Source organism: Heterodontus francisci, chromosome 29 (genome assembly GCF_036365525.1).
Source record: "Heterodontus francisci isolate sHetFra1 chromosome 29, sHetFra1.hap1, whole genome shotgun sequence".
NCBI classification, from domain to species: domain Eukaryota; kingdom Metazoa; phylum Chordata; class Chondrichthyes; order Heterodontiformes; family Heterodontidae; genus Heterodontus; species Heterodontus francisci.
In genome coordinates, this window is record NC_090399.1 from 34,297,574 (window position 1) to 34,423,411 (window position 125,838).

The 125,838-nt window shown below is 44.3% G+C and overlaps 1 protein-coding gene and 1 pseudogene across 1 annotated transcript; one reads left to right on the forward strand and one right to left on the reverse strand.

The window, feature by feature from the left end:
* Window positions 1-60,167: 60,167 nt before the first annotated feature.
* On the reverse strand, window positions 60,168-121,686 carry LOC137345744 (nuclear factor 7, brain-like; annotated as a pseudogene).
* On the forward strand, window positions 96,677-97,579 carry LOC137346004 (probable G-protein coupled receptor 139; the record flags this gene model as incomplete). Its single annotated transcript, XM_068009306.1, has 1 exon — window positions 96,677-97,579. A coding segment is annotated over one exon (903 nt), but the record flags the coding sequence as incomplete, so codon positions are not given.
* Window positions 121,687-125,838: the final 4,152 nt, after the last annotated feature.

The window sequence follows — 125,838 nt, forward strand, 5'->3', positions numbered from 1 at the left end:
AACTGATCCTTGTGGCATTCCACTAGTCTCAGCCTGGCAGTTGGAAAATGCCCTGTTTATCTCTACTCTCTGCTTCCTGTCCATTTACCAATACTCTCTCCATGCTAATACATCACCCCAACTCCTTGAGCCCTTATCTTGTGTATTAGTCTTTAGTGTGGCACCTTATCAAACGCTTTTTGAAAATCCAAGTATACTACATCTACTGGTTCCCTTTTATGTACCCTATTAGTTACATCTCCATAGCACTAATAAATTTGTCAAACACAATTTCCCTTTCTTCGAACCATGATGACTTTGTCTGATCATACTATAATTTTCTAAGTGCATTGTTGTGACTTCCTTAATCATAGGTTCCAGCATTTTCCCAATGACTGATGTCAGTTTAACTGGCCTATAATTCCCTGCTTTCTGTCCCTCCTTTGAATAGCGGTGTTACATCTGCTAACTTCAAATCAGTTGGGACCATTCTCAAATCTCGGGAATTTTGGAAAATCATATCCTGCACATCCACTATCTCTGCAGCTACTGCTTTTAGAAACCCTAGGATGTCAGCCATCAGGTCCTGGGGATTTGTCCCTTAAATTTCTCCAATATTTTTTCTCTGCTGATATTAATTATCTTACGTTCCTCACATTTATTAGCCCCTTGGTAACCCTTTATTTCTGGGATGTAATTTGTGTTTTCGACTGTGAGGGCGGATACAAAATATTTTTTCCATGTCTGCTATTTTCTCATTCCCCATGACAATTTCTCCTGCCTCTGCCTCTAAGAGATCAATATTTACTTTAGCTACTCTGCACCTTTTTATATACTTGTAAAAGCTCTTAAAATATGTTTTTATATTCCTGGCTAGTTTACTCTCATATTCCATTTCACCCCTTTTTATCAAAGCTTCAGACATGTCTTTTACTCTGTTGTGCTGGTCTCCCCCATCATTCAGGATGGCTATGTCTTTCGAGATCCCCCTCTGGTTAGTTGTTGAATTGTCGACCACTATTCACGACTAGATGTGGCAGGACTACAGAGCTTTGAACTGATCTGTTGGTTGCGAGATCGCTTAATTCTGTCAATAGCATGTTGCTTCCCCTGTTTAGCATATGTGTAGTCCTGTGTTGTCACTTCACTAGGTTGTCCTCTCATATTAATTTTAGTTGTGCCTGGTGCTGCTCCTGACATGCTCTCTTACACTCCTCATTGAACCATGGGTTGGCTTGATGGAATGGTAGAGTGAGGGAAATACTGGCTATGTGGTTAAAGATTGTGGTTGAATACAATTCTGCTGCTCCTGATGACCCACAGTGTCTCATGGAGTTTTGAGCTGCCAGCTCTGTTCTGACTCTGTCCCATTTAGCACAGTGATTGGGCCACACAACACAATGGAAGGTGTCTTCAGAGTGAAGACGGGATTTTGTCTCCACGGTGACTGTGCAGTAGTTACACCTACCAATGCTGTCATGTACAGATGCACGTGCGACAGGTAGATTTATGAGGGTGAGGTCAAGGTTTTTTTAATTCTTTCATGGGATGTGGGCATCACCGGTAAGGTGAACGAGCATTTGTTGCCCATCTCTAATTGCCTTTGCGAAAGTTGTGGTGAGCCACCGACTTAAACTGCTGCAGTCCATTGATTTTTCTGTAGCTGTTTGGTTCAAGTGAGTCATTTACTTGGCCATTTCAGAGGGAAGTTAAGAGTCAACCACATTGCTGTGGGTCTGCAGTCACGTGTAGGCCAGACCAGGCAAGGACGGCAGATTTCCTTCCATGAAGGACATTAGTGAACCAGACAAGTTTTTCTGACAATCTGGTCATTTCACGATCATCACTACTGAGACTAGCTGTTTATTGCAGATTTATTAATTCATTAAGTTTAAATTCCACCAACTGTCATTGTGGGATTTGAACTCTTATCTCTGGATCATGAGTCAGGCCTCAGGCTCATGTGTCCAGTTACATTATCACAGTGCAACTGTTCCTGTTAATTAAGAAATCGAACCTGATAAGCAATGTGTCAGGGAATTAAGTTAGTTAATTGTTTAATTGCCTATTAGAAAGACACTAATTAGTAAAATTGATTAATCAATTAATTGGTCATGTAAAGGAGTGCCTGGGGTTAAAAGCTATGGTTAATTGTTAAATTAGACACAGTAACTAATGGACCCTTTAAGGATGTTACAATAACAGAGTGAATGGGAGGGGAAGAGACAGTGAGTTCGACAAGGGTTGGGACAGGGAGATAGTGAGAGAGCGTTGTGAGTGAGGGTGAGAAATGGATTGGGTAGAGTGAGAGGAGGTAGAGGGTGAGATGAAGGAGGAAAGGGGAAGAGGGTCTGGGTGAAGGAGATTAGGGGAGAGGGAGTTATGAGAGAAGGGGAGGGAGGCAGGAAATGAGAGAGCGATGAGAAGCAGGAAAAGGGTGTGGGTAGGAGAGGGGCAGGGGATGAGAGGGATTCTAGAGACAGGGAGAGAGAGATAAATAGAGAGAAAGAGGGTGAGTGAAAGTGTAAGTGAGAGAGGAAGAGAGGGAAATAGAGAGGAACAGAGAGAGGGTGGGTTGGTAGAAGAAGGTGAGAGAGAGTGGGAGTGGGGAAAGATAGATTGGGAGCAAGAGAGAGATTGAAAGAGAAAATAACAGCAAAAGACTGAAAGAGAGAGAGAGATGAAGAGAGAGACACAGAAAAAGAGTGAGAGAAGGCAAGAAACTGAAAGAGAATGAGAGAGCAAGAGACAGAAAGAGAGAGATAAAGATAGAGACAGAGACAACGAGAGAGACAGAGACACAGACACTGAGAAGTAGTGCTAGAGAGGGTTAGAAAGTGACAATTATCTTTATATAATTCCTTTAATGTTATACAACTTCCCAAGGTGCTTCACAGAAGCATTATAAAGCGAAATTTTACACAAAGTCCAGATCAGGTGATATTAGGATGAACTGATGAGTTTTAAGGGGCAGCTTTAAGGAGACAGAAGGACAGATGGAGAGGTTTAGGGAGGGAATTCCAGAGCTTAGGGCTCAGGCAACTGAAAGCATGGCCACTAATAGTGGATCAAATAAAATCAGGGCAATTAACAAGACAGAATTAGAGGAGTGCAGAGATCTCGCAGATCTGTTGAGAAAAGGAGATTCCAGCGATTGGGAGGGTTTTAGCGGCTGCAGGATGTTACAGAGATAGGGAGGGGTGTAGGGGCTGGAGGAGGTTACAGAGATAGGGAGGGGTGTAGGGGCTGGAGGAGGTTACAGAGATAGGGAGGGGTACAGGGGCTGGAGGAGGTTACAGAGATAGGGAGGGGTGTAGGGGCTGGAGGAGGTTACAGAGATAGGGAGGGGTGTAGGGGCTGGAGGAGGTTACAGAGATAGAGAGGGGTGTAGGGGCTGCAGGATGTTACAGAAATAGGGTGGGGTGTAGGGGCTGGAGGAGGTTACAGATATAGGGTTGGAGGAGGTTACAGAGATTGGGAGATGTGTAGAATTGGAGGAGGTGACAGAGACAGGGAGGGTTGTAATGACTGGATGAGGTGACAGAGATGGGGGAGTAGGGGCTGGAGGAAGTGTAGGGGATGGACTGTTTATTCAGATGATGTGGCTGACGGGCAGCATGTAGGTGAGAAATAAGAGGGGACCAAGGATAGATCCTTGGAGGACACCAGAGGTAACGGTGTGGGAGCAGGAAGAGAAACCATTGCAAGTGATTCGCTGACTATGATTAGATAGATAAGCATGGAACCAGGTGAGAGCAGTCCCACCCAGCTGGACGACAGTGCAGAGGCGTTGGAGGAGGATGGTGTGGTCAACCGTGTCAAAGGCGGCAGACAGGTCGAGAAGGACGAGGAGGGAAAATTTACCTTTGTCACCATCACATAGGATGTCAGTTGTGACTTTGATAAGAACTGTTTCAGGACAGTGACAGGGGCAGAAACCTGATTGGAGGATTCAAACACAGTGTTCCAGGAAAGAATGCCATGGATTTGGGAAGTGACAACACATTCAAGGACTTTAGAGAGGAAAGGGAGTTTGGTGAAGGGATGCTCGTTTGCAAGGACAGAGCGGGTCAAGGGTTGTTTTTTTCGGAGAAGGGTGATAAACAGAGATTTGAAAAAGAGAGGGACAGAACCTGAGGAGAGGGAACCGTTAACAATATCTGCCAGCACGGCAGCCAGGAAGGGACTCGGCCCCGTCCATCCGAGCACCGCGAAGTTGAGGTCCCAGGGCTACTGGCTCCTGTTCTGAGACTGACCCCACTCCCTCATCCCGGGTCCCGACTCCCTATCCTAGTCCCTCGGCTGGGTTTGTCCTGACACAAACCTCCAACACACAACACCGTCTGAATCGGAGAGAGAGGGAGAAAGAGAGTCGAAAGTGACCAGGCGGGGGAATGGAAGAGAGACAGACTCAATTAAGTGTCTCCAGAAAAAATCAATTCACACGAGAAGATTTCCAGCATCTGCAGCATTTTGGCTTTTGTAAGAACATTTTTGTTTTCTGAACAGATGTGAGGAGCTGAGAATCGAACCAGTGGAGGTGGAGGAGAGACTGTGTCTGCTGTTTCCCCTCCAGTCCTGCAGGGGGTGGTGTTAGTCTCTTCCAGCCCCCACTCCTGCTACTGGGGTATTTTCACATCCCAGCGATTCCTGCTGTCATTCAGTTGATGGAAGTCTGGGGATAAATATTCCATTCATGGACTGGAGCCTTTGGGCTGCTCTCAGTTGTTTTGTTTATTCATTAATTGAATAATTGATGTAACTGGATATTTCACCGCGCTCTTGACCTGCTCTCTGAACTTGGACTGAGTCACCACACAAATAAATGTGTTTGTGCAGCAACTTAAATTCAACAGCAAATATCCGAATTGTTGAAATATATAAAAAGAATCAGAATCGAAGTGCTTTCCGATATTAAAGCAATACAAAACATATACCAACCACAGAAGTATAAAGTTGCCGGATATGGTGAAGAGTAAAATCACAGACTTCCTTCTGATCTCCATCTCTGGGTCACTGTGATTCTCTCCCTTGCTCTGACCCCTCAGTGCCTTACGGACTCGACTGGTCACTAAAATGTGTCTGACTGTCAGAGCGTTGAGCAACAGAATTAAAGCAAATGGGATCAATGGGGTTAAAACTGTATCAAAACTATCAAATCCCAGCCAACCGGGCTCAGTATAATAGCTTGGCTTTTTATAACAGAGCCACGGTACATTGTCGATGATCTTTCCAGGTTCATATGTAAAGTACATGGGGACATTTTTTGAACAGAGCAGAATGCAGGTTGTTGCTAGAACCACAGCCGCAGTTTTCTCAGTGCTATATTTTGTTTCCAGCTTCTGGCAACAAATGGCCACAAATCGATCAAAGGTGAAAGTGACGGTGAACCAGACAGAACAGTCTATGGCTACACAAAGCAAGACATTGATAACAGTACACACAGGGGTGATATTCAGGAAAGATTCTGGGAAATAATAATAACTGATTTGCCACAGTATGACCTCAGTGATAATGACCAGTAGATCCGCAGTTGCCATGGCCACCAGGTGGTGAGTGGTGCAGGTGGAGAGGCCGCACTTTCCCCGGGACAGGATCACAATCGCCAGTAAATTAACTGTAAGAGAGAGAAGGGAAAAGAGACTGGAAATTACTGATCAAACATTCTCCGTGTCTGACCCAGACAGTAAGGGCAGGATTTTAACACCAAAAACAGGGGTGTTGAGGGCAAGTCAAAATTTAAATGTCTCAAACCTGACCCCAACTGACCTCCAACCCGCCCACTTCCAGGTTTAACAGAGTCGGGAAAAGGGATGGACAGACAACCGCTCCCAGGAGGCAGGTTGGTAATTTAAATATTTTAATGAGGCTGGAAGTCTCTGATTTAATCAGTTTTACAGGTTCAACTCTGTCCGGCCAGGTTTCCCCATTATACCCCATGCCACATACAAAGACACCCGGGATTGGTGATTGGAACTGTCTCTCCCTCCAGGATCACACCAGTCCCTAGGGATTATCCTCTGCACCCCGGGACCACACCCCACCTTCACCACGATCGGACACCACTACTCTTAGGATTGGACTGCACCTCCAGGATCGGGCCTCACCACACCCAGGATCTGAACCCCAGGAATTGGGCCTCTCCCCCCAGATCTGATCTCCCACCCCTAAGATCATACTCCACCCTGGGCTCGGACTCTCCTCCCTGGATGGGACACCACCCCACCCCCCCACCCCACCACTGACTTGAACCCCTTTCTCGGGATCAGACCACGCTCCCGGGTTTGGAAGCCCCAGAAAATCAAGACCCCCCCCCCGCATCGTGTCTTGGATTAGACACTCCCCCCGCCCACTCCGCCGAATTGGGTTGGGACCAAGCTCCAGGATAGGAGACGCCTCCCCGGGGTTGAGGATCAGACACTTGTCCTCCCCTTCCTCCTCCTACCCAGACTGGGACCACGCTTCCGGGGAGGAGACCCCTCCCTGGGATTGGAGTTCGACAAACCAGTGATCGGAGATGTCACCACTCTCTCCCCCTCTGTAGGTGGTGATTGGACACCTCCTGATATCAGGCATCTCCTGCAAAACACCGGGGTCAGCATTTGTGATGGCAGATATGCATACGAACATACAAATTAGAAGCAGAAATAGATCATTTGCCCCCTTGAGCCCCCTTGAGCCCCTTGAGCCCCCTTGAAGCTGCTCCGCCATTCAATAAGATCATGGCTGATCTCTTTCTGTTTCGTATTCCACACTCCCATCTACCCCTGATAAACTTTGATTCCTTTGCCTAACAAGAATCAATCGACCTCCGCCTTAAAAGTATTCAATGACCCCGCCTTCACCTCATCTCTGTCCTAAAAAGGCATCCACTGAATTTCAAACACTGCCCCCTAGTTCTGGACTCACCCACAAGAGGAAACATCCTTTCCACATCCACCTTCTCAAGACCATTCAGGATCTTATAAACTTCAATCAAGTCTCCCCTCACTCTTCTAAACTCCAGTGTAAACAAGCCCATTCTGTCTAACCTTTCCTCATAAGACAACTCGCTCATTCCAGGTAAACCTCCTCTGAACCACCTCCAATGCATTCACATCTTTCCTTAAATAAGGAGACCAAAATTCCCCATAGTATTCGAGATGTGATCTCACCAAAGCCCTGTATAACTGACCCATAACCTCCTTACTTTTATTTTCAATTCCTCTTTTAATAAAGAATAGTATTCTATTAGCCTTCTTTATTACTTGCTGTACATGCTACTAACCTTTTGTTACTCATGCACGAGAACACCTAGATCCTTCTACACCTCGGAGTTCTGCAGTCATTCCCCATTTAAACAATACTCTGTTTTTTATTCTTTCTTCCAAAGTGAACAACTTCACATTTTCCGACATTATACTCCATCTGCCAGTTTTTTGCCCACTCACTCGACCTATCTATATTGGTCTGCAACCTCCTGATGTCCTCTTCACAACATACCTATCTATCCTACCTTTGTGTCATTTGCAAATTTAGCTACCATGCCATCGCTCCCCTCATCTAAGTCATTGACATAAATTGTGAAAAGTTGAGGCTCCAGTACAGACCCCTGCGGCACTCCACTCGTTACATCCTGCCAATCAGAAAAGGACCCATTTATGCATACTCTCTGTTTTCTGCCAGCCAGCCAATCTTCTATCCATGTTAATATGTTACCTCCTGCACCATGAGCTCCTACTTTGCGCAATGACCTTTTATGTGGCACCTTGTCAAATGCTTTCTGTAATCCAAGTACAGTACATCAACAGGCTCCCCTTTATTCACAGTGCATGTTACTCCTTCAAAGAACGCCAATAAATTGGTTAAACAGGATTTCCCTTTCACAAAACCATGCTGACTATTCCCGATTACCTTGAGTTTTTCTAAATGCCCAGCTATAGCCTCCTTAATAATTGATTCTAACACCTTCCCCCATGACAGACATCAAGCTACCTGTCCTATAGTTACCTGTTTCTGCCTCCCTCACTTCTTGAATAGAGCGGATATATTTGCTATTTTCCAGTCTGATGGAACCTTTCCAGAATCTAGCAAATTTTGAGAAATTAACGCCAAAGCATCTACTTCCTCATTAGCCACCTCTCTTAATACCCTAACATGACGCTCATGAGGACCCGGGGACTTGTCAGCCTGCAGCTCCATCAGTTTGGCCAGCACTGTGTCCCTGGTGATTGTAATTTCACAAAGTTCTTCTCCTTCCACCTCCTGATTTACAGCTATTACTGGAATATATTGATTAGAGATACAGCACTGAAATATTTTATATTCTTTATAGTGAAGACAGGAGCAACATATCTGTTCATTACATCTGCCATTTACTTACTATCGACTATTAACTCCCCATTCTCACTCTCTAGACGAGCAACACTCACATTACTTATTCTTTTCCTTTTTAAATACCTGTAGAAACTCTTGCGATCTGTTTTTTTTACATTTCTAGCTAGCTTCCTCTCATGCTGTAATTGTTTTTCTCCTGATTAACCTTTTAGTTATTCTCTGCTGTTCTTGATATTCTGACCAGTCATCTGACCTGCCACTCATCTTTGCACAATTATATGTCTTTTCCTTATGTTTGATGCTTTCCCTAACTTATTTAGTTAAACACGGATGGTGGGTCCTCCCCTTAGAATTTTTCTTTATCGTAGCAATACACTTATTCTGAAATATCCCCTTATATATCTTCCACTGCTTCTGTATTGATCTGTCTCCTAGCCTAGTAACCCAGTTCACTTCAACTTTCTCAGCTTCCATGCCAACATAATTGCCCTTATTTAAACTTACAGTACTAGTCTTCGACCCACTCTACTCTTAAACTGAGGTTATTAATTAATCCTTTCACATTACACAATACCAAGTCTCATATAACCTGCTCTCTGGTTGGTTCTAGAACATGCTGTTCTGTGAAACTATCTTGAAAGTCAGGCTACCATTGTCAATCTGATATTCCAGTTTATATGTAGATTAAAATCATCCATGATTATTTCTGTCCCTTTAACACAAGCAACCAATATTTCTTCTTGGATACTTTGTGCTACATTGTGGTTACTGTTAGGGGGGCTGTAGACCACTCCCATTGGTGACTTCTTTCCACTACTGTTCCCCAACACCACCCAAATCGATTCTACATCCTGCTGTCCTCAACCAAGATCATCTCTGACTATTGCACCAAGGATTAACAGTGCTGCCCCTCCACATTTCCCTAGCTTCCGATTCTTCTTGACGATTGTATACACATCAACATTGAGGATCCAATCCTTGACATTCTGCAGCCATGTCTCTGTAATGGCTATCAGATCGTATTTATTTACTTCAATGTGCCCTATCAGTCCATCTACTTTGTGATGAATGCTCTGTGCATTCTGATACAGAGCCTTTAGTTTTGTCTTTTTGTTACCTTTGTAACATCTCATCTTAACTGTTGGTGTGCTGTTAGGTTTTTTCTCTCTGTCCATTTCTGCCATTCACTGATCTTCATTTCCCATATTACTATTCTGCTCTCCTGCCTTGACTCTATCCCTTGATTTGTTACATCGACCCAAGCTTGATCCCTCTCCCCCCTTGTTTAGTTTAAAGCCAAGTGTGTGGAAAAGAGGCAGTATGTGGAATCAAAACTCTGAAACTCCGCTCCCCACCTATGTCACTCACCCCTGTTAATATTCAGGCCTAAACATTGGAGTAAAAACAAAATACTGAAACTGCTGTAAATCTGATAAAAATAGGGGAATGTTGAAAACACTCAGCAGGTCAGGCAGCATCTGTTTAGAGAGAAACAGAGTTAATGTTTCAGGCTGATAGGCTTTCATCAGAACTGGAAGATATTAGAGATTAACAGTTTTAAAACATTCATGTAGTCAGTGAAAAGTGGGGTATAGGGGGAGGAAAGAACAAAAGGGAAGGTCTGTGATCGGCTGAAGGGCAGGAGTTATTCAATGATAAAAGGGATGATGGTGCAAGGTGAATGGGACAATTAAAGAAACAGAGGATGGATCCAGAGGAGGTGTAAATGGTTACAGCAGAATAATCAGGGTGAGTAGCATGGAAAATCTGGCAAAGAGGAGAAGGCTCTAGTGACCCGGAAAAGTGATGGAGAATGGTGGGTAGACCCAGGTGGTGTGGACCAGCCTGCCAGCTGTGTACCAATAGGGGATCCCCACCTCAAGCACCAGCCCACACCCCCTCCACTCCCAGTGACTCCGGTGTAGCCATCCTCCATTACCAGCACAGGCTGTCCCAGAATGTGGGAGTGATGGCTATAATCTAAAGTTTTTAGTCTCAGTGTTGAGTCCGACAGGCAATAAGATGTCTAATTGAACAATCTGGTGCTGTTTTTCTTTGATCTTCAGTGAACCAATGTAGGAGGTCGGAGATAGAGAGGTCAGAGTGGGATGCAGAAAATAAAAGGACAAGTGACCAGAAGCTCAGGGTCATGCGTGCAGACTGAATGGAGGAGTTCAGCAAAGCAATCAATCAATTTGTGTTTGCTCCTCGCCCACTGTCCAGGAGATTCGATTGTGAGCATTGAATACTGTTAATCAATTGAAAGAAGTCCAAGTAAATCACTCTTTTACCTGGACGGAGTGTTTGGGGCCATGGACAGTAGGAAGGTAGGAGGTGAAAGGGCAGGTGTTACATCTCCTGTGCTTTTTTTTTATTCAGTCATGGGATGTGGGCGTCGCTGGCCAGGCCAGCATTTATTGCCCATCCCGAATTGTCCTTGAGAAGGTGGTGGGGAGCTGCCTTCTTGAACCGCTGCAGTTCATGTGAGGTAGGTACACCCACAGTGCTGTTAGGAAGGGAGTTCCAGGATTTTGACCCAGCGACGGTGAAGGAACAGCAATATAATTCCAAGTCAGGATGGTGTCTGACTTGGAGGGAAACTTGCAGGTGGTGGTTTTCCCATGCATTTACTGCCCTTGTCCTTCTAGTTGGTAGGGGTCGTGGGTTTGGAAGGTGTTGTCTAAGGAGCCTTGGTGCATTCCTGCAGTGCATCTTGTAGATGGTACACACTGCTGCCACTGTGCGTCAGTGGTGGAGGGAGTGAATGTTTGTAGATGGTGTGCCAGTCAAGCGGGCTGCTTTGTCCTGGATGGTGTCGAGCTTCTTGAGTGTTGTTGGAGGTGCACCCATTCAGGCAAGTGCAGAGAATTCCATCACACACCTGACTTGTGCTTTGTAGATGGTGGACACGCTTTGCGGAGTCAGGAGGTGAGTTACTCGCTGCAGCATTCCTAGTCTCTGACCTGCTCTTGTAGGTATTTATATTGCTACTCCAGTTTAGTTTCTGGTCAATGTAGCCCCTAGAATGTTGAAAATGGGGGATTCAGTGATGGTAATGCCATTGAATGCCAAGGGGAGATGGTTAGATTCTGTCTTGTTGGAGATGATCATTGCCTGGCACTTGTGTGGCGCGAATGTTACTTGCTACTTATCAGCCCAAGCCTGGATATTGTCCAGGTCTTGCTGCATTTCTACACGGACTGCTTCAGTATCTGAGGAGTTGCGAATGGTACTGAACATTATGCACTCATCAGCGAACTACCCCACTTCTGACCTTATGACTGAAGGAAGGTCATTGATGAAGCAGCTGAAGATGGTTGGGCCTAGGACACTACCCTGAGGAACTCCTGCAGTAATGCCCTGGAGCTGAGATGATTGTCCTCCAACAACCACAACCATCTTCCTTTGCACTAGGTATGACACCAACCAGTGGAGATTTTCCCCCCTGATTCCCATTGACTTCAGGTTTGCTGAGGTTCCTTGATGTGATACTCAGTCAAATGCTGCCTTAATATCAAGGGCAATCACTCTCACCTCACCACTTGCAGGGAAGGTGCCTTGAGAAGAAGAGCTGATGTTGGGGGTGATTGAGGCGTGGATCAGGGTGTCACAATGAGTGGGGGGAAGGTTGGGGAGCAGAATATATGTTTGGTGTTGATCTTAGCTGGCGGAAATGTTGGAGGTTGATGTGCAGAATGTGCAGGCTGGTGGGGTAGAAGCTGAGGACAAGGGGAACCTTATCATGGTTCTGGCAGGGAGGGAAGGAGTGCAGACAGACCCAATTGAGAGTCGAGTTAATACAGAGGAAGAATGTGACAAAATACCTGAAGATATTGATAATAATAATGAATAAACTGTAACAATGGACATTTAAATGGAAAATGAATTTTAGTAGAACTAAATGTGAGGTGCTGAATTTTGGTCAGAAGGATAAAGTTCCCGAATATTCTTTGAAAAATAAGAATCTGAATGGTGTCGATGGGAAAAGGGGTTCAGGGGGACAGATTCATAAATCATTTAAAGTAGCAACACAAGTTGACAGGGCCATAAATTTACAAACAAAGCACTGGAGTTCATTTCCAGAGGAATGGAATTTAAAAAGCAAAGAGCTGATATTAAACTAATATAGAACATTGGTTATACAGCACTTAGTGTACTGTGTACAGTTCTGGTCTCCAGATTACAAAAAGAATATTGATGCACTGGAGAGGTGCAATTATTTTATGAGGAATGATACCAGAACTGAGAGTAGTGTACGATTTGTTTCATCATTCGCAGTTTATCGATGTTATTTTTTACAGCACTTGATCTAATCTCAGTATTGTGAAAACCCGTTATGTCTGTTCCTCAGTTATCGGTGTCTCTCCTCACAGGGACACCCCTCACTGAGCTAAGGGCAGAGATTGGTACAGGTTACATGTGTTGAGATTTTGAATCATCGATAAGAACTGATCTGTCAAACCATAATCAGTTACAGAAGTGGATGATTCAGTAAACACAGACAATATTCATCCTGTGGAATAGACAGATAATAAAATTCATCAGTCAAGACCCACAGATTCTCAGGACCATGTTGGAGGAAGGGGATTAATCATCACTAAAATAACTAAAGTGTTTACAGTAACTATATTCAGAGTAAGAAACATCATTATACAGACGATTTGAATGCTGCAAAAGTGCTGTCCTGCTGTTTAACTGTCAGTAAGTAGTTAACATTTGCTTCTGTTGGAGCAGTTCAATAGGAGACAGAGCAATATCAATACATTTCACTTTATACACTTATTACCAAACATCAGAAAGAAACACTTTGAAATCAATTACCTTGTTAAAACACAGAGGCCGTTTAATGTAATATCAAGATCAGATACCTGAAATAATGATTTCAAGATAGAACCGAGTTGTACAAATGTACTCAGTACAATTCCACAGTGACAGATACTCCCAGTAAAACATGATCACTGGGATCAGGTGTTCCACTCCGGTTAGTTACCCACACTCAGTACAATTCCAAAGAGACAGATACTCCCAGTAAAACATGATCACTGGGATCAGGTGTTCCACTCCGGTTAGTTACCCACACTCAGTACAATTCCAAAGAGACAGATACTCCCAGTAAAACATGGTCACTGGGATCAGGTGTTCCACTCCAGTTAGTTACCCACACTCAGTACAATTCCACAGTGACAGATACTCCCATTAATACATGGTCACTGGGATCAGGTGTTCCACTCCGGTTAGTTACCCACACTCAGTACAATTCCACAGAGACAGATACTCCCATTAATACATGATCACTGGGATCAGGTGTTCCACTCCAGTTAGCGACTCACACTCATTTTGATTTTACACTGACTGATGCTCCCACTGATACCTTCCCTCAGAGAGTGGCCTTCACTGAGGTCTAATTCAGCATTACATGATATTCCACTAAATGTAATAACTTGATAATTCAGAGAGCCTGTCAGTTACAAACAGAGGTTTATTATCAGCTGCGACAATGGAATAAAACTGCAGAGATAATTCAGGATATTTGACATAAGGAAATGATATCACTGATCAGGTGTCTGTACAACAATGACCACTAGATCAGCATTTAACATTATCAGTCACAGAGTAAAACCAGAGATCAGCTCACACACAGATTTACACAACTTCAATGGTTATAGTCACTTAACAGCAACACCAATGACAGCAAGTATTGGATAATATATTATCAAGATACTGTCAATTGGAAGACCCATTTTCTGTGTGGTGATGTATCCCGTCGTGCTGCAGGCAATCTCTCTGTGTTAAACTCTGAGGTGACACATTGCCAGAGCCTGTAATTTATACCCTGTGGGATCACCCCGGGGATATTGAGGTTGCCTCATTCTTCAAACTGTCTTTTAATTCAACAAACAGATTACGACATCGAGTTCAGTCCATGTTGTGATCTAATATATTTATTTCCGAGATTGAATTGGAAAACTCCAAAGTCTGGAAATTTTTGATCACATTAATTAATGAAAATTTGAAGCTGTATTCTCCCAGCAATGAGGTTGTTCTTTCAAACACCAGCAGTCCCATTTCTCGATCTCATGTTGTTTCAGTGATGTCCTTCACTCGACTGAGGTCCGGATGGTGAAGAGCAGATTGTGGCCATCGTCCATCTGGGCCTTGAGCTGCAGGCTCTCATTGTAAATCACGGAGAACTGGGACTGCAGGCAGTAAAACTCTGGGGAGTCCTTCACCATCTCAGTGGCAAGAGTCTTGATCTGAGCAAGAACTGCTCCTGGGGAGGGGAGAGTCGGGAGGAGAGTCAAGTCTGTGGCACCACGGGTGGCTCAGCTCCATCGGAGTGGAGGAAAAGGAGTGGAACAGCTATAATGATAGGGGATTCTATTGTAAGGGTTGTAGATAGGCATTTCTGTGGCTGAAAACCTGACTCCAAGGTGGTATGTTGCCTCCCCAGTGGGAGGGTCCAGGATGTCATGGAGCGGCTGCAGGACATTCTGAAGGGGGAGGGTGAACAGTCAGAGGTTGTGGTTTACATTGGTATCAACGACATAGTTAGAAAGAGGGATGAGGTCCTGCAAGAAGAATTTAAGGAGCTAGATAGCATATGAAAAAGCAGGAACTCAAAGGTTGTAATCTCGAGATTAGTCCCGGAGCCACGTGCTCGCGAGTAAAGGAATAGGAGGATAGAGCAGATGAATGTGTGGCTGAAGAGATGGTGTAGGAGGTAGGGCTTTAGTTTCCTAGATTACTGCATCTGCTTCTGGCAAAGGTTGGACCTGTACAAGTTGGACGGGTTGCACCTGAACCAGAACAGGACCAACATCCTTGCAAGGCAGTTTGCTAGTGCTGTTGGGGGGGATTTAAACTAATTTGGCAGGGGAGTGGGATACAGAATGGAGGTGCAGTAGGGGTGATGCACAGCCAAATAAAGAAGAAAAGTTAAGTCAGTCTGGAAGGCAGAGCAAATATAGACCTGTTAAGGTGCGAGCAAATAGTGCAAGCCTGGATTGCATCTATTTTAATGTAAGGAGTCTTACAAGTAAGGCAGATGACTTGAGGGTGTTGAATTAAAACATGTGAAGATGATATTATTGCTCTCACAGAGACATGGCTGAGGGAGGGGCATGACTGGGCAGTTTAATATTCCAGGGTATAGAATCTTCAGGAGTGACGGGGGCGGTGGGGGGGGGGGGGGGTGGGGGATGTGTAAAAGAGGATGTGGCATTGCACTATTGATCAAGGAGTCAATTACTGCAGTAAGGAGGGATGATATCTTAGAAGGTTCCTCAAATGAGGCCATATGGGTAGAACTTAAAAGCAAAAAGGGGGCAATCACTTGGCTGGAAGTCTACTCCAGGCCTCCAAACAGTCAGGGAGAGATAGAGGAGCAGATATGTCGGCAAATCTTAGAGAGGTGTAAAAATAATAGGGTAATAATAGCAGGGGATTACAACTTCCCCAATATTAACTGGGATAGTCTGAGAGCAATAGGTTTAAAGGGGGTGGAATTCTTAAAGTGCTTCCAGGAGAGCTCTTTGAGCCAGCATGTAGAAAGTTCAACAAGAGAAGGGGTGGTAGTGGACCTAATCTTAGGGAATGAGGCCGAACAAATGGTGGAAGTGTCAGTGGGGAGCATTTCGGGGATGGTGACCAAAACTCTGTAAGATTTAAGGTACTTATGGAAAAGGACAAAGATGGACCAGAAATAAAGGTACTGAACTGGGGGATGGTCGATTTCAATACGTTTAAACAGGATATGGCCAAAGTGAACTGGGAGCAGCTACTTGTAGGAAAGGCTTCATCAGATCAGCGGGAGTCATTGAAAAAGGAAATAGTGAGAGTTCAGGGCCAACATATTCCCGTTAAGGTGAAGGGTAGGACCTACAAGTCCAGGGAACCCTGGCTATCAAGGGATATAGAGGATTGGATAAGGGGTAAAAGAAGGAGGCTTATGGGCTGATTCAGAGGGCTGAATACAGCGGAGGCCCTAGAGGAGTGTAGAAAGTATAGGGGGATTCTTAAAAAAGTAATTAGGAGAGCGAAGAGAGGACATGAAAAAACATTGGCGGGCAAGATAAAGGAAAATCCCAAGGCATTTTATAAATATATTAAAAGCAAGAGGATAACTAGGGAAAGAGCAGGGCCCACTAAGGACCAAAGTGGCAATCTGTTTGTGGAGCCGGAGGGTGTAGGTGAGGTTTTAAATGACTACAGTTCATCTGTGTTCACTGCTGTTTAGGTGTAGATGTAGAATTCTGGAGCAGGGCATGTGCCTTCTGGTTTGCCATAAACAAGCTTCTTAGATGCTTCTTTGTGTGATATCTCTCTCCAAGCTCTCTCTCTAGGCTGCTTTTTTAAGGTAAAGCTGTGTTACATCTCCCCTCTGGGTAGGAGATTCTTTGATCTCTCCCATGGTGATCGCACAATGGCCAAGGATGTGGATACTTCAAACCTTCTTTGTTTCAGAAGAACCCATTCAATTCTGGAATATTTTAGGAAGGGTCTCGGATGACTGCAATTGACACCCCTTGGCTTTGAAGATTTTCCTTTGTCTCTGTCAAACAGTTTGAATATACAAAGGCCAAGTCTCTTTCTTTTGGCTGTCATTTTGGAGCATTTCTCAGTTTTTAAAAGAAAGGTCCATTTTTTAAAAGAAAAAGTTGTTTTTTATAACTCTTCAGATTTTGGCCGTATTTTTTATCATCACACTCCTTGCATGTGTGACATAAATATAACCTGCAATTGTAAGTGTGGTGTAGCAATTCAGAGTGCCATATGCTACATGAAAAGAAATTCAACAGTGTTGCACTTTTATGTAATGTCAAAATTGAACTTTCATGTAATGTACCTTTACAAATTATATGAATAAACTATATTTTTGGAAAAAATAGTGTCTGTGTACTGAGGTCACTTCCAGGTATTGCCAAAATGGCAGCTGAAGAGGTGGTGGTGGTCATATTGACCATCGTGAATACACAGTGAGGTCACTTCCTGCAGCGGGAACTGAGCCCACAGGCCCCTTCCCCATCAACATCAGTCAGAGGGAAAGCCAGGCTTTAATTTGGGAGATTATACAGCACAAACACACCAAATCCTGAGGTATGATTCATCTTTAATTTTATAGGAATCCCCCTGACTTTCAGCTTCCCCAATTCCCCTCCCTCCCAAGTGAATTTTAATCGCTTTAATCAACAACAACTTGTATGGATATAGCTCCTTTGACATTGTAAAACCTCCTGAGATGTTTCACAGGAGCGACTATCAAGCAAAATTTGATACTGAGCCACAAAAGGAGATATTAGGACAGATGACCAAAACCCTGGTCAAAGAAGTTGGTTTTAGGGCATCATGTGATATGAATCACAAAAAAATGGTTAAAATGATCAGGGAACAGCCTTCTAGAGAGGGAGAGCTCTCAGGACGATCGGAAGTTCGACACGTACAGAGGCCAAGCTCGGTCACCTCGAGTCTTCGGGAATCCAGGTTGTATGGGTCTATTGTCTAACAGTTATTGTACTATTGGTGTCTGAGTAATAAACTTGCATTTGGACAATACACTCAAGCCTGATTCACAGAAATCATTTAATTGAGTTTAAGAGATTTTCGAACATACTGGCATCCCTGGGTGGGCCTCAAGTGAGTGTTGAAAGAAACACAAGGGCCTGGATTTTAAAGCCCCTCTGCTGCCAGGAATGGTGATGGGGGGAGGGGGGGGCAATGAAGACTGGTATGGAGGAGGCCCGCCACTGACCCCGAAGGCAGCAGGCCCCGTATTGAACTTGGTGGCGGCCACTGGAATAAAATATGTAAACGCCTACTTCTCATGCAGGCCGCAGCAATTCTTCCAGCATGTTGCAATATTTATTCTGGTGGCTGGCAATGACACGTCTTCAATCCCTCTTCAGGGGCAAGTGGCGCGATACCTGTGGGGAGCCGGGCAGGAGGTTATTATCATAGTACGGGATGGGGGAGTGTGGTTAGAACGCCTCGGATTGGTTGGGGGGGGGGGTGGGTGGGGTGATGGGAAGGTGTAAAGGACAAAGGTGTCGAACTTTATCGGGGGGGTGGGAGGTCACATTTTCAATATAGGTATTCTGCGAGGTGCGGGCGGGGGAAAGGGCAGGAATGTTGATTTATACCATTGTTGGGGGCTGGGGTTGAATGCATGGGAAGACTTGTTCATTCAGTTTTTAACCTTTAAAGCAACTGACCCTTTAAAAATTTAAAACCTCATTTTGGGATGGAAGCACTTTAAAAATGATGCCGCTCCTGTGCACTGCTGCTGGACGCCGTTGCCGGTGGCAGTGCACCCCCCCCTCCCCTCCACATCATCGCGGGGGGTGGGCACTTCTCCCATGCAAATGATGCCATGTTTGAAATGGCAGCGGCTCCGCGATGAGGTCCCCGTGCGTGTGGGTTGCATTTTTTTACAACTGCCATCTACTTCGGCAGCGGAATCTTAAAATGTAACCTCAGGTGAGGCATAGTTCCGATGGGAGGGGTATGGTTTGTGTCTAAGTGAAATAAATGAGTGGACGGTCTCTCAGTCTCAGTTACCAGTTGAGTACAGGAGGTAGGTGTCATGGCAGAAGAGTTAGTCAGTACTATTCAGGAATATGTGGACATGAAGCTCGGAACATGTAAATCATCAGTGCCTGAGGTAAACAGTTTGTGACAGGGGTCAGAACTACATCAAAGGTGACAGAAGGAGAATAAAATAAAACAGCATGATTGGAACACCATGATTATTCAGTGGTAAACTCAGAAAATAATCAAATTACAAGATGAATTAGAAGGACAAAAGAGAGTGGTGGAGATGAACCAGAGTCGGTTGAGTGAGGTTAAGAAGCAGTTAGAAGACAAAAGCAGCGTTGTGAGTCTCTGTCCGGATCACTTTCTTATTTAAAGATTGAGATTGGTGATAAGATCAGAATATTGATGCAGTGTGAGGCAGAGCTGGGAGAAAAGAGAGGGCTGGTAGAACAATACCAAAGGAAAACCCATGAGCTTAGTGCTGTCCTAAGGGGTGTTCTTAGGCAACGTGTGGAGGAGCAGAAAATAGCTGGAAAGGGAGACAATCATGTTGTTTGTCAAAACAGATTCAGGAGTTGAAGGATAAGTTGGAGCAACAGCGGAGTCTAATGTTCACTGTTTTGGGGAGACAGGTTGGGGAACAGGAAGGTTCCATGGGAGAAATAGAGTGCAATGATCTCACATGGTCTGCATGGGAATATGAATGTAGAAGGGAAGAACAGAGTGATTTGAATGTGAGTTATTATAACAATGGTTTAGAGGGAAAAGGGGTGATGATGTCCCTTGAGGTAACAAAGAGGGGAGGATGTGGCAACCACCACAGTACTGTTTGATGCTCTGCAGTTAAAAGAGAGAGCTCAGAATATCCCACAGATTAGATGTAGGGAGGATCCGAGTCCCAGTATAACAGCAATAGAGCAAGTAGCTGACTTACATAATTGTGATGAGGGAGAGAGGGTGAAATTGGTACTGCATGTGTGCCATCCAGATGTGTATAAGTCACTCCCTACCTCGATGAAGAAAGGCACTGGGACCTGGAGAGGGGTGAAAGAGACAGTGTGGAAAGCCACAGGTCATGGGTCAGCATCTGATCACAGCTCCCTAAAGGGCCTGCTGGAATGCAAGCAGGAGGCTAGCGAGTCCCCGAATGTGTTTACAGACTGATTATGGAATCACTATCAGGCAGCCTTTCCCGGGCACGATCGTGATAGTGATGACCCTTTCAAAGTAAAGCAGTGGATTCAATACCTGATTGGGGCTTTGCGTGAAAGATATAATGTGATTAATGATGGTTATGATCCCTCCAATAAAAACCACAATGAGGAGTGGGTAAGGGAGTGGAGAAACCAGAAGTGGGAACAAGTAAGATCCCAAAAGGCAAAGAACTATGTGATCCAGCCCCCGGGTCTCCGTCCCACAGCGCTCCCAGGGAGGACCGAGGGGAGACCACAGTATGGGCCCCCTGTCCGGTACTCCCCTAAAACCCAGACTCGGTCAGCTCCAGGGTGTTGGAACTGTGGCCAAAGGGGCCATATTTCCAGGCAATGTCCAAATGGGGGATCTAGCAGGCCTCATGGGAAGGGCCCGATAGGAAGAGGGACCGATGAGATGGAACGTTTAGGGAAAGAGACTGACTATTTAAAATGATATGTGAGGGAATCCGGGAAGATGGGAGACGAAGTGATGTCCCGGGTTAATCGGCAAGAGGGGAACTGGAACCCACAGTTCCAGCGTCCTTACCCGATCATTGACAAATTAAATCTACAAGTATATAAAATACACTGCCCAGGGTCCAAGTGGAAAAATGCAGACTGGTGGTTCCATGTTAACCAGCTGAAACTGTATAAAGGTCCTGTATCTAAGGGGAAAGTAGACAGTTTAAAAATGATCATGCTGGATAATGCTGAAGAATGGTGACCATATGATGAACCAATGGCCATTACTGACAGGGAGCTGTGGTCCCGTCCAACTACCCAGCCCGTGTGGGTACGGTCCGGTGACTATACGGCCCCGGCACCCTCTCCCTCATTCCAGGTATCCTCACACCGGCCAAAACAGGGCCAGAGGCGAGGCCAGAGATACAGTAAACAGACTGATAAGTAACCAGATACTGTGTTTGATCACTTCCCAGGTATGGTGAGAATCGTTGGGTGTATGTGTGTGATAATCGAATTGACCCTGCTTCATATGTACCAGTCAGCAGTGATTAAGGGTTAGGGCCGGAGTGACCCTCAAGATGAGCGACATAAATACAATACGACCAGATAAGAAGAAAGGGTGAGAGAAATCGAGGAATGACTGAGTCGACAGTGGAACTGCCACTGGGAGGTGGCAAGTCCTGGTTACATGGAGGAACTGTTGGATGGGAATCGAACTTTTGGTTTATGTGTGGAGAAAGGGAATGGGATTCGGGTGAAATATATTTGCAATGGTAATGGAACAGCAGTGGGGATCCAGTGGTGGTGGTTTCAAATCAATTCAGCATGTTTGCTCCTCCGATAGGGGATGTCGGGATGCCCTATAAAGGGAAAGTACCTGGACAATCTGATGGAAAGAATGGCCTGGTACTGGGTTGGGATAGGAGCCACTGCTGGTGTGTCCGGCCTGAATAGTATAGATGTCGAGTCTATGTGGGAACATGATGAAGTCATGTGGAGGCAACTGAAGGAGCTTTTAACTAAATTAAATGACCAAAGTGGGATCTAATCCATGAACAAGGTAAAACCCTGTTATCCACCCGAGAGATAGTAGCGGCCATGTAGTCCCTCTCGGATAAGGTTGATGAGATTATTGGGGAAAACAATGAAGAGTACACACAGCAGAACATCACCAAACCAGTCACCTGTGGTATGGATGGAAACTTTGTGCTTACCTTTACTACAAAAAGGATTGGCTGACTTTGAATCTAATCGTATTCCTACCTTTGTCAACAATCACCACTTGGCCACCTGGCTTGGAACCAATAAGATGGAAGAAGAATATAAACACATCAGACGTCATGGCGTGCCCTTCTTCACCACTCAAGCTCACTCTCAGGGCAGTAACAGCCTGGTTCCAGTGATATTGGCAGTCCTGATCATCGTGAACTCTACAGCACCTCCTGTGCTGGATAAGGTAGAATCCAGAGGAATCATTGAACATTCCCATGACGATATTATCTTTAACGAATTTCAGGGCAATCCACGATGGTTGATTATCAAAATGAACACGTGGTTAGTCTCAGACTTGGAGTGTTGCCGTCAAGTTTGAACCGCGAGGGTGTGTAGGTGTGACGTGTACCTGCATACTACACCCATGTGTGGGTTCACATTGGACGAGCACTCACCAAACTGCACAGTCAAGTTAAGCCGATGGAGGTGAGAACTGCCTATGTGGACAGGGGAAGGTACTGCGTTACAACCAGTGCCTCACACCTACACCGCCTCACACCTACACCATGGGGAAACCCTCTGCCCCCTAAATAGCCCCATGTTCTGTCTCTCCCCATTTGAAACGGTCAAAGTTGGAAGAAAACTGTTATTACCAGTTCACCTGCACAACGTTACAGAAATGCAGTTGGAGCTGCCCCTTCAGGAGGAAGCCCGAAGGTCAATGTCCACTTTGGTCACCCGATTCCCCCACTTTCACTTAGTTTGAAGTCAATTGTTCAATGTGTAACGACCTTACAAGAACATTTGGTTCATATGCAGCAGGATAATAAAGATATCGAGAAAGGAATCAAAACTTTAGTAGGCCACAAATGGTATATAATGTGGGCCAATCCATCTGGGCTCGCATGCTTTCGAACCATAGAACAATAGAAAAATTATGGCACAGAAGGAGGCCATTGTGTCTGCGCGGCCGAAACATCTAGCTGTCCATTCTAGTCGACCTCGGCCTTGCAGATTACAGCACGTGAGGTGCATGTCCAAGTACCTTTTTAAAAAGTTGAGTGTTTCTGCCTCCACCACCATTCCTGGCAGTGAATTCCAGATACCCACTACCCTCTGGTGTGAAAAAATATTTCCTCATGTCCCCTCTAATCCTTCCACCAATCACCTTAAATCTGTGGCCCCCTGGTAATTGACCTCTCTACTGGAAGAAACAGGTCCTTCCTGTGCACTCTATCTAGGCCCCTTATAATTTTGTGCACCTTAATTAAGTCATCCCTCAACCTCCTCTGTTCTAAGGAAAACAATCCTTTCCGATCCAATCTTTCCTCATATCTGCAATTTTCAAGCCCTGGCAACATTCCTGTAAATCTCCTCTGTACACTCTTCAGAATAATTATGTCCTTCCTGTAATGTGGTGACCAGAACTGTACGCAATACTCCAGCTGTGGCCGAACCAATGTTCTTTTACAATTCCAGCATTACATCCCTGCTTTACCTCAGACAGTAAAGGAAAGCATTCCATATGCCTTCTTCACCACTCTAGCTCCCTGTCCTGCCACCTTCAGGGACCTGTGGACATGCACTCCAAGGTCTCTCACTTCTTCTACCCCTCTCAAAATCCTCCTGCTTATTGTGTGTTCCCTCGCTTTGTTTGCCCTCCCCAAATGTATTACTTTACACTTCTCCGAATTGAATTCCATTTGCCACTTTTCCGTCCATTCAACCAAACCATTGCTATCTTTCTGGGCTCTCCCGCTATCCTCTTCACTATCAACTACACAGCCAATTTTTGTGTCAACAACAAATTTCCCAATCATACCTCCCACATTTAAGTCCAAATCATTAATATATATCACAAACAGCAAGAGACCCCACACTGTGGAATGCCACTGCAAACCGTTTTCCATTCGCAAACACGTCCGTCGACTACTACTCTTTGTTTCCTGTCACTGAGCCAATTCTGGATCCAATCTGCCACATTCTCCTGTATCCCAATTTTTTTCTGGCCAGACTGCCATGTGGGACCTTGTCAAATGCCTTACTAAATTCCATGTAGACAATATCCTCTGCACAACTCCCATCAATACACCTTGTTACTTCCTCAAAAAACTCAATCAAGTTAGTAAGACACGTATCATGTATTTTTATTTGATCCTGTTGTGTTGACCAGCACTGTCATTATTGTTTGAATACATATAATCAGTGTGCATCTGTGGTTGGAGGATCAGCTGCAGGTCCAGCAAGACCTGATAACTAATGGGGGCCTTTTGGAGGGTCCCCATGAGTATAGAAAGTACACACACAATTAGTTGAGTCTGTAAAATTATGAGGAGACAAGTTGATGCTGTGTAATTCATAAGTTTGTAGACTCAAGGTGATCAGGCTGAGAGCTGTATGCAAAATATATGAACCAGAATTTACAAACCATGGTTTTGCCTGAGTCCCAAAGTTAATCTGAATATCAGAATTTGGATTTAGGTTAACAGAGATTAGTCAGAACAATGTAAGTCGCGACTGTCGCAGACATGTTGGCTACATCCCATGTCAAAGTGAAAGTATCGGATATTAGCTCGAACAATGGAAGCACCCAAGCAGTTTCACTTAACTATTTGGGATTGCCGAGGTCATCCTGATGCTTTTGTAAAATTAACTGCTCAACAGTTAAGCTATCAAGACAGCCATTACTCAAGTCTGAAGATTGGGTGAGTAGCAGCTCACTTCAATACACATTCTGAGCATCATGTGATAGAACTCTCAAAGAAAGGGTTTAGAAATATCAGGACACAGCCCTTTCTTGGAGGGAGAACACACAGGACAGCTGGAGGTACAACATTGAGAGAACACACAGGACAGCTGGAGGGAAAACATCGGGAGAACACACAGGACAGCTGGAGGTACAACATCGGAAGAACACACAGGACAGCTGGAGGGACAACATCGGGAGAATATACAGGACAGCTGGAGGGTCAACATCGGGAGAACACACAGTACAGCTGGACGGAAAACATCGGGAGAATATACAGGACAGTTGGAGGGACAACATCGGGAGAATACACAGGACAGCTGGAGGGACAACATTGGGAGAATACACAGGACAGTTGGAGGGACAACATCGGGAGAACACACAGGACAGTTGGAGGGACATCGGGGGAACACACTGGACAGCTGGAGGTACAACATCAGGAGAACACACAGGACAGCTGGAGGTACAACATCAGGAGAACACACAGGACAGCTGGAAGGACAACATCAGGAGAACACACAGGACAGCTGGAGGTACAACATCAGGAGAACACACAGGACAGCTGGAAGGACAACATCGACATTTTTTATCACCTTGGGTTTGGAAGAAACAGGCTGTATGAATTTATTGTATTACTGTAATAGTTATCCACCCTCTCCCTCTCTGTGAGGGATTGCTGAGTGGGGGCCAGCCTCTCTGTTCGTGCACCATGACCTGAGGGAATGTGAGAAGCAGCTTCGAGTGTCTCACAGCCTGGGCTTCAGTGAGCGTTGCTGTGTAATCCTGGTCACTGGGGTTTTGTGTAATCACTTACCCCCCCGACCCCCTCCTTATGAAATCCCGTTCATATCCTGGTCTATCCACGGAGGCTGCATCAGTCCCATGTGGGAATAATCCTGAGCAGTGATCGCAGTGTTAGTGTGTTTATTGATTTTTTGTATTGAGATGAAGTTATTTTCTTGTAATCCCACAAGGTGTGATGTAGTTTTTGTATGAATAGTGGTTTGTGTTGGTGAATATATCTGTCACTGTGGAACTCCCAGCAATGGCAGCAATGAGACCATTTTCTTTGTCTGATTTTCCTGTGCACAGATTTCTCTGGAACTGCAATTTGCTGCATCAAAGAATCGGAGTTTCCAGCTTGGGAAAGTCTCCGAAGATCCAGCAAAGGCCTCGTCACTTTACACTGGACTACAATAAAAACTCCTGCATCAAGTGTCCTGGCCTCAGGACCCGGCTCCTGACTGTGTGAGGGAGGGGGATCGGTGGGGAGGGAAAGGGAGGGGATCTGCGGGGAGGGGAGGGGGAGGAGGTTGGGTTTAGTGGGGGGAGGGGAGGGTGTAGGGATTTTGCTGATGGGTTTCCTACATTACAACAGTGACTACATTTGTGAAGTATTTATTTGGTTGTGAAGCACTTTCACATCCACCTCCGTTACTTTACCCTGAGTTTATTTTACACAGAGGGTTCAAAGCTTTTACTACAATAAAATAGAAGAGATAATGTGACCAAATTCTGGAAAAACATCGGCAATTTCGACTTTCTTAAGGAAACTGAGCAGCTGACAGGAGTCCACGTCCAGTGTGAGACGTTTCCAGGGGTCTTTATCCTCAATCCCCACCCCCTCCCCCAGGATATCTCCAGCCTCCGACAGTTGAGGAGCAGCCATTTCCAGAGGGCCAATCTCAAAGCTCAGTGTTGAATTGTATGAGCTGATCTTTAGTCACTATACAGGGAGAGACAGACACTGCACTCAGATTCCACCCACCAGATTGTACAGTTAATACCAGCTGCAATAGCCCAGTTAGAAGGCCAGGGAAGGATCTACTCACACTATTGATCAACACAATTCATACCTCAGGTACTGGCGAAGGAGGTGGATGAGGATTCCCATTTATCAGAAACTATTAATGGAAGGACAGGTATTAACAAACTGTGCGCTATCAGAGAGACAGAAACAGAGTCAGTGAGCAAGATACAAAGACAGAGGGAGAGACAATGGGAGACATAAGGAGACAAGGAGACACAGGGACAGAGGGGGACAGAGGGAGATAAGGATACAAAGGAAGATGCAGGGACAGAGGGAGGTGTGGGGACGGAGGGAGACACAGGGACGGAGGGAGACACAGGGACGGAGGGAGACACGGGATGGAGGGAGGCAGAACAATGAGCTGTTGAGTGTATCATTCACACAATGATCAATGAGCATGTGGTGTCTGTCTGTTCACTGGAGACCTTCCGCAACCGATGAGCATCATAGGGGCTGGAGTGCATTGTCGATGTAGATAATAGGGTCTTAATTTTAGTTTTGTTTTATTTCCCTGTTTTAATAAAGTTATTTATTTAAAATACACATAAAGGAGGCTCGGGGAATAAAGGACACCTCCCCAAATTTAAAAAAGAGGTCACACACAGATTCAAGCTTGCTGTACTATGTCTGATCAAACACTCCCAGCTCAGATACAACAAAAAAACGAAAAGAAATCTCCCTGTACACTTCTCTGGCAATAACAGTGAGGAGGGATGGACAGAGTGAGATGGAAGGGCAAGAGAGGGAGGGAAGGAGGCAGATTGAATGGGAGGGAGACAGAGAATGAGTGGGACAGGGGTTGGGAAATGGGAGATGGTGAGGGAGGGTGGTGAGTGAGGGTGAGAGATGGAGCCGACAGAGTGACAGGAGGTAGAGGGTGAGAAAGAGGGGGAGAGGGACTCGGTGAGAGAGGACCTGTGGGTGAGGGAGTCAAGAGAGAGAGGGGAGCGAGATGGGAAAGGGGAGAGGGATGGAGAGAAGGGGAGTGAAAGTCTGGAGAGTGGGAGAGAGACAAATAGAGAGAAGGAGGGTGACTGAAAAAACAAGTGACAGAGTGTAAGATAGGCGAGGAGGAGAGAAAGAGAATTGGAGAGAGGTTGGGAAGGTAGAGGGAGGTGAGAAATGAGAGATTGAGAGTGAGACTGAAAGAGAAAGTGAGAGAAAAAGGCAGAAAAAGACAGGGAGATGAAGAGAGAAACAAAAAGTGAGACAAAGGGATAAAGAGATGGAGAGGAGCAACCACTGCCCACAGATTTCCAGGTTGGAGATGGTGTAGAAGTATTTGGAGAGGTTGAGTGGGTCAACACTGGGCTTGAGGAGGTTACAGTGATAGGGAGGGGTGTAGGGTTGGAGGAGGTTACAGAGATAGGGAGGAGTGAGGCAATGGAGGGATCTGAAAGCAAGGATGAGAATTTTAAAATCGAGGTGTTGCTGGACCACGCGCCAATGTAAGGCAGCGAGCACAGGGGGTGATGGGTGAATGGGGTTTGGTGCGAGTTCAGACACGGGCAGCAGAGTTTTGGATGACCTCAAGTTTAAGGAGGGTAGAATGTGGGAGACCAGCCAGGAATGTATTAGGATACTCGAGTGTAGACGTAACAAAGGAATGGATGAGGGTTTTAGCAGCAGATGAGTTGAGGCAGGAGTGGAGTTAGGAGATATTACAGGAGAAATAGGCCGTCTTAGTGATGGAGTGAATATGAGCTCGGAAGTTTATCTCAGGTTGTGAACAGTCTGGTTGAGCCTCAGACAGTTGCCAGGGAGATGGATGGAGTCAGTGGCTCAAGAACAGAGTTTGTAGCAGCGCCGAAGAGAATGGCTTCTGCCTTCCCGATACTTAAATGGAGGAAATTTCTGCCCTTCCAGTGCTGGATGTCACATAAGCAGTTCAATAACTTATCAACAGTGGAGGAGTCAAGAGGTGGTGAGGTAAAGCTGGATGTTGTCAGTATACATGTAGAAATTAACAGTGTGTTTTTCGATGATATGGCTAAGGGGCAGCATGTAGATGAGAAATAGGTGGTGACCAAGGATAGATCCTTGGGGGACACCAGAGGTAACGGTGTGGGAGCAGGAAGAGAAGCCATTGCAAGTGATTCGGGGGAAGCCACTGCAAGTGGGTGGGGGAGTTTATGATTAGCTAGATAAGCATAGAACCAGGTGAGATCAGTCCCACATGGCTGGGTGTAAGCAAATCTTTGTTTCTGAGCAAATGTGAGGAGCTGAGAATTGAACCAGTGAAAGTGGAGGAGGGACTGTGGCTGCTGTTTACCCTCCTGTCCTGCAGGGGGTGGTGTTAGTCTCTTCCAGTTCCCATTCCCACCCCCGCAACTGGGGGTATTTTCACATCCCCAGTGATTCCTGCTGTCATTCAGTTGATGGAAGTCTGGGGATAAATATTCAATTCATGGACTGGAAACACTGGGACCCGCCTCTGGGCTGCTCTCAGTTGTTTAGTTTATTCATTAATTGAATAATTGATGTAACTGGATATTTCACCGCGCTCTTGACCTGCTCTCTGAACTTGGACTGAGTCATCACATAAATAAATGTGTTTGTGCAGCAACTTAAATGCGACAGCATATATCCGACTTGTTCAAAAATATAAAAAGAATCATAATCAAAGAGATATCTGATGTTAAAGAAATACAAAACATGCACCAACCACAGAAGTATGAAGTTGCCAGATATGGTGAAGAGTAAAATCACAGACTTCCTTCTGCTCTCCATCTCTGGGTCACTGTGATTCTCTCCCTTGCTCTGACTCCTCAGTCCCTTACGGACTCGACTGGCCACTAAAATGTGTCTGACTGTCAGAGCGTTGAGCAACAAAATTAAAGCAAATGGGAGCAATGGGGTTAAAACCTTATCAAACCTGGAAAATCCCACCCATCCGGGATCAGTATAATAGCTTGGCTTTGTTAAACAGTGCCACGGTACATTGTCGATTATCACTCCCGGTTCATATCTAAAGTAAATGGGGACATTTTTTGAACAGAGCAGAATGCAGGTTGTTGCGAGAACCACAGCCGCAGTTTTCTCGGTGCAATATTTTGTTTTCAGCTTCTGGCAACAAATGGCCACAAATCGATCAAAGGTGAAAGTGACGGTGAACCAGACAGAACAGTCCATAGCTGAACGAATCAGAACACTGCTAACACTGCACACAGGGGTGAGGACTAGGAAAGATCCCGGGAAATAATAAAAACTAATTACTCTCAGTATGATCCCAGTGATAATGAGCAGTAGATCCGCCGTTGCCATGGCCACCAGGTAGCGAGTGGTGCAGGTGGAGAGGCCGCAGTTTCCCCGGGACAGGATCACAATCGCCAGTAAATTAACTGAAAGAGAGAGAAGGGAAAAGAGACTGGAAATTACTGATCAAACATTCTCCGTGTCTGACCCAAACAGTAAGGGCAGGATTTTAGCTCCAAAAACAGGGGAGGTAGGGAACGGGTCCGAGGTTGAAATTTAAAAATCTCAACCCCGACACCAACCGACTTCCGACCCACCCACCTCCGGGTTTAATGGAGTCGGGAAAGGGGACGGACAGATAACCGCACCCAGGAGGCGGGTTGGTAATTTAAATATTTGAATGAGACTGGAAGTCTCTGATTTAATCTGTTTTACAGGTTTAACTCTGTCTGGCCGGGTTTCCCCGTTATACCCCACACCACACACAAAGACACCCGGGATTGGCCATAGGAACAGTTCCTCCTCCGGGATCGAACGGCTTCCTCACGATCATACTCCCCCACTGGGACCACACCCCACCTTCCCCACCATACGAACCCACCATTCCAAGGGATCGGACTTGACCTCCAGGATCAGACCCCACCACACCCAGGATCAGAGCCCCAGGAATGGACCCTCTGCCAGGATTGGACTCCAGCAGCTCCGGGATTGGACCCTGCCACCCCTAGGATCGTACTTCACCCTGGGATCAGACTCTCCTTCTGGATAGGACCCAACTACATGCTTGGACCCCCTTTCCCAGGATCAAACCAACCTACTGGGTTCGGAAGCCCAGAAAAATAATGTCCCCTCCCCATCGTGTCTTGGATCAGAAACTCCCCCGCCCGCTCCCCCCAACCAGACTGGGACCAATTACCAGAATAGGAGCTACCTCCCTGGGGTTGAGGATCTGACACTTGCCTTCTTCTCCCCTTCCACTCTTCTTCCCCAGACTTGGACAACACTGCAGGATAGGAGACCCCTCCCCAGAGTTAGGGATCTACAGATCAGTGATCGGATATGTCACCACTGGACCCTCTGGAGATGGTGATTGGACACCCCCCGATATCAGGCACCTCCCCCAAAACACCGGGGTCAGTATTTGGACTGCCCTGGTCCTGAGGCCTGCTCCAGAGTCTTCCCTGCCCGACTGGAAGCCAAGCCTGTCAATCAGGCTAACTTCAGGGTGGGGAACCTGTCAAGGATAAAAGAGGCAGTCTGTGGAGTTAAAACTCTGAAACTCTGCCCCCCACCTTCGTCACTCACCCCTGTTAATATCCAGGCCTAAACATTGAAGTAAAAACAAAATACTGAAACTGCTGTAAATCTGTTAAAAATAGGAGAATGTTGAAAACACTCAGCAGGTCAGGCAGCATCTGTGGAGAGAGAAACAGAGTTAATGTTTCAGTCTGATAGGCTTTCATCAGAACTGGAAGATATTGGAGATTAACAGTTTTAAAACAATCAGGTATTTGTAGAAAAGTGGGATATAGGTGGAGGAAAGAACAAAAGGGAAGGTCTGTGATCGGGTGGAGGGCAGGAGTGATTCAATGATAAAAGGGATGATGGTGCAAGATGATAAAAACTGATATGTCTGTTCCTCATGTATAGGTGTCTCTCCTCACGGGGACACAGCTCACTGAGCTAAGGGCAGAGATTGGTACAGGTTACATGTGACGAGATTCCGACTCATAGATAAAATCTCAGCCATCAAACCATAATCAGGTACAGAAATGGACGATTCAATATACACAGCCTGTTTAATAGACAGAAAATAAAATTCAACACTCATGGCCCCCAGATTCTCTGGACTATGTTGGGGGAAGGGGATTAATCATCACTAAAATAACTAAAGTGTTTACAGTAACTACACTCAGAGTAAGAAACATCATTATACAGAGGATTAGAATGCTGTAACAGTGCTGTCCTGCCGGGAGTGGAGCGGAGAGTAGTGGACCTGTTGGGAGAATGCCAAGAAAGGAGCCGATAAATTGAGCCCAAGGATCACGGTCCAGTCACTTACCTTCCGGGAGTGGAGAGGAGCGGATCTGTGGGGAGAACGCTGAGAGCGAGCTGATAAATTGAGCCCGAGGATTGCGGCCCAGACACATACCTTCTGGGAGAGCAGCAGAGAGGAGTGGACCTACGGCGAGAACACCGAGAGCGGAGCTGATAAATTGAGCCCGAGGATTGCGGCCCAGTCACTTACCTTCAGGGAGAGCAGCAGAGAGGAGTGGACCTGTGTTGAGAACACCGAGAGCGGAGCCGATAAATTGAGCCCGAGGACCGCGACCCAGTCACTTACCTTCAGGGAGAGCAGCAGAAAGGAGTGGACCTACGGTGAGAACACCGAGAGCGGAGCTGATAAATTGAGCCCGAGGACTGCGGCCCAGTCACTTACCTTTAGGGAGTGGAAAGCAGTTCAGGTGCACCAGAGTTTGAAAACAAAGTGAGCAGTGACGTCACAGGAAAGCTGCAAGGTGATTGGTTGATGAGTAACAGTTGTTAGGGAATAACTCTAAATAGCTGGGTAAGTAACTAAAAGTGAAGGGAAAGGTCTACAGTATTTTTTAATATAGTAGGTGGTGTTTTTTTAAGGAATCAAGGTCCCTAGTGGAAATAATCTCTAATTTTTGGGTAATTTGAGGGGCTAAATTAAGGGTCGGTCATGGCACGGTAACTCGGCAGAGTGGAATGCTCCTCCTGTGCAATGTGGGAAGTCAGGGACACTCCAGTGTCCAGTGTGAAAACAAGTGCAGGAAGTGTCTCCAGCTGCAGATACTCGAAATCTGCATTTCGGACCTGGAGCGGTGGCTGGAGACATTGTGGAGCATCGTGAGGCTGAGATCATCGTGGATAGCACGTACAGGGAGGTGGTCACACTACAGGTAAACACAGCTCAGGCAGAAAGGGAATGGGTGACCACCAGGCAGAGTAGAAGAACTAGGCAGGTAGCACAGGAGTCCCCTGGGTTCATCTCCCTAACTAACAGATTTTCCACTTTGGATACTCTTGGGGAGATAGCTTCTCAGGGGAATGCAGGTAGAACCAAGTCTGTGGCACCATGGATGGCTCAGCTGCACAGGAGGGGTGGCAAAGGAATGGAAGAGCTATAGTAATAGGGGATAGGCATTTCTGTGGCCGCAAACATGACTCCAGGATGGTATGTTGCCTCCCTGTTGCGAGGGGCAAGGAAGTCATGGAGTGGCTGCAGGACATTCTGAAGAGCGAGGGTGAACAGTCAGAGGTCGTGGCACACACTGGGACCAACAACACAGGTAGAAAAAGGGATTATGTCCTGCATCAAGAATTTAAGGAGCTAAGGAGCAGATTAAAAAGCAGGACTTCAAAGTTTATAATCTCTGGATCACTCCCAGAGCTACGTGCTAGTGAGTACAGGAATAGGAGGATTGATCAGATGAATGGGTGGCTAAGGAGATGGTGCAGGAGGGAGGGCTTTAGTTTCCTGGATCACTGGGTCTGTATCTGGAAAAGGTGGGACCTGTATAAGTTGGACGGGTTGCACCTAAACTGAAACCTGACCAACATCCTTGCTGAGAGGTTTGCTAGTGCTGTTGGCGAGGGGGTGGGGGGGTTAAACTAATTTGGCAGGGGGATGGGATACAGAGTGGAGGTACAGTAGGGGGTGATGCACAGTCAAATATAGAAGAAAAACTGAGTCAGTCTGGAAGGCAGAGCAAATATAGACCTGTTAAGGAACAAGATAACAATGCAAGGCTGGATTACATCTACTTTCATCCAAAGAGTCTTACTAGTAAGGCAGATGAATTGAGGGTTTTGATTAGCACATGGCATTATGATATTATTGCTATCACAGAGACATGTTTGAGGAAGGGGCAGGACTGGCAGCTCAATATTCCAGGGTAGAGAATCTTCAGGCGTGACAGGGGCGGGGGGGTGGTAACAGAGGAGGTGGTATTGCACTGTTGATCAAGGAGTCAATTACTGCAGTAAGGAGGGATGATATATTAGAAGGTTCCTCAAATGGGTAGAAATTAAAAACAAAAAGGGGTCAATCACTTGGCTGGGAGTGTACGACAGGCCTCCAAACATTTAGGGAGAGATAGAGGAGCAGATATGTCAGCAAATCTCAGAGAGGTGTAAAAATAATAGGGTAATAGCAGTAGGGAATTTCAACTTCCCTAATATCAACTGGGATAATCTTAGTGCAAAGGGCTCAAAGGGGTGGAATTCTTAAAATGCATGCAGGAGAGCTTTTTGAGCCAGTAAGTAGAAAGTCCGACAAGACAAGGGGCAGTACTGGACCTAATCCTAGGAAATGAAGCCGGACAGTGGTAGAAGTGTCAGTGGGGGAGCATTTTGGGGATAGTGACCATAACTCTGTAAGATTTCAGGTCGCTATGGAAAAGGACAAAGAGGAACCGGAAATAAAGGTACTGAAATGGGGGAAGGCCGATTTTAATATGATAAAACAGGATCTGGCCGAAGTGGGCTGGGAGTAGCTACTTGTAGGGAAGTCGACGTCAGACCAGTGGGAGTCATTCAAAGAGGAAATACTCAGAGTTCAGAGCCAACATGTACCCGTTAAGGTGAAGGGTAGGACCAACAAGTCCAGGGAACCCTGGATGTCAAGGGATATAGAGGATTGGATCAGGAAAAAGAAGGAGGCATATGGCTGATTCAGACTGCTGAAAACAGCGGAGGCACTAGAGGAGTATTGAAAGCGTAGGGAGGCACTTAAAAAAGTAATGAGGAGAGCGAAGAGGGGATATGAAAAAACACTGGCTGGCAAGATAGAGCAAAATCCTAAGGCATTTTGAAGTATATTGAGGGCAAGAAGATAACCAGGCAAAGAGTAGGGCCCATTAGGGACCAAAGTGGCAATATGTGTGTGGAGCCGGAGGATATAGGTCAGGTTTTAAATGATTACTTTCATCAGTGTTCACTATGGAGAAGGGTGATGTAGGTGGACAGATCAGGGAGGGGGATTGTGATATACTTGAACATATTAGCATTGAAAGGGAGGAAGTATTAGCTGTTTTAGCAGGCTTAAAAGTGGATAAATCCCAGGCTGTTATGTGAGGCAAGGGAGGAGATAGCAGGGGCTCTGACACAAATTTTCAAATCCTCTTTGGCCACAGGAGAGGTACCAGAGGATTGGAGGACAACAAATGTGGTACCATTATTCAAGAAGGGTAGCAGGGATAAACCAGGTAATTACAGGTCGGTGAGTCTAACATCATTGGTTGGGAAACTACTGGAAAAAATCCTGAGGGACAGGATTAATCTCCATTTGGAGAGGCAGGGATTAATCAGGAATAGTCAGCATGGCTTTGTCAGAGGAGATCGTGTCTAACTAACTTGATTGAATTTTTCAAGGCAGTGACTCGATGTGTAGATGAAGGGTAAAGCAGTTGATGTAGTCTGCATGGACAATAGTAAGGCTTTTGATAAGGTCCCACATGGGAGATTAGTTAAGAAGGTAAGAGCCCATGGGATCCAGGGCAATTTGGCAAATTGGATCCAAAGTTGGCTTAGTGGCAGGAGGCAGAGGGTAATGGTCGAGGGTTGTTTTTGCGAGTGGATGTCTGTGACCAGTGGTGTACCACAGCGATTGGTGCTGGGACCCTTGCAGTTTGTAGTGTACATTAATGATTTAGACATGAATATAGGCGGTATGATCAGTAAGATCACAGATGACACAAACATTGTTGGTGTCGTAAATAGTGAGGCGGAAAGCCTTAGATTATAGGATGATATAGATGGGCTGGTAAGATGGGTGGAGCAGTGGCAAATGGAATTTAATCCTGAAAAGTGTGAGGTGATGCATTTTGGGAGGACTAACAAGGCAAGGGAATATACAATGGATATTCCTAGGACCCTAGGAAGTACAGAAGATTAGAGGGACCTTCGTGTACTTGTCCATAGACCACTGAAGGCAGCAGCACAGATAGATGAGGTGGTTAGGAAGGCATATAGGATACTTGCCTTTATTAGCCGAGGGATAGAATATAAAAGCAGGGGGGTTATGATGGAGCTGTATAAAGTGCTAGTTAGGCCACAGCTGGAGTACTGTGTACAGTTCTGGGCACCACACTATAGGAAGGATGTGATTACAGTGGAGAGGGTGCAGAGGAGATTCACCAAGATGTTGCCTGGGCTGGAGCATTTCAGCTATGAAGCGAGACTGAATAGGCGAGCTGTCCTTTTTAGAGCAGATAAGGCTGAGGGGGAACAAGATTGAGGTATACAAAATTATGAGGGGCATTGATAGGTTAGATAGGAAGAAGCGTTTTGCCTCAACGGAGGGGTCAATAACCACGGGGCATAGATTTAAGGTAAGGAGCAGGAGGTTTAGTGGGGATTTGAGGTAAAAAGTTTTCACCCAGAGGGTGGTTGGAATCTGGAACGCACTGCCTGAAGAGGTGGGAGGGGCAGGAACCCTCACAACATTTAAGAAACATTTAGATGTGTACTTGAAACACCATAGCATATAAGGCTATGGGGCAAGTGCTGGAAAAGGGAATAGAGTAGTCAGGTGCTTGATGGCCAGCACAGACACGATGGGCCGAAGGGCCTGTTTCTGTGATATATAACTCTATAACTCTATGACTCCATGCTTTTTAACTCTCAGTAAGTAGTTAACATCTGTTTCTGTTGGAGCAGTTCAATAGGAGACAGAGCAATATCAATATATTTCACTTTATACACTTATTACCAAACATCAGCAAAAAACACTTCTTAGTCAATTACATTGTTAAAACACAGAGGCAACTGCATGGAATGGAGAGATCAGATACCTGAAACAATGATTTCAAATTAAAACCGGGTTGTACAATTGTACTCAGTACAATTCCACAGTGACAGATACTCCCAGTAATACATGGTCACTGGGATCAGGAGTTCCGTTCCAGTTAGTGACCCACACTCAGGACAATTCCACAGTGACAGATACTCCCAGTAATACATGGTCACTGGGATCAGGAGTTCCGTTCCAGTTAGTGACACACACTCAGTACAATTCCACAGTGACAGATACTCCCAGTAATACATGGTCACTGGGATCAGGAGTTCCGTTCCAGTTAGTGACCCACACTCAGTACAATTCCACAGTGACAGATACTCCCAGTAATACATGGTCACTGGGATCAGGAGTTCCGTTCCAGTTAGTGACACACACTCAGTCCAATTCCACAGTGACAGATACTCCCAGTAATACATGGTCATTCAGGATGTCTTCAACACCACAGGAGGCAACAGTACAACTTCACACAATCTTTTTTACTTTTCAAGAGCAGGGATTCTTCAAAGAGAGGTATCAATTTTCTTCTGAACTCCTGGCAGGTCCATATCAAACTCCAAAAGCCTGTTTTAGTCCAAACCCAGTGGCTTCTAACAGTTCAAAATGAAACTAACATTTCCAGGCAAGTCTCGTGCTAGTCATATATTCTCTCTTGTTATAACAAAGAATAACTCTTAATTCAAAACCCCCAGCTATGTTTACTGGAAATCACCAGTTTACCAGTAATTGTTTAATGGTCATAACCAGGAACCTCTTGTTGAAGTTCCTTTTTTTAAAAAATGACATCCGTAAAGTTCAGCTATCTCCAACAATGTCCATCAAATTTATTTATTCATTTTTAAAAAATATAGATTCAGACAATGGAAAACGTTTCTTCCTATCTAACATATCAATGCCCCACATAATTTTGTACACCTCAATCTTGTTCCCCCTCAGCCTTCCCTGCTCTAATAAAGATAACTCTAGCCTATCCAGTCTCTCTTCATAGCTGGAATGTTCCAGCCAAGGCAACATCTTGGTGAATCTCCTCTGCACCTTCTCCACTGCAATCACATTCTTCCTATAGTGTGAAAATTCACACAAAAACTGGAAATTCTGTAACAGAATGGAGAGATCAGATAACTGAAATAATGATTTCAAAACAGAACTGGGTTGTAGAATTGTACTCTTTCCAATTCCACAGTGACAGATAGTCCCAGTAATACATGGTCACTGGGATCAGGTGTTCCACTCCGGTTAGTGACCCACACTCAGTACAACTCTACAATGACAGATACTCTCAGTAATGGGCGGCACAGTGGCGCAGTGGTTAGCACCGCAGCCTCACAGCTCAAGCGACCCGGGTTCAATTCTGGGGACTGCCTGTGTGGAGTTTGCAAGTGGTTCCTGTGTCTGCGTGGGTTTCCTCCGGGTGCTCCGGTTTCCTCCCATATGCCAAAGACTTGCTGGTTGATAGGTTAATTGGGCTTTATAAATTGCCCCTAGAATAGGTAGGTGGTAGGGAAATATAGGGACAGGTGGGGATGTGGTAGTAATGTGGAATTAGTGTAGGATTAGTATAAAATGGGTGGTTGATGTTCGGCACAGACTCGGTGGGCCGAAGGGCCTGTTTCAGTGCTGTATCACTAAACTAATACATGGTCACTGGGATCAAGTGTTCCACTCCGGTTAGTGACTCACACTCAGTTTGATTTTACACTGACTGATGCTCCCACTAATACCTTCACTCAGAGAATTGCCTTCACTGAGCTCTAATTCAGCATCACATGATATTCCATTAAATGCGATAACTTGATAATTCAGACAGTCTGTCAGTTACAAACAGAGGTTTATTATCAGCCGAGACAATGGAATAAAACTGCAGAGATAATTCAGGATATTTGACGTAAGGAAATTATATCACTGATCAGGTGTCTGTATAACCACGACCACTAGATCAGCATTTAACATTATTAGTCACAGAGTAAAACCAGAGACCAGCTCACACACAGATTTACACAACTTCAATGGTTATAGTCACTTACCAAGAACACCAATGACAACGAGGAAAGGGTAATATATTTTCAAGAAACTTTGAATTTCAAGACCCATTATCTGTGTGAAGTGATCTGTCCCTTCGTGCCACAGAAAATCTCTCTCTATTAAACTCTGAGGTGACACATTGCCAGAGCCTTTAATTTATACCCTGTGGGATCACCCCGGGGATATTGAAGTTGCCACATTGTTCAAATGTTTTTTTCAAAATTGAAAAAATAGATTATGACATCGAGTTCAGTCCGTGTTGTGATAGAATATATTTATTTCTCAGAGTGTATTGGAAAAGTCCAAAGACTGGACAATTCTGATCACATTAATTAATTAATGAAAATTTGAAGCTGTATTCTCCCAGCAATGAGGTTGTTCTTTCAAACACCATCAGTCCCATCTCTAGATCTCATGTTGTTTCAGTGATGTCCTTCACTCGACTGTGGTTCGGGTGGTGAAGAGTAGATTGTGGCCATTGTCTATCTGGGCCTTGAGCTGCAGGCTCTCATTGTAAAGCACGGAGAACTGGGACTGCAGGCAGTGAAACTCTGGGGAGTCCTTCACCATCTCTTGTCTAAAAGCAAGTTTATTACTCAGACACCAATACTAATAACAGTATCACCAATAACAGTATCAATGCTAATAGTGAATAACTATTACAGTAATACAATAAATTCATACAGCCTGTTTCTTCCAAACCCAAGGTGATAAAACTGGTTGATGTTGTCCCTCCAGCTGTCCTGTGTGTTATCCCGATGTTGTCCCTCCAGCTGTCCTGTGTGTCCTCCCAATGTCCCTCCACCAGTCCTGTGTGTTCTCCCGATGTTGTCCTTCCAGCTGTCCTGTGTGTTCTCCCGATGTTTTTCGGACAGCTGTCCTGTGTGTTCTCCCGATGTTGGCCCCCCAGCTGCCCTGTGCGTTCTCTCTATGTTGTCCCTCCAGCTGTCCTGTGTGTTCTCCCTCCAAGAAAGGGCTGTGTCCTGATATTTCTGTCCCCTTTCTTTGTGAATTCTATCACATGATGCTCAGAATGTGTATTGAAGTGAGCTGCTACTCACCCAATCTTCAGACTTGAGTAATGGCTGTCTTGATAGCTTAACTGTTGAGCAGTTAATTTTACAAAAGCATCAGGATGACCTCGGCAATCCCGAATCGTTAAGTGAAACTGCTTGGGTGTTTCCATTGTTCGAGCTAATATCCGATACTTGCACTTTGACATGGGATGTAGCCAACATGTCTGTTATAGTTGCGACTTACATTGTTCTGACTAATCTCTGTTAACCTAAATCCAAATTCTGATATTCAGATTAACTTTGGGACTCAGGCAAAACCATGGTTTTTAAACTCTGGTTCATATATTTTGCATACAGCCTGATCACCTTGAGTCTACAAACTTATGAATTACACAGTATCAACTTGTCTCTTCATAATTTTACAGACTCAACTAATTGTGTGTGTACTTTCTATACTCATGGGGACCCTCCAAAAGGCCCCCATTAGTTATCAGGTCTTGCTGGACCTGCAGCTGATCCTCCAACCACAGATGCACACTGATTATATGTATTCAAACAATAATGACAGTGCTGGTCAACACAACAGGATCAACTAAAAATACATGATACGTGTCTTGCTAACTTGATTGAGTTTTTTGAGGAAGTAACAAGGTGTATTGATGGGAGTTGTGCAGAGGATATTGTCTACATGGAATTTAGTAAGGCATTTGACAAGGTCCCACATGGCAGTCTGGTCAGAAAAAAATTGGGATGCAGGGGAATGTGGCAGATTGGATCCAGAATTGGCTCAGTGACAGGAAACAAAGGGTAGTAGTCGACGGAAGTGTTTGCGAATGGAAAACGGTTTCCAGTGGCGTTCCACAGTGTGGGGTCTCTTGCTGTTTGTGATACATATTAATGATTTGGACTTAAATGTGGGAGGTATGATTGGGAAATTTGTTGATGACACAAAAATTGGCCGTGTAGTTGATAGTGAAGAGGATAGCTGTAGACTCCAGAAAGATAGCAATGGTTTGGTTGAATGGGCGGAAAAATGGCAAATGGAATTCAATTCGGAGAAGTGTAAAGTAATACATTTGGGGAGGGCAAACAAAGCGAGGGAGCACACAAGAAACAGGAGGATTTTGAGAGGGGTAGAAGAAGTGAGAGACCTTGGCGTGCATGTCCACATGTCCCTGAAGGTGGCAGGACAGGGAGCTAGAGTGATGAAGAAGGCATATGGAATGTTTTCCTTTACTGTCTGAGGGAAAGCAGGGATGTAATGCTGGAATTGTAAAAGAACATTGGTTCGGCCACAGCTGGAGTATTGCGTACAGTTCTGGTCACCACATTCCAGGAAGGACATAATTGTTCTGAAGAGTGTACAGAGGAGATTTACAGGAATGTTGCCAGGGCTTGAAAATTGCAGATATGAGGAAAGATTGGATCGGAATGGATTGTTTTCCTTAGAACAGAGGAGGTTGAGGGTTGACTTAATTAAGGTGCACAAAATTATAAGGGGCCTAGATAGAGTGCACAGGAAGGACCTGTTTCTCCTAGTAGAGAGGTCAATTACCAGGGGGCCACAGATTTAAGGTGATTGGTGGAAGGATTAGAGGGGACATGAGGAAATATTTTTTCACACCAGAGGGTAGTGGGTGTCTGGAATTCACTGCCAGGAATGGTGGTGGAGGCAGAAACACTCAACTTTTTAAAAAGGTACTTGGACATGCACCTGACGTGCTGTAATCTGCAAGGCTATGGACGAGGACGACTAGAATGGACAGCTAGATGTTTCGGCCGCGCAGACACAATGGCCCCTGCTGTGCCATAATTTTTCTATTGTTCGATGGTTCTAAAGCATGCGAGCCCAGATGGATTGGCCCACATTATATACCATTTGTGGCCTACTAAAGTTTTGATTCCTTTCTCGATATCTTTATTATCCTGCTGCATATGAACCAAATGTTCTTGTAAGGTAGTTACACATTGAACAATTGACTTCAAACGAAGTGAAAGTGGGGGAATCGGGTGACCAAAGTGGACATTGACCTTCGGGCTTCCTCCTGAAGGGGCAGCTCCAACTGCATTTCTGTAACGTTGTGCAGGTGAACTGGTAATAACAGTTTTCTTCCAACTTTGACCGATTCAATTGGGGAGAGACAGACATGGGGCTGTTAAGGTGGCAGAGGGTTTCCCCATGGTGTATGTGTGAGGCACTGGTTGTAAAGCAGTACCTTCCCCTGTCCACATAGGCAGTTCCCACCTCCATCGGCTTAACTTGACTGTGCAGTTTGGAGAATGCTTGTCCAATGTGAACCCACACATGGGTGTAGTATGCTGGTACACCTATACACCCTCGCGGTTCAAACTTGACGGCAACACTCCAAGTCTGAGACTAACCACGTGTTCATTTTGATAATGAACCATCACGGATTGCCCTGAAATTCGTTAAAGATAATATCGTCATGGGAATGTTCAATGATTCCTCTGGATTCTACCTTATCCAGCACAGGAGGTGCTGTAGAGTTCACGATGATCAGGACTGCCAATATCACTGGAACCAGGCTGTTACTGCACTGAGAGTGAGCTCGAGTGGTGAAGAAGGCCAGACCGTGCCGTCTGATGTGTTTATATTCTTTTTTCATCTTATTGGTCCCAAGTCAGGTGGTCAAGTGGTGATTCTTGACAAAGGCAGGAATACAATTAGATTCAAAGTCAGACAATCCTTTTTGTAGTAAAGGTAAGCACAAAGTTTCCATCCATACTATAGGTGACTGCTTTGGTGATCTTCTGCTGTGTGTCCTCTTCATTGTTTTCCCCAATAATCTCATCGACCATTTCCGAGAGGGATTGCATGGCCGCTACTATCTTTTTGTCTTCTAACAGCTTCTTAACCTCATTCAACCGACTCTGGTTCATCTCCACCACTCTCTTTTGTCCTTCTAATTCATCTTTTAATTTGGTTATTTTCTACATTTACCACAGAATAATCATGGTGTTCCAATCATGCTGTTTCATTTTCTTTTCCTTCTGTAACCTTTGGTGTAGTTCTGACCCCTCTCCCAGACTGTTTACCTCAGGCACTGATGATTTACCTGCTCCGAGCTTCTTGTCCACATATTTCTGAATAGTACTGACTAACTCTTCTCCCATGGCACCTACCTCCTGTACTCAACTGGTAACTGAGACTGAGAGACCGTCCACTAATTTCTTTCACTTAGACACAAACCATACCCCTCCCATCGGAACGATGCCTCACCTGAGGTTACATTTTAAGATTCCACTGCCAAAGTAGATGGCAGTTGTAAAAAAATGCAACCCACACGCACGGGGACCTCATCGCGGTTCCAAACATGGCATCATTTGCATGGTAGAAGTGCCCACCCCCCGCGATGATGTGGAGGGGAGGGGGGGTGTGCACTGCCACCGGCAACGGCGTCCAGCAGCAGTGCACAGGAGCGGCATCATTTTTAAAGTGCTTACATCCCAAAATGAGGTTTTAAATTTTTAAAGGGTCAGTTGCTTTAAAGGTTAAAAACTGAATGAACAAGTCTTCCCATGCATTCAACCCCAGCCCCCAACAATGTTATAAATCAACATTCCTGCCCTTTCCCCCGCCCGCACCTCGCAGAATACCTATATTGAAAATGTGACCTCCCACCCCCCCGATAAAGTTCGACACCTTTGTCCTTTACACCTTCCCATCACCCCACCCACCCCCCCCAACCAATCCGAGGCGTTCTAACTACGCTCCCCCCCCCCCTCCCGTACTGTGATAATAATCTCCTGCCCGGCTCCCCACAGGTATTGCGCCACTTGCCCCTGAAGAGGGATTGAAGACGTGTCAATGCCAGCCGCCAGAATAAATATTGCAACATGCTGGAAGAATTGCTGCGGCCTGCATGATAAGTAGGCGTTTACATATTTTATTCCAGTGGCCGCCACCAAGTTCAATACGGGGCCTGCTGCCTTTGGGGTCAGTGGCGGGCCTCCTCCATACCAGTCTTCATTGCCCCCCCCTCCCCCTATCACCATTCCTGGCAGCAGAGGGGCTTTAAAATCCAGGCCCTTGTGTTTCTTTCAACACTCACTTGAGGCCCACCCAGGGATGCCAGTATATTCGGAAATCTCTTAAACTCAATTAAATGATTTCTATGATTCAGGCTTGAGTGTATTGTCCAAATGCAAGTTTATTACTCAGACACCAATAGTACAATAACTGTTAGACAATAGACCCATACAACCTGGATTCCCGAAGACTCGAGGTGACCGAGCTTGGCCTCTGTACGTGTCGAACTTCCGATCGTCCTGAGAGCTCTCCCTCTCTAGAAGGCTGTTCCCTGATCATTTTAACCATTTTTTTGTGATTCATATCACATGATGCCCTAAAACCAACTTCTTTGACCAGGGTTTTGGTCATCTGTCCTAATATCTCCTTTTGTGGCTCAGTATCAAATTTTGCTTGATAGTCGCTCCTGTGAAACATCTCAGGAGGTTTTACAATGTCAAAGGAGCTATATCCATACAAGTTGTTGTTGATTAAAGCGATTAAAATTCACTTGGGAGGGAGGGGAATTGGGGAAGCTGAAAGTCAGGGGGATTCCTATAAAATTAAAGACGAATCATACCTCAGGATTTGGTGTGTTTGTGTTGTATAATCTCCCAAATTAAAGCCTGGCTTTCCCTCTGACTGATGTTGATGGGGAAGGGGCCTGTGGGCTCAGTTCCCGCTGCAGGAAGTGACCTCACTGTGTAGATACGATGGTCAATATGACCACCACCACCTCTTCAGCTGCCATTTTGGCAATACCTGGAAGTGACCTCAGTACACAGACACTATTTTTTCCAAAAATATAGTTTATTCATATAATTTGTAAAGGTACATTACATGAAAGTTCAATTTTGACATTCCATAAAAGTGCAACACTGTTGAATTTCTTTCCATGTAGCATATGGCACTCTGAATTGCTACACCACACTTACAATTACAGGTTATATTTATGTCACACATGCAAGGAGTGTGATGATAAAAAATACGGCCAAAATCTGAAGAGTTATAAAAAACAACTTTTTCTTTTAAAAAATGGACCTTTCTTTTAAAAACTGAGAAATGCTCCAAAATGACAGCCAAAAGAAAGAGACTTGGCCTTTGTATATTCAAACTGTGTGACAGAGACAAAGGAAAATCTTCAAAGCCAAGGGGTGTCAATTGCACTCATCCTAGACCCTTCCAAAAATATTCCAGAATTGAATGGGTTCTTCTGAAACAAAGAAGGTTTGAAGTATCCACATCCTTGGCCATTGTGCGATCACCATGGGAGAGATCAAAGAATCTCCTACCCAGAGGGGAGATGTAACACAGCTTTACCTTAAAAAAGCAGCCTAGAGAGAGAGCTTGGAGAGAGATATCACACAAAGAAGCATCTAAGAAGCTTGTTTACGGCAAATCAGAAGGCACATGCCCTGCTCCAGAATTCTACATCTACACCTAAACAGCAGTGAACACAGATGAACTGTCATCATTTAAAACCTCACCTACACCCTCCGGCTCCACAAACAGATTGCCACTTTGGTCCTTCGTGGGCCCTGCTCTTTCCCTGGTTATCCTCTTGCCTTTAATATATTTATAAAATGCCTTGGGATTTTCCTTTATCTTGCCCGCCAATGTTTTTTCATGTCCTCTCTTCGCTCTCCTAATTACTTTTTAAAGAATCCCCCTATACTTTCTACACTCCTCTAGGGCCTCCGCTGTATTCAGCCCTCTGAATCAGCCCATAAGCCGCCTTCTTTTACCCCTTATCCAATCCTCTATCTCCCTTGATATCCAGGGTTCCCTGGACTTGTAGGTCCGACCCTTCACCTTAACAGGAATATGTTGGCCCTGAACTCTCACTATTTCCTTTTTGAATGACTCCCGCTGATCTGATGAAGCCTTTCCTACAAGTAGCTGCTCCCAGTTCACTTTGGCCATATCCTGTTTAAACATATTGAAATCGACCATCCCCCAGTTCAGTACCTTTATTTCTGGTCCATCTTTGTCCTTTTCCATAAGTACCTTAAATCTTACAGAGTTTTGGTCACCATCCCCGAAATGCTCCCCACTGACACTTCCACCATTTGTTCGGCCTCATTCCCTAAGATTAGGTCCACTACCACCCCTTCTCTTGTTGAACTTTCTACATGCTGGCTCAAAGAGCTCTCCTGGAAGCACTTTAAGAATTCCACCCCCTTTAAACCTATTGCTCTCAGACTATCCCAGTTAATATTGGGGAAGTTGTAATCCCCTGCTATTATTACCCTATTATTTTTACACCTCTCTAAGATTTGCCGACATATCTGCTCCTCTATCTCTCCCTGACTGTTTGGAGGCCTGGAGTAGACTTCCAGCCAAGTGATTGCCCCCTTTTTGCTTTTAAGTTCTACCCATATGGCCTCATTTGAGGAACCTTCTAAGATATCATCCCTCCTTACTGCAGTAATTGACTCCTTGATCAATAGTGCAATGCCACCTCCTCTTTTACACATCCCCCCCCTCCCGCCCGCGTCACTCCTGAAGATTCTATACCCTGGAATATTAAACTGCCCAGTCGTGCCCCTCCCTCAGCCATGTCTCTGTGAGAGCAATAATATCATCTTCACATGTTTTAATTCAACACCCTCAAGTCATCTGCCTTACTTGTAAGACTCCTTACATTAAAATAGATGCAATCCAGGCTTGCACTATTTGCTCGCACCTTAACAGGTCTATATTTGCTCTGCCTTCCAGACTGACTTAACTTTTCTTCTTTATTTGGCTGTGCATCACCCCTACTGCACCTCCATTCTGTATCCCACCCACCTGCCAAATTAGTTTAAATCCCCCCCAACAGCACTAGCAAACTGCCTTGCAAGGATGTTGGTCCTGTTCTGGTTCAGGTGCAACCCGTCCAACTTGTACAGGTCCAACCTTCGCCAGAAACAGATGCAGTAATCTAGGAAACTAAAGCCCTACCTCCTACACCATCTCTTCAGACACGCATTCATCTGCTCTATCCTCCTATTCCTTTACTCGCGAGCACGTGGCTCCGGGACTAATCTAGAGATTACAACCTTTGAGTTCCTGCTTTTTCATATGCTATCTAGCTCCTTAAATTCTTCTTGCAGGACCTCATCCCTCCTTCTAACTATGTCGTTGATACCAATGTGAACCACAACCTCTGACTGTTCACCCTCCCCCTTCAGAATGGCCTGCAGCCGCTCCATGACATCCTGGACCCTACCACCGGGGAGGCAACATACCACCTTGGAGTCAGGTTTTCAGCCACAGAAATGCCTATCTACAACCCTTACAATAGGATCCCCTATCATTATAGCTGCTCTGCTCCTTTTCCTCCACTCCGATGCAGCTGAGCCACCCGTGGTGCCACAGACTTGACTCTCCTCCCTACTCTCTCCTCCCCAGGAGCAGTTCTTGCTCAGATCAAGACTCTTGCCACTGAGATGGTGAAGGACTCCCCAGAGTTTTACAGCCTGCAGTCCCAGTTCTCCGTGATTTACAATGAGAGCCTGCAGCTCAAGGCCCAGATGGACGATGGCCACAATCTGTTCTTCACCACCCGAACCACAGTCGAGTGAAGGACATCACTGAAACAACATGAGATGGAGAAATGGGACTGCTGGTGTTTGAAAGAACAACCTCATTGTTGGGAGAATACAGCTTCCAATTTTCATTAGTTAATGTGATCAGAATTGTCCAGACTTTGGAGTTTTCCAATTCAATCTCGGAAATAAATATATTCGATCACAACATGGACTGAACTCGATGTCGTAATCTGCTTGTTGAATTAAAAAACAGTTTGAAGAATGTGGCAACCTCAATATCCCCGGGGAGATCCCACAGGGTATAAATTACAGGCTCTGGCAATGTGTCACCTCAGAGTTTAACACAGAGAGATTGTCTGCAGCACGACGGGATACATCACCACACAGAAAATGGGTCTTCCAATTGACAGTATCTTGATAATATATTATCCAATACTTGCTGTCATTGGTGTTGCTGGTAAGTGACTATAACCATTGAAATGCTATCATTGTAAATCTGTGTGTGAGCTGGTCTCTGGTTTTACTCTGTGACTGATAATGTTAAATGCTGATCCAGTGGTCACTGTTATACAGACACCTGATCAATGATATCATTTCCTTATATCAAATATCCTGAATTATCTCTGCAGTTTTATTCCATTGTCTCAGCTGATAATAAACCTCTGTTTGTAACTGACAGGCTCTCTGAATTATCAAGTTATTACATTTAGTGGAATATCGTGTAATGCAGAATTAGACCTCAGTGAAGGCAACTCTCTGAGGGAAGGTATTAGTGGGAGCATCAGTCAGTGTAAAATCAAAATGAGTGTGAGTCGCTAACCGGAGTGGAACACCTGATCCCAGTGACCATGTATTAATGGGAGTATCTGTCTCTGTGGAATTGCACTGAGTGTGGGTAACTAACCGGAGTGGAGCACCTGATCCCAGTGACCATGTTTTACTGGGAGTATCTGTCTCTTTGGAATTGTACTGAGTGTGGGTAACTAACTGGAGTGGAACACCTGATCCCAGTGACCATGTTTTACTGGGAGTATCTGTCTCTTTGGAATTGTACTGAGTGTGGGTAATTAACCGGAGTGGAACACCTGATCCCAGTGATCATGTTTTACTGGGAGTATCTGTCACTGTGGAATTGTACTGAGTACATTTGTCCAACTCGGTTCTATCTTGAAATCATTATTTCAGGTATCTGATCTTGATATTACATTAAACGGCCTCTGTGTTTTAACAAGGTAATTGATTTCAAAGTGTTTCTTTCTGATGTTTGGTAATAAGTGTATAGAGTGAAATGTATTGATATTGCTCTGTCTCCTATTGAACTGCTCCAACAGAAGCAAATGTTAACTACTTACTGACAGTTAAACAGCAGGACAGCACTGTTACAGCATTCTAATCCTCTGTATAATGATGTTTCTTACTCTGAATATAGTTACTGTAAACACTTTAGTTATTTTAGTGATGATTAATCCCCTTCCTCCAACATGGTCCTGAGAATCTGTGGGTCTTGACTGATGAATTTTATTATCTGTCTATTCCACAGGATGAATATTGTCTGTGTTTATTGAATCATCCACTTCTGTAACTGATTATGGTTTGACAGATCAGTTCTTATCTATGATTCAAAATCTCAACACATGTACCAATCTCTGCCCTTAGCTCAGTGAGGGGTGTCCCTGTGAGGAGAGACAACTATAACTGAGGAACAGACATAACGGGTTTTCACAATACTGAGATTAGATCAAGGGCTGTAAATAATAACATCGATAAACTGCTAATGATGAAACAAATCGTACACTGCTCTCAGTTCTGGTATCATTCCTCATAAAATAATTGCACTTCTCCAGTGCATCAATATTCTTTTTGTAATCTGGAGACCAGAACTGTACATAGTACGCTAAGTGCTGTATAACCAATGTTCTATATTAGTTTAATATCAGCTCTTTGCTTTTTAAATTCCATTCCTCTAGAAATGAACTCCAGTGCTTTGTTTGTAAATTTATGGCCCTGTTAACTTGTGTTGCTACTTTAAATGATTTATGAATCTGTCCCCCTGAACCCCTTTTCCCATCAACACCATTCAGATTCGTATTTTTCAAAGAATATTCGGGAACCTTATCCTTCTGACCAAAATTCAGCACCTCACATTTAGTTCTACTAAAATTCATTTTCCATTTAAATGTCCATTGTTCCAGTTTATTCATTATTATTATCAATATCTTCAGGTATTTTGTCACATTCTTCCTCTGTATTAACTCGACTCTCAATTGGGTCTGTCTCCACTCCTTCCCTCCCTGCCAGAACCATGATAAGGTTCCCCTTGTCCTCAGCTTCTACCCCACCAGCCTGCACATTCTGCACATCAACCTCCAACATTTCCGCCAGCTGAGATCAACACCAAACATATATTCTGCTCCCCAACCTTCCCCCCACTCATTGTGACACCCTGATCTACGCCTCAATCACCCCCAACATCAGCTTTTCTTCTCAAGGCACCTTCCCTGCAAGTGGTGAGGTGAGATTGACTGCCCTTGACATTAAGGCAGCATTTGACTGAGTATCGCATCAAGGAACCTCAGCAAACCTGAAGTCAATGGGAATCAGGGGGGAAACTCTCCACTGGTTGGTGTCATACCTAGTGCAAAGGAAGATGGTTGTGGTTGTTGGAGGACAATCATCTCAGCTCCAGGGCATTACTGCAGGAGTTCCTCAGGGTAGTGTCCTAGGCCCAACCATCTTCAGCTGCTTCATCAATGACCTTCCTTCAGTCATAACGTCAGAAGTGGGGATGTTCGCTGATGATTGCATAATGTTCAGCACCATTCGCAACTCCTCAGATACTGAAGCAGTCCGTGTAGAAATGCAGCAAGACCTGGACAATATCCAGGCTTGGGCTGATAAGTAGCAAGTAACATTCGCGCCACACAAGTGCCAGGCAATGATCATCTCCAACAAGACAGAATCTAACCATCTCCCCTTGGCATTCAATGGCATTACCATCACTGAATCCCCCATTATCAACATTCTAGGGGCTACATTGACCAGAAACTGAACTGGAGTAGCAATATAAATACCTACAAGAGCAGGTCAGAGACTAGGAATGCTGCAGCGAGTAACTCACCTCCTGACTCGCCAAAGCGTGTCCACCATCTACAAAGCACAAGTCAGGAGTGTGATGGAATTCTCTGCACTTGCCTGAATGGGTGCCCTTCCAACAACACTTAAGAAGCTCGACACCATCCAGGACAAAGCAGCCCGCTTGACTGGCACACCATCTACAAACATTCACTCCCTCTACCACTGACGCACAGTGGCAGCAGTGTGTACCATCTACAAGATGCACTGCAGGAATGCACCAAGGCTCCTTAGACAGCACCTTCCAAACTCACGACCCCTACCAACTAGAAGGACAAGGGCAGTAAATGCATGGGAAAACCACCACCTGCAAGTTTCCCTCCAAGTCAGACACCATCCTGACTTGGAATTATATTGCTGTTCCTTCACCGTCGCTGGGTCAAAATCCTGGAACTCCCTTCCTAACAGCACTGTTGGTGTACCTACACCACATGAACAGCAGCGGTTCAAGAAGGCAGCTCCCCACCACCTTCTCAAGGGCAATTAGGGATGGGCAATAAATGCTGGCCTGGCCAGCGACGCCCACATCCCATGACTGAATTAAAAAAAAGCACAGGAGATGTAACACCTGCCCTTTTACCTCCTACCTTCCCACTGTCCATGGCCCCAAACACTCCGTCCAGGTAAAACAGTGATTTACTTGGACTTCTTTCAATTGATTAACAGTATTCACTGCTCACGATGGAATCTCCTGGACAGTGGGAGAGGAGCAAACACAAATTGATTGATTGCTTTGCTGAACTCCTCCATTCAGTTTGCAAGCATGACCCTGAGCTTCTGGCCACTTGTCCTTTTATTTTCTACATCCCACTCTGACCTCTCTATCTCTGACCTCCTACATTGGTTCACTGAAGATCAATGAAAAACAGCACCAGATTGTTCAATTAGACATTTTATTGCCTGTCGGACTCAACACTGAGACTAAAAACTTCAGATGATAACCATCACTCCCACATTCTGGGACAGCCTGTGCTGGTAATGGAGGATGGCTACACCGGAGTCACTGGGAGTGGAGGGGGTGTGGGCTGGTGCTTGGGGTGGGGATCCCCTATTGGTACACAGCTGGCAGGCTGGTCCACACCACCTGGGTGTACCCACCATTCTCCATCACTTTTCCGGGTCACTAGAGCCGTCTCCTCTTTGCCAGATTTTCCATGCTACCCACCCTGATTATTCTGCTGTAACCATTTACACCTCCTCTGGATCCATCCTCTGTTTCTTTAATTGTCCCATTCACCTTGCACCATCATCCCTTTTATCATTGAATAACTCCTGCCCTCCAGCCGATCACAGACCTTCCCTTTTGTTCTTTCCTCCCCCTATACCCCACTTTTCACTGACTACATGATTGCTTTAAAACTGTTAATCTCTAATATCTTCCAGTTCTGATGAAAGCCTATCAGCCTGAAACATTAACTCTGTTTCTTTTTCCACAGATGCTGCCTGATCTGCTGAGTGTTTTCAACATTCTCCTATTTTTATCAGATTTACAGCAGTTTCAGTATTTTGTTTTCACTCCAATGTTTAGGCCTGAATATTAACAGGGGTGAGTGACATAGGTGGGGAGCGGAGTCTCAGAGTTTTAATTCCACATACTGCCTCTTTTCCACACACTTGGCTTTAAACTAAACAAGGGGGGAGAGGGATCAAGCTTGGGTAGATGTAACAAATCAAGGGATAGAGTCAAGGCAGGAGAGCAGAATAGTAATATGGGAAATGAAGATCAGTGAATGGCAGAAAGGGACAGAGAGAAAAAACCTAACAGCACACCAGCAGTTAAGATGAGATGTTCCAAAGGTAACAAAAAGACAAAACTAAAGGCTCTGTCTCAGAATGCACAGAGCATTCATCACAAAGTAGATGGACTGATGGGGCACATTGAAGTAAATAAATACGATCTGATAGCCATTACGGAGACATGGCTGCAGAATGTCAAGGATTGGATCCTCAATGTTGATGTGTATACAATCTTCAAGAAGAATAGGAAGCTAGGGAACGGTGGAGGGGCAGCACTTGGTGCAATCCTTGGTGCAATAGTCAGAGATGATCTTGGTTGAGGACAGCAGGATGTAGAATCGATTTGGTTGGTGTTGGGGAACAGTAGTGGAAAGAAGTCACCAATGGGAGTGGTCTACAGCCCCCCTAACAGTAACCACAATGTAGCACAAAGTATCCAAGAAGAAATATTGGTTGCTTGTGTTAAAGGGACAGAAATAATCATGGATGATTTTAATCTACATATAAACTGGAATATCAGATTGACAATGGTAGCCTGACTTTCAAGATAGTTTCACAGAACAGCATGTTCTAGAACCAACCAGAGAGCAGGTTATATGAGACTTGGTATTGTGTAATGTGAAAGGATTAATTAATAACCTCAGTTTAAGAGTAGAGTGGGTCGAAGACTAGTACTTTAAGTTTAAATAAGGGCAATTATGTAGGCATGGAAGCTGAGAAAGTTGAAGTGAACTGGGTTACTCGGCTAGGAGACAGATCAATACAGAAGCAGTGGAAGACATATAAGGGGATATTTCAGAATATTCAGAATAAGTGTATTCCTACTATAAAGAAAAATTCTAAGGGGAGGACACACCATCCGTGTTTAACTAAATAAGTTAGGGAAAGACATATAATTGTGCAAAGATGAGTGGCAGGTCAGATGACTGGTCAGAATATCAAGAACAGCAGAGAATAACTAAAAGGTTAATCAGGAGAAAAAACAATTACAGCATGAGAGGAAGCTAGCTAGAAATGTAAAAAAAACAGATCGCAAGAGTTTCTACAGGTATTTAAAAAGGAAAAGAATAAGTAATGTGAGTGTTGGTCCTCTAGAGAGTGAGAATGGGGAGTTAATAGTAGATAGTAAGTAAATGGCAGATGTAATGAACAGATATGTTGCTCCTGTCTTCACTATAAAGAATATAAAATATATTCCAGTAATAGCTGTAAATCAGGAGGTGGAAGGAGAAGAACTTTGTGAAATTACAATCACCAGGGACACAGTGCTGGCCAAACTGATGGAGCTGCAGGCTGACAAGTCCCCGGGTCCTCATGAGCATCATGTTAGGGTATTAAGAGAGGTGGCTAATGAGGAAGTAGATGCTTTGGTGTTAATTTTTCAAAATTTGCTAGATTCTGGAAAGGTTCCATCAGACTGGAAAATAGCAAATATATCCGCTCTATTCAAGAAGTGAGGGAGGCAGAAACAGGTAACTATAGGACAGGTAGCTTGATGTCTGTCATGGGGGAAGGTGTTAGAATCGATTATTGAGGAGGCTATAGCTGGGCATTTAGAAAAACTCAAGGTAATCGGGAATAGTCAGCATGGTTTTGTGAAAGGGAAATCCTGTTTAACCAATTTATTGGCGTTCTTTGAAGGAGTAACATGAACTGTGAATAAAGGGGAGACTGTTGATGTACTGTACTTGGATTACAGAAAGCATTTGACAAGGTGCCACATAAAAGGTCATTGCGCAAAGTAGGAGCTCATGGTGCAGGAGGTAACATATTAACATGGATAGAAGATTGGCTGGCTGGCAGAAAACAGAGAGTATGCATAAATGGGTCCTTTTCTGATTGGCAGGATGTGACGTGTGGAGTCCCGCAGCGGCCTGTACTGGAGCCTCAACTTTTCACAATTTATGTCAATGACTTAGATGAGGGGAGTGATGGCATGGTAGCTAAATTTGCAAATGACACAAAGGTAGGATAGATAGGTATGTTGTGAAGAGGACATAAGGAGGTTGCAGACCAATATAGATAGGTCGAGTGAGTGGGCAAAAAACTGGCAGATGGAGTATAATGTCGGAAAATGTGAAGTTGTTCACTTTGGAAGAAAGAATAAAAAACAGAGTATTGTTTGAACGGGGAATGACTGCAGAACTCCGAGGTGTAGAAGGATCTAGGTGTTCTAGTGCATGAGTAACAAAAGGATAGTAGCATGTACAGCAAGTAATAAAGAAGGCTAATAGAATACTATTCTTTATTACAAGAGGAATTGAAAATAAAAGTAAGGAAGTTATGGGTCAGTTATACAGGGCTTTGGTGAGATCACATCTCGAACACTATGGGGAATTTTGGTCTCCTTATTTAAGGAAAGATGTGAATGCATTGGAGGTGGTTCAGAGGAGGTTTACCTGGAATGAGCGAGTTGTCTTATGAGGAAAGGTTAGACAGAATGGGCTTGTTTACACTGGAGTTTAGAAGAGTGAGGGGAGACTTGATTGAAGTTTATAAGATCCTGAATGGTCTTGACAAGGTGGATGTGGAAAGGATGTTTCCTCTTGTGGGTGAGTCCAGAACTAGGGGGCAGTGTTTGAAATTCAGTGGATGCCTTTTTAGGACAGAGATGAGGTGAAGGCGGGGTCATTGAATACTTTTAAGGCGGAGGTCGATTGATTCTTGTTCGGCAAAGGAATCAAAGTTTATCAGGGGTAGATGGGAGTGTGGAATACGAAACAGAAAGAGATCAGCCATGATCTTATTGAATGGCGGAGCAGGTTCGAGGGGGCTCAAGGGGGCAAATGATCTATTTCTGCTTCTAATTTGTATGTTCGTATGCATATCTGCCATCACAAATGCTGACCCCGGTGTTTTGCAGGAGATGCCTGATATCAGGAGGTGTCCAATCACCACCTACAGAGGGGGAGAGAGTGGTGACATCTCCGATCACTGGTTTGTCGAACTCCAATCCCAGGGAGGGGTCTCCTCCCCGGAAACGTGGTCCCAGTCTGGGTAGGAGGAGGAAGGGGAGGACGAGTGTCTGATCCTCAACCCCAGGGAGGCGTCTCATATCCTGGAGCTTGGTCCCAAGCCATTTTGGCGGAGTGGGCGGGGGGAGTGTCTAATCCAAGACACGATGGGGGGGGTCTTGATTTTCTGGGGCTTCCAAACCCGGGAGCGTGGTCTGATCCCGAGAAAGGGGTTCAAGTCAGTGGTGGGGTGGGGGGGTGGGGTGGTGTCCCATCCAGGGAGGAAAGTCCGAGCCCAGGGTGGAGTATGATCTTAGGGGTGGGAGATCAGATCTGGGAGGAGAGGCCCAATTCCTGGGGTTCAGATCCTGGGTGTGGTGAGGCCCGATCCTGGAGGTGCAGTCCAATCCTAAGAGTAGTGGTGTCCTATCGTGGTGAAGGTGGGGTGTGGTCCCGGGGTGCAGAGGATAATCCCTAGGGACTGGTGTGATCCTGGAGGGGGAGACAGTTCCAATCACCAATCCCGGGTGCCTTTGTATGTGGCATGGGGTACAATGGGGAAACCTGGCCGGACAGAGTTGAACCTGTAAAACTGATTAAATCAGAGACTTCCAGCCTCATTAAAATATTTAAATTACCAACCTGCCTCCTGGGAGCGGTTGTCTGTCCATCCCTTTTCCCGACTCTGTTAAACCTGGAAGTGGGCGGGTTGGAGGTCAGTTGGGGTCAGGTTTGAGGCATTTAAATTTTGACTTGCCCTCAACACCCCTGTTTTTGGTGTTAAAATCCTGCCCTTACTGTCTGGGTCAGACACGGAGAATGTTTGATCAGTAATTTCCAGTCTCTTTTCCCTTCTCTCTCTTACAGTTAATTTACTGGCGATTGTGATCCTGTCCCGGGGAAAGTGCGGCCTCTCCACCTGCACCACTCGCTACCTGGTGGCCATGGCAACAGCGGATCTACTGGTCATTATCACTGAGGTCATACTGTGGCAAATCAGTTATTATTATTTCCCAGAATCTTTCCTGAATATCATCCCTGTGTGTACTGTTATCAATGTCCTGCTTTGTGTAGCCATAGACTGTTCTGTCTGGTTCACCGTCACTTTCACCTTTGATCGATTTGTGGCCATTTGTTGCCAGAAACTGAAAACAAAATATTGCACCGAGAAAACTGCGGCTGTGGTTCTAGCAACAACCTGCATTCTGCTTTGTTCAAAAAACATCCCCTTCTACTTTACATATGAACCTGGAAAGATAATCGACAATGTACCGTGGGGCTGTTATAAAAAGCCAAGCTATTATACTGAGCCCGGTTGGGTGGGATTTGATAGTTTTGATACAGTTTTAACCCCATTGATCCCATTCGCTTTAATTCTGTTGCTCAACGCTCTGACAGTCAGACACATTTTAGTAGCCAGTCGAGTCCGTAAGGGACTGAGGGGTCAGAGCAAGGGAGAGAATCACAGTGACCCAGAGATGGAGATCAGAAGGAAGTCTGTGATTTTACTCTTCACCATATCCGGCAACTTTATACTTCTGTGGTTGGTATATGTTTTGTATTGCTTTAATATCGGAAAGCACTTCGATTCTGATTCTTTTTATATATTTCAACAATTCGGATATATGCTGTCGAATTTAAGTTGCTGCACAAACACATTTATTTATGTGGTGACTCAGTCCAAGTTCAGAGAGCAGGTCAAGATCGCGGTGAAATATCCAGTTACATCAATTATTCAATTAATGAATAAACAAAACAACTGAGAGCAGCCCAGAGGCGGGTCCCAGTGTTTCCAGTCCATGAATGGAATAATTATCCCCAGACTTCCATCAACTGAATGACAGCAGGAATCGCTGGGATGTGAAAATACCCCCAGTGGAGGGAGTGGGGGCTGGAAGAGACTAACACCACCCCCTGCAGGACTGGAGGGGAAACAGCAGCCACAGTCTCTCCTCCACCTCCACTGGTTCGATTCTCAGCTCCTCACATCTGCTCAGAAAACAAAAATGTTCTTACAAAAGCCAAAACACTGCGGATGCTGGAAATCTTCTCGTGTTAATTGATTTTTTCTGGAGACACTTAATTGAGTCTGTCTCTCTTCCATTCCCCCACCTGGTCACTTTTGACTCTCTTTCTCCCTCTCTCTCCGATTCAGACGGTGTTGTGTGTTGGAGGTTTGTGTCAGGACAAACCCAGCCGAGGGACTAGGATAGGGAGTTGGGACCCGGGATGAGGGAGTGGGGTCAGTCTCAGAACAGGAGCCGGTAGCCCTGGGACCTCAACTTTGCGGTGCTCGGATGGACCTGGCCGAGTCCCTTCATGGCTCCCGTGCTGGCAGATATTGTTAACGGTTCCCTCTCCTCAGGTTCTGTCCCTCTCTTTTTCAAATCTCTGTTTATCACCCTTCTCCGAAAAAAACAACCCTTGACCCGCTCTGTCCTTGCAAACGAGCATCCCTTCACCAAACTCCCTTTCCTCTCTAAAGTCCTTGAATGTGTTGTCATTTCCCAAATCCATGGCCATCTTTCCTGGAACACTGTGTTTGAATCCTCCAATCAGGTTTCTGCCCCTGTCACCGTACTGAAACAGTTCTTATCAAAGTCACAACTGACATCCTATGTGATGGTGACAAAGGTAAATTTTCCCTCCTCGTCCTTCTCGACCTGTCTGCAGCCTTTTACACGGTTGACCACACCATCCTCCTCCAACGCCTCTGCACTGTCGTCCAGCTGGGTGGGACTGCTCTCACCTGGTTCCATGCTTATCTATCTAATCATAGTCAGCGAATCACTTGCAATGGTTTCTCTTCCTGCTCCCACACCGTTACCTCGGGTGTCCTCCAAGGATCTATCCTTGGTCCCCTCTTATTTCTCATCTACATGCTGCCCCTCAGCCACATCATCTGAAAAAACAGTCCATCCCCTACACTTCCTCCAGCCCCTACTCCCCCATCTCTGTCACCTCATCCAGTCATTACAACCCTCCCTGTCTCTGTAAGCTCCTCCAGTCCAACAGCTCTCCCTGTCTCTGTAACCTCCTCCAATTCTACACATCTCCCTATCTCTGTAACATCCTCCAGCCCCTGCAAACCTCCCAATCTCTGTAACCTCCTCCAACCCTATATCTGTAACCTCCTCCAGCCCCTACTCCCCACCCTATTTCTGTAACATCCTGCAGCCCCTACACCCCTCCCTATCTCTGTAACCTCCTCCAGCCCCTGCACCCCTCCCTATCTCTGTAACCTCCTCCAGCCCCTACACCCTTCCCTATCTCTGTAACATCCTGCAGCCGCTAAAACCCTCCCAATCTCTGTAATCTCCTTTTCTCGACAAATCTGCGAGATCTCTGCACTCCTCTAATTCTGTCTTGTTAATTTCCCTGATTTTATTTGATCCACGATTAGTGGCCATGCCTTCAGTTGCCTGGGCCCTAAGCTCTGGAATTCCCTCCCTAAACCTCTCCATCTGTCCTTCTGTCTCCTTAAAGCTGCCCCTTAAAACTCAACAGTTCATCCTAATATCACCTGATCTGGACTTTGTGTAAAATTTCGCTTTATAATGCTTCTGTGAAGCACCTTGGGAAGTTGTATAACATTAAAGGAGTTATATAAAGATAATTGTCACTTTCTCACCCTCTCTAGCATTACTTCTCAGTGTCTGTGTCTCTGTCTCTCTCATTGTCTCTGTCTCTATCTTTATCTCTCTCTTTCTGTCTCTTGCTCTCTCATTCTCTTTCAGTTTCTTGCCTTCTCTCTCTCTTTCTCTGTGTCTCTCTCTTCATCTCTCTCTCTCTTTCAGTCTTTTGCTGTTATTTTCTCTTTCAATCTCTCTCTTGCTCCCAATCTGTCTTTCCCCACTCCCACTCTCTCTCACCTTCTTCGACCAACCCATCCTCTCTCTGTTCCTCTCTATTTCCCTCTCTTCCTCTCTCACTTACACTTTCACTCACCCTCTTTCTCTCTATTTATCTCTCTCTCCCTGTCTCTAGAATCCCTCTCATCCCCTGCCCCTCTCCTACCCACACCCTTTTCCGGCTTCCCATCCCTCTCCCATTTCCTGCCTCCCTCCCCTTCTCTCATGACTCCCTCACCCCTAATCTCCTTCACCCAGACCCTCTTCCCCTTTCCTCCTCCATCTCACCCTCTACCTCCTCTCACTCTACCCAATCCATTTCTCACCCTCACTCACAACACTCTCTCCCTGTCCCAACCCTTGTCGAACTCACTGTCTCTTCCCCTCCCATTCACTCTGTCTCCCTCCCTCTCTCGCCGCTCCCTCTCTCTCCACACTACCCTCTCTCTCTCCACCCCTCCCTCCTCACTGTGTGTGTCAAGACAATGTCCAGGGAACCTGACTGTGAATCAAACCTTTTCTTTGTTAGTCAAGGGGCCTTTATTCTGCAGGCCCCTTTATGTGTAGTTTAAATAAATAACTTCATTAAATCAGGGAAATTAATCAAAACTTAAATTAAAACCCAAAACTTAGTGAAGAAACTCACAAGGATGTGATGCTCAGTAAAGTACTCAATTATGTCATGAGTGATTGGTCTAAAGAGTGTGATGATGAGAAATTGCAGGAGTATTTTACATGTCGAACTGTGTAGATCAAGGCTGTCACCTATGGGGTTTAAGAATCATTATTCTACCAAGGTTTACAGAGAGATTGCTAGAGGAACTTCATCAAGAGCACATAGGGATTCTCCGTATGAAAGCAGTAGCAAGTAGCTATTTTTGATCTCCAAAGGTAGATAGAGATATTGAAGAGTTGGTGAAAAGTTGTGAAGAGTGTCGCAGAATGAGAATTGATCCAATAAAGTGTGTTTCTATTTTTCTAATCAAGGTTCTAACCAAGGTCAAACACAAGAAAACCATGGGAACTATTACATGTCAATCTCTTTGAAGTGGAAGGGAAAGACTATTTTGTTTTGGTTGATATTTGCTAGGTGACAAGCTAGGCAGTAATTTTCCATGTTTTCATGTTTCTATTCAACTCAGGCTAGACAATTTTCCCTTCTCTTACAGAATAACCCCACAGTCTACAAATGTGTTTTCACCTTATGAGTTATGGTTTCAACATGTTCCAAGGACAAGGTTTAGTTTGCTTAAGCCAGAGGCCAATAGCAAGTTAAGAGAAAACAAAACAGAGTGAAGATGAGTCATGATACACGAGGCATAAATCTTAGAGAGTTCAGTGTTGGTCAGAAGGTCATGGTGAAAAACCACCAAGGTGTTAAGGAAAAGTCTGTGTTTGGAGTTTCTGTAAAAAGACTATGTGTGTTCATATATCTAGTGAAGATTGGAGAGAGAATCCATCAGTGTCATGAAAGAGGTAATCTGACAAAGGGAGGGCATGAGAAACCTCCTATAGTCCAAATTCCAACAGTCCCAAGTGAAAGACAGTGAGAGTCGTAAATAAACTAAAAGTTTCTGCTATCACAGAATTCAGTGGTAGAGCAAAGTGAGTCAAGATCTTTGATTAGTGCATCCCCGCCGTGAAGCCCTCAGCAGCCAGGACGGAGACACACAGGTCGAACCTGGCCGAGCTGTTAGGAAGCAGCTGCTTGGTATCGATGACAGTCACACTGGTCAGGTCAGCAGACAGCAGCAGCCAAGGGTTTGAGGGTCCAGGGTCATGGCGAACGGAACTGCAGAACAAAGTCCATGGGTTACTGGAGTTCCCTCTCATCGGTGGATGACCAAGGGAGGACAGTGATTGAGTCTTGGGGGAGGGGGAATGAGCCAATTCTTGCTTTACTGGAGTGGAGTGAGTCCCACTTGAATTGGAACTCTGTGTGGGATGGACTACAGGTCAAATATTTCCGAATTTTCCTCCTTTCAGAGGAAGGACACAGTCCAATGTGAGAAATGTTAAGAGGACATTTTAAAATTTCATTTCACATTGTAAAACAGATTTCATTTCCAATCAATAAAAAGAATTCCTCAGAAATCTGAGCATGGGGAGGGGTCAGAAATCACCAAGCATTTCCACCCAACTGCTGTGACCCAGTTCCCCACAAACTGGCCTTGGTAGAAGAACAGCAGCCCCACCGACCTCAGTAATAGACACACAGTCCGCACCACTTCAACTGGGCAAAGAGCACTGATCAATTTCCATTGCTGCCATCGTCAATTACAAAGTCACTGCTTAATGTGTTCCACACACCAGCTCTTTCAGTGCAGAAACAGGATGTTCAGTGTGGAGGCTGCACCTGCTTACAGTGAGTGTCTCAGTAAATTACACTACACCAGCCCAACCAATCAGTTCAGCTGCACATAATCCAACCAGCTTTCTTTGTTTAAAACAATAGGCTATTTTTAATCTTTGCTATTTGTCTCGTCATCTGCTCCCCCTGCCAAGCTTCTGTGGAGTTCAGGATCCACTGCTGTCCTTAAGCAGGGCATTGTTACAACAAACAGGTGACACAGATTCAATCAGAGTGTGCCTTTTCTATGTGAAGTACTAATGGTTCTACACACAGGTTTCCTCGAAGGAATGTGTTAGTCCATTTTCAGATTTATTAGAGTCACAACTTTGGGACGAACCATCCAATGTGTATATTTGGCAAACTGCATTAGCACAAACTGTAAGCAGTGGGGACTGTATTTAAATGCTGTAAAGTGTAAAGGGTTTAAATAAAATTCCTGCCACCCTCCCACATACAAGTTACAGTCAGCCCAGCCAGTCCATATTGGTATTTACCCCCCTGTCGCCTCTCCACTGGGGGAATAGTCCTAATCACACATTCCTTCATCCACCTCTCCAACCGAACCTCGAATGTCGAAAGCTTCTGTGTCAAACCACTAACCCTGAAAGTGAATACAGACATAACTCGGGAAAGACTCATTTACAATTGAACACAGGCTGGGAGTTAGATCACCCCTGTTGACCTGGATACAGGATTACTGGTGGAGGCAATGTCATTCATTCATTTACCTGGATGGATGATTTCCTTCATTTCCCTCCATAGTTTATACTGTAAAGGAGCGTTGTATGTCCCCAGGCACACATTCCCAGACGAAGCAGTGGACATCTCCTCAGAAAACCTGCCGATAACATTCATATCTGTCAGAGAACACACGGACAGAAGAACATCAAGAACTAGGAGCAGGAGTAGGCTATACACCCCCTTGAGCCTGCACTACCATTCATTAAGACCATGGCTGACCCTCAACCTCAACTCCACTTTTCCACCCCATCCCCATATCCCTCGATTTCTTTGAATCCCAAAATTTAATCGACTCAGCCTTGAATATACGCAGCAAATGGGCATCCACAGTCCTCAGGGACAGAGAACTCCAAAGATTCACAACCCTCTGAGTAAAGAAATTTCTCTTTGTCTCTGTCCGAAATGGATGCTCCTCTATCCTGAGACTATGGCCAAAGTTCTAGACTTTCCAACCAGGGGAAAAACAGCCTCTCTGTCTCCACCCTGTCACATCCCGTCTTTACAACATAAGAAGATCTGAGATCAGCTCACTTTTTTCTAAACTCCAGAGAGTCTGGGCCCAATTTATTCAATCTCTCCTCATTGGAAAACCCGCTCACGCCAGAAATTAAATTCTGTGAACATTTGTTCTCTAAAGCAAATAGCTCCTTTGGTACAGAGACCAAAACCGTACACAGCACTCTCGGTGTGGTCTCATCAAAGCCCTGTACAATTGCAGCAAGACTTCCTTACTCTTGTGCTCCAAGCCCCTGCAACAAAGGCCAATTTTGTATGAAGTAAGTTAACACTACAGGATTCAGACTGAAAAACACAGTGTGATGTGTAACTGCTACATCAGAAATAGTTCATTATTGACAACACATACCTGTCCCTCCAAGAACTAATCTCCTTGAAGAGAAAACAGAAACAATGTTAGTTTGTTATTGCAGCTACATGGAACACAAAAGCACACTGAAGTGAATTAAAGTGGGTGAGGTGAACACCAAATTGGGACAGTGCATTCTCATCAATTCCACACTCAATGTACCCTGGACACACATTCCCAATAGATTTCATCATTTCACTGAAGCTTCACTTTGGTTTGGTCTAATATTATTCCACTTTAGATCAAGTCCTCTTTGAACACAGTTACTGTAATAATGTAAGAATTAATACGGACACATGAAGAATCAGATTCTGACTTTTTTACTGGTTCCTGGGATGTGGGCATCGTGACCTAGTCCAGCTTTTATTGCCCATCCCTCATTGCCCTTAAGAAGTTGCTTTCTTGAACCACTGGAGTCTGTGTGGTGTAGCTACACACACACTGCTTTTTTTTTAGAGATACAGCACTGAAACAGGCCCTTCGGCCCACTGAGTCTGTGCCGACCATCAACCAACCATTTATACTAATTCTACACTAAACCCATATTCCTACAACATCCCCACCTGTCCCTATATTCCCCTCCCACCTACCTCTACTAGGGGCAATTTATAACAGCCAATTTACCTATCAACTGCAAGTCTTTTGGTGGTGGGAGGAAACCGGAGCACTCGGTGAAAACCCACGCCGACACAGGGAGAACTTACAAACTCCACATTGGCAGTACCCAGAATTGAACCCGGGTCAATGAAGCTGTGAGGCTGCGGTACTAACCACTGCGCCACTGTGCCGCCCATTGCTGTTCGGGAGGGAGTTCGGGACTTTGATCCAGTGATAGTGAAGGAACGGTGATATAGTTTCAAGTTAGGATGCTGTGTGGCTTGGAAGGGAACTTGCAGTGGTGGTGTTCCCATGTGTCTTCTGCCCTTGTCCTTCCAGGTGATAAAGACCACGGGATCTGGTTAGATTTCCAGGGCCAACACGAAGCTGGTTTGTGTTCAGGAATGTCAGGTTGGCAGCTCAGCTCCAAGTCAGAAGGTTGTGGGGCTCGAGATGGGAAATCAGGATAAGAGACACTGCAGCCCAGTGCTGAGGGGCTGCTTTGCTGCCAGATGTGCTGTCGTCATCCAGTGGTGTTAAGCCAAGACCCCTCTCTCCTCATTCTCCCCATTCCAGTAATTAAAATCAGGATGTTAAAGATTCTATCACACCATTCCCCCCTGAAGTGATGCTAAACCTTTATAAAATACTAGATTGCCCCCAGCTGGAGAATTGTGACCAATTCTGGACCTCACACCTCAGGAATTTGAAGGATTTGGTGAATGTACAGAAGAGATTTACTAGAATGGTTCCAGGGATAAGGTTATTACAATTACACGGACAGACTGGAGAAGCTGGGATAATAACAAGCAATGCTGGAAATACTCAGCAGGTCAGGCAGGATCTGTGGAGAGAGAAGCAGAGTTAACGTTTCAAGTCAGTAACCTTTCAGACTTCTGATGAAGGGTTACTGACTTGAAACATTAAATTTGCTTCTCTCTCCACAGGTCTGTCAGCATCTGTCGAGTATTTCCAGCATTTCTTGTTTTTATTTCAGATTTCCAGCATCCGCATTATTTTGCTTTTATTTGATCGAGGTGTTTAAAATCACAAAAAAGGTAAATCAGGAGAAACTGTTTCCAATGGCTGAAGGATCAATAAGCAGAGGACACAGATTTAAAGGTGATTGGCAAAAGAACCAGAGGTGACAGGAGAAAAAGAATATTTTACCTGAAGAGCGCTCAGGATTTGAAATGCACTGCCTGATCGGGTGGTGGATACAGATTCAATAAGTCACCTTCAAAAGGGAATTGGATAATTAATTAATGGAGGGAAAATTGCAGGAATGGGGGAAGGAGCAAGGGAGTGGGACGAACTGGATTGGTCTGAAAAAGAACCAGCACAGACACGATGGGCCGAATAGCTTCCTGCTGTGCTGGACTGTTTTATTGATTCTCAACCAAAAGCAATCAGTCCTCATTCATCTCACTGCTGGTCACAAAATATTGACATGTCTCCCAGAGTGCAGCGCGGCCCGAGCGATGGGACATATTCTCGGCCGCGCAGCATTGTGGGAAAGAGGAGCCGCCATCGCTGCTTCCTGAAATCGAGTGAATAACGGAGCCAAGGGACAGTCAGCAGCTCCGCACTCTGGCAGATCGAGTTAACTGACCACTGGGAGGGGGGAAGGGCAGCAGGAGCAGCCAAGCTCGGCCGACCTGCTCCTGTTCCATTTTTAAACCCATTTAACGCTTCAAAAAAAAATCAGTAAAGGCGAGACGGAAGAAGGAAACTACTGGTGACTGTTGAGGCTCGTCAGAAGGGAGCAGGTGAGAGTAGAAATGTTCGTGATATAGCGGCTGACACTTAGAGATAGATCAGGATTTATTCAAGGTAAATTATGACAGGCACGTTAAACCGGGGGAAAATACATTTCGGATGGTCAGGAAGTTGTTCACTCAAAGCGGACACATTAGTGGATTTCCAGACAGAGGTTAAAAAAAACAAAGATGCAGGTTTAGAATATTTTGATAAAGTACTGGATAATTGACTGGTTAAGAAATAAAAAACCCGTAGGATTAATAGGGATATTGGGTGCATGGATATAAAATTGATTAAGAGACAGAAAGTAAAGAGTAATGGTGAATGGTTGTTTTTCAATCTGGAGGGAGGTTATATAGTGGTGTCCCCCAGAGTTCAGTATTAGGAATCTGCTCTTTTTCATATATTACTGATGTGGAGTTTGGTCCACAGGGAATCGTTTGAAAGTTTACAGAGGACGTGAAATTCAAATGTAGTGAACAGTGAGGGGGACGCTGACATGACATAGACAAGTAAAATGGGCAGACACGTGGCTGATGAAATTTAACACAGATTATGTAAAACAATGCATTTTGGTAGGAATAATATAAAGTAAGTGAAACCAATGGACGTCAGCAGCAAAAACCCTGGCTTAAGTTTCCCTTTGTTGCCAAGCAACTTGGAAGCCAACTTACAGATGTCCACCATTGCCATGGCAATGAGTCACTGGGAGGGACAGATACCTTTCACCGGAATCAAGGGGAGATGGGGAGGAAGAGAGCACATTGTGGACCTTCAGAGAGGTCAAGTCATTTCGATCCAGTTTGGTCTCGATGTTTGTGATGTCGAGCTCAGTGGAGAAGAGTATCGTGTGCATTTTTGTCAGGTTTCTTTCCATTCCTGTCAAGTTACTTTCCACCTAAACTTCCAGCTTTTTCATCAAATGTTGTTCTTGGTCAATGAGGAACTGGTGCAGGACAGCAAACTGCTGTGTAACATGGCAGATCAGATTACACCCCATTTCCTTAAGGAAAGAGGATCAAATATCCACACAAACCTTCAAATTCAACAGGATTTAGAGAGAGATCACTCATTTCCAGTCAAATAAAAAAGTTGTACAATGTCCTTGACATTCTTCAAACTAGACAATTGTGAAATCCACAGCCTGCAGCCTTGGCTTAGTTGGTAGCCTCTATGAACAGAGTGGATCTTGAACCCATGACCTAAGAGTTGAGCACATAATCTAGGCCGAGACCTTCAGTTCAATACTGAGGGAGCATGGCACTATCAGTGGGGCAGTACTGAGGGACATGGTCTAGGTGCCACCTTTTGGATAAGAAATTAAACTGAGGCCCTGTCTGAATGTTAAAGATCTCTTGGCACTAATGAAAAGAGCAGTGAGTTCTCCCAATGCCTTAAGTGACATCATGCCTTCAACACTGCCTCAGAAACAGTTTAACCAGTAATTCATTTATTTCACTAGCACATGTAAAATGGCTGCCTCATTGAAAGAAAACTTGCATTGATATTACACTATTTACAACCTTGGACCTTCCCAAAGCACCAAGTATGGTCACTGTCGTCATGTAGACATTAGCCTGTCTAACATCCACAACACACACCACGTGACTACAAATTGCAAACTTTTCTGGACACGGGTAGATCAGACCAACTTAATTTGGTTTGTGCAATCTCGAATCCTTGGAGGGTCAGCTCTGCAGCTTCCTCACCACACTGGGGGGAAAAGACAGACCCTCCCTGCACCTTCCTGTAGGACACAATGCAGGAGCGGCGGAAATTACACTCACAGTCCACTAGGACAGGATCAACAAATAACCCGAGGCAAAGGGGACAGAAGATGGGCTTTTCCATAACTCCCATTCTCTGTAATACAAGTCATGAAACAATCAATCCTGAGACTGGACAGTTACTAATATTAACCCAACAGCTCTTCCCCTCCTTTTAACAAACGTTGCACTCAGAGCAGAGGAATGAATCCGTTACATTCCTTCCACCTGAATGTGTTTTATTGGGTCCCTTTCCATCTAATTGAGTTTAATTCATTCCCCAATGCTGCAAAGTTGGGTTGCCTGGTAAAGTGGATCTTGGAACTCAGCTCCAATGATGATTGACAGATATCGCAACTTCCCCATTAACCCTGTCAGGACCTTTGACTGGAACCTGTTGAAGGGGCCAATCGTCCCAATCTCTCCAGCACAGAAGCAACACATTCTACAAGTGCCTTCCCTGAGATACAATTGGACCTGACAAACGAAAATGATATTGTGATGTTAAATGAGGATTTGATTCTGCTGCTCAATGACATCGCCTGTATCCAGCGGAGCTCACTGGTCATGGAGTGTCTTGGATTGGGGAATGAAGCTGCTGACATTGGTGCCAACAAGCTGGATCTCCTTCAGTTACAAAGTGGTGAAGTGTCTGTATTCCCAGTTAAAAGTCTGCAGGACTGTAATAACAGGGTGATAATCACTGTGGAGGATGTTTAAATCCTCTCCTCAGCTGTAAGTGTATCACAATCTGAAATGTGATACTCTGATACCTATTGAATGTTATGTATTGAATTTACACCTAATGAATGTGGCCCCTGTATGAATTGATACTGATGTGACCCAGAATGATTGTGTCCTTTACATGCATGGCTCTACAACATTCCCACAGTGTGATGTGCTGGGATATCACTTCTCAGCAATGAATGAAAAAATGGAGGATCATAGAATTAAACAACGTAGAAGGAGGCCATTCAGCCATTGTGCCTGTGTTAGCTCTTAACTTGAGCTATTCAATTAATTCCACTCCCCTGTTCTTTCCCTGTCACTCTGTGTTGTTTCCCGTCAGGTATTTATCCAATTATCTTTTGAATTTTGCTATTGAATCTGCTTCCACCACTTTTTTGGGCACTGCATTCCAGATCATAACAACTCACTGTGTAAAAGAATATTTTCTCATTTCACCTCTGGTTCTTTTGCCAATCACCTTCCATCTGTCTCCTCTGGTTACCAGAGCTTTTGCCAAGAGAAGCAGTTTCTCCTCATTTACTCAATGAAAATCAGGAGATGGGAGAAGGAAGTCGATGGGCTGAATGGCCTCCTTTTGTGCTGCAATGACTCGATGACTGGAGCAGAGTCTTGTCATGTGACCCTGTAACACCACGAGTGGGAGGGGCTTGGGCTGCTTTGTGACATCATCCTGGATGCTGTGTGATTGGCTCCTGCCTCCTTTGTGATGTCAGCTGGAGGCGGGTTTACGGCCCTGGTTCCACATCAGTGGAGTTACCGAGGGAGGAGCTGGAGTCGGCAGCTCACACTGTGAGTGACTTTAGACCATATCAACAGGGAAATGGAAAGAAAAGAACAATTTCATATTAAAAGTAAGTAATTCAACCAAATGTCATTAATTACAAATATATTCAAATTAAATATAATCATAGTCACACACAGTCTCATTGTAATGAAGATACAGATTCTAGAATTAATATTCATCACTTTAATATTGAAAGATTCTTGGAGTGAACAGTATCTCAGGAAGCTGGAGAGAGAAGTGGTATCATCACCAAACTAATTGGGACTGGAGAAAGGTCTCTGGGTTCACAGAGCAGATCTGGTGGCTCCAAGGCCCTCAGTATTGAGGATGGGATGAAACAGCAGCTTCAATGATTGTAAAAGTGAGGAACTTTACTGAGATTCCCATCAGTCCAGGATTTTGCCGAGGTGACAGTCTTACCATGAAATCAGACACACTCTGCACACTCACAGAAATCGGCACAAGAGCATGAAACATTCCATTCACAGGACCTGCCCCTGGGATGGTGCTGCACTCACTCCACAGGTACATTAGAAACCTCTAGAGATGAGCCCTTGTCCACTCCCATTCTACTTTATCCTTTTCTACTGGTTATAGTTGGAATATTGTGTGTGTGACATCCAGCCTGAGGAATTTCCCAACTTTGATCTCTTCAATTCTTTGAGTTCAGCTCATCATTGAAGACCAGGACTGTCCTTCAGATGTCCCACATTTCCTGACAGCGCATTTCCAGGACTGTCCAAGGGCAGGAAAGTGACGTCAAAGAGGTAGGACATGTGCAGTCACACTGAGCAACATCCATCCTGCTCACACCTGTTGCTGTGCTGTGGTAGATGGAGAAATGCTGGAATTCCCCTCCGGAGGGAGATAACAGCAGCTCTGCTGAAAAGACAGTCAGTCACTCGACCCAAGAGATGGCGAAGGAAAGACTCAGAAAAAGTAAAGCTTTGAGGAACTGGATTCCGAACAAAATGTGGATCAGATCATGGTGTGTTCATTACCAGATACATGTGTTTGAAATGTTTGTTGTACACGATTATTCCAGATCGGCTGCGGATCAAGAGGAGTAACAGTCAATACCAGCTTAACACATATGAGGCCTGTTACAAAGGGATTAGAAACCAAACCGGACACAGATAAATAACATTGAAGTATTGATCATTGGGAAGATTGGAATTGGATGAAATTTGACGCAGCAGGAAGGAAGGAAGAAAAGAAGAAAGGAAGGTGCTAATCTGGAATAACCAGGACACTGAAGCACTAATGTGCTGAGCCTTGGACTGAGCAGGAGGATCAACATTTCCCAGTTATATTTCCTTTCCCACTGCTGCTTCTGGAGTGGGTTTGGCCCCATTCGATGGACTGACAGTGAATCTCACTCTTTGTTTCTAACATTCAATTTGTTTCAATTCAGTTTATTGTGATGTTTCCTCTCCAGAGGCTGATGGTACAGAGCTGACCGATGTACAGACACTGGCCAACACTGGATCAGAGGGGAAATTTATACAGATCATTTTCTCCTCTTTTACATCACCGATAACTCTTTGGAGACACAAGTGGTAACTTCTAACTCCCTTAGTCACCATTCCTGTTAATGCTGGGTCAGATTGTGGACACAAGGCCCAGTCCCTCTGAAGTACTGAGATGACATCTCCATATCCATGGAAAGCTTCATCTGACTGATGGAGAATCCAGTCTCTGGCACTTCATGAGTGGGAGGAGGATTCCCTCTAATGGCACCAACACTGCCTTTGGGTCTGTTTCACCCATCAGCAGCAGAACATCCCTTTATCAGCTCCTGTATCAAAAAAACAACTTGACCTCACTGGTCTTCCTTTGATTCCTTTTCTTAGACTGCAGGGAATCCTGCAAACTATTTTTTTCTAATTGTGAACCCAGGTGTACGACCCAGACTCAGGAGAAGCAGAATTTGATTGAAGGTGATGTTGGGACCAATCTCTGGGGCTGAGGAATAGAATGACTGTGGGTAATTTTGGGAGATTGGTTCATGGAGAAATGTACAAGAGTATCTTTGGGTTGTGGAGGACATGCCCACCCGAGAGATAGTGATATTAGTTCCACTGCTTGAGGGGGAATTTGCTGACAATTTTTGGACGGAGTCTGTCTGCTCTTCACTAAGGAGTTGGCCTAGTCTGGTAATGTCCCAATCATGGTGAACATTTCAGAGAGCTCCCAACTGTGTCAGATTAAGGAGTGTAAAAACGCTGAGAGTGCCAGTCCCACCATGTTGTGTATCTGTTTGAGGTAAAAATGAGAGATATGAGGAGAGAAAACGTTAGTAGAAAAATGAGGGAGATAAGAAGAGGAAAAGTTATGCAGGAACTAATAAAGGTGAATATAAAAGTGAGATGTGAGGAAGAGAGAAATAGAGAAACAAGAATACTGTGATGGAAACAAAAAGTACAGAGGAAAGTGTGGGAGATGAGAAGAGACAAAGGGTATTAGAAAAATGAGCAAATGACGACGGAATGAAAAGGAAATAGAATGAATATGAGGAAAAGGAAATAGAAAAATGAGGGAGATGATAAAAAAGAGAAAAAGATTGAAATATAAAATAGGGAAAGGAATTTGAGCAAAGTAAATATAAATAAAAACAGATAAATCAGTTCAGGACAGTAAAAGATCAGGAGAAAATGAGAGTAATGAGAAGGAATAAAATGGGAAATAAGCAAAAGTAAAATTAAATTACAATTAAAACCAACTGAAGAGATTATATGGGGAGGAGAGATTGGAATTGAGGAGATGAAATGTGGTAAGTACAAAATGAGAGATGAGGAATTAAGGTACACACAAGAACACAAGAAATAGGAGCAGGTCTAAACCATATGGCCAGTCGAACCTGCTCCACCATTCAAAACCATCATAGCTGATCTTCGGCTTCCATTCTACATTCCCACCCACTCGCCGTATCCCTTTATTCACTGAGAGACCAAAAATCTGTACAAAATGAGAGAGATGTGGCGTTCAATAGGGAAATAAAAGAAAAGGGAAAATTGTGGGTGGAAAAGGGTAGTAAGAAATAATCAGCTATAAAGTTCTGAGAGGGAGAAAGAAAGAAACCAGTCCAAAGATCAGTAGAATGAAGATGAGAAGAGGAAAAGGAAAGGCAGAAATAATAATTCATCAATGAAGAGAAAAATAAGAGAGACAATGGGAGAAATGTTCAGTACAAAATGAGATGGATAGAAAGTAGTAAAGAATGGAAATAGAAAAATGAGAGGTGGAGGCTAAAAACATTAGTTGAAAAAGGACAAGAGAATGGGAAAAGTTAAAGCAAAATTAATTTACAATTAAAATCAAGAAGCACAATATATTAAGAAAACATGCTTTTATTTTTCTTTTATTTCTTCATTCTCTGGATGTGGATTTCACTGGAAAAACCAGCATTTATTACCCATCCCTAATTAACTGGAGAAGGTGGTGGTGAGCTGCTGCAATCTGTGTTGGAAAGATATTCTCCCAATGCTGCTGGTAGGGAATGTGTTCCAGGATTTTGACTGTGATGATGCAGGAACGGTGATATATTTCCAATTCAGAATGGTGGGTAAATTGAAGTGAAAATTGGAGGTGGTGCTGTTCCTATGCAGCCCTTGTCTTTCAGTGTGATAGAGGACATGGGTTTGAGAGGTGCTGTCAAACAAGCAATTGTGAGTTGCTGCAGTGTGTCTGGTGGACTGCACACACTGCAGGTACAGTACACTGGTGGTCGAGACAGTGAATGTTTGAAGTGGTGGATGGAATGCTGATCAGGTGGACTGCATTGGTGATGAACTTTTTGAGTGTTGCTGTTGCCATCCAGGCAAGTGGAGATTATTCCATCACTATCCTGACTTGTGCCATGTAGGCGGTGGACAGGCTTTGTGTAGTCGGGAAGTGATTCAGTTACTGAAGAACACCCAGCCTCTGACCTGTTCTTTTAGCCACCTGGACAATTTTACACTTCATTGGTTAGGTGCCAGTGTTGTACTTGTACAGTTTGGCTAGAAGCACAGCTAGTTCTGGAGCACAAGCCTTCAACACTGCAGCCAGGATATTGTGGGGACCCATAGTCTTTCCTGTATCCAGTGCTTTGAGTCATTTCTTGGTCTAGTGGAGTTTTTTTTAAATCACTTGTTCATGTGATGTGGGTGTTGCTCGCAAGGCAGTATTTGTTGCCCATTCCTAATTGTCCTTGTAAAGGTGGTGGTGCATTGCCTGCTTGAACTGCTGCAGTCCATGGTAGTGTAGGTACACCCAGAGTGCTTTTTGGGAGGGAGTTACAGGGTTTTGATCCAGCCACAGTTAAGGAATGGTGATATAGTTCCAAGTCAGGATGGTGTGTGGCTTGGAGGGGAAATGACAGTTGGTGGTGTTCCCACGCATCTGTCGCCCTTGTCCTTCTCGGTGGTAAAGGTTGTAGGTTTGCAAAGTGCTGTCGAAGGGAGCATAGTGAGTTGCTGCAGTGCATCTTTTAGAGGGTACACACTGACTTGTGCCTTGTAGATAGTGGACAGGCTTTGGGGAGTCAGGAGGTGAATTACTCATTGCAGAATTCCCAGTCTCTGACCTGCTCTTAATAGTCACAGTATTTATGCGACCTCTCCAGTTCAGTTTCTGGACAATGGTAACCCCCAGGATGTTGATAGTGGGGGATTCAACAATGGTAATGCTATTGAATGTGAAAGGGAGATGGTTAGATTCCCACTTATTGGAGATGGTCATTGCCTGGCACTTGTGTGGCACAAATATTACTTGCACTTATCAGCCCAAGCCTGAATGTCATTCAGGTCTTGCTGTATATGGACATGGGCTGCTTCAGTAACTGAGGTGTTACGAATGGTGCCGAACATTGTGCAATCATCAGCGGACATCCCCACTTCTGACCTTGATGAAGCAGCTGAAGAAGGTTGAGCCTAGGACACTACCCCTGAGGAACTCCTGCAGTGATGTCCCAGAGCTAAGATGATTGACCTCCAACAACCTCAACCATCTTCCTTTGTGCGAGGTATGACTCCAACCAGTGGAGAGTTTTTCCCCCAGTTTCTATTGACTTCCATTTTATTGGAGTTCCTTGTTGCTGCACTCAGTCTAATACTGCCGTGATATCAAAGACAGTCACTCTCACCTCTGGAATTCAGCTCATTTTTGTCCATGTTGAGACTGAGGCTGTAATGAGGTCTGGAGCTGAGTGGTCCTGGCAGAACTCGAACTGAGCATCAGCGAGCAGCTTATTGCTGTGTAAGTGCCACTTGATAGCACATGAATGACACATTCCATCACTTTGTTGATGATTGAGAGTAGACTGATGGGGCAGTAACTGGCCGGGTTGGATTTGTCCTGCTTTTTGTGGACAGGGCATCCCTGGGCAATTTTCCACATTGTCGTGTAGTTGCCAGTGTTGTTGCTGTACTGGAACAGCTTGGCTAGGGGTGTGGCTGGTTCTGGAGCACAGGTCTTCAGTACTACAGACAGGATGTTGTCAAGGCCTAGAGCCTTTGCAGTGTTCAATGCCTTCGGCTGTTTCTTGATATCACGTGGAGTGAATCGAATTGGCTTAAGGTTGGCATCTGTGATACTGGGGACCTCAGGAGGAGGCCGAGATGGATCATCCACTCGGCATTTCTGGCTGATGATGTTTGCAGTAATTACAGGAACTGTTGGGAGGTCAGTGTGTTGAGGGGAGGATGTTTTCTGTAAGGATGGGATTGAAAGGTCACAGCAATGAGGAAGGTGTTTTTATGAATGGTTATTCCTGGTGTTTCTGTTCTCACGGACAATGTCAGACCAGAATCTGCCCTTCCCCCACACTAATCGGTCACTCCCTGTTCTGTCAATCTCCAGCATGGTAGAAAATAAATTAAAATCCAGGAATCCCTTGAGGATAAAATCCATTTTCTACAAAGTATCCAGTTAATGAAAAAGTGCCTCTTAATTTGAAACTGTTTTCAGTGTCAGGAGGGTCGGTAACTAGAGAGACACAGATTGAAGGTAATTGGTAAAAGAAACAGAGGAGAAATGAGGGGAGTATTTTTACAGAGCGAGTTGTTGTGATCTGGAATGTTCTGTCTGAAAGGGCGGTAGAAGCAGAATCAGTAATAAATTTCAAAAGAGAATTGGATAAAAATTTGAAAAAGAAGAATTTTCAGAAATGTGAGGTAAGAGCAGGAATTTGGGATTAATTGGATAGACCTTTCAAAGAGCCAGCACAGCACGATGGGCTGAATGGCCTCCTTCTGTGCTGTAAGATTCTGTAATTCCATGATAATTGATGAGATGATGAGGGGGAGTCTCACAGCCCCTCTCGGGAGACACAGTCCGGCTTTGTGAACTGTTTGTATGGAATGTGGATCATCTCCTTACTTTAAATTCAGCCATTATATCGTTCCATGTGGAGTGTTATAAAAGGCTCAGCTCCTGGATCCTCACTTTGTGTCTCGGCCCCAATCCTGGACCAGTTCAATGATTCAGTCCCTCTGTCCCTGGGACACTCTGGGAGTGAGGTTTAAGGAAGAGGGAGCTCAGACTACACACACCAGTCCTGGACCAGCTCTATGATTCAGTCCCTCTGTCCCTGGGACACTCTGGGAGTGAGGTTTAATGAAGAAGGAGCTCAGACTACACACACCAGTCCTGGACCAGCTCAATGATTCAGTCCCTCTGTCCCTGGGACACTCTGGGAGTGAGGTTTAATGAAGAAGGAGCTCAGACTACACACACCAGTCCTGGACCAGCTCTATGATTCATTCCCTCTGTCCTTGGGACACTCTGGGAGTGAGGTTTAATGAAGAAGGAGCTCAGACTACACACACCAGTCCTGGACCAGCTCTATGATTCATTCCCTCTGTCCTTGGGACACTCTGGGAGTGAGGTTTAATGAAGAAGGAGCTCAGACTACACACACCAGTCCTGGACCAGCTCTATGATTCATTCCCTCGGTCCCTGGGACACTCTGGGAGTGAGGTTTAATGAAGAGGGAGCTTGGACGACACACACCAGTCCTGGATCTGATAACAGATTTTAATAGCTTTAAGCCTTCTGTTTTAATTGTAATTAACTAATGTTCTGTTTCTCATTATCTGTTAGTTTCAAACATACCACGACATTCTTTTCATATTTAACTCAAGGTTTGTTTTTCGCTGCCAACTTGTTTTTGATCATAACCTTGGCTCAGCATGTTTTTTGCTTTTAGCATCAAGTTGGGTTAAATTCACTATCAGCCTTGCTCCTCGGCCTTGTACTATGTTTAACTGAGCTTCTACATATTATAGTTACTTGAACAACATTTTAAAGCATTATTACCTATCATAATTGCTTCTAATTGAACTATACACTTTTAAGACATTACACCATGCACTATTTACTTTTAATATTGCGCCATGCAGATGAGCTCTACCTGACAGGGTTGAATGGCCTCCTCATCTTCCTGTGTAGCAGGCGCAAGGGGCTGAATGGCCTCCTCCTGTTCCTGTGGAACAGGCTTGAGGGGCAGAATGTGTTTTCTCTGATTGGTCAGACATGGTGTGGGGCAGTGAATCTCTCTCTTTTTGGTTAACCCTGTCCTTGTCCTGTGTCTCTTCCTCGCTCTCCCCTCCCCAGGAGCAGCTGAAGACTCTTGCCAGTGAGATAGTGAAGGACTCCCCAGAGTTTCACTGTCTGCAGTCCCAGTTCTCTGTGCTTTACAATGAGAGCCTGCAGCTCAAGGCCCAGATGGACGATGGCCACAATCTGCTCTTCACCATCCGAACCACAGTCGAGTGAAAGACATCACTGAAACAACATGAGATCTGGAGATGGGACTGATGGTGTTTGAAAGAACAACCTCATTGCTGGGAGAATACAGCTTCAAATTTTCATTAGTTAATTAATGTGATCAGAATTGTCCAGTCTTTGGAGTTCTCCAATTCAATCTCAGAAATAAATATATTCGATCACAACACAGACTGAGCTGGATGTCGTAATCTGTTTGTTCAAATTTTTTCAAAAATTAAACAATGTGGCAACCTCAATATCCCCAGGGAGATCCCACAGGATATAAATTACAGACTCTGGCAATGTGTCACCTCAGAGTTTAATACAGAGAGATTGTCTGCAGCACGAAGGGACACATCACCTCACAGAAAATGGATCGAACAATTGACAGTATCAAGAAAATATGTTACCCAATCCTTGCTGTCGTTGGTGTTCCTGGTAAGTGACTGCAACCATTGAAGTTGTGTAAATCTGTGTGTGAGCTGGTCTCTGGTTTTACTCTGTGACTGATAATGTTAAATGCTGATCTAGTGATCACCATTATACAGACACCTGATCAGTGATATCATTTCCTTCCAACAAATATCCTGAATTATCACTGTGGTTTTATTCTCTTGTCTCAGCTGATAATAAACCTCTGTTTGTAACTGACAAGCTCTCCGAATTATCAAGTTATTGCATTTAGTGGAATATCATGTAATGCTGAATTAGACCTCAGAGAAGGCAACTCTCTGAGTGAAGGTATTAGTGGGAGCGTCAGTCGGTATAAAATCAAAATGAATGTGGGTCACGAGGCGGAGTGGAACACCTGACCCCAGTGACCATGTATTACTGGGTGTATCTGTCACTGTGGAATTGTACTGAGTACAATTGTACAATCAGGCTGTCTTTTGAAATCATTGTTTCAGATATCTGATCTCTCCATTCCATGAACCTGCTTCTGACTTTTAACAATATAATTAATTGCAAATTGTTTTTGCTGATGTTTGGTAATAAGTGTATAAAGTGAAATGTATTGATATTGCTCTGTCTCCTATTGAACTGCTCCAACAGAAACAGACGTTAACTATTTACTGACAGTTCACCAGCAGGACAGCACTGTTACTGCATTCTAATCCTCCGCATAATAACGTTTCTTACTCTGAGTATAGTTACTGTAAACACTTTAGTGATTTTAGTGATGATTAATCCCCTTCCCCCAACATGGTCCTGAGAATCTGTGGGTCATGAGTGTTGAATTTTATTGGCTATCTATTCCACAGGATGAATATTGGGCTGTGTTTATTGAATCGTCCACTTCTGTATTATGGTTTGATGGATCAGTTCTTGTCTATGATTCAGATTCTCAACACATGTAACCTGTACCAATCCCTGCCCTTAGCTCAGTGAGGTGTGTCCCTGTGAGGAGAGACACCTATAACTGAGGAACAGACATGTTGGGTTTTCATAATACAGAGATCAGATCGAGGGCAGTAAATAATGTTTGTGAACTGTTAATGATGAAATAAATAGTACACTTCGCTCAGTTCTGATATCATTCTGGTTAAAATAATTGCACCTTCTCCAGTGCATCAATATCCTTTTTGTAATATGGAGAGCAGAACTGTACACAAAGAACAAAGAACAGTACAGCACAGGAACAGGCAATTCAGCCCTCCAAGCCTGCGCCGATCTTGATGCCTGCCTAAACTAAAATCTTCTGCACTTCCGGGGACCATATCCCTCTATTCCCATCCTATTCATGTATTTGTCAAGATGCCTCTTAAACGTCGCTATTGTACCTGCTTCCACCACCTCCCCTGGCAGCATGTTCCAGGCACTCACCACCCTCTGTGTAAAGAACTTGCCTCACACATCCCCTCTAAACTTTGCCCCTCTCACCTTAAACCTATGTCCCCTAGTAACTGACTCTTCCACCCTGGGAAAAAGCTTCTGACTATCCACTCTGTCCATGCCGCTCATAACTTTGTAAACCTCTATCATGTCGCCCCGCCACCTCCGTCGTTCCAGTGAAAACGATCCGAGTTTATCTAACGTCTCCTCATAGCTAATGCCCTCCAGACCAGGCAACATCCTGGTAAACCTCTTCTGTACCCTCTCCAAAGGATCCACGTCCTTCTGGTAGTGTGGCGAACAGAATTGCATGCAATATTCTAAGTGTGGCCTAACTAAAGTTCTGTACAGCTGCAGCATGACTTGCCAATTTTTATACTCTATGCCCTGACCGATGAAGGCAAGTTTGCCATATGCCTTCTTGACTACCTTATTCACCTGTGTTGCCACTTTCAGTGACCTGTGGACCTGTATGCCCAGATCTCTCTGCCTGTCAATACTTCTAAGGGTTCTGCCATTTACTGTTTACACAGTATGCTCAGTGTTGTATAACCAAGGTTCCATATTAGTTTAATATCAGCTCTTTGCTTTTTCAATTCCATTACTCTAGAAATGAACTCCAGTCCTTTGTTTATATTTTTATGGCCCTGTTAACCTGTGTTGTTACTTTAAATGATTTGTGAATCTGCCCCCTGAACCCCATTTCCCCACAATCCCATTCAGATGCTTATTTTTCAAAGTATATTTGGGAATCTTATTCTTCCAACCAAAATTCTTCATCTCACACTTAGTTCATCTGAAATTCATCTTCCATTTAAATGTCCATTGTGCATGTTTATCAATCATTAATAATGTCTTCAGGTATTTTGTTGCATTCTCATTGAAACCTACAAAATACTTAAAGGGATAGACAGGGTAGATGAAGCTAAGATGTTTCCCCTTTTTTGGGAAACCGGGGGACACAATTTCAAAATAACAGGAAAGACACTTAGGACCGAGATGGGGAGAAATTTCTTTACTCAGAGGATTGTGAATCTTTGGAATTCTCTACCCCAGAGGGCTGTAGAAGCTCAGTCATTGAGTACGTTTAAAGTCGATACTGACAGATTTTTAAATACCCATGACATAAAGGGATATGGGGATAGTTTGGAGAAAGGCATTGAAATGGATGATCAGCTATGATCATATTGAGTTATACAGCACAGAAACAGAACTTTTGGCCCTTCATATTTGTGCCAGCCATCAAGCACCTAACTATTCTAATCCCATTTTCCAGTACTTGGCCTATAGGCTTGTATGCTATGGCGTTTCAAGTGCTCATCTAAATTCTTCTTAAATGGTGTGATGGTTCCTGCCTCGACCACCTCTTCAGACAGTGCATTCCAGATTCCAACCACCCTCTGGGTGAAAATATCTTTCCTCAAATCCCCTCTAAACCTCCTTCCCCTTAGCTAAATCTATGCCCCCTGGTTATTGACCCCTCTGCTAAGGGAAAATGTTTCTTCCTATTTAATCTATCAATGCCCCTCATTATTTTGCATACCTCAATCAGATCCCCCCTCAGCCTTTTAAGGAAAACAAACCTAGCCTTTTCAGTCTCTCTTCATAGCTGAAATACTCCAGCCCAGGCAACATCCTGGTGAATCTCCTCTGCACCCTCTCCAGTGTAATCACATCCTTCCTATAGTGTGGTTCCCAGAACTGGAAACAGTACTTCAGCAGTGGCTGAACTAACGTTTAATACAGCTCCATCATAACCCCCCATATTATATGCCTCGACTAATAAAGGCAAGTATCCCATTTGCCTTCCTAACCACCTTATTTACCTGTGCTGCTGACTTTAGTGATCTATGGACTAGTTCGCCAAGTTTCCTCTGACCTTCTGTACTTCCTAGGGTCCTACCATCCATTGTATATTCCCCTGCCTTGTTAGTCCTCCAAAAATGCATCACCTCACACTTCTAAGGATTAAATTCCATTTGCCACTGCTCTGCCCATCTTACCAGCCCATCTGTATCATCCTGTAATCTAAGGCTTTCCACCTCACTATTTACGACACAATCAATTGTCATGTCATCAAGCGAACTTGCTGATCATAACTCCTATATTCACATCTAAATCATTAATATGCACTACAAACAGGAAGGGTCCCAGCACCGATCCCTGCAGTACACCACTGATCACAGGCTTCCACTCACAGAAACAACCCTCGACCATCACTCTCTACCTCCTGCTACTAAGCCAATTTTGGATCCAATTTGCCAAATTGCCCTGGATCCCATGGGCTGTTACCTTCTTAACCAATCTCCCATGTGGGACCTTATCAAAAGCCTTACTGACGTCCATGTAGACTACATCAACTGCTTTACCCTCATCTACATATCTAGTGAACACCTCGAAAAATTCGATCAAGTTTGTTAGACACGATCTCCCCAACAAAGCTGTGCTGACTATTCCGGATTAATCCCTACCTCTCCAAGTGGAGATTAATCCTGTCCCTCAGAATTTTTTCCAATAGTTTCCCAACCACTGATGTTAGACTCACCAGCCTGTAATTACCTGGTTTATCCCTACTACCCTTCTTGAATAATGGTACCATATTCGCTGTCCTCCTGTCCTCAGGTACCTCTCCTGTGGCCAGAGAGGATTTTAAAATTTATGTCAGAGCCCCTGCTATCTCCTCCCTTGCCTCACATAACTGCCTGGGATACATCTCATCTGGGCCTGGGGATTTATCCACTTTTAAGCCCACCAAAACAGCTAATATTTCCTCCCTTTCAATGCTAATATGTTCAAGTATATCGCAATCCCCCTCCCTGATCTCTACACCTACTTCGTCCTTCTCCATAGTGAACACCGATGAAAAGTAATCATTTAAAACCTCACCTATATCCTCCGGCTTCATACACAGATTGCCACTTTGTTTTCTAATGGGCCCTGGTCTTTCGTTGCTTATCTTCTTGCCCTTAATATACTTACAAAATGCCTTAGGATTTTCCTTTATCTTGTCTGCCAGTGATTTTTCATGTCCTCCTCATTACTTTTTTAGGTATCCCCCTATGCATTCTACACTCCTGTAGTGCCTCTGCTGTTTTCAGCTCTCTGAATCTGCCATAAACCTTTTTTTTCCTGATCCAATCCTCCATATCCCTTGACATCCAGGGTTCCCTGGAATTGTTGGTCCAACCCTTCACCTTAATGGGTACATATTGGCTCCTGTTGAATCGCGGAGCAGTATTGATGGGCTGAATGTCCTACTCCTGATACTATGTTTCTATGTTCCTCTGTTCTTCCTCTTTATTAACTATACTATCAACTCAGATTTGTCTGCAAATTTTGAAATTGTACTTCTGCTTCCTGAGTCCATATTGTTTATGTAAATGGTGAACGACAATGTTCCCAGCACTGATCCTTGTGGAACACCACTTCCCACCTTCCACCAATCTGAGGAAATCACAGAACTGTTACAGTGTAGAAGAAGGCTATTTGGCCCATCCTGTCCACACTGGCTGTCTGAAAGTGCAACTACTTCAGTTCCATTCCTCTGCCTTCTCCCCATAACCCTGCACATTCTTCCTTTTCATATAACTGTCCAATTCCCTTTAAATGCTTCAATTAAGCCTACCTCCACCACTTTCTCAGGCAGTACATTCCAGATCTTAACCACTCGCTGCATGAAAAAGCTTTTCCTCATGTCACTTTTGCTTCTCTGACCAGTTACTTTAAATCTGTGCCCTCTTGTTCTCGATCCTTTCACAAGTGGGAACAGTTTCTCTCTATCTACTCTGTCCAGAACCCTCATGATTTTGAATACCTCGATCAAATCACCTCTCAGCCTTCTCTTCTCCAAGGAAAATAGTCCTACCTTCTCCCATCTAACTTCATAACTGAAGTTTCTTGTCCCTGGAACCATTCTCATGATTCTCTTCTGTACTCTCTCCAATGCCCTCATGTCTTTCCTCAAGTGCGGTGCCCAGAATTGGACGCAATGCTGCAGCTGAGGGTGAACTAGTGTCCTATAGAAGTTCAACATAACTTGCCTGCTCTTGTACTCTATGCCTCTAATAATAAAGCCCAGGATACTGTTTGCTTTATTAATTGCTCTCTCAACCTGTCCTGCCACCTTTAATGACTTATGCCCATATACACCTCGGTCCCTCTGTTCCTGCACCCTTTTTAGAATTGTGCCGTTTCTTCTATATTGTCTCTCCATGTTCTTCCTACCAAAGTGAATGACCTCACATTTCTTTGCATTGAACTTCATTTGGCATCTGTCTGCCAGTTCCACCAACTTGTCTAGGTACTTTTTAATATAAAATAAAAACAAGAAATGCTGGAACCACTCAGCAGGTCTGGCAGCATCTGTGGAAAGAGAAGCAGAGTTAACGTTTCGGGTTAGTGACCCTTCGTCAGAAGGTACTTTTCATAGGGACTTTTTAAGTTCTACCCTATTCTCCTCACAGTTCATAATGCATCCAAGTTTCGTATCATCTGCAAACTTTGAAATTGTACCCTGTACACCAAAGTCCAGATCATCAATATATGTCAGGAAAAGCAAGGGTCCTAACACTGATCCCTGGGGAACTCCACTAAAAACCTTCCTCCAGCCCAAAAAACATCCATTAACCACTGCTCTTTGTTTCCTATCACTCAACCAATTCCATATCCAGGTTGTTACTGTCCCTTTTATTCCATGAGCTATAATTTTGCTCACAAGTCTGTTGTGTGGTACTGTATCAAATGACTTTTGAAAGTCCATGTGCACCACATCAACAGCATTGCCTTCATCAGCCCTCTCTGTTACCTCCAAAAAAAACTCAATAAGGTTTGTTAACGACAGAAATGTGGAGGTTGTTGAGGGAGCACTTGCTATGACTGCTGGATAGGTTTGTCCCGATGAGGCAAGGAAGGGATGATAGGGTGACGGAACCTTGGATTACAAGAGATGTGGAACAGCTAGTCAAGAGGAAGAAGGAAGCTTACTTAAAGGTGAGGAAGCAAGGATCAGACAGGGCTCTGGAGGGTTACAAAGTAGCCAATAAGGAACTGAAGAATGGACTTAGGAGAGCTAGAAGGGGACATGAAAAAGTCTTGGCGAGTAGGATTAAGGAAAATCCCAAGGCGTTCTACACTAATGTGAGGAACAAGAGGATGGCCAGAGTGAGGGTAGGGCCGATCAGGGATAGTGGAGGGAACTTGTGCCTGGAGTCAGAGGAGGTAGGGGAAGTCCTTGATGAATACTTTGCTTCAGTATTCACTAGTGAGAGGGACGTTGTCGTTTGCGAGGACAGCGTGAAACGGGCTGATATGCTCGAACAGGTTGATGCTAAGAAGGAGGATGTGCTGGAAATTTTCAAAGACATGAGGATAGGTAAGTCCCCGGGGCCAGACGGGATATACCCAAGGTTATTACGGGAAGTGAGGGAAGAGATTGCCGCGCCTTTGGCGATGATCTTTGCGTCCTCACTGTCCACTGGAGTAGTACCAGATGATTGGATGGTGGCAAATGTTATTCCCTTGTTCAAGAAAGGGAATAGGGATAACCCTGGGAATTACAGACCAGTCAGTCTTATGTCAGTGGTGGGCAAATTATTGGAGAGGATTCTGAGAGATAAGATTTATAATTATTTGGAAAAGCATAGTTTGATTAGAGATAGTCAGCATGGCTTTGTGAGGGGCAGGTCATGCCTCACAAGCCTTATTGAATTCTTTGAGGATGTGACAAAACACATTGATAAAGGAAGAGCAGCGGATGTGGTGTATATGGATTTTAGCAAGGTGTTTGATAAGGTTCCTCATGGTAGGCTCATTCAGAAAGTAAGGAGGCATGGGATACAGGGAAATTTGGCTGTCTGGGTACAGAATTGGCTGGCCCATAGAAGACAGAGGGTGGTAGTAGATGGAAAGTATTCAGCCTGGAGCTCGGTGACCAGTGGTGTTCCACAGGGATCTGTTCTGGGACCTCTGCTCTTTGTGATTTTTATAAATGACTTGGATGAGGAAGTGGAAGGCTGGGTTAGTAAGTTTGCCGATGACACAAAGGTTGCTGGAGTTGTGGATAGTGTGGAGGGCATTTGTAGGTTGCAACGGGACATTGACAGGATGCAGAGCTGGGCTGAGAAGTGGCAGATGGAGTTCAACCTGGAAAAGTGTGAAGTGATTCATTTTGGAAGGTTGAATTTGAATGCAGAATACAGGCTTAAAGACAGGAGTCTTGGTAGTGTGGAGGAACAGAGGGATCTTGGGGTCCACGCCCATAGATTCCTCAAAATTGCCACCTAAGGTTGTTAAGAAGGCATATGGGATGTTGGCTTTCATTAACAGGGGGATTGAGTTTAAAAGCCGCGAGGTTATGCTGCACCTCTATAAAGCCCTGGTTAGACCACACTTGGAATACGGTGTTCACTTCTGGTCGCCTCATTATAGGAAGGATGTGGAAGCTTTAGAGAGGTTGCAGAGGAGATTTACCAGGATGCTGCCTGGACTGGAGGGCATGTCTTATGAAGAAAGATTGAGGGAGCTAGGGCCTTTCTCATTGGAGCAAAGAAGGATGAGAGGTGACTTGATAGAGGTGTACAAGTTGATGAGAGGCATAGATAGAGTGGATAGCCAGAGACTTTTTCCCAGGGTGGAAAGGGCTATCACTGGGGGCATAATTTTAAGGTGATTGGAGGAAGGTTTAGGGGAGATGTCAGAGGCAGGTTCTTTACACAGAGAGTGGTGAGTGTGTGGAATGCACTGCCAGCGGTGGTAGTAGAAGCAGATACATTAGGGACATTTAAGCGACTCTTGGATGATAGTAGAATGAAGGGTATGTAGGTAGTTTGATCTTAGAGTACGTTGAAGGGTCGGCACAACATTGTGGGCCGAAGGGCCTGTACTGTGCTGTACTGTTCTATGTTCTATGTTAAACATGATTTTCCCTGGAGGGACATCGGGAGAACACACAGGACAGCTGGAGGGACAACGTCAGTAGAGCATGCAGGACAGCTGGAGGGGCAACATCGGGAGAACATGCAGGACAGCTGGAGGGACAACATCGGGAGAACACACAGGACAGCTGGAGGGACAACATCTCCACGTTTTATCACTTTAGATTTGCAAGAAATAGATTGCATGACCGGTTTGCGGAACACCTCCGCTCAGTCCGCAAGCAGGACCCTGAGCTTCCGGTTGCTTGCCATTTCAACACTCCCCCCTGCTCTCATGCTCACATCTCTATCCTGGGATTGCTGCAGTGTTCCAGTGAACATCAACGCAAGCTCGAGGAACAGCATCTCATTTACCGATTAGGCACACTACAGCCTGCCGGACTGAGCATTGAGTTCAATCGTTTCAGAGCATGCCGGCCCCCCATTTTACTTTTATTTTTAGTTATTTTTTTCTTTTTTACATTTTTTACAAAATTTTTTCTGTTTATTTCATTACATCTTGGTTTGCTCAGTTTGCTTACCCACTGTTTTTTTTCATGTTTGTACTTGCTGCTGTTCAACTTTCAGTCCGTTAACACCCTATTTGTCCTAATACTTTGTCTTTCAACACACCATTAACACATTGTTTGCCTTTGCTCCATGACCTTTTGGTCAGCTCTGTGGTCTTGTCCAATCTACACCTTCTCCTTTGTTATCTTTTGCCCCACCCCTGGCTCACTTGCTTATAACCTTTGACATTTCTAATATTTGCTAGTTCCGAAGAAGGGTCACTGACCCGAAATGTTAACTCTGCTTCTCTTTCCACAGATGCTGCCAGACCTGCTGAGTGGTTCCAGCATTTCTTGTTTTTATTTCTGAATGAAGGAAGAGTGGGAGCATCAGTCAGTGTGATATCAAAATGAGTGTGGGTCACGAACCGGAGTGAAACACCTGACCCCATTGACCATGTATGACTGGGAGTATCTGTCAGAGTGAAATTGTACTGAGTGTGGGTCACTAATCGGAGTGGAACACTTGATCCAAGTGACCATGTATTACTGGGCATATCTGTCACTGTGGAATTGTACTGAGTACAATTTGTACAATCCAATTCTACTGTGAAATCATTGATTTCAGGAATCTGATCTCTCCGTTCTGTTGTGTTTAATTTCCATTTTTTTGTTAAAACTTGGGCATGTATATTACAAATATAAAAGAATTTTATGGATATTTAAACATCTGGAGATAGCTGAACTTGATGGATTTTTTTTTTAAAGGTCAACATGAGATTCCTGGTTTTGAGCATGAAAGAAATCCTGGATAAAAGTGATTTCCAGTAAAAATAGTAGGGGGTTTGAATTAAGAGTTATTCTTTATTGTGGCATGAAAGAATATATTGCTGGCATGAGACTTGCTGGGAAAAGTTAGTTTCAGTTTGAACTGTTAAAATCCACTGGTTTTGGACTAAAGCAGACTTTTGGAATTTGATATGGACCTGCCAGGAGTTCAGATGAAAATTGTTTCCTCTCTTTGAAGAATCCCTGTTCTTGAAAAGCAAAAGGTTGCATGAAGTTGTACTGTTACCTCCTGTGTTGTTGAAGACATCTTGAATGATTGCAGAACCCTTGCATCTTAAATAAATGGACTTTGCATCGAATGTTTAAGAACTGACACCTCTGTTGCTGCACCCCAATGGAAGATTTATGTGAAGTCTTTTGCAGTTGATTGGTTTTGAATGCCGACCCAAAACAGACTGTTCATCAGCCATGCCTGGAACGACTCTGAGTGGCATACAAATATTCGACTTTGGTACACCTTGACAAAACAAAAGACTTCCATCTCTTTAGAGTTAAAGTTTTTTTTATTCCTTCGATTTCTTTGGATACAAACATACGCTTTTCCCAGCTAACCGGTTTTTGTATGTATGAGAGTGAGGGCGAGTGATATAAAAATGCACAGCTTTAATATTTCAAGTTGCATATATATGTATGTATGTATGTGTATGAAGAGATATATATATATATATATATATGTATATATAGATAATTTTGTTTATTAAAGAAACCTGGTTGGTGTGCTTTATTCTGGGCACAAATAGAGTTTCTGATTGGCTGTTTCAGTAAGTGAGAAAATTTATTGATATGCTGTGACCTGTGGAGAAGTGGGACTGAATTAACAGTGCACTCCTTCCATCTCAGTCAGGTCAATTCTATGAAGCTGCCTTTGTGTTTTAACAATGTAGTTCATTGCAAAGTGGTCATTGCTGATGTTTGGTAATAAGTGTATGTGAAATGTCTTGCTATTGCTCTGTCTCCTATTGAACTGCTCCAACAGAAACCTACTGAGAGTGAAACAGCAAGACAGCACAGTGTCAGCATTCTCATCCTGTGTATAATGACATTTCTTACTCTGAGTATAGTTACTGCAAACACTTTAGTGATTTTAGTGATGATTAATCCCCTTCCCCCAACATGGTCCTGAGAATCTATGGGTCATGAGTGGTAAATTGTATTATCTGTCTATTGCACAGGATGAATATTGGGCTGTGTTTATTGAATCGTCCACTTCTGTAACTGATTATGGTTTGACGGATCAGTTCTTGTCTATGATTCATAGTCTCGACACATGTAACCTGTATCAATCCCTGTCCTTGGCTCAGTGAGGTGTGTCCCTGTGAGGAGAGACACCTATAACTGATGAACAGACATATTGGGTTTTCAGTGTACAGAGATCAGACTGAGGGCAGTAAGTAATAACATCAGTAAATTGTTAATGATAAAATAAATATTGCACTTCTCTCAGTTCTGGTATAATTCTGGTTAAAGTAATTGTACCTTCTCCAGTGCATCAATATCCTTCCCGAGTCCATATTGTTTCTGTAAATGGTGAACGACGATGTTCCCAGTGCTGATCCCTGTGGAACACCACTTCCCACCTTCCACCAATCTGAGGAAATCCCTTTAACCCCTACTCCCTGTTTTCTGTTTCTGTAGCCAGCTCACTGTCCATTCTGCTGCTTGTCCCCTAACTCCACTTGCTCTGAGATTAGTCATGAGTCTGCTGTGTGGTCACTTATCGAAGACCTTTAGAAAATCAATGTATATTACATCATCTATATTAGTCTTATCCACTCTTTCTGATATTATTTAAAGAATTTAATAAGGTTGGTCAAGTATGACATTTGTTTTAGAATATGTGTTGATGACTGTTACGTTATGTGTTTCTAGATGTTTCTCAGTTACATCTTTGAATAAGGATTCCATTATTATTTCTATCACTGATATTGTGCTAACTGGTCTGCAGTTTGTTAGACTTGTTCTATGTTCTAATGATTATTAATGAACAGAAACTCGTGCTTCTGCTATCTCCACCTTTGTTTTTTGATATGTTATTCACTATTATTTGACAGTTTCGTTCCTCCTCTCAGAGATCTCACTCCCTTCTTCAGGCTTCCTCATCCTCCTTCCTCATCCACTGGGACATTCTGGCCCTGAGTGTCCCACAACACAAGAGACTTCCTTCCTTCTGAGCTCGGAGCTGTGCTGCAGAATTCCATTTACATTTCTGTCCATGTCAGTCTGCCCCTCTCTGCTCCAAAGTCCAGTAAACCCGAGCTCTCCTTAAACTCACAGTGGATGGGATCTTGCTTGACATACAAAATGGCTGTTTCCCGGCCAGTTTCCCTCCAAGATATCCTGCTGGTACATTCTGAGGACCCCCTTTGGAATTGATTCATTTTGATTAATTCACTCACAATTGCTGCTGGCTCTTGACTGGAAATGAAAACCCTCACAAGTTCCTGATCCTGATCTCTGCACGGGGACCTTGTTGTAAAGTATAGGTGCGTGGACCTCGAGTGTAAACATTGGGATATTCCACACTCTGATGTTGTCACTCTGGGAGCTGTGTGGGTCCTAGCGATGCTGCCTTTGTGTAGGATATGTGGACCATTCTTTGTTCCAATCCTACTCAGCTCCCCTCCTTCACATATTTTTCCGTTACTTTGATGACTGTGCTGGTGTCATTTCCTTCTTTTGTCTTGAACTGGAAATGACATCAACTTTGCTTCTAATTTCCATCTCTCCCTCGTCTTCACATGGTCCGTCTCTGACACTTCCCTTCCCTGTCCCGACTTCTCCACCTCCATTTCAGGGGATTGGCTGTCCACCAATATCTACTATAATCCCACTGACTCCCACAGCTACCATGATTATACTTTCTCCCACCCGGCTTCCTGGAAAGACTGTTCCATTCTCCCAGTTTCTCCACCTCCGTTCCATCTGTTCTGACGATGCTACCTTCCACACTAGTACTTCTGAAATGTCTTCATTATTCCTCGGCCGAGGATTCCCCTCCACTGTGGTTAACAGGGCACTCGACTATGTCCATCCCATTTCCCACATTACTGCCTTCACTCCTTCCCTCCCTGCCAGAACCTCGATAAGATTCCCCTTGTCCTCACCTTCCACCCCACCAGCCTCCATGTTCAACACATCATCCTCCAACATTTCTGCCATATCCAGCTAAGTTCAACATCAAACATATATTCTGCTCCCCTCCCTTCCCCCCACTCATTGTGACACCCTGATCCACTCCTCAATCACCCCCAACATCAGCTCCTCTTCCCCAGGTACCTTCCAGTGCAAGCACAGGAGATGTAACACCTGCCCTTCAACTCCCCCCTTCCCATTGTCCAAGTCCCCAAACACTCCTTCCAGGTGAAACAGTGATGGAATCTCCTAGACATTGGGAGAGGAGCAAACACAGATTGAGTGACTGCTTTGCTGAACTCATCCATTCAGTCTGCAAGTGTGACCCTGAGCTTCTGGTCACTTGTCAGTTTAATTCTACATCCCACTCCCACTCTGACCTCTCTATCTCCGACCTCCTCCACACTTCCACTGAAGTTCAATGAGGAAAAGCACTGGATTTTCAGTTTGGCATTTTATTGCCTGTCAAAGTCAACACTGAGATTAAAAACTTCAGATTATAACCATTGCTCCCACTTTCTGCGATGGCCTGTGCTGGGAATGGAGGATGGCTACAACAGAGCCACTGGGAGTGGAGGGGGTGTGGACTGGTGCTTGGGGTGAGGATCCCCTATTGGTACACAGCTGGCAGGCTGGTCCACATGCCTGGGGTCTACCCACCATTCTCCATCACTTTTCCGGGGCACTGGAGCCTTCTCCTCTTTGCCAGATTTTCCATGCTCCCCTCCCCTTCTGTTATTCTGCTGTAACCATTTCCATCTCCTCTGGACCCATCCTCTGTTTCTTTAATTGTCCCATTCACCTTCCCTTTTATCATTGAATCACTCCTGCCCTCCACTCGATCAGAGACCCTCCCTTTTGTTCTTTCCTCCCCCGATACCCCACTATTCTCCGACTGCCTGATTGCGTTAAAACTGTTAATCTCGAATATCTTCCAGTCCTGATGAAAGCCTATCAGCTGAAACATTAACTCGGTTTCTCTCTCCACAGATGCTGCCTGACCTGCTGAGTGTTTTCAACATTCTCCTATTTTTATCAGATTTACAGCAGTTTCAGTATTTTGTTTTTACTCCAATGTTTATTCCTGGATATTAACAGGGGTGAGTGACATAGGTGGGGAGCGGAGTTTCAGAGTTTTATCTCCACAGACTGCCTCTTTTATCCTTGACAGGTTCCCCGACCTGAAGTCAGCCTGATTGACAGGCTTGGCTTCCAAACGGGCAGGGCGGACTCTTTATTTATTCATTCATGGGATGTGGGCGACGCTGGCCTTGCCAGCATTTATTGCCCATCCCTAATTGCCCTTGAGAAGGTGGTGGTGAGCTGCCTTCTTGAACAGCTGCAGTCCATTCGGGGTAGGTATACCCACAGTGCTGTTAGGAAGGGAGTTCCAGGATTTTGACCCAGCAACAATGAAGGAACGGCGATATAGTTCCAAGTCAGGATGGTGTGTGACTTGGAGGGGAAATTGCAGGTGGTGGTGTTCCCATGTATTTCTGCCCTTGTCCTTCTAGTTGGTAGAGGTCACAGGTTTGGAAGGTGCTGTCTAAGGAGCCTTGGTGCGTTGCTGCAGTGCATCTTTTTAATGCTACACACTGCTACCACTGTGTGTCGGTGGTGGAGGGAGCGAATGTTTGTAGATGGGGTGTCGATCAAGCGGGCTGCTTTGTCCTGGATGGTGTCGAGCTTTTTGAGTGTTGTTGGAGCTGCACCTATTTAGGCAAGTGGAGAGTATTCCATCATACTGCTGACTTGTGCCTTGTAGATGGTGGACAGGCTTTGGGGAGTCAGGAGGTGAGTTACTCGCCTCACGATTCATAGCCTCTGACCTGCTCTTGTAAACACACTATTTATATGGCTACTCCAGTTCAGTTACTGGTCAATGGTAACCCGCAGGATATTGGTAGTGGGGGATTCCTTGATGGTAATGCTGTTGCTTGTCAAGGGGAGATGGTTAGATTCTGTCTTTTTGGAGATGGTCATTGCCTTGCACTTGTGTGGCGCGAATATTACTTGCCACTTATCAGCCCAAGCCTGGATATTGTCCAGGTCTTGCTGCATTTCTACACGGAATGCTTCAGTATCTGAGGAGTCATGAATGGTGCTGAACATTGTGCAATCATGAGCAAACATCACCACTTCTGACCTTATGATTGAAGGAAGGTCATTCATAAAACAGCTGAAGATGGTTGGGAGCATGAGCGGACCCCCGTTTTACTTTTAGTTATTTTTTCTTCTTTTTGATTTTTTTTGTGGTTTTATTTTATTTTATCTTAGTTTGTTCAGTATGCCTACCCACTGTTTTTTTTTTATATTTGTACTTGCTTCAGTAAAACTTCAGTTTTCAGTCTGTTAACACCCTATCTGTACTAATGCTTTGTCTTTCAACACACCATTAACATCTTCTTTGCCTTTGCTCCATGACCTTCTGGTCGTTTTTCTCTGTGACTTTGTCCTATCTACACCTTCTCCTTTGTTATTGCTTGCCCCACCCCTGCTTTACTTGTTTAAAACCTTTCACATTTCTAATATTTGCCAGTTCTGAAGAAGGTTCACTGACCTGAAACGTTAACTCTGCTTCTCTCTCCACAGATGCTGCCAGACCTGCTGAGTATTTCCAGCATTTCTTGTTTTTAATCGAAGATGGTTGGGCCTAGGACACTACCCTAAGGATCTCCTGCCGTGATGTCCTGGACCTGAGATGATTGACCTCCAATAACCACAAACATCTTCCTTTGCACTAGTTATGACTCCAACCAGTGAAGAATTTTCCCCCTGATTCCCATTGACTTCAGTTATACTCGGGCTCCTTGATGCCATACTCTGTCAAATGCTGCCTTGATGTCAAGGGCAGTCACTCTCACCTCACCTCTTCAGTTCAGCTCTTTTGTCCATGTTTGAACCAAGGCTCTAATGAGCTCAAGAACTGAGTGGCCCTGGCGGAATCCAAGCTGAGCATCACTGAGCAGGTTATTGCTATGCAAGTGCTGCTTGATAGTACTGTTGATGACACCTTCCATCACTTTACTGATGATTGAGAGTACACGTGACTCCAGGATTATATGTTGTCTCCCTGGTGCTATGGTCAAGGATATCACGGAGCGGCTACAGGACATTCTGAAGGAGGAGGGGGAGCAGTCAGAGGTCGTGGTACACATTGGTACCAACAACATAAGGAGAAAGTGGGAAGAGGTCCTGCAACAAGAATTTAGGGAGTTAGATAGCAAATTAAAAAGCAAAACCTCAAAGGTTGTAATCTCTGGATTACACCCGGTGCCACATGCTAGTGAGTATAGGAATAGGAGGACAGGGCAGATGACTGTGTGGCTGAGGAGTTGGTGCAGGAGGGAGGCCTTTAGTTTCCTGGACCACTGCATCTATTTCTGGCAAAGGTGGGACCTATAGAAGTTGGACGGGTTGCTCCTGAACTGGAATGGGACCAACATCCTTGCTGGGATGTTTGCTAGTGCTGTTTTGGAGGTTGGTGGGGGTGGGGGGTGGGGTGCGGTTAAACTAATCTGGCAGAGGAATGGGATACAGAGTGGAGGTACAGTAGGGGGTGATGAACAGTCAAATATAGAAGAGAAACTGAGTCATTCTGGAAGGCAGAGCAAATATAGACCTGTTGAGGCACAAGTGAAAAATGTAAGGCTGGATTGCATATACTTTAATGCAAGGAGTCTTACTAATAAGGCAGATGAATTAAGGGCATTGATTAGCACATGGGATTATGATATTATTGCTATCACAGAGACATGGTTGAGGGAGGGACAGGACTGCCAACTCAATATTCCAGGGTATAGAATCTTCAGGCGCAACAGGGGAGGGGATAAAAGAGGAGGTGGCATTGCACTGTTGATCAAGGAGTTCATTTCTGCAGTAAGGAGGGAAGACATCTTGGAAGGTTCCTCAAATGAGGCCATTTGGGTAGAATTTAAAAACAAAAAGGGGGCAATCACTTGGCTGGGCGTGTACTGCAGGCCTCCAAACAGTCAGGGAGAGATAGAGGAGCAGATATGGAAGCAAATCCCAGAGAGGTGTAAAAATAATAGGGTTATAATGGTAGGAGATTTCAACTTCCCCAGTATCAACAGTGATAGTCTTAGTGCAAAAGGCTTAAAGAGGGGAGCGGAATTCTTAAAATGCGCACAGGAAAGCTTTTTGAGCCAGTACGTAGAAAGTCCTACAAGAGAAGGGGCAGGACTAATCCTAATCCTAGGGAATGAAGCTGGACAAGTGGTAGAAGTGTCAGTGAGGGAGCATTTCGGGATAGTGACCATAACTCTACGATTTAAGTCAGTTATGGAAAAGGGCAAAGATGAGCCAGAAATAAAGGTACTGAATTGGGGGAAGGCCGATTTCAATCTGTTAAAACAGGATCTGGCCAAAGTGGACTGGGAGTAACTACTTGTCGGAAAGTCTACGTCAGACCAGTGAGAGTCAAAGAGGAAATAGTGAGGGTTCAAAGCCAACATGTACCCGTTAAGGTGAAGGGTAGGACCAACAAGTTCAGGGAACCCTGGATGTCAAGGGATATAGATTATTGGATCAGGGAAAAAAAGGAGGCTTATGGAAGATTCAGAGCGCTGAAAACAGCAGAGGCACTAAAGGAGTATAGAAAGTGTCGGGGAGGTACTTAAAAAAAAGTAATTAGTAGAGCAAAGAGGGGACATGAAAAAATATTGGTGGGAAAGATAAAGGAAAATCCTAAGGCATTTTATAAGTATATTAAGGGCAAGAAGATAAGCAGGGAAACAGTAGGGCCCATTAGGGGCCAAAGTGGCAATCTGTGTGTTGAGGCCGAGACATAGGTGAGGTTTTAAATGATTACTTTTCATCTGCGTTCACCATGGAGAAGGACGATGTAGGTGTAGAGATCATGGAGGGGGATTGCGATATACTCAAACATATTAGCATTGAAAGGGAGGAAGTATTAGATGTTTTAATGGGCTTGAAAGTGGATAAATCCCCAGGCCCAGATGAGATGTATCCCAGGCTGTTATGTGATGCAAGGGAGGAGATAGCAGGGGATCTGACACAAATTATCAGATCCTCTTTGGCCACAGGAGAGGTGCCAGAGAACTGGAGGACAGCGAATATGGTACCATTATTCAAGAAGGGTAGTAGGGATAAACCAGGTAATTACAGGCCGGTGAGTCTAACATCAGTGGTTGGGAAACTATTGGAAAAAATTCTGAGGGACAGGATTAATCTCCACAAGGAGAGGCAGGGATTAATCAGGAATAGTCAGCACAGCTTTGTCAGGGGGAGATTGTGTCTAACTAACTTGATTGAATTTTTCGAGGAGGTGATTAGATGTGTAAGTTTAGTTTAGTTTAGAGATACAGCACTGAAACAGGCCCTTCGGCCCACCGAGTCTGTGCCGACCATTAACCACCCATTTATACTAATCCTACACTAATTCCATATTCCTACCACATCCCCACCTGTCCCTATATTTCCCTACCACCTAGCTATACTCGGGCTATACTATAATGGCCAATCAACCAGCAAGTCTTTGGCATGTGGGAGGAAACCGGAGCACCCGGAGGGGCCCATGCAGACACAGGGAGAACTTGCAAACTCCACACAGGCAGTACCCAGAATTGAACCCGGGTCGCTGAAGCTGTGAGGCTGCAGTGCTAACCACTGCGCCACTCATGGAGATGAGGGTAAAGCAGTTGAGGTAGTCTACATGGACTTCAGTAAGGCTTTTGATAAGGTCCCGCATGGGAGATTGGTTAAGAAGCTAAGAGCCCATGAGATCCAGGGCAATTTGGCAAATTGGATCCAAAATTGGCTTAGCGGCAGGAAACAGAGTGTAATGGTCGAGGGTTGTTTTTGCGAGTGGAAGCCTGTGACCAGTGGTGTACCACAGGGATCGATGCTGGGACTGACTTAATGATTTAGATGTGAATATAGGAGGTATGATCAGTAAGTTCGCAGATGACACGAAAATTGGCAGTGTCGTAAATAGTGAGGAGAAAAGCCTTAGATTACAAGACGATTATAGATGGGCTGGTAAGATGGGTGGAGCAGTGGCAAATGGAATTTAATCCTGAGATGTGTGAGGTGATGCATTTTTGGAGGACTAACAAGGCAAGGGAATATACAATGGATGGTAGGACCCTAGGAAGTACAGAAGGTCAGAGGAACCTTGGTGTACTTGTCCGTAGATCACTGAAGGCAGCAGCAAAGGTAGATAAGGTGGTTAGGAAGGCATATGGGATACTTGCCTTTATTAGTCGAGGCATAGAATAGAAGAACAGGAAGGTTATATAAAACGCTGGTTAGGCCACAGCTGGAGTACTGTGTACTGTTCTGGGCACCACATTATAGGAAGGAAGTGCTTGCACTGGAGAGGGTACAGAGGAGATTCACCAGGATGTTGCCTGGGCTGGAGGATTTCAGCTATGAAGAGAGACAGAAAAGGCTAGGGTTGTTTTCCTTAGAGCAGAGAAGGCTGAGGGGGGACATGATTGAGGTAGACAAAATTATGAGGAACATTGATAGGTTGGATATGAAGAGACTTTTTCCCTTAGCGGAGAGGTCAATAACCAAGGGGCATAGATTTATGGTAAGGGGAAGGAGGTTTCGAGGGGATTTGAGGAAAAATATTTTCACCCGGAGCGTGGTTGGAATCGGGGACGCACCTCCTGAAGGGGTGCTAGAGGCAGGAACACTCACAACATTTAAGAAGTATTTAGGTGAGCAATTGAATGATCATAGCATGCAAGGCTGCGGGCCAAGTTCTGGAAAATGGGATTAGAGTAGTTAGGTGCTTGATGGCCGGCACAGACACGATGGGCCGAAGGGCCTGTTTCTGTGCTACCTAACTCTATGACTCCATGACACTGATGGAGCGGTAATTGGCTGGCTTGGACATGTCCTGCTTTTTGTATACAGGACATACACTGGCAATTTTCCACATTGCCGGGTAGATGCCAGTGTTGTAGCTTTATTGGAACAGCTTGGCTAGGGGCACGGCAAGTTCTGGAGCACAGATCTTCAGTACTATTGCTGGTATATTGTCAGGGCCCAGAGTGTTTACAGTATCCAGTGCCTTCATTCGTTTCTTGATATCACGCGGAGTGAATCGAGTTGACTGAAGTCTGGCATCTGTGATGTTGGGGACTTCAGGAGGAGGTCGAGATGAATCATCAACTCGGCACTTCACCTGAAGATTGTTGCAAATGCTTCAGCCTTATCTTTCATACTGATGTGCTGGACTCCCCCATCATTGTGGATGGGGAAGTTTGTGGAGCCATCTCCTCCAGTTTGTTGTTTAATTGTCCACCACCATTCACGGCTGGATGTGACAGGACTGCAGAGCTTAGATCTGATCCATTGGTTATGGGATCGCTTAGCTCTATCGCATGCTGCTTATGCAGTTTGGCATGCAGATAGTCCTGTGTTGCAGCTTCACCAGGTTAACACTTCAAATCCTGTCCTTACTGTCTGGGTCAGATACGGAGAATGTTTGATCAGTAATTTCCAGTCTCTTTTCCCTTCTCTCTCTTACAGTTAATTTACTGGCAATTGTGATCCTGTCCCGGGGAAAGTGCGGTCTCTCCACCTGCACCACTCGCTACCTGGTGGCCATGGCAACGGCGGATCTACTGGTCATTATCACTGAGGTCATACTGTGGACGATCAGTTTTTATTATTTCCGTGGATCTTTCCTAAATATCACCCCTGTGTGTAGTGTTAACATTGTCCTGATTCGTGCAGCCACAGACTGTTCTGTCTGGTTCACAGTCACTTTCACCTTTGATCGATTTGTGGCCATTTTTTGCCAGAAACTGAAAACAAAATATTGCACCAAGAAAACTGTGGCTGTGGTTCTAGCAACAACCTGTATTCTGCTCTGTTCAAAAAACATTCCCTTCTACTTTGCATATGAACCTGGAGAGATAATCGACAACGTGCCGTTTTTCTGTTACACAAAGCCAAGCTATTATATTGAGCCCGGATGGGTGGGATTTGATTGGTTTGAGACAGTTTTAACCCCATTGCTCCCATTCGCTTTAATCCTGTTGCTCAACACTCTGACAGTCAGACACATTTTAGTGGCCAGTCGAGTCCGTAAGGGACTGAGGGGTCAGAGCAAGGGAGAGAATCGCAGTGACCCAGAGATGGAGAGCAGAAGGAAGTCTGTGATTTTACTCTTCACCATATCCGGCAACTTCATACTTCTGTGGTTGGTGCATGTTATAGAATTCTTCTATTATCACGTTACAGGAACAGATCAGAGGGATTACACTGATTCTGAATATATACTTCAAGAAGTCGGATGGATGCTGTTGAATTTAAGTTGCTGCACGAACACATTTATTTATGTGGTGACTCAGTCCAAGTTCAGAGAGCAGGTCAAGAGCGCGGTGAAATATCCAGTTACATCAATTATTCAATTAATGAATAAACAAAATAACTGAGAACAGCCCAGAGGTGCGTCCCAGTGTTTCTCACCCATGAATGGAATATTTATCCCCAATAGGAAAGAGGTGACCAACAGCTGGATGGCCTGTAATACACTGGCCGGGGGTGGGGGTCACACATGGCAAAAAGCAGGGAGGTGGCAAGCACACATTAGGGAGGTGACCTTTGGAGCAGTGAACATAAAGCGGGCCGGAGGAGACTCAGTGCCCTGCAGGAGAGGAGGGGAAACAGCCGCCCTAGTCTCTCCACCACCTCCATTGATTACATTCTAAGTTCCTGACATCTACTCAGAAAACAAAACTTGTTCTCACAAAAGCAAAATGCTACAGAAACTGAAAAGAATTATGTCAACTGATTGTTATGACTTGTTTTATTTTTTGGAGATACTTTATTGCGTCCATCTAATTTCCTTCCCCCACTGCCGTCTCTCTCTCTCTCCCTCTCTTCCCCCAATCAGATGGTGGTGTTGGTGGGGGTTGTTGGGTGATTCTGGAGATGCCAGAATTAGAGGATCGCAGAGATCTTGGAGGATTGTATGGGCTGGAGGAGGTTATAACGATAGGGAGGGATGTAGGGGTTGGAGAAGGTTACTGAGATAGGGAGAGATTGTAGTGGCTGGAGGAGGTTACTGAGATAGGGAGGAGTTGCAGGTGCTGGAGGAGGTTACAGTGATAGGGAGGAACGCAGGTCTTGAGGAGGTTACGGTGATGAGAATCAAGGCCATGGAGGGATTTGAGCATGAGGATGAGTATTTTAAAATTGAGTTGTTGTTGGACCAGGAGTGAATGTGGGTCAGTGAACACGGGGAGAGATGGCTGAATGGGACCTGCCGTGAGTTAGGACACAGAGCAGCAGGAGAGTTGGATGAGCTGAAGTTTACAGAGGGTGGAGAATGGGAGGCCAATCAGGAGAGCGTTGGATCAGTCAATTTTGGAGATGATAAAGGCATGGATGAGGACTTCATGAGGATGCAGAAGTTATAGAAAGGGAGAAACTTAGAAAAATCATCATCACTGGGGAAAAGGTAACAAGGAAAGTGGATAATGGGGATCCTGTAGATGTAGTATATCTGGACTTCCAGAAGACATTTAATAAGGTGCCGCACAAAAGGTTAATACACAAGGTAAGATCACATGGGGTTACGGGCAATTTATTAGCTTTGGATAGAGAATTGGCTTAAGCAACAGAAAACAGAGAGTTGGGATAAATGGTTCTTTTTCTGGTTGGCAAGATGTAACTAGTGGGGTGCCACAGGGTTCAGTCCTCGGGCCCCAAATATTTACAATCTACGTTAATGACGTTAAGTTTACAAATGGATATGGATAGGTTAGGTGAATGGGCCAAAAGTTGGCAGATGGAGTTTAATGTGGATAAGTGTGAGGTTATCCATTTTGGTCGGAAGAATAGAAAGGCAAATTATTATCTAAATGGAGAGAAACGTCAGAGTGCTTCAGTGCAGGGGGATCTGACTGTCCTCGTGCATGATTCACTGAAAACTAGTATGCAGGTGCAGCAGGTAATAAGGAAGGCAAATGGAATTTTGGCATTTATTGCTAAAGGAAGAGAGTATACAAGTAGGGAAGTGTTGCTGCAACTGCACAAGGCATTAGTGAGACTGGATTATTGCGTACAGTTTCGGTCCCTTTACTTGAGGAGGGATGTAGTTGCATTGGAGGCAGTTCAGAGGAGGTTCACTGGACTGATTCCAGAGATGAGGAGTTTGTCTTATGAAAACAAATTGAGCAGTTTAGGCCTTTACTCTCTAGAGATTAGAAGAATGAGAGGAGATCTAATTGAAGTATGTAAGATGATTAAGGGAATTGACAAAGTAGACTTAGAGAGGATGTTTACTCTTGTGGGGAAATCTAGAACAAGAGGTCATAGTTTTAGGATCAGGGGTAGCAGATTTAAAACAGAGATGAGGAGAAATTACTTCTCTCAAAGGGTCGTGAGTCTGTGGAATTCACTACCCCAGAGTTGGTGGATGCTGGGCCATTGAGTAAATTTAAGGAGGAGATAGACAATTTTTAAATTAGAAATGGGTTGAAGGGTTATGGAGATTGGGCAGGAAAGTGGAGTTCAGGCCGAGATGAGATCAGCCATGATCGTATTGAATGGCGGAGCAGGCTCGAGGAGCTGAATTGCCTACTCCTGCTCCTAGTTCTTATGTTCTTACGTTTATGTTCTTAAAAAGAAATATTTTTAAAAATGAGGGGGGTGATTTCTTTGGCATCCACAAAATTGACAATGAATCGGGATTCAAAATAGATGTCTAACAAATTGGACAAAATGCAGATTCAGTGGGTTCAAATCAGTCAATTTTTGCCACCATTTTCAGCAAATTACGATGATTGTGAAGACTGGGATTGTATATTGAACAGTTTCAGTTGTATCTCATCATGAATAGTTTGAAGGGACCTAGTGCAGACAATAATGCAAAAAATATGCAGGTAGTGGCTATTCTGTGGAATTTGATAGGAGCACACTGCTATGGAGTAGTGCGAGACTTGGTTTCACCAGACAAATCCAGCAGCGAATCATGCTACGGAAAGAGCTGAGTGGCAGAGAGATGAAAATTTGTTGACCGAGATCAAGGGCAGGCAGACTCTATCAGTGATTATGTTGTGCAGTTACAACACTTATTGCTAAATTACAAATACTGGGACAAATTGAATGAAAGCCAGGGTGATCGTTTCATTTGTGTCTACGGAGTGAATCCACATCGCTCAAGATTATGGGAAAAGTGAGTGAGGACCTGAGGCTAATATTTCGAGTGGCAGTGGACCTCACACTCACATGTGAAGTAACAGCGGGGAGACGAGAACTGACCCACCGCTGACGGGAGTTGAGCTGAAGCTGAGAAGATCAGACACCATAGTAAACACCATGCATGGAAAGCACAAAGGGATTTTCAGAACAAGGTGAAGAGCAGTGACAAGCAAAAATCATATTCAATGTGGAAAGAATCACCACCCTGACGTGTGTTGGTTTAAATCAGCTAGTTGCAGACGGTGCTCAAAAAACGGACACATTGAGAGAAAATGAGGAAGCCCAAGGAAAGATTCAGACACAACAGAACCAAACAATGAATCAGAGGCAAAGACAGAGTTAGTTTTTATTCATTCATGGGATGTGGGCGACGCTGGCCAGGCCAGCATTTATTGCCCATCCCTAATTGTCCTTGAGAAGGAAGTGGTGAGCTGCCTTCTTGAACCGCTGCAGTCCATTTGGAGTAGGTACACCCACAGTGCTGTTAGGAAGGGAGTTCCAGGATTTTGACCCAGCAACAGTGAAGGAATGGCGATATATTTCCAAGTCAGGATGGTGTGTGACTTGGAGGGGAACTTGCAGGTGGTGGTGTTCCCATGTATTTGCTGCCTTTGTCCTTGTAAACAAAGACATAATACAAATATAGACATTCACAAATTGGATGAAGATACATGTGGTAGTGAGAATGAGAATAACGGTACTCATCAATATGCCTATACTGTGTTGAAGTTGTACGATGTTGTAAGTTTTAACAAAGGGGTAACTTCAATAGAGATGGAGGGTAGGGTTGTTACCATGGAAGTTGATACAGGTCCAGTGTAACAATGGTACCTTTGGCCTTCTATGGAGCCAACATAGCTTTAATGACAGCTGCAAATCCAGATACTAAAACTAGAAAGGAGTGTAGGGAGAGTTATAATGAATTTTTGTCATTAAAGCTATAGCCTGGTCTGCTATACTTTCAGTCAGAGTCCTTTCCTCTGCATTAGCTTTGCGTACCCCAACAAGTGGGCGGCATAGTGGCGCAGTGGTTAGCACCACCGCCTCACAGCTCCAGCGACCTGGATTTGATTCTGGGTACTGCCTGTGCGGAGTTTGCAGGTTCTCCCTGTGACCACATGGGTTTCTGCCGGGTGCTCCGGTTTCCTCCCGCAACCAAAGACCTGCAGGTTGATAGGTAAATTGGCCATTGTAAATTGCCTCTAGTGTAGGTAGGAGAATGGTGGGGATGTGGTAGGGAATACGGGATGAATGTAGGATTAGTATAACTGGGTGGTTGTTGGACGGCACAGACTCGGTGGGCTGAAGGGCCTGTTTCAGTGCTGTATCTCTCTATGACTCGAAGTCCTATGTGTTTACCTCGCAATTTACAGCACTCTGAATGAAGGTGATCCATTTTGTGGCAATGATAACACTTTGGCTTGCGAACCTCACTTCTACCCTCAGCATCTTCCTTTCTGACCTGAGGAGGTGATCCTGGGGAATTCCCAGCTGTTCCTTCCTGTCCCCGGCTACTTGTCTTCCTTTCACTCTCCCAAATTGCACTTACTCACCAATAACCTGCTCACCGATTCTCACTTGGGGTTCTGCAGGAGCACTCAGCTTCAGACCTCATTACAGGCTTGGTTAAAACATGGACAAAAGAGCTGAATTCCAGAAGTGAGGGGAGAGCGACAGCCCTTGACATCAAGTGTGGCACCAAGGAGCCCCAGTAAACCAGAATACAATGGGAATCAGGGGGAAAATTCTCCACTGGTTGGAATCATAACTAGTACAAAGGAAAATGATTGTGGTTGTTGGAAGCCAATCATCTCAGTTCCAGGACATCACTGCTGGAGTTCCTCAGGGTAATGCCCTGGGCCCAAGCATCTTCAACTTCTTCATCAATGACCTTCCCTCCATCCTAAGGTCAGAAGTGGGATGTTTGCTGATGATTGTAGTGTTCAGTTCCATTCTCAACTCCTCAGATCCTGAGATGTCTGTGTCCACATCCAGCAAGACCTGTACAACATCCAGGCTTGGGTTGTTAAGTGACAAATACATTCACATCACACAAGAAGGAAACAATAACCATCTTCAACAAAAGAGTGTTTAACCACCTCCCCTTGTCATTTAATGTCATTGCCATTGTTCAACTCGTCACCATCAACATCCCTGGGTATTCCCATTGACCAGAAATTTAACGAAACCAGTCCCATTAATGATGTGGTTGGAAGAGCTCGTCAGAGACTTGATATTCTGCCGTGAGTGACTCACCTCCTGACTCCACAAGTCTTTTGACCACCTACAAGTCAGGAGAGTGATGAATTATTCTCCACTTGCCTGGATGGTTGCAACTCCAACAAAACTCAAAAAGCTTGAGAATGAAGATGGTCGCCAGCAGTACGTTGCTTCAGGGAGTTCCTCAGGACAGTGTTCTAAGACCAACCATCTTCCACTACTTCATTAATGATCTTGCTTCCAACATATGGTCAGAAGTGGGATGTTCGCAGATGGTTGCGGTGTTTAATCCATTCTCAATTTCTAACATAACAAAGCAGTCACACACCCAGCAAGATCTGGGCAACATCCTGGTTTGGGCTGATAAATGGCAAGTAACATTTACGGGAAACAAGTGTCGGGCAATGACCATTGCAAACAAGAAAGAGTCTAACCACCTCCTCCTGACATTCAGTGTGATTATCATTATTAAACCATCCCCATCTGCAGCCCGAGTGCTACTATAGCAGCAGCAGCGGAATTAGAATCCAGCACAATCTGTAACATCGTCGCCCGGCAGATCCCTCACACCGCCATTATCCTCAAACCATGTGACCAACCTAGTTCAAGGAGCAGTGAAGGAGAACCGGCCAGAAACAGCACCAAGCAGACCTGAAAATGAGGCTTCAACCATTTGAAGCTACAACACAGGACTGTATGTGTGCAGAACAACAGAAGTAGCAAGCTACAGACAGAGGCCAGTGATCCCCTAATCAATGGATCAGAACACCGTTCTGGTGACATCCAGTCATGACTGGGGGTGAACAATTAAACAACTAACAGTAGGTGGAGGCTCCATGAACATTCTCATCCTCAACGATAGCTGAGACCAGCGAGTGAGTGTAAAAGACAAAACTGTAGCATTCACCCCAATCTTCAAACAGAAGTGTAGGGTGGATGATCCATCTCAGCCTCCTTCTGAGGTCCCCACCATCACTGACGTCAGTCTTCAGCCATTCAGTTCAATCCACATGATATTAAGAAATGGCTGGGTGCACTGGATAGAGCAAAGGCTGTTGCCCTATAACATCTCAGCTGTAAAGCTGAAGGCCTGTACTTCAGAACTAACTTCATCTCTAGACAAGCTGTTGCAGTTCATCTACAAAACTGGCATCTACCATATAGGTATGTCCTGCCCACAAAAAGCAGGACAAATCCAATCCTTTCAATTACAGCCCCAGCAGCCTACTCTCAATCATTAGCAAAGTGATGGACGGTGTCATTGACAATGCTATCAAACACCGTTGTCATGATATGCAAAGTGCCTTTAAGGCTGTAAGAGATCAATACTTCTTCAAGGCAGCCAGCTTTAGATGCAACCAGAAGGTGCATATTGGTTGCCCTGGATGCAGCCACACAGAGAGGGAGAACAGAACATACAATATTGCCATTTAACTTTGAAAAAATTGGCTTTGCAGAGACAGTTGATACAGACACAGACTGTTCTGGCACATGAAGGAAAGAGAAGAGCTCTCTCAGTCTATTTGAACCTTATTTATTATTCCCTTTCAGAATTCTGAAAAGTCAAGCCAGATTAATTTTTAAAAATAGCTATTTGTCGATCTATTGTGTTCATCGCTGGAAAGAAAAAGAATTTGATGCTTCAACTACTGAACTGTAATTGCTGAACTCCTACCGTCAGATTCTTCAGGCCTTGAAAGACTTCAAGCAACCTTGGACTGTTCCACATTGGAAGATTCCACTTAGTCAGGAGCGTAAATCCACAAAGACTTTATTGTTATTCTATTTTATTTTTCGGGCAGAACATTAAACACCAAACTTCTGATAGTTCGGGTATATGTATACAAATGCAGAAGTTAGATTCTTTAAATAAGTTATAAGGTCTTTAGATATTGGTTTATCATAGTAGTGTTTAAGATTTTAGTTTTTTTTTCAAATAAACGGTTAATTTGTTGATATATAAGTTACCTGGTTTGATTTACCTTATTCGAGGGTTATTCGGTTGTTAAATTCGACGGCTGCTTTCTTTGATTTGGAAAGCTTAAAGGTATATGTTATGCAACATGTGGGATGTAAGGACAGAATTGACAGTGCATTGCTCCCACCACAATCATAAGATCATAAGAACTAGGAGCAGGAGTAGGCCGTCCGGCCCCTTGAGCCTGCTCCACCATTCAATAAGATCATGGCTGATCTTTTCGTGGACTCAGATCCACTTACCCGCGCTCCCACCGTATCCCTTAATTCCTTTATTGTTCAAAAAGATATCTACCTTAGCTTTAAAGACGTTTACTGAAGAAGCGTCAACTACTTCACTGGGCAAGGAATTCCATAGATTAACAACCCTCTGGGTGAAGAAGTTCCTTCTTAATTCAGTCCTAAACCTGCTCCCTCTAATCTTGAGGCTATGCCCTCTTGTCCTAGCTTCACCTGCCAGTGGAAACATGCTCTCTACTTGTATCTTATCTATTCCCTTCATAATTTTATATGTTTCTATAAGATCCCCCCTCATTCTTCTGAACTCCAATGAATATAATCCCAATCTACTCAGTCTCTCCTCATAAGCCAACCCCCTCAACTCCGGAATCAACCTAGTGAACCTCCTCTGCACCCTCTCCAGTGTCAGTATATCCTTTCTCAAGTAAGGAGATCAAAACTGCACACAGTAGTCCAGGTGCGGCCTCACCAGTACCCGATACAGCTGCAACATAACCTCTCTGCTTTTAAACTCAATCCCTTTAGCAATGAAGGACAAAATTCCATTTGCCTTCCTAATTACTTGCTGTACCTGCAGACCAACCTTCTGCGATTCATGCACAAGGACACCCAGGTCCCTCTGCATAGCAGCATGCTGCAACTTTTTACCATTCAAGTAATAATCCTTTTTCCTGTTACTCCTACCGAAATGAATGACTTCACATTTATTAACATTGTATTCCATCTGCCAGACCTTTGCCCACTCACTCAGTGTATCTATGTTCCTCTGCAAAGTTTCACAGTCATCTGCACACTTTGCTCTGCCACTCATCTTAGTGTCATCTGCAAACTTTGACACCCTACACATGGTCCCCAACTCCAAATCATCTATATAAATTGTAAATAATTGCGGTCCCAACACCGATCCCTGAGGCACACCACTAGTGACTGATTGCCAACCAGAATAGCACTCATTTATCCCCACTCTCTGCTTCCTGTTAGTCAACCAATCCTCTATCCATGCTAATACTTTACTCCTGACGCCATGCATCCTTATCTTATGCAGCAGCCTCTTGTGTGGCACCTTGTCGAAGGCCTTTTGGAAATCTAGGTACACCACATCCACTGGGTCCCCATAGTACACCTTGCTCGTAATGTCATCATAGAATTCCAAAAGATTTGTCAAGCATGACCTGCCCTTCATGAACCCATGCTGCGTCTGCCCAACGGGACAATTTCTATCGAGATGCCCTGCTATTTCTTCCTTGATAATAGACTCGAGCATCTTCCCCACTACAGAGGTTAAGCTAATCGGTCTATAATTCCCCATCTTTTGTCTACCTCCCTTTTTAAACAGTGGCGTCACATCTGCTGTTTTCCAATCTGCTGTGACTACCCCAGAGTCCAGCGAATTTTGGAAAATTACCGCCAGCGCACCTGCTATTTCTCCCGCCATCTCTTTTAGTACCCTGGGATGCATTCCATCAGGGCCAGGAGACTTATCAATCCTTAGCTCCATTAGCTTGCCCAACACTACCTCTTCCGTAATAATGATTGTTCCCAGGTCCTCACCTACGTTCGTCTCTTTGTTAATTACTGGCATGTTATTAATGTCCTCCACTGAGAAGACCGATACAAAATACCTGTTCAATGCCTCGGCCATTTCATCATATCCCATAACTAAATTCCCCTTCTCATCCTCTAAAGGACCAACGTTTACTTTAGCCACTCTTTTTCGTTTTATATATTTATAGAAACTTTTGCTATCTGTCTTTATATTCTGTGCTAATTATTTCTCATGTTCCATCTTACTTTTCTTTATAGCTCTTTTTGTAGCTTTCTGTTGACCTTTAAAGTTTTCCCAATCTTCTAGTTTCATGCTGCTTTTGGCCACTTTGTATGCCTTCTCTTTCAATTTGATAGCCTCCCTTATTTCCTTAGACACCCATGGCAGATTACCCCTTTTCTTCCAGTCCTTCCTTTTCACTGGAATATACTTTTGCTGAGCACTTTGAAAAATTGCATTGCAAGTCCTCCACTGCTCGTCAACTGTCCCACTGTAAAATCTTTGATTCCAGTCTACTTTAGCCAAGTCCTCCCTCATTCTATTGTAGTCCCCCTTGTTCAAGCGCAGGACCCTGGTATTGGATTTTATCTTCACACTCTCCATCTGTATTCTAAATTCAACCATACTGTGATCACTCCTTCCAAGAGGATCCCTAACTATGAGGTCATTAATTATTCCTGTCTCATTACACAGGACTAGATCTAGGATAGCTTGCTCCCTCGTCGGTTCCATTACATACTGTTCAAGAAAACTATCACGGATACACTCAACAAACTCCTCCTCAAGGCTACCTTGACTGAGCTGGTTCGACCAATCTACATGTAGATTAAAATCCCCCATGATATTTGCCGTACCATTTTTACAGGCATATATTTTGATTTGGGGGCTGTGTTTTGAGCGGTTGTGCCACAATATTATTAATTGGAGGCTTGTTCGTGGTCAAATCATATTTTAATTAAATGGCTTACGTCTGGAATCAGAATCAGACTAATTTGGAGGGCTCATGTTTGGAATGATATTAATAGTTCATTTATGGGATAACGTATAAATTGGAGTCTTGCATCGGGCATCATATAAATTGCTCTCGCGGCTGGGATCATATCATTTGGAAATTTAATTGTTTTGATCTAAATCTAATGCCAATTACAAAGAAATACAAGGAACCAGGTCTCTTGTGTAATAAGGTACAGTCTACACCATAGTAATGGCATTAGCGGTTGCAGTAGAATTTTTGGGAAAGCAGAGTGTTTCCCTGAGTGACTTGATAACTTTAACTAAGAACAAATTAAAAGAATTGGCAGCAAAATTGTGTTTAGAATTGAAATTAGGTGCCAAATAAGCAGAGATAATTAACATAATAGACCAACATCTGGGGAGAGGAGGAGGAAGAGGAAGATGGAGGAGGAAGAATATGAGGAACACGAAAGCAGCAGGTCAGAGAGCGATGCAGTGGTATTGGCTCGGATACAGTTAAAAATGAAAAAAAAACTTGAGGCAGAAAAAGAATTAAGGAAACTTGAAGATCAGAGAGAAAGTGAAAGAGAGGAGTGGGAATTTAAGTTAAAAGAGATGGAATTAAAACAAAGGGTTAGTCTTAAATCCAGGGAAAATTCAGGTCAGGAAAAAAGCTGAATTCAGCTCAGTACCCTGCGAAACATTGTTTACATTTATACAGGCTCTTCCTAAGTTTGAGGAAAGACACGGCAGAAGAATTTTTCATATCTTTTGAAAAAAATAGCCAAACAGATGAAAAGGCCAAAAGAAAGCTGGACATTGCTTTTGCAAAGCAGGTTCGGAGGCAGAGCTCATGAAGTTTATGCCATATTTCCTGAAGAGGCTTCTGCAGATTATGAGATGGCAAAAAAAATGCTATTCTTGCTGCGTATGAGTTAGTCCCTGAAGCTTACCGTCAGAGGTTTCGGAACTTATGGAGATTGGCTGGTCAAACATATTTAGAATTTGAGAGGGTGAAGCAAATTACTTTTGACCATTGGATATGGGCATTAAAAAATGGAAACCACATTTGAGAACTTTCAAGAATTGATTCTCTTAGAAAAGTTTAAAAACTCCATTCCATCAATAGGGAGAACTCAAAGATAACCTGAAAGTTTTGAAAGCTAGGCAAGCAGCAGAGATTGCTGATGATTTTGAGCTTTTGTCCGCCACCCCCACAAACCCGAGAAGGATACAAAATGGGAGAGTGAAAGGAAGGCAAGTAGCCAGGGACAAGAAGGAACAGCTGGGAACGCCCCAGGATCACCTCCTCAGGTCAGAAAGGAAGGTGCTAAGGGTAAAAGTGAGGTTCACAAGCTAAAGTGTTATCATTGCCACAAAACGGGTCACCTTCATTCAGAGTGCTGAAAATTGCGAGGTAAACTCATAGGACTTGTTGGGGTACGCAAAGCTAGTGCAGAGGAAAAGACTCTGACTGAGAGTATGGCAGACCAGTCTGTAGCTTTAATGACAGCTGTGAAACCAGATACTAAAACTAAAAAGGAGTGTAGTGAGAGTTATAATGAATGTTTGTCGAAGGGGAGAGTAACTCCATATCCTGTAAGTGAGGCAGGAAAACCTATCATTATACTCAGGGACACAGTGGCAGCCCAAATACACTTGCTGGGAAAAGATATAAGGTTTTCACCAGAGAGTGCCTTGAACGCGAAAGTTTTAGTTAATTGAATTGACGGGGTGTATATACCCGTACCTTTATATGTCTTCTTTTCTTTCTTTCTTTTGGGCCTCCTTATCTCGAGAGACAATGGATACGCGCCTGGAGGTGGTCAGTGGTTTGTGAAGCAGCGCCTGGAGTGGCTATAAAGGCCAATTCTGGAGTGACAGGCTCTTCCACAGGTGCTGCAGAGAAATTTGTTTGTTGGGGCTGTTGCACAGTTGGCTCTCCCCTTGCGCCTCTGTCTTTTTTCCTGCCAACTACTAAGTCTCTTCGACTCGCCACAATTTAGCCCTGTCTTTATGGCTGCCCGCCAGCTCTGGCGAATGCTGGCAACTGACTCCCACGACTTATGATCAATGTCACACGATTTCATGTCGCGTTTGCAGACGTCTTTATAACGGAGACATGGACGGCCGGTGGGTCTGATACCAGTGGCGAGCTCGCTGTACAATGTGTCTTTGGGGATCCTGCCATCTTTATATAAAGTATGCCTAAAGAGCGACTTAATATCTGGGATAGTAACTGTAGGTGTTGTCCACAGTTTGCCAGTAAAGGGAATTGATCTACTCCGAGGAAATGATTTGGCTGGACCAAAAGTATCAGTTTCTCCTATAATTACAGAGGAACCAAGTGAAATTGAAGAAACTGAACAATTGCAGGAACAAGTTTCGGGAATATTTCCTGTGTGTGTAGTCACCCGAGCAAAGACTAAATAGGATCCATTGTCAGAGGTAAAATGGGCAAAACAAACAGATAGCCAAGTATCTGAAACTTTATTTGGGGATTTAGATAATCCAAATGAGATGTTTACAGATCATCTATTATTGCAGCACAGCAAGCTGATCCAGAGATATACCGAATGGCACACATGGCTCTGTCAGAAGCTAAGGTGAACGGAGTTCCGGAAGGCTATTAATTGTCAAACGGGGATTTGAGGAGAAAATGGAGACGACCCCATAGACCTGCCGATGCAGACTGGACAGTTGTTGAACAGATAGCGTTACCACCTAAATATCGCCAAAGATTTTTCAGGTTAGCACACGACATTCCTTTTGCAGGACATATGGAAATTTGGAAGACCAAATCATGCATAAGCCAACATTATTACTGGCCAGGTCTTACAAACGATGAGACACAATTTTGTAAGACATGCCATACCTGTCAAATGGTGGTAAAACCTCAACCTACCATAAAACCGGCACCACCAGCTCCTATACCAGTGATTGAGGAGCCATTTAGCAGGGTGTTAGACTGTAGGACCCTTGCCAGAAACAAAAGCGGGGCATCAATGCATACTTACTATCATGGATATGGCTACTCAATTTCCAGAGGCTATTCCTTTGAGGACAATTACTGCTAGATCACTCATAGAAAAGTTAACCCAATTCTTTACAAGATATGGGTTACCACTTGAAGTTCAATCAGATCAAGGTTCTAATTTCATGTCTAGGATATTTCAAAAAATCATGGACAATTTGGGGATTAGACAGTTGAAATCTTCAGCATATCAGCCACAGACACAGGGAGCTTTAGAAAGATTTCACCAGACTCTCAAACATACTGTCACGAATATCCACATGACTGGGATAAAGGACTAGACTTTCTTTTATTTGTCAGCAGAGACTCACCGAATGAGTCTACAGGCTTCAGTGCTTTCAGTGGTTTACAGACACGAAGTAAGAATTCCGCTAAAACTTTTAAAAGCCAGATTCTTGGAACAAAAGAATGAATCTTAGATACTAGACTATGTATCTGTGTTCCAGGAAAGGCTCACAAAAGCTTGCAGTGTAGCTTCGGGACAACTTAAAGCATCCCAAGCCAATATGAAAAAATGGGCAGACAAGAATGCAAAAGCCCATGATTTTTAACTAGTGGATGAAACATTGGTGTTGTTACCATTACAGGGAGAACCATTAAAAAGCATGGTTCAGTGGCCCATAAAGAGTGATCAAAAGAATGGGTAAGGTAGATTATTTGATTGACACCCCTGATCGCTAGAAGAACCGATTGTGTCACATCAATATGCTAAAGCAATATTATCACAGGGAGGAGGCAGTACAGGTATGTCAGGTAATCGGGACTGTTGAGAAGGAAAAGGATCGTGAGGATGAGGCAGGAGCAGTCCTAGGAAATTCTCAGAATGAACCTCTAACTATCAGATCAGCAAATACAGAATGTCGAGGAAAATTAGATAATATGCGTTTGCATTTAGAGGGAAAACAGTGTGAAGACCTAACCAGGCTTTTCACAATGTCTCAAAGTGTTTGTCGGGATAAGCAGGAATGTACAACCTGAGCGACACATGATGTGGGCATAAGTAGAACCATTCCTTTAAAACAACATCCTTGCTGCTTAGGACCAGACAAACAGGCCCAAGCGGTCATGCCATAACACCATTTACTCACCTGATCACTGAGGCTCAGTGTGCAATCTGAGAAGATCGTTCAGCATAAGACCTCATTACAGCCTTGGACCACACATGGACAAAACACCTGAATTTCAGAGGTGAGCAGAGAATGGCTCAACATCAAGGCAGCATTTGACCAAATGTGGCATCAAGGAACCTGAGCAAAACGGAATGGGAATCGGGGGAAAACTCCCTGCTGGCTGGAGTCATACCGAGCACAAAGGAAGCTGGTTATTGGAGGAGGTCAATCATCTCAGCTCCAGGATGTCACTGCAGGAGTTCCTCAGGGCAGTGTCCTCAGCCCAACCAGCTTCAGTGACCTTCCCTCCATCACAAGCTGAAAAGTGGGGATGTTCGCTAAAGATTGAACTGTCTTCAGTTCCATTCACAATTTCTCAGATAATGAAGCAGTTCATGCCTGCACGCAGCAAGTCCTAGACAACATTCAGGCTTGAGCTGATAAGTGGTAAGTAACATTCGAACAAGGCAAGTGCCAGGCAATCACTGTGCCACAGAAGCGAGTCTAAGCACCTCCACTTGGTATTCAATGTCATTACCAAAACTGAATCCCCCAACATTAAAATTCCAGGGGTGACCAGAAACTTAACTGGTTCAGCCACTGTGACTACAAGAGAAGCTTGGAGGCTAGGTATTCTTCAGTAACTGAATCACCTCCTGACTTCTCAAAGCCTGACCAACACCGACATGACATAAGTCAGGATTGTGATGGAATACTCTCCAATCGCCTGGATGGCTACAGCAACACTTAACAAGTTCAACACCATCCAGGACAAAGCAGTCGCTTGATCAAACACCAGCACCTTATAAATTTACTGTCTTCATCACTATGGCTGCAATGTGTACAGTCTACCAGACACACTACAGCAACTTGCCAAGACTCCTTTGACAGCACCTCCCAAACCTGCTGAAAGACAAGGTCTGCAGGTACATGGGAACAGCACCACCTCTGAGTTCCCCTCCAACCCACCCAACATTCTGAACTGGAAATATATCACTGTTCCTACATATCACAGTCAAAATCCTGGAACTCATTTCTTACCAGATGCATTGGGAGAATATCTTTCCCACACGGATTGCAGCAGTTCAAGACAGCGGCTCACCACCACCTTCTCCAGGGGAATTAGGGATGGATAATAAATGCTGGTTTTTCCAGTGAAATCCACATCCCAAAATGAATAAATAAAAAATAAAAATGTGTTTGTTCATCTATTGTGCTTCTTGTTTTTAATATTGTAAATTAATTTGGCTTTAACCTTTCCCATTCTCTTGTCCTCTTTCACGATTGACCTTTTTGCCTCCACCTCTCATTTTCGATCCCCATTCTTTACTACTTTCTAACCATCTTATTTTGTCCTTAACATTTCTCCCATTGTCTCTCTTATTTTTCTCTTCATTGGTGAATTATTATTTCTGTCATTCCTTTTCCTCTTCTCATCTTCATTCTACTGATCTTTGGACTGGTTTCTTTCTTTCTCCCTCTCAGACCTTTTTAGCTGATTATTTCTTACTTACCTTTTCCACCCGTCATTTCCCATTTTTTTATTTCCCTATTTAACTCCACATCTCTCTCATTTTAAACCTTAATTCCTCATCTTTCATTTTGTATTTACCATGTTTCATCTCTTCAATCCCAATTTTTCCTCTCCATATAATCTCTTCAGTTGGTTTTCTTAATTGTAATTTAATTTTACTTTTGTTTATTTCCCATTTTACTCCTTCCAGTTGCTCTCATTTTCTCCTGACCTTTTACTATTCTGAACTGATTTATTTGTTTCTATTTATCTTTTCTTTGCTCAATTCCTTTCCCTGTTTCACATTTCAATCTCTTTTCTCTTTATCTACTCCCTAATTTTTCTACATTCTTTTCCTCATATTCATTCTATTTCCCTTTGAACATTTCAGTTGCTCATTTTTTTATTAACCTGTCTCTTCTCATCTCCCACACTTTCCTCTGTACTTTTTGTCTCCATCACATTATTCTTGTTTCTCTGTTTCTCGCTTCCTCACATCTCACTTTTCCATTTCCCTTTATTAGTTCCTGCTTAACTTTTCCTCTTGATTCCCTCATTTTTCCACTAACCTTTTCTCTCCTTCATATCTCTCATTTTTACCTCAAACAGATACACAACATGATGGGATTGGCACGATCACATTTACACACTCCTTAATCTGACACAATTGGGAGCTCTCTGAAATGTTCACCATGATTGGGACATTACCAGACGAGGTCAACTCCTCAGAGAAGTGCAGACAGTGTCCATACAAAGATTGTCAGCAAATTCCCCCTGAAGCAGTGGGACTAATATCACTACCTCTCAGGTGGGCATTTCCTCCAGAACCCAAAGATACACTTGTAAATTTCTCCATGAACCAACCTCCCAAAATTACCCACAGCCATTCTATTTCTAGGCCCCAGAGATTAGTCTTCAATTAAATTCTGCTTCTCCGGAGACTGGGTCGTGCACCTGGGATCACAATTCAAAAAAAAAAATTATTTTCAGCATTCCCTGCAGTCTAAGAAAAGGAATCAAAGGAAGACCAGTAAGTTCAAGTGGGTTTTTTTGATACAGGAGCTGATGAAGGGATGTTCTGCTGCTGATGGGTGAAACAGACCCAAGGGCAGTGTTGGTGCCATTAGAGGGAATCCTCCTCACACTCATGAAGTGCCAGAGACTGGATTCTTTATCAGTCAGATGAAGCTTTCCATGGATATGGAGATGTCATCTCATTACTTCAGAGGGACTGTGCTTTGTGTCCCCAATCTGACCCAGCATTAACAGGAATGGTGACTAAGGGAGTTAGAAGTTACCACTTGTGTCTCCAAAGAGTTATGGGTGATGTAAAAGAGGAGAAAATGATCTGTATAAATTTCCCCTCTGATCCAGCGTTGGCCTCTGTACCATTAGCCTCTGGAGAGGAAACATCACAATAAATGGAATTGAAACAAATTGGATGTTCGAAACAATGAGAGAGATTCACTGTCAGCCCATCAAATGGGACCAAACCCACTCCAGAAGCAGCAGTGGGAAAGGAAATGTAAGTGGGAAATGTTGATCCTCCTGCTCAGTCCATGGCCCAGCACATTAGTGCTTCAGTTATTCCAGATTAGCACCTTCCTTCCTTCTTTTCCTCCTTCCTTTCTGTTGGGTCAAATGTCATATAATTCTGATCTTCCCAATGATCAATACTTCAATGTTATTTATCTGTGTCCAGTTTGGTTTCCAATCCAATTTGTAACAGGCCTCGTAAGTGTTAAGTGGGCGGCACAGTGGCGCAGTGGTTAGCACTGCAGCCTCACAGCTCCAGGGACCCGGGTTCGATTCTGGGTGCTGCCTCTATGGAGTTTGTAAGTTCTCCCTGTGACCATGTGGGTTTTCGCCGGGTGCTCCGGTTTCCGCCCACAGCCAAAGGCTTGTAGGTGATAGGTAAATTGTCCATTGTAAATTGGCCCTAGTGTAAGTAGGTTGTAAGGAATATGGGATTACTATATTAGTATAATACAGTAATACTGGGTTAGTATAAATGGGTGGTTGTTGGTTGGCACAGACTCGGTGGGCTGAAGGGCCTGTTTCAGTGCTGTATCTCAAAATAAATAAATAATCTAATATTGACTGTTACTCTTCTTGATTTGCAGCCAATCTGGATTAATTGTAACCAACAAGCATTTCAAACACATGTATCTGGTATGAACACACCATGATCTGAGGATCTTTACTTTGTTCAGAATCCAGTTCCTCAAAGTTTTACATTTTCTGAGTCTTTCCTTCACCGTCTCTTGGGTCGAGTGACTGACTGTCTTTTACAGCAGAGCTGCTGTTATCTCCCTCCGCAGGGGAATTCCAGCATTTCTCCATCTACCACAGCACAGCAACAGGTGTGGGAGGATAGATGTTGCTGAGTGTGACTGCACATGTCCTACCTCTTTGACGTCACTGTGATGGAAATCACACCTGCCAAATGGAAATGTATTCATTTTGTCACATGGAACACTGCTTGAAATGTTTTTACTGGACATTGCAAATAATTTTTATAAGAACAGAAATGAACAGCTGAAAACATGGTTGCACATTTGTATTCTGAGAAGACAAAGACTAGCTGAGAAACAGCTGAATAGAGAGTCAATGGGAGTGCTCCTTGATTCAATTGACAAGATTGATCTTGGCAATAGTGGTGATCAACATCCTTTGACTTTGAAAGAGACAAAACTCCACCCCCCCACCGAGTATGTCTGAAAGCCTTTGAAATCCAACAACCCTCCAAGAAGTTTGTGTTTCAAATAAAGAGATTGTCACATGACCTAACTGCTGATAACACTGGGGCTTTTGAATTGTGCCTCACAGAAAGAAAAGGAGACTGCAATTCTAATTCTCAGAAGACATCTCTCTCCCTCTCCAGCAAAGTCTGAGGAAAATCACAGGGGCAGCTTCTCTGCTTCAAGACTACAGACAAAGCCTCTCTTCGGCCTTCTGGTACCAGAGAAGCAAGCTTAGAATTGTGCGCCTGGCAAAAGTATAGGGGAGAATGCAGATATGGATCCTGCTACCTCTTGCGTGCAAAGCAAATGCTCTACCATTTGAGCTAACTCCCTGGTCTCTGCTGGCACCTTACCCGAGCATGCTTCACAGGAGCCCCTCAGTATCCACCTCCATGTTGCTCTGTGACCAGCAGTGAAATCCTGCTTCAGGTTGACCCGCTGCCTGAACACATTAAAGTACAGCCCACGTATGAAAACCTCAGAGAGGTAATTCTCCTTGAAGAATTTAAAAACTCTCTCCCACTCTTTATAAAGACCCATGTGGAGGAACAAAGTGCACATGCCAAGGCAAGCCACAGTTCTGGCTGATGGGTTTGCTCCAATACCCAAGTGAAAACCTTTTCCTTTCACCCCCACAAATCTGAAAAAGGACAAAGTGTAGGAAGGTGATAGGAGCCCAAGCTGTCCTGGGAGGGAAAGAAAAGCAATATACACAGGGGGCCCTCCTCAAGCCAAAAGAGATAGTGCTAAAAGAAAGAGTGAGAGCTGGAGACCTGTGTGCTTCCATTGTAATAGGGCAGGTCACCTCAGAGCTGACTGTTGGAAACTATGGGGAAGCCTGTAGGGCACACCCGCTCAGTGCAGGAGAAGGGACCCTGATGGAAAATGCAGCAGAGAAGGCTGTGGCTTTAACTGGAGAAGCAGAAAGACCCAAAAAAAAATACTGCTGCACGAGCAGGAAAATGTAATAAGATCCCTGAAATTTATCAGGATTGTGTGTCTGGAGAGAGAGTAACCCCATACCTCTTGAGTGGAACAAGCAAACCCATATTTATCCTCAGGGGTGAAGGTGGTAGCTTACCCAATAGTGAAAAGAGAGACCAAAGGAGGTAGGAGAGACAGGTCAGTGGCAGGGGATGGTCCCCTGCATTCCCCGTGAATGTCTTGAGACTTGACCAAACTAGCTCTCCCAGAGGAGGCTGAATTGGCACTGCAGACAGATAACCATGCTGACTGTCTGAAACTTTCTTTGGAAAGTTAGAGGACCCAGGGAATGGATTAAATGAACCTTCCCTAGTTGAGGCTCAGTGACACGACCCAGTATTAAGAGAGTTAGCACAGGCTGTCCAAACTGAAATTGAAGCAGAGGGAGTCCATGATTGTTACTATGTAAAAGAATGAGGTACTGATAAGGAAATGGAGTTCTTCTTACAGATCTGAGGATAAAAATAGTGGACAGTGGTTCACCAGTTAGTGGTGCCACAGAGGGACTGGAGAGAAATATTAAGAATGGCTGTACATATCGGTATACGAAAAGACCAAAGCCCGCATAAGACAGCAGTTTGACTGGCCAAAACTCCAACAATGTGGTGGAGTATGGTAGGAGTTGCCACATGTGCCAGAGCAGCATTGGTGAATTGTGAGGGAGCCCTGCTGAGAACAAAAGGGGACAGACAGGCACAGGTCTGGCAGAGAGTTAGAGAGAGAGGGGACAAAGAGGACAGGTTAAAGGAGGTCCGGGAGCATTCACAAATGCAAAGACCTACTGTCCAAAATGTTGGAAATATTAGACCCCACATCCTCCTATGTAAATACAGACCACAGAAACACTTTACTAGGACAGTGAACAGCATTTGCAGAAACCTGCAGGGGCAAAGAAAGTCAAGAGGGCAGAGAAATGGTGAGGGCGATGCCTCACCAAGTCGAAGTGCCACAGGAGTGTGCAGTAGAATCTGGACAAATACCAGTAAGCAGGAATGTCCCAGAGGACACAGGGGAGATTAGCAAGAACTCCTCCCCCACAGTCTGGAGAAAAGGGAAACAATGCCCTGAAGTTAACAGCACTTGCATGACTCACCAGAAGACAAAGTGAGGTCAGAGTAGATCCACCCACTGCAGACTCACAGGATCAGAACTCAAGCCCAAACCTAATCAAATCCAACAATCTCCCTGTAAACCCCAATAAAATCAAAGGCACCCTCAACAATTATGGAAATTTGCAGGCAGCAAGCTCCCCCAAAAAACAACATGTTTATTGGAATGCCCATTCCCAGATTACAAACTGATACTAAAGAAACTTTAAACCCACTGGGCAACACCTAACCATCTCAGACCCACTTCAAGTGAAAAAGGCAGTTTAAAGCAATGCTGCTTCAAAGAAAAGACACCATTTGAAACTTGTTTTACTGTGCATTTTTTTTAAAGTTATTTGCAAAGAGCAGAACTGAACAGTTGAAAATATGGCTGCATATTTGCATTCTAAGACAAGGACTAGCTGAGAGACAGTTGAATAGAGAGACAATGGGAGTGTTCCTTGATTCAATTAGCAAGATTGGTCTTGGCTATAGTGGTGATCAACATTTTGTAGCAGCTAAACTCCACAATCCCTCACCCCCCTGCACCGAGTATGTCTGAAAGACTTTGAAATCCAACAACCCTCCAAGAAGTTGCTGTTTCAAACAAACAGATGGTCGCATGATCTACCTGCTGGTAAGACTGGGGCTTTTGAATTTTTTTCCCAGATTAATAAATGACCTCAACAACATGGTTGTTAAAATTAAAATAAAGAAGTAGGGTTTGTTATCATTCAAACTCGGGAACAGGATTAACTTCACAATGCATGCATATAGATATACAAGGAAAGGTTAAAAGCATAAAAAGGCAAGGACATTTACTAAATAGAACTATAAACTCACAGGAATTTCAGTCAAAATTAGAGTCCTTCTTTAATTATCAAAAAGTCCAAACAAACCGGAGATTACCGACTGAAAACGCCGAAGGCTGCGTTTGCTGACAACACAACCATTAGGTGGCACAATACTTGCACATGCACAAATGCAGCCTCTTCAACTGGAATGTCAATGTCTGCGACGTTCAGGCAGCTGCCAGGATTACAGATGGCGCTGCTCAATTTATCACAGGAAATGCTTGTGCCTAGATCATTCCAATAAACTAACCTTATATTAATTTGGATAGAAGCCCAGTAATATACTACTTTGTAGATATAGGATATTAAATATCACACTCAGATCCATATAATATTCCAGTAAGCCTATTAAATGCAAAAGGAATTTTGTGCTTGAATTTCCATTGTAAGATAGTGAATAGTCACCCCTATCGAAAATCGGGCAGAGTATAAAATGTGCTGCCAACTCATTATCGTACTTTGTTGATATGACTTACCAGGACTAATTTCACCCAAACAAAGCGACTAGCTCCCACCCCACCAGTCGTGCCCCCCTCCCTCGGTAACTGGTTTTCTCCCCCTTCTCCCCACCAGCCCTTCCCCCTCGCTCAGCCACTTGGCGGAGGGTGGGGAGCAAGTGGCCAGAGAGCTGGGTGGTGCGAAGCGAGGGACAATTGACCAGGGGACTGGGGTGGGCAGTGAGATTTGGAGCTAATGGCTGAGGGGAGGAAGCATCGAGGCCTGAAGCGAGTTTCCGATGGGGCAAGAGTGGGGCGGCAGCGAGTGACAGTGATCAAGCTCCAGCCTCAAAGTCTCCCATTCAGCCAAATGAGTGGTTGGATACCCGATAATGCTTTAGTACGCATGCACAAAGATGGACCAGGCACGGATACGCAATGACGTTGTCGCTGCGCGATGCTGTCATCCCGCGTAAGCGCCACTTTTTCCTGGTAAGATGTAGCTGCGCATGTGTGCGTTTTGGCGCACTCTGATGACATCATCAGGTTGCTGCGTTGTCAGGAATCACTTAGATTTCCTAATGATGGAGCTGCTGTTGGACATACCTCTTCTCTATCAAATTCCTTCTTCGAAGGTAAATAGAGGTAGCTTAATTTTCTGAAGTCACGTTTTCTTAGATGGAGAGGAAAGCTGGCAGAAAACAAGGTTGCTTCTTGCACTATGTCATTTTAATCTTCTTGTAGGAAAGATCCCAGAGAGGAGTGTAGAGCGAGGTAGGCAGCTGACCTAATCTTCTGAACAGGGCAGCTGTGGTTTTCAAACAAGCTGTACTCTCAAGTGCTGCAGTTTCAAATCCAGGCAGGTTGGAAAGGGTGGCTCCTGGACAAGTCATACTACATGATCTCCTTCCTCCATTTTAACAAGGGGAACACAACTAAAACTTAACATGCTGTATACAATGGCAGTTGACAACAATACCTAAGTGTACAAAATACAATTTACAGTTGGTTCTCTCCTATATGTGATAACTACTCAGTAATTTATTTCACGAGCACGTGCAAAATGGCTGCCTCATTGTAGGAAAACCTGCATTGATATTACACCTTTTATAACCTTGAGACTTCCCAAAGCACCAAGTGTAGTCACTGTTGTCATGTAGACATTGGTATGTGTAACAGCCACAACACACACTAAGTGACTGCAGATTACAAACCTTTCTGGACACGGGCAGATCAGACCAACTTACTTCAGTGTGTGCAATCAACAATCCTTGTTTCTGCAACACATCTTTCAAAGAGACCACCTTCTGGTTTAGTGAGTTAAGAAAGCAACTCCTTTATTCTGCAAGGGAGACAGGAAGGAAGTGTAATGAGCTGTGCTACCTGGATACCAGACTAGTTCTGTAAAGTTACTAAATAGAAGAGAAGCCAGAATTACCCCATGATAAAGTATACAGGAGACCCCAGTCCACCTTCATGTACTGACTGACTTGTACATTTCCACCATTCCCCCCATCACCATTCTCACCTTTGAGAAGGGATCCCATACCTTGCATGTTGTGATGAATTCAATTCTGTCTCTAAATTTGTGCTGCTTGTGAAGTTTCGAGTCCCTGCACACCGGGCAGATGAACATCCCGTCCGTCTCACAAATCAGGGTCAGTTTTTCTTGGTGTTCCTGGCACAGATGCCTCTCCTCCTCAGTCACCTCCTGCGGACCGGTCAGCTTGTGAATGTTGTCCACCATATTCCTCAACACACGGTTCGGCTGCAGGGTCAGCTCTGCAGCATCATCACCACTCTGGGGGCAACAGATAGAACCTCCCTGCACCTTCCTGCAGGACACAATACAGGAGCAGCAGAAATTACACTCACAGTCCACTAGTCGAGGATCAACAAATAATCCGAGGCAAAGGGGACAGATGAGGGCTTCTCCATAACTCCCATTCTCTGCACTGCAAGACTGGACAGTTACTAATATTAACCCAGCAGACCTTCCCCTCCTTTAACAAACTGTGCACTCAGCAGAGGAATGAATCAGGTACATTCCCCCCACCCGAATGTGTTTTACTGGATCCCTTTCCATCTAATTGAGTTTAATTCATTCCCCAATGCTGCAAAGTTGGGTTGCCTGGTAAAGTGGATCTCTAAACTCAGCTCCAACGATGATTGACAGATGTAGCAACTTCCCCATTAAACCTGTCAGTGTCTTCTACTGGAACCCTGTTGAAAGGGCCAATGGTCCCAATCTCTCAAGTACTGTCACCATCCAGGGAAGTGGAGAGTATTCCATCATAATCCTGACTCATGCCATGTCGGTGTTGGAAAGGCTTTGAGGAGTCAGGATATGATTCAGTTACTGAAGAACCCCCAGATTCTGAGCTGCTCTTGTAGCCACAGTATTTATGTGTCTGGTCCAGTTCAGTTTATGATCAATGGTGACCACTGGAATTTTGATGGTGGGGGATTCAGTGATAGTAATGACATTGAATGCCAAAGAGAGGTGCTTAGACTCTCTCTTCTGTGGCATAGTGATTGTCTGGCACTTTTCTGGTTCGAATATTAGTTACCAGTTATTCGCTCAAGCCTGAATGCTGCCGAGATCTTTTTGAATGCAGGCATGGACTGCTTCATTTTCTGAGAAATTATGAATGGAACTGAACACAGGGCACTCCTCAGCAAACATCCCCATGTTTCAACTTGTGATGGAGGGAAGGTCATTGATAAAGTAACTGAAGATGGTTAGACTGAATACACAGCTCTGAGGAACTCCTGCAATAACATCCTGGAGCTGCGATGATTGGCCTCCTCCAACAACCATTTTCCTTTGTGCTCAGTATGACTCCAGCCAGTGGAGAGCTTTCCCCCGATTCCCAGTGACTTCCATTTTATGCGGGCTCCTTGATGCGACATTCGGTCAAATGCTGCCTTGATGTCGAGAGCTGCCACTCTCTGCTCACCTCTGGAATTCAGGTGTTTTGTCTATGTTTGATCAAAGCTGTATTGAGGTCTTGTGCCGAGCAATCATCGCTCATTCCAAGTTGAGCCTCAGTGAGCAGGTTATTGGTGAGTAAATGGCGATTGATAACATTGTCCACGACACCGTCCATCACTTTGATGATGATTGAATGTGGACTGATGGGGCTGTAATTGACCAGTTTGGGTTTTGTCCTTTTTTCTGTGGGCAGCACTTACCTGAGCAATTTTACATTTCATCCGTTAGATGCCAGTGTTGTAGTTGTACAGCTTGGCTAGAGGTGCGGCCAGTTCTGGAGCACAAGTCTTCAACACTACAGCCAGGACATCATGGGGGGACCATTGCCTTTGCTATATCCAGTGCTGTGAGCCATTTCTTGATTTTTTTAAATTAATCATTCTTGGGATGTGGACGTCGTTGGCAAGGCCAGCATTTATTACTCATCCCTAATTGCCCTTGAGAAGGTTGTGGTGAGCTACCATCTTGGACCGCTGCAGTCCATATGGGAAAGGTACACCCACAGTGCTCTTAGGAAGGGAGTTCCAAGAATTTGACCCAGCGACAGTGAAGGAACAGCTATACAGTTCCAAGTCAGGATGGTGTGTGTCTTGGAGGGGAACTTGCAGGTGGTGGTGTTCCCATGCAACTACTGCCCTTGACCTTCCAGGTGGTAGAGGCTGTGGGTTTGGAAAGTGCTGTCAAAGGAGGTGCAGTGAGTTGCTGCAGTGCATCTTGTAGATGGTACATACTGCTGCCACTGCGATGGTAGTGATAGGAGTGAATGTTTAAGGTGGTGGATGGCGTGCCAATCAAACGAGTTGCTTTGTCCTGCAATATGTCGAGCTTCCTGAGTGTTGTTGGAGCCACACTTGTCCATGCAAGTGGAGAGTATTCCATCACATTCCTGACTTGTGCCTTGCAGATGGTGGACAGGCTCTGGGGAGTCAGGAGGTGAGTTACTCACTGCAAAATTCCCAGCCTCTGACCACCTGTTGTAGCTACACTATTTATATTGTTACAATCAGGTGGGAGGAGTGCACTAACTTTTCTAGATCCACTTCTCCACAGGTCACAACAAATATTTAAATGTTTATCCAGATACCGATACGGTCAATCATATACTCTACTCTTTATCCCTGAATAAAATACATCAACCAGCTTTCTTTAATAAACAACAAAATTATCCATTCATTATCATAACAATCCTCACCTAGTAATGAAGCAAAGCATTAATCCACAGATTGAAATATGAAAGTTCCCCTTTTAAATTAACCCTTTACATAATCTCTGGAAAAAAATTCAAAACTTCTCTCTCTGCAGAGGTTTGTTACAAAAAAGTACTTTGGTAAAATACTTGCTAATTCTTGAAGAAGAAAAGAGAAGATATGGAAAGATGTCGGTGGTCCCTTTTTTTTGTCTGGCATCTCAATTACACGCAGAGAGCTGTCACTGGGATCTTCCGAGAACAGGTCTTTACAGACGACATTGAGGATCAGTTTGGAAGGCCTTTCAGGAAAAATGCAGCAACAGTTTCAGTCTGTTTCTTACACTTGTTTCTCAGGGCTTCTTAAAAAGATTGAAAAGCTGGCAAACTTTTCAAAGAGATGGAACAAGCTGAGCTGCGGTTTGTCCTTGGCAGGTAGAATTTTAAACTCCTTTTCAAAATACTGTCCATACCACAACCCTGTCCAAAGTGAAACCAAAAACAATCTCTCTAAAAGCGAAACTGCAAACAGCAGGTCAAAAACCCCTGACCAACATAAATCTTGCCATGTCACTTCTCTGCAAACATCTTCCAGTAAATGTTGTTTATTTATGTTAGCAGGTGATCTCCAGTAAGGGCTGTTAACAAATCAAGTCCAAAGATCTTCCGATGACCTCTTAAGAAAAAAACGCAAAGTCCAGCATCTATGGAATCTTTTTAGTTTTGAAAACACAAGTCCTCAAAATTTACAAAAAATGGAAGTAGTTTTGTAATAATATGGCTGGTCTAGTTCAATTTCTGATCAATGATAGCCACCAGGATGTTGTCATGCAAGCCCCCACCTACCAAGAATGAGGCACAGCAATTTCACCATATGGACATTGAATTTCAAATTGTTGCTGGGAAGAGAAGGCCTGTGACAAGGGGTTGCCAGGCCCCTGGCTGGAAAGACATTTTTGCATATTAACAGACAGTGCATGAAACAAAGAAGCTACCTCTGCTCCAATACAATCCACAAACTAACCTGCTTGGTAGTCTGGGTCTTTTTCTGAATTGTACAGTTTGAACTGAGAGTCTGCAGAAACCTGTTTGCTCCTGGACTGAGAAGATCTCGCTCCCTTCTCTTTCTCTCAAGCCTCTGAATTCACTGAAGACATATGAACCTCAAGAGATAAAAGTCTCCTAAAGCGAACAAATTTTAAGAAGAATACTGGGCCCCAATGAAAAGCAAGATCTACCTACAATCAAGGACTCTACAGTGAGCTCAAAGAACCACAACAACAACTCTTCAGATATTGCCTCAAACCTTTCCACTTTATTTTTTTCTCTTTTCTGTCTCTTGCGTGTATCATGTATGCATGCTCAGGTGGGCGTGTCGTGTATCCATAGGTGTTAACTGAATTAAAATTTAAGTTTAATAAATTTCAACTTTTCTTCTTCAAACCTAAGAAAGCCTGTTTGTGCTGGTTTATTTGCCTTATAATTGGAAAGCGGTGAAAAAGGATTCACCAAGGGGGAGCTAAAAGCACAGTGTTTAAAATTAAACCCTGTTACAGTAAAACCAGGTGAAAGCTGAAATGGAACCCTAGCCCTCTTTCTCACCTGGTCGTAAGAGAAATTTGGGTGCCATTGTCCGGAATTGACCCACAGACAATTGAGAGAAATTGGAAGTTTGAAGTCAAATTGTTCCCAATCAAAGAAGAGCAAGATTAATACTGGTTTCCTTGTGGTTGTGTGTGCTTGAATTCTAACATGTCTGCAACTGAAGCTAGTAGCTCTCCAAGCCAGAGTGAAGTAGCTTGGAATAAGTTAAAAGCACTGTCTTTGGAGGAGTTGAGGAAAATGGCTGAGCAGTGTGGGATTACTGTACGTGGCAAGGCTAGGAAGTCTGAACCACGAAGGCTAGTGGCCAACCATTTTTCCTTTGAATCTGAAAAAGCAGAAGCAGTGTTAGAAGAAGACCCAGACAGGATACTGCTAGCAAAGTTAAAATTGGAACAAAATAACTTGAATTAGAAGTCAAGGAAAGAGAAAGAGAGAGGCAGGAGAAAGAGAAAGAAAGAGCCTTCCAGAAGTAACATGAAGCAAAATGAAATGCAAGAGAGAGAGAGAGAGAGAAAGAATATTCCAGAAGGAATGCGAAGAAAGAGAGTTGAAGTGGCTTGAGTAAACTAGGGGGTGACAGTGAAAGCATGGCCAAGATGGAGGAGCATAATTCAGGAATGGGTACAAAATTGTTAAAACTAGCTCAACTAATCCCAAAATTCAATGAGGAAGATGTGGAAGTTTTTTGTGTCTTTTGGGAAACTGTCAAGGTGGCTAAAATGGCCAGCTGAGACCTGGTCTATTTTACTACAAAGCAAGCTAAATGGAAAAGTCCATAACGTCTATTTCCTGTTGCCAGATGAGAGTTCATCAAGTTATAAAATGATCATAAATGCTATCCTCAGGGCATATGAATTATTACCCGAAGCGTATCGCCAACAGTTTAGAACCCTCAAGAAGCAAGCTAATCAAACTTACCTGGAGTTTGAAAGAAGTAAGCAGCTGGCTTTTGACCAGTGGTTCAGGGCTCTTAAAGTACAGCACAGCACAGCACAGCTAT